This window comes from Furipterus horrens, unplaced genomic scaffold, assembly GCF_987537825.1.
Source record: "Furipterus horrens unplaced genomic scaffold, mFurHor1.1.pri manual_scaffold_5, whole genome shotgun sequence".
NCBI classification, from domain to species: Eukaryota; Metazoa; Chordata; class Mammalia; order Chiroptera; family Furipteridae; genus Furipterus; species Furipterus horrens.
This window is the reverse complement of record NW_028327175.1, coordinates 143,046,637-143,168,532: the sequence shown is the minus strand read 5'-3', so window position 1 is coordinate 143,168,532 and position 121,896 is coordinate 143,046,637. Positions and strand designations below refer to the sequence as shown.

Below are 121,896 nucleotides of genomic sequence, written 5' to 3'. Positions count from 1 at the left end.
GAAGATTTTCTCTAAAGGTTTCTTCTGAAAGCTTTATAGTTTTATATAGTAGATTTAGATCTATGATATATTTTGAATTAATTGTAGAAGGTGTGAGATTTAGGTTGAGGTTCATTTTTAAGTATACAAATGCCCAACGAGTCTAACATCATTTGTTGAAAAGACTATTCTTTGGGCCTTTCTTTTTTAAAATAATTTATTAAATTTATTGGGGCGACATTGGTTAATAAAACCACATAGGTTTCAAGTGTACAATTCCATACATAATACATCATCGGTATATTGCTTTGTGAGTTCACCACCCAAAGTCAAAACTCCTTCCATTACCATTTGTAGTTGATCCTCTTTATCCATTACTACCTCCCCCTCAACCTCCTATTCTCTCCGTAATCACCGTACTGTTGTCTGTGTCTGAGTTTTTGTTTGTTTGCCTTGTTTATTCATTTGTTGCTTTCAGTTTTATATCCTATATATGAATGAAATTATATGATTCTTGACTTTTTCCATCTTACTTATTTTGCTTAGCATGATATTCTCAAGATCCACCCATGTTGGACTGGATGCAAGAAGATGAAGGGATTAGCCAAAGAACATATATGCATAACTCATAGACACAGACAATAATGTGGTGATGGCCAAAGGGAAGAGGGATGGGGGATGGGTGAAGATGGGCAAAGGGGGAGGAAATGGGGACATCTGTAATAGTGTCAAAAAAAAAAAAAAAATGATCCAGCCTGGCTGGTATGGCTCAGTGGATTGAGTGCCGGCCTGAGAACCAAAGGGTCGTTTGTTCAATTCCAAGTCAGGGCACATGCCTGGGTTGTGAGCCAGGTCCCCAGTTGGGAGTGCATGAGAGGCAACCACACATTGATGTTTCTCTCCTTCTCTTTCTCCCTCCCTTCTCCTCTCTCTAAAAATAAATAAATAAAATCTTAAAAAAGAAAAGATCCATCTATGTTGCTGCAAATGGCAGCATTCCATCTTCTTATGGCTGAATAGGATGCCATTGTATATATGCACCACACCTTCTTTATCCAATTATCTATCAAAGGGCACTTTGGTTTTTTCCATGTCTTAGCTACCATGAACAATGCTGCAGTGAACACAGGGGTATATGTGAGCGTCTGTATATCTTTACAAATAGTTGTTTTCACAATTTTTGGGTAGATACCCATAAGAGGGGTTGCTGGGTCATATAGAAATTCTTTTCTTAATTTTTTGAGGAACCTCTATACTGTTTTCCATATTGACTGAACTAGTTTACATTCCATTAGCAGTGAATGAGGGTTCCCTTTTTTGCACAACTTCTCCAGTACTTTTTAATACTTGCCTTGTTGATAATAGCCATTTTGATGGGTGTGAGGAGCCACTTCATTGAAGTTTTGATTTGCATTTCTCTGACAGCTAGTAAAGTTGACCACCTTTTCATATATCTGTTGACCATTGTTAAGCCTTATTGGGAGAAATGGCTGGTCTTTGGGTCTTTCTTCAAAATTAATTGGCCATATTTGTATGGATCTATTTCTGGGCTGTCTGTTCAGTTCCACTGATCTAAGTAACTGTCCCTTCACCAATTCCACTCTTTTTTGGTTAATCCAGCTTTTATAATACAACTTAAAAATCTACTTCCAGGCAAGATGGAGGCATAGGAAAACACAGCTTGCCTCCTCACACAACCACAGCAAAAATTACAACTAAACTACAAAAGAACTATCATCCAGAAGTGTCAGAAAACTGAGCTATATGGAAGTTTGACAACCAAGGAATTAAAGAAGTCACATCCATTCAGATGGGTAAGAGAGGTGGAGACTCGGAGATGCAGAACAGTCCTGGTCCCACACCAATGTGTGGTGGATAAAAATTGGGAGGGATATCTCTGGATCAAGGGATCCCAGGATTTAAAGAAGCTGCTGATCCTTGAGGGAAACTCCTGCCCTTTATCCACCTCAGTCTCCAATCATTTCCTAGTGTGCTTGTCCCATTCCCTTTTCTATTCCACCTTTCCGTATTGTCCTTCTGGGAGCCGTGCTTTACCGCCGCCACTGTAGGCCAGAAGAGATGGCTTAACGCTGCTGGTCTCACTTAAGAATAATAAGGTTATTACTTATTCCAGAATAAGTAAATTCCCCTCCCACACTAGAGTTTTATTAAAGCATCACATTGTTTCAGAGTTAATAAGGATATTTGTAAACTTAAAACTCAGTTGTGATTTGGCTACTTCCTTCTTAGAGAAAATTAAAAGAGAAATATTAGAAAATGATAATTCCATAAAAACTTGTTTGTAAGAGAAAAGTTCATCTCAACTAAAATTAGGAGTTCACATTCTGAGTAATTTTGATTATTTGTGCTGCTATGGAGGAAAAGGTACATTACTGTGTTTACTTTGTAATTAAAAAGACCCAGAGACCTTTTTCTCTCCCCTTCAGGGCACAGAATAGTAACTAAGCTTGACATTTCCTCTGTTGATGTTTTCTTTGGAAAACAAAAGATGGAAATTGTGATTAAAATCTTTTCAGATAATATCCCAGAACAAAGTATAGAAATAAAAGGATTATATAACATGACATGTTAATGTAATGTAATATATGTATGATATTATCTGTTATATCCAGCCAGTGAGCTGTCTTTGTGTATTTAAGAATGTATTTGAAAAAGCATGTAGTCTTTAGTCATTGAGTTTATAAATACTTAATTGAATGTCTATCTGATAGTTAAGAAACTGCTAGGCATTGTGAGAAGGACAAAGGTGTTTTGTTTTGTTTTTTAACCTCCAAGAAAACTCAGTGGGAAGTGGGAGTAGCTTCACTGAAGCAAAGGCTGAGATATAGTTAGGAGTTGTTCTGGGCTTAAACTAGAGAGTCTAGATGAAGTTTTGATTCCAAGTTTACTGTACCTTCCGAGAACTGTGAATGAGGTTGGTTCTTGGCAAGCCAATACTGGTTTCCTCTTTGCAGAGTTCAACTGGGACTAGCATCCTCTAGTTTGTAGGTGACATTATCCAGGAAGCTATGTAGTCCATAGGGAAGGTGACATCTCCTGAACCTGGCCCCAGAGAACTTTGAGAAGGTGGAAAGGAAGGTTGTGTGCATTCTTGCCCATGTCACAATGTTGGACATGTGACTTAAGCATGCCGCAGGTCGATGTGATTGGACTCTTTCACTACCAAGCCTTGACTCTAGAGGGACTCAGAGGCTAATGCAGTTTATTTAAACTCTTAACTGAAGCATTGGTATGAATAAGATTATATTTATAAAAGATACAATATAATTCAAAATGTATTAATTATTGGGGACATCTTGAAGGACTGGAAGAATCCTGATCATCCTATCATCTCCTATCTTGAACTTGTTGATAGTTCTTCAGCATTAATTCAGCACTTTCTAAAAGCTTAACATGCCAAACAATATGTAAGGTGTCAGAGATGGCAACAAAGAAAGTACAATTGAATAAGATTTAGTATCTGCACTCAAAAACAGCTAACAGCTAGCACTTATATAGTGTTTACTAGGTCCCAGGCTTGTTCTAAGTGATATAATCCTCACTTAATCCTCATAACAACTCCATGAGGTAGGTACTAATATTATTCCCATTCTACAGAGGAGGACACTGAGAAACAGAAAGATGAAATAACTTGCTAAAGATATCGCAACTGGTAAGTGGCAGGTTAAAGTTTAAAAGCAGACAATCTGACTCCAGAAATGTTGCTTTTAGCCTTCATGCTAAACAGGCTCTCTAGGAATTTATAATTCAAATATACATAGTTAAGTACCTTTCTTTCAGGGTAAGGCAGTGGGGGAATAGTGTATAGAGAAGCCAAAAGTGACTTAGATTAAGTATTTCTTAAAAACTTCCTCAAGAAATGCTTTAGTCTGTGCTCCAAAGAGAAGAATGGAGAAACAGCAAAGTATTAAATGAAGCAAAAAGTTGGAAATATTTATCAATAGATAGCAATCCAGTTTAATTTTATGTCCAGGGTTACCACCCTGCATCTTCCTTTGACATAAATAATATGAGGGTTAACAAATACAATGAATTCGATAACATTTCCCTGCTCTTTTTTGGTAGAGGTACTTGTATGAAGGCTGCTTCACTAGGGAGGTTTGGACCTGTGTGGACATGTCTGCTAAACAGATGGGATGGATCTGCTGGGGGAGTACTGCAGAATTCTGGAAACCTTCGGGAGAAAATTCCTGAAGGTAAAAAATTGCAGAAATGACAACAATGCTTCAGCTGTTAGAGGAGAGGAATGTTTCCAGTTCCTGTGGTAGAGAAGCAGTCTAGGGTCAAATTGTAAGGAATACATGAGATGTATTTCTGTAGATCATTTAATAGTAGTATGTAATCGATAATTACTCATTATTATGTGAGTCATAGTGCTCACCCAGGCTGTCCTTATAGAAATATATTTGCAGAGACCAAGGAAAGAAAATATAAACATGCCAGGGGTCTTCATAAGACCTTAGATATGCCCTTTAATGATGCTATACACTTGTAAATGTTATCAACAAATGTTAGTGATAGTAAATGTTAGCAGTTATCATTATTGCTCTTACTAATCCCCATTTTATGTTATCACTAATTTTATATGGTGGTCAGTGAGAAAACAGAATTTAATTTTCAAAGTATTCAAATATTTAAGTAGATTTCTCTTCACAGAAAGAGAAGAATGAAATTCATATGTATGGGCAACAAACTTCTTAATTGTCATTACTGCACATTATGGATTTTGTTTTCCTACAGAAACAAACTGCTGAACACTGATTTTATTATCATAGGCTTAATTTCTTGCTAAGAGTCACTTTTTGCTTATCTCAGCATTGGATATTTGCTAAATTACTATTTCCTCTACCCATCCTTTTTATGAAAGTAAATAAATGCTTTACTTCCTTTTCCTAGACAAGTAGAAATTTCAAATAAATAAGGAAATCTTTTTCCTTCTCGTTGGTCCTTTGGCCTTTTTAATCTCCCTCCACTCCCAGCTGGGGTAGTCATTAAAATGCCTCAGACAACTGTGGAGTGTTCGTGATCATGACTGTGATATGATCGCATTACACACCCATTCAAAGTTCTCTGCTTCAAGGCCAAAGTTTGGGCGACATCACACAGCCTATGGACTTCCTGCTTCCTGGACTGGTTTCCTTGTTGTGAGAGGATAGAATATGAGAGAAAAATGAACCTACTGTAATTCTGAGGATCAGATTTAACTGGGGTCTGGTAAATCTTGAGGTATTTCCGTATTGATAAATTGATCTAATTTATTCCTTTCAACCTGGTGTATAATATTCCACCATATGAAACTATTACATTTTCTTTATTTATATTGATGGACAATAAGTTCTTTCTAGATTTTTGCTATTTATTGCAAATAATTTTTCCATGAACTTTTGTACATATGTTTTTGTAGGCATATTTATGAAAGTTTAACTAGAGTATGGGTATTTAAACTTTTGTTAGCAAACAATTTGGAAAAACATTTCCTTCTTACATATTTTAGAATTAGATTTGAACTTTTTCAGCATAAATTTAGATAGTTATCAAGGAAGTAACTTCCTTGTAACGTAAACATTAACATTTAAAAGTAGGATTCTTAAATGTAGCCAATAGAATGTAAATACCATAATGATTTGAAACTCACCTTTATCCATCGGTTCTTCTAAATTATCATTAATTATTCCTAGTTCATAATTGATCAGTTAAATACTTTTAAATATTGACAAGTATTTAACATGAAAAGAAATCAATGGAGCTTTTAAGAAATTGGCTTGTATATCATAAATGAATTTTACTTATTTCTTAGAGATAAGTTCGGCATCAGTTTATCCTTAGTTTTTGCTTTATATTGTAAACACTGAAGAATATTGTTTACATAAGTAGGTGATAATTGGAAGGAATTATTTTAGTGATGTCACTCATTTACTTGAAAGCTTTCCAAATTATATGCTATACATCACTTAGTGATCTTATTTTTAATGATTTATCAGTGGACCACTTAAATAGATCTTCCTTCAATTTACTGGAAAACTAGTAATATCAGACATAATACCTTTCAAAGAAGGTTTGTTGCTCAGTGGCATCACTCAACTTTCAACACTAATATCATTATTTCAGACTGTGTCTTTAGCTCCCTGCAGGTTTTTACACTTGGGGGCAGTACATCATTTTAGCATCCAGATGGAGGGAGGTGGGGACTAGGAACTTTTAAAGTGGGAGAAGGGGGAGGTGGGGACTAGGAACCATGAGGGCCACTCTACACTGCTTCCCAGGTATATCAGATTTAGGAGGGAGTATATATAAAGTTAAAGGCCTGGAATTGATCTCCTTAGCACTCTCTGAGTTACTCAGTTCTCTAGTTTGAAGACCACTACTCTGAGATTTATACTCAAATAGTAGAACTGCTAGTGTTGACTCTTCTAAGTTGTGTGACTGTTTCACTGAAAGACATCAGTGAGGAGGATATTGTTATATTTCTCAAGGACTCAGGAGAAAACCCTTTGAATCTCCATCTATGTGAGTCATAAGAGTTTTCTAACTTTGGGAAAAGACCATGGTCATTTTACTTAAATAACTGGTGATCAATGAGTAGTAACCCACTGGAGTTCTAAGCAATAATTTCTTTCCATAATTTGCTTTGTGACAACCTCTGGAAGTACTTTCATTCACGACTTTCTTTAAAGGGCATCCTTAGTCTACATCAGCCAAGATGGTACAAAGACAGTACTGTACTTGGGTTGCATTCTGTGACCTGAAGCGAAAATACCTTTAAGGCCTCCTATATCCTCCGTTAATTGTAAAATAAACAGATGTCTAGTGAAGAACGTTATTAGAAATAGTTTGTACAGTTTGAGAGAACTGGAAATCAGGATTGCTTGACCTATATTTTGATAGCAAACTGAAGCCAAGTAAACTACCAAGGTAAGTAAAATACTTAGGGCAAAAAATTTCTAGTTTGAAAATTTCTGGATATAGTTGAAAGTACTGTACGTTTCAAAAATAGTGTAATGGACATTCTCAGGCAGCAGAATTTTACTTTAAAAACTGAGAAGATTTAATGTGTTAAATTTAAATAAGAAAAAGTTAACTGGTGAGTAGGTCAAATGCCTCAACATTATCAAATAAACAAGATCCAAAACAGGCAATCCTGTTTTACAGTTACAAGTCATTTGAAAGATCATTATAAAGACTTAACAATAAAATATAATATCTGATAGCAAAACCATAAGAATACATTAACAATAAGGCACATCTTAATTAAGATTTTTCTCCTACTTGCTTCAACAGGTGATACAGGAAAAGTGTGGTCTTATGAGCTATAGCAGCCAATGCATAGCCTGTGGTGCACTCTGGGAAGCAGCCAGGACAAAGGTACTATGTCCAGAAAAGAAATTTTAGATAAGACTTATGGTTCAGAGTTAGATAAATGAGGTGGGTTTTTTCTCCTTGGAAAGTACACTATTTATATCCATTAGCTTCCTCCCAGTTCTCCAGCTTTATGAAATTTGTGCTAAAGATTTGACATATTCCCAACTTAATTTTTAAGTACAATGATCTTTGTTTACTGACATCCTTTTCCTCTAGGGTTTCTTCAAATGTAAAACCTGTATATCTTGTAAGAAATGAAAAACATTGAAGTACAAATTAAGTAGCAAAAATCCACAAAGAGAACCTTTCATCTATTGTATTTAGAAATGACAAAATTCTCTTCTAAACTAGGTCTGACAATGTTAGGTTTTCTGTAGTGTTCTTTCTGATGTTCCTAAAAAACAGAAAACCTAAATCACAACGAGGGTATCTTTTGATTCTATTTTATTAACCCCAAGACATTGTTAATAAGAAACATAACTGGGCAGGGTCTAGAAATGCTTTATTGTATTATTAAGTGGAACCATGGAATTAAACATTGGCCCACTACTGGGCCACTGATGTTAGATTTTTAAAAATTAAATATAAATTCAAGATACTACACGCATGTAGTTGAAAAATAAAAAGGCATGAAATAGCATCACATACGATGTGAGCTGTGGCCCTTGAAGCTTTCTAACTTGGCTGTCTTGTAAATGTCACCTTCCCACCTGGTCTCATAGCTATATCAGTTTCCTGTATATTAATGAGGAGAATCTTGAAACACAGAAATGAGGAAGAGGAAAACGGGGATAGAAAGAAGAGAATGGCAAGAAAGAAGACAGGAAAAGGTGAGTAGACAGATGGAGAAATGTCTTAGTATGTTCTGGTTGCTATCACAAAAAACCACTGGTTGGCATATAAACAACTGGAACTTCTCAAAGTTTTGGAGGCTGAAAATCTGAGATCAGGGTGCCTGCATCAGCAGTTTCTATGTCTGGTGAGGGCCTCCTACGGTGTGGGGGAAGGGAAAGGGAGCTCCACCAGCCTCTTCTATAGGGACGCTAATCCCATCAGGAGGGCTCTTCCCTGATGACTTAATCACCTCCTAAAGGCCCCATCTCCGAATACCATCATGTTGGGGGTTAAGTTTCAACCTAAGAATCGGGGGAGGCAGGGAACACCAGCATTCAGACCATACAAGAAGGGAAAAAGTGAGATTTCATACAAAGGATCAGCAACATTCTCCCAGCCCCCTCATGCAATTGCATTTTTGTTTGTATGATATTTAATTATGAATAGAAGAGGAAGAAATGGGAAGAGGAAAAGGAAAAAAAAAAAGAAGTTTTAATATGGGAAAAAGTTGTTTTAAGTCACTGGGCATTTTAAACCACATGTATGTATTACATAAATAAACTTCTTTGTATTGCTTTTTCTTCTCATAACACTTTCACCTTGTCTTAACCCAGTATATTTTATTATTTTGAGATTTAGTTTTGGGGAAAGCAGTTCAGAGCCAATAGGCACCACTAAACATGGAATAAAGTAAAGCAGGGACGCAGGTCTCTACCCTGCTCATACCAGAGAGAGACTAACCTTTCTCCAGCACAAATTGGCCTGATGGATTCTAGAATTAAACTTTCTGCACTGACCTGCTCAGACTGCAAGTAGATTAACTGATTTGGAATCCTGATGAAGATGCTGCATCTTATGCATGGCGCCATTTTTATTGACTTCAACTCTTCAGCAGGTGGCAGTGTTCCCCTCTATTCCCGGTGGCTTTGGCATTTCCTTCTTTTCAAAGGAGTCATGGTCCCTGTCCTTTTATTCAGGACTGGCTACCTACTTTAGACCCTGGTTTGGAAGATACTCTCCAAATGATTGTAGGAACCGAGGAAGAGAAGCAAATTTGCAACATGCAGCAATTCATGTTTTCATTTTTGAACTTTGAGGACCTAATCCTCATGGTCTAACTTTAGGCATTAAGGGAGGAGTGTGAGCACCAGTAAACGTATTGTTTACTTGTCCCCGTCTTTATTCTAAACCCTAAACCCTAAATAGAATAAATAAATAAACCCTAAATAGAGACAATAAATATTGTCTCTATTTAGGCGGTCTTCTTGTTCCCTTCAATCACCCTTGTCCAAGTCTTGAAAATACCATTAAAAGCCATGTGTGGTCAATTTTTTCTTTAATTAACTTGTTTAGGTACTATAAAACTAATGTTTTCTTCCCATGTTTATTCACTTAAGGGATATCAGGAAATTTCCCAGGCTCCACTTTAGGATCCTCACTGGATAGCTATGTAGTCTGGGAACCCTTTGGGCTTCAGTTTCTTCATTTGTAAAATGGAATTGACGAACTAAGGGATTTTTGAAATCTCTTGGATCATATAACAGTCTGCCACTGACTTAAATGGTAGTACTGTGTGGTCCTATATGATTATTTCTGTAGGAAATTTTCTTGAAGCAACAAAAGTCATTAAATAATACAAAGAGTGAAAAGCAGATCTAGTGGAGACCATTGATTTTGGGAGAGAGGGTACTCAGGGTAAGATACAACCTGCCTACTTACTATACAACCTGCCTACTTACTATACTTACTATACAGCAACTCAACTAGCTGGCATTTAGGACATATACAGTAGTCCCTCTCTGTATCGTGGTTCACTTATCACGGCCTCACTGTATCACGGGATTTTTAAAAATATTATATTTAATTACTTCTCATGGATTATTCACTACATCATGGGATTTTGTGGTACTGTATATGTATGTTGTCAAAGTTACGTAGGTTTGAGAGTGTAGAATATGTTTAAGAACATAAGGAGTGTTTATAAAAGTGTGGAAAAGGTTAATAAGGGACTGGGTTAATAAGATGTGTGGGAAGGGTTTATAAAGCCTTAAAATATATATAAATACTAAAATAAATGTAAGGTTCCTACTTTGCGGATTTTCACCTATCGTGGGGGGGGGGGTCTAGAATGTAATACCCACAATAAGTGAGGGAATACTGTATTGTAATGTGTTTCTATGGTGAATTAGACATCAAGCAGACCTTTAGTCTTAAATGCTGGAAATTCCTTAGTGTGCTCATTTATTTTAAAATAATATTAGAGTTGAGCTCTTGCCCTGGTTTACTTAATATTCTTTTGATAATTGCCATTTGTTTATTTTTAGCATTAATTCTACTGGATCAAATCAGTCTTTTACCTTAAGAAAATAATAAATGATCATAAACCTTCAAACCATACAGAGAGCAATAAATTAGAAGAGAAATTTCTCTTTCTGAAGTCCTCCCACCCCACCCTGAGGTAGTAAGTGGTATCTTTTCTCTTGTTTATTCTTCCAGGTATATTTTTCATGTATTAATGTAAACACATATACATATGAGGTCTGTCCAGAAAGTACCCAGCCATGTACTATGAAAAGTAGAGACATTTATTGAAGAAGATACAAGAAATGTACATAGGACAATGATGCCTCTGTCCCCTTCAAAGTAGGGACCTCCCAATTGCCATCAGCTACCCTGTTGTATTTTCCTGAATTTTATGGATGGTCTGAAATCTCTTCCTTTTCAAAGGTGACTTTAGTTTTGGGAAAAGCCAGAAGTCACAGGGCACCAAATCTGGGCTGTAGCAGGGCTGAGTCACCTGGGTGATTTGATGTTTCCCCCAAAACTGCAGGATATGTGATATATGAGCAGGTGCATTTTTGTGATGAAGCTGCCAATCGACAGTTGCCCATAGCTATGGCTTTCTGAATAATCCAAGTAGTTTCCATGGAGGAATGAATGTTCAAGTTTAATGCAAAATCTGATGGAGATTTATTGCTCTACTCAGTTGTTTTGAATGTGATGGCCACACAGTACACATGCTCACTTAATGGTGTCTACTGCCCCCACTGACTAGTACAGTGAAGTTATCATTGTTCATGCATGAGCATTCTAGTCCATTCTCCTTGGCTGCTAGGTTATATCAATGCCATGCAAATCATTCTTGTTACATTAACAATGGCTGGACTTTTTCAGGAAAGACCTTGGTATATATATTATCACTTTTAATTATTTTATTGATTGATTTTGGAGAGAGTGAGAAAGAATGAGAGTCAGGAGAGAGAGGAACATCGATTTATTGTTCCACTTATTTATGCATTCATTGGTTACTTCTTGTGTGTGCCCTGACCAGGGATAGAACCCACAACCTTGGCATATGGGGATGATGATGTAATCGTCTGAGCTACCCAGCCAGGGCTCACTTTTGCTTTACTTCATTATTTTGATGAACCCTTCTGTGACATACACTAATCCTAGAGTACAGTTATACATGTAAAATAGATGAGTAAACAAGTGAAGAAATTACACTATTAAGGAACAAAATAAATAATAAACTGAAAACATTCTGTTGCTAATCAAATTGTCAACTGATAGTGATGATTCTTAAATGATAGAGAATCTAAGTAGAATTGACCATGGAAGATTATGTTTTGATTAGTCATTGATGGGGGGAGGGTTAGGGTCACTGTGATAGATGACCACTAAGTGGTAGATGGCACACAGTAGATAACAGAATTTGATGTCTGAAGGTTGGGTGTTTTCATAACAAAAATCTAAAACGTGGCACTGGTTTTGGGACTGACTGGGCATTGATTGGAAATGTGATGAGGGAACTCTTAACTTTTTCCTCCAAAAATTAGCTTTAAAATTTTTTATTTTGAAACAATTTCAGACTTATAGAAAAGTTGAAAAAATGATCGAGAATTGATGTATATTCTTCACCCAGCTGGCCTAATCTTAACAAATTACCAGTACATATCCATGGAATAATTATTAAGTCCAACAAATTAACACAAGGTACAAACCTTATATGAAATTCACCAGTTTTTCTAATGCTGTTCTTTTTCTGTTCTAGGATCCAAATGGGATTCCACAGCATGTGCATTTAGTTGATATGTCTTCTTAGTCTGGGGAGGAGACTCTTGATGGAGGCTTAAGAAGTGAGGCAATTGCTATTGGAGGTGGGAGACGTGGTGTTATGTAGTGCCAAAATGGTTGGCAACACTTGTATGCAGTAAAACATAAGAGACAGAAAATGTACGTAATTGAAGATGAATTGCTAAATTTTCAGTTGACTTAGTATGTTAGATGGTATCACAGAGAGATGTCTTAAGAAAGAAACTATTTAGTTTTCCAGAGATTGTAGAGGAAATATACAGGGCCTACGTGAGTCTCTTTAGCCAGCAAGAGTTTCAAAGCAAGAAATGGCCTCAAGGGCCCGCTTGTACAATGTGGCCTCAACGTAAAGATCTAATCAGAATTCCACGTTAAGATGTCTAAAAAAGTTAAGATATTGTCTTATAGACCCTCTTATCTAGACCAAAGAGCTTCTAGGAATCATAAGGGTCCAACAGGGCTCAAAGTAGACAGTGGTTTGTTTTTGAAAGAATTAAAAATGTTGCTTTGATGGGCAAGGAGTGAACTCCAGTAAGAGTAATAGAAAACCCATAAAATTTTAAAGAGAATTGTATTGATAAAACCAACACCAATTTGGACTAAAGAAGGAGATAGTCCAAATTGGAAAAAATAAAAGCCTCTAGGCCCCCAAATTTCTATGGGCAGGACAGAACCAGAGGGAGCTATTCAGCTGTAAAGTGCAGCCAGTTTCTGCTGGAAAAGAAAGATTAACTCAGAGGTGATAGCTTGGACCCCAGAGCAGGAGCCAAGAATACTGGACTAGGAAATACTCTGAGAGAGAGGAAGCAGGCTCTATTGGAGAACTAGATCCTCAGAGTCAGAATGACAGTGTTTGGCTGGCTTTCAGAATGCTACAGACCAGTGATTGCTATGTGCCTTCCATCTTTTTGAACAGGAGTGTCTATTGCAGGGATTCTATCTCTGTATGTTATATATGTAATTTGTCTTTTTAGTCCACAGGTCTCCAGATGAAGAGAAGTAGCATTTGAAATGCCTCATCCACATCTGGGCCTACTGTAAATTATTAGATCCTAGACCCTAGAGCCAATGCTATACAGAATGACCATTTTGGGGGAGGAAGCAAGTGCATTTTGCATGTCTTTGTGTGGGTGTGTATGTGTGAATTTTTGTGGCCAGCAGGTGGATTATGATAGGTTTCCAGATAAGACTGTGAATAATTACTCCCATCATAGCCACTCCTTCTATTAAGTAGTGTCGTTCCTCTACCCTTGGATCTGGCTGGCCTTATGACTTGCTTTGGCCAAAGGAATACAATGAAAGTGATGTTCTGGGACTCCTAAACTCCAGCTTCAAGAGACCTTGCAGTTTCTGTTTTTTTTCTTCTTGGGATCCAGCCATTGCACAAAAGAAGCTTGGGTTGGACCACAAAATGACGAGCAATTACAGGAAGAGAGGGAAGGCCCCAGCCATTTCAGCTCCTCAAGCTGAGATGTTGGACATGTGGGTGAAGCCATCTTGGACATTCCAGCCCCAGCTAAACTCACAGCTGAATGCAACCACATGTCTGACCCTAGCTGACATCCTGGAGAAGGAGAAGAACTATGCAACTGTGCCCTTCCCAAATTGCAGAAGTGTGAAAAAAACAAATGATGGTTATTTTTTAAAGTCACTAAGTTTACGGTGGTTTGTTATGTAGCAATAAATAATTGAAACAGTTATCAAACTTCAGGGTATTTTCTGTTGTTTCATCCTTCCTCCAAGGAGACTAAAATTCATAAAAGCTAGACCCTATATGCCATATCATTGCTCTGTTTACAGAACTTAGTTAGCATAGTACTGGCACATAATAGACACCCAAATACTTGTTGGTTGAATCATTGAAAGAATAAATGGAGATAAGACCACACATCATCAAGAAGACATACAGAAAGAGATACTTCTGAGTTTATCCCATGCATTTTCTTTCAAAAAGGTACTCTTTGTTGTCAGAAAAAGTGATGTTTCAGAAGTTAGAAGGATTTTCCAAAGGAAAAGATTGACAGGAGTGAGGCAAGGATCAACCTTGGCTTCTCCTCAATGTGCCTCCTATACCTAGACAAATGAGGGTTACTCTGTAAGGTGCCTGGTAAATGCCTCAATACCTGCTGGTATATAGAAATTATTATATTCTTCTATTATCGGAGGAGCTAAAAAGCAAAAGGCATGTTCCATACGGCTGGAATTAGAATTACTGTTAAGGGGACCGAAGTCAAATATCCAATAGCCAATGTTAGATTGCAGGCTAAAATAGTCAAAGTTGTCTTGTCATGTCAGGTTTTTTCTTTTCTATCACCCTCTAGCCCAAGTCACAATTTCTGAATGCCACTTGGACACAGTGAATGCCTGGTCTGCTCTGTGGTTCTCCCAGAAGCATCCAACCCAATCTTTATTTCTCAGAGTGATAATTTCATACAGCATACCTCTCTACTGAGATGTGAAAGAAAACATAAGTGCTATCTGAAATAGCTCCAGGAGAGATTTAGGACATGAAGACTTCATAGACAATCATGGAAACTTCTCTTTTAGAACATAATTACTTGTATGATCCATAGCAGAGCCTTCTGCTGAAATGCCTTGGGCAAAATGTCTTTATTTAAAAGGACAGCAATATTTGTAATCAAGATAAATAAAATAAGGGGAAAGCCTTCAGACCATTGAAAGAACGGGGTGGTTTAGAGTCAAAACTATAAGTATTATATTTTTCTAATCTGCATTATTTAGAAAACAGTGGTTAAACAGAATAAAAATAGAGAAGATTGATTAAAAATTAATGCCATTGATTTACATCTCTATTTGAAAGGTCAGTGTGTGAGAGATGAGAAAGGCACTATAGAGTGCAGAGTGTTCAACAAAAGACATGTTCATAGCAGGACCTACAAAGATCACATCAACTATTTATATCACCCACATCAAGTGGCTGGTCATTTCATTTATCAAAAAATATTTTCTTTGGACATTCTTTGGGTGTACCAAGACTGCAGTTTTGGAATTAGTTGTTAGAAACTAAAATTAAAGCTTATTTGTCACGTTCACTGATTATTGCATCTAGTTTCCCTGAAGCTTTATAAAATTCTCCCTTTGTTACAAGTTTCTGTTTCTTCCTAGGGGGTTCTGAATCCTGACAAGTAAAGAATTGAAGTGTTTGGAACCCAATATGTATTTATTAGCTATACTGCCAAGCAGATATTTGCCACTGAATTTTAAAAATTATTTAAAAAAAAAACTTCTTTACATTAGATAGGGTCAGCTATTTAGAGGTTCCAGCTCTACCACCTGGATAAGGAGATTTCTGGGTAGAAGAAGAGTGAAGAAAAACAAAATTGGAAAAGGATACATCAGTATCTCCTTCAGGAATCTGCTTACTGGTGGGAAGGGGCCGAGGTTTTTATTCAGCAACTTCTAATAACTGCCTGATATTGCTGTCAGGCTGGCCAAATATCTGCCAACGTTGGTGATCCTTTTCTTCATCACTAGAGAAAGGTAGAGGGACCTAATGTTTAGAGTAGCAGCAAAACTACTTCCCATTTTCCCCCTTTTGCTGATGGAAGTGCTTGTGGGCCAATCTCATATTCCCACACTTTAGTGCAGGTGATGCATACTCTCTCTGCTTCACAATAACTCTGTGCCATGGGAATTGAAAAGAATCCTCTCTCCTAACGCCTAACTCCAACAGGGCATAAATGAACAAACCCATTTTCTTCCCAGGAGTGGATTTTAGAACTTCTCATATGCTGTAAGAATAATCCTCACATGGGGAAGGCATCAGGGGCTCTGGGGATAAGCTCAGCAACCTGATGAACAAACATGAGACACTTTACCCGTCCCCAATCCACTTCCCCTCTTTTAACTTCATCTTCACATTGCCTTTCCCCATCAAGCAGTAGTTGATATTCAGCTCTGGTTCTTACTATGCAATATAGTGGAACACCTAGAATCAGTGACTCCTTGTCCTCTGTCAACTGTAGAATAAAGAATTCTCTGCTCCTACTGGGCTGTGTGGACAGCATTTTCATCTTTGGAAACCAAAGTAGGAGCAGGCCTTTCTCCTACTCTTTCCAGGTTGCTCTTCATTGTCTTTTCTACTTATGGCTCCTTCTCCCAAGCTGGCTAGGACCACACACAAAATCAGCTTCCAGTAAAGAGCAACACTGATGTTTCAGCAGGATGCTAACTTTTGTAGACATATCTTAAAAGGGTGTTGAATACAAATGCAAGATTTATGGAGCATAAGAGATGGCTAAGAACACTGTAAGTATCCCTGGTTTAATTAGCAATCCTGGAGTTAGGTAATGGCCTGTGGCTTCTGTGCTAGGTCTCTTGGGGTTTCTAGTCTTCAGGGGCTGCCTACAACTATGATGTGCTCATATACAATCTTCTTTTTCACATACCAAATAAATCTTCTTTAGATCTTCCTAGGCAACTACTCCCAATTACTGCAATACACATGCAAATTGATCTCTATTCTTCCAGTGCTTAAACTGACCCAGTGCCTCTCAACCTAGGTATCAACCTAGGTACTTTTAAATGTCTCCTTGAATCCTACTTCCCAGGGGAAAGAAAAGAAAGAAATTCCTAGATTGGCGTTGATTGATGCCTATTTTCTCCAAGCAGAAGGTGGACAACTCGCTTTGTAGCTGGTCAATGTCTTGGTAAATGTGCTCCAGTTCTCAGAATTTCTGAACAAGCTCCTTCACAGGGATAGGTCCAACTCATGGGCTGTAAGCAGACTTGACGGGTTTGTTCTGGGCTGACGGCCATTGACTAGGTTCTCCGACCAGATAAGTCACTTGGCCGAGTTAACAGTAGGTGGGGCGCGCTCACTAGTTCAGGGTTAGTGATTGGGAGTTTGTTGCAACATCGGTGTATTCAAGCAGCGGGCTGCGGCAAAAAGATACTCTCTTGCCCTGCGGACACAGCACCAGAAAGGTTCGCCCTAAGTGGCAAGGCACTAGGGAGCGAGACACAGACCCCCAAGGCACAGCCCCTTCTACGGTAGGGAATGCGCAGCGTTAGATGACCCAGATGTGGGAGTCTGAGGTCTCAGCCATTGAGCTTGCTCTTGGGATTAGCTTGGGAACTTTCGTTCTTAGGGCTGCAATAAGCAGCCGCCAACGGTGCGGGAGGCGGGGGCACGTGCTTGGATGTGGGTGCTTGTGTAACCAGCTCCCCAGGCGTCAGCCCCGACAACGCTCCGGTGGGTGGCTGTTCTGAGCCAGTTTATCCGCAAAGAACTGGGAGGCTCTGGGATCCCCCTGCCTGCACACGGGAGGCGCAACCCGCACGAAAGAAGCAAGCCACTCGCCTCTCCAGCGATCCTAAGCGAGTGGGAATTTGGAAAGTTCCCCAACTAGGAACACACGTGACCTCCTCCTGAAAGTAGTTCCGACTTAGGCCTGCGTATCCCTCCACCTCCTTTGAACCCTCCTAGGTCTCTTCGGCCCCGCCCACTCGAAGGGGTTGCAGCTTCCTACCGTCGCGTACCTCACGTTCGGGCCGGGCAAACCCGGCCTTCAGCGTGCGCGGCCCTGCTGGGGCAGCGCGGAACCTGACCCGAGGGCGATCCGCCCGTCCGTGTTTTCTCAGCTGCCCAAAAGGGGCGTGGCGATATAGCCTCTGAGGACCAAGCTTAAGTTATACTCGGTGAACCGAACCAGATCCCCAACCGGGGGAAAAGCTCGGTCCTCCAGAAGGCAATGCAGGGGCTGCGGGGTGCATACATCCAGGGGTCTGCTTTCAGTGCACTTAGTTGTCTTGTGGGTCTTAGAAATTCAGGGATGATGTTCTCACTCAGTGTGCTTGACTTTAATTTTTAGGGCAAAAGGGCCGAGTTGCCGGGGAAGCGGGAGGTGGGGCATTGAAAGGGGGCCGGGTGAGGTGATACACACTGGAGACACAATAGGGGGGTTGTTCTTTGTGCTAGGACTGACACCTTGAGGACACAGGGGTGGGGAGGGAGGTGGGATTTCGTGGCAAAGGCTGCTGCAGTCAAATGTCTACGAACGAAGGTGATCCGACAGAGTAAGGCTGCGGGCCATGTCAGGGAAACCTAGGGGCGTGCAGGGGGAGGGGCGCCCTCGCTGCAGGCGTCGTCCCCGTATTTCCCTTTACACTGACCAGCGAAGTCACCCCGTCCTTTGCTCCTGTGCACAGGTAACCTCACACCCGAGTCAGTGACACCACTCAACGCACTCGGCTCAGCTTCCACCATTAGCGCCCCGCAACAGCCTACCCTGCATCCGGTTGGGTTTCCGGGCACAGGCCGAGGCTTAGCCAGCCCTCCTCGCCCTGCGTTGCTGCAGAAACTGCCGGGGCAAGTGCAGCTACCTACTGGCCGGCGCCTCGGAACAAGACCAAGCGAGCCCCAGACGTTCACACTGGGCATGCTCAGTGGCGCTGGCAGGTTGGGGCTAGGCGTTCGCACCAGGAGCTGCCGCTCCTGCCCCTCCTACCACCCCTGCCCTACCTTGTCCTTCCCTCCCCCAGCGCCCTCCGGCACACCTCCCGCGCTTCCTCGGGCTCCCGAGGCGCTCGGGCTCCCCGTGCGGCGGTGGACGGGGCGGGACGACTGGCGGACGGTGATGTGGCGGAACTCTTTGTGCACTGCGGCAGGATACAGATTCGGGCGCTGGGACGCGGCTGCGCTTAGTTCTCTCCTCTCGGAAGCTGCAGCCATGATGGAAGTTTGAGAGTTGAACCGCTGAGAGGCGAGGCCGGGCTCAGGCGAGGGAGATGAGAGACGGCGGCGGCCACGGCCCAGAGCCCCTCTCAGCGCCTGTGAGCAGCCGCGGGGGCAGCGCCCTAGGGGAGCCGGCCGGCCGGCGGCGGCGGCAGCGGCGGCGTTCCTTGCCTGCTCTTCGTCTTTTCTAACCGTGCAGCAGCAGCAGCCTCGTCCTCGGCTTCTGAAAGGGAAGGTGGAAGCCGTGGGCTCGGGCGGCAGCCGGCTGAGGAGCGGCGGCGGCACCTCCCGCTCCTGGAGCGGGGGGGAGAAGCGGCGGCGGCCGCAGCGGCTACAGCTCCGAGGAGGGGTTCGGAGTCGCCTGTCACCATTTCCAGGGCTGGGAACGCCGGAGAGTTGGTCTCTCCCCTCCTACTGCCTCCAACACGGCGGCGGCGGCGGCGGCACGTCCAGGGACCCGGGCCGGTTTTAAACCTTCCCTCCGCCGCCGCCGCACCCCCCCTGGCCCGGGCTCCGGAGGCCGCCGGAGGAAGCAGCCGTTCCGAGGATTATTCGTCTTCTCCCTATTCCGGTGCCGCCGCTGCCAGGCCTTTGGTTGCTGAAGAGAAGCAGGCCCAGTCGTTGCAACCATCCAGCAGCAGCCGCCGCAGCAGCCATTACCCGGCTGCGGTCCAGAGCCCAGCGGCAGCAGAGCGGGGGGCATCAGCGACCGCCAAGTCCAAAGCCATTTCCATCCTGCAGAAGAAGCCCCGTCACCAGCAGCTTCTGCCATCTCTCTCCTCCTTTTTCTTCAGCCACAGGCTCCCAGACATGACAGCCATCATCAAAGAGATCGTTAGCAGAAACAAAAGGAGATACCAAGAGGATGGATTCGACTTAGACTTGACCTGTATCCATTTCTGCGGCTGCTCCTCTTTGCCATTCTGTCCCTCTCTCTTAGAACGTGGGAGTAGACAGATGCGAAAAATTTCCATAGTTTGGGTGACTATAACATTTAACCCTGGTCGAATTTTTAGATTATATATATACATGTATATGTATATACATATACATATATAGTGTCTCTTGAATTCATTCAACCTAGGGTGTGTTCGGCTAGACGGAACTCTTGGCCTGGTTGCAAGTGTCAAGGCACCGATTGCTTTCTCAGTCTATCTATGGGGTCTTCCTAAGGGCTATTGTCCGTTAATACAGAATACAGTACGCTATCAGAGATTAGTGAGTTTGGTAATCGGGTCTACTTAAACGAACAGAAAAGTAGACGCTTTGAGGTTGAGCATATTTTGATTAAATCTTGGCTTTAGGGCCTAGATCAAGGATAGAGATAAGATTAAAATGAAAATTAAGTGTTGCACGTACGCATATTGCATCAGAATCTTGCAGTGATTGTTCTTAGTTTCCTGGGTTGCATCGATAAATTCTTTAAAAATGTGAGTTGTGAGCTCATTTGCATAATTTTAGAAGCAGAATCATTTTCAGCATATATGGTGCTTGTTTGAGGGCAAAAGTGAGGTTTGTATGTTTAAACTAAGTTAATTACAACTTGGACCTGCATTTAGAAGTTTTGTCATTTGAGATCAATAGTGCCGTAATATACCTCATAAGGCACTCTTTTTAGTTCTTCGTTAAATTGCCTTTTTCTGTCCTGATGGGGTCATGTAGGATAGGGCATGAAATTTGCAGTCTCAGGTGGCATTTTATATTTTGTGATCCTGTTGCACCTAATGGAATAAAGATAGTGTGGTTTTTTGATCCCATATAATAATGTGTAGGTTCAAGGAATTGTGTGTAGCAAATGGTGATTGCAAAGATTAAACTTCAGCTTCGACTTGAAATATTGTGATGCCAGAATTGCTCCTCAACCATGTTTAGGTTTCAGACGCTCTTGACACCTTTGGGCATCCCTTAAATTTACTCTTAACTCTGTAGCATGTCTGGTATAATTGACCAGCTAATAGCCTGAAATGCTGGTGAGAAGGGCTTACTCCAGCTTCCGATGGTAGGTATGTTAGCTTTTTCATAGTGTTAAATTTACTGAGTCAGCTTGTTGAATAAGACAGAACCCTGAGAAATTTTAACGGTGCATAGTTTTGATTGTCTTAAAAGTTAGGCCTTTGTACCTCAAAAGATAATAGTTATCAAAAGGCATTCATCTTTGCAGTTTCAGATATAAGAAACTGGTTTTGATCAAGGATCGGGATAGAACCCCTTTTGCAGAATGGAAAGTATCACAGGAATTGAGAGTTATTGGTAGGCAGTGTATAAAGCATGAAAAACAGAATTAAGTTACTTGTCTGAGGTGACAGAACTAGTCTATTAAGGCCAGAAATTTGGTGGTGTGAATTGTAGCAGTGGGCAATATTTAGTGAAAATTATGTAATTGCATAAGTGTTAATAGAGTATTAGTAAAAATTATTTTAGCAAATATCAGTAAACATTTTGCTTAAAGGTGGTGGCACTACTGTGTATGTCCTGCTATTGTGGGAAAGGTTTTTTTATTTTTATTTTTTAAGAAAACATTCTGTCTGAAGAGGTTATATTCCTTTGGGTATGTAGCTTCACATAAATGTACACAGCTAATTTCGTGGAAGTTTTGTTTTGAAGTGATAAAAATTCTTGAGGAAATAGCTTTCTGCTTGCCTAGAAGATAATTAATTATGGAGAAACTCTTATTTGTAACATTTTAATAGTAGTGCACTGTGGACAGTTGTCAAGATAATGTAAGAACAAATTAAATGTTTATTTAATGTTTTTTAAAAGCCCCCATTCAAAAAATTTTTTAAAATGCCATTTGGTACACAGATTACTTTTAGTAATCAAAGTTTGTTTATGCTATTTTTACTATACCCATTGATTTAAAATTATCAGGGTTCTAAAACTAAAATTATTCTACCAGTTGCTTATATATGAGAAGTGAGGTGGGTGGCCATTTCTTTTTTCATTTCAGAGTGTGTCTGCTTTTATATGTGAAATTTATGTTATTTAAAAGTTTCTCTAAAAGTCTGTTTTTAGTTATGGTATGCATAGAAAGCAGTATCAAATACTGCATCAAATGACTAATAACAGTGAATTTCTAGAGTTGAGGTTTTATTGAGCCAAATGTTGATGTGAAAAAATTAGGGAAAAGTCAGTGAAGGGCTTACTTTTTTAAGATAGTTACATTTCCAATAATTTTGATACATGTACACCAAAGCACTTTGGTTTGCTTGGTTTCACTTTAGTGTTTTGTTTTTATTGTGGGGGGGGTTGGTTTAAATCACCATTGAAGCTGTTTCTCTGACAGGTTGTAGGGATCTCTTTCAACAGCTAGCTTGTTGAAAGTTAAATTCCTTTATGAAAGTAGTGATTGTAGTATTTTATATGGTGAAGAAAGATTCATAATGAAGTTATTTCTCAAAGGAAAATTGAGGACCATAATTAAGTTATATAAATTTTGTGCAAAATTGAATTATTCTAGAAATAATTTGTTGGTAGGGTTTTATTCTTAACGTTAGTATGTATGGAAAACAGGGCTGAACGTGAGTCTATAAAATATTTAGTGTCTTTCGATTTCATGGAAACTTTAGGCTTTTGTTGTATTTTTATTGTTAAGTTTGTGTCGTTTTAAATATTAATTTTCATAGGGATTATTTTTAATTGTAGAGAGTACAGTGACTATTGAAATTAGCTGTATTACCTTAAGATTAGTGATTACTGAAATAACCATATTGTGAGTTTTATTTTTTTAGGAGTCTATTCATGGTTTTAATTTTAAACTGTTATATATGTGCTAAGTTGTATTTCTTTCTTAAACAACATAACTGGGCCACCTTATTGCTATATGATAATTTACAAACTTCATTTTCACAAAGCTTATTCAAGAATAAAGTGCATCTGAATAGAGAGTAATTGACAATTTATATGACTCAGTATAAGGAAAAAGGAATTTATTGCTGTCCATTGTAAATATTTGCACAGTAGTGCAGTCATCAATGCAGATTTACATTGCGTATAATATACTAAAATACTAAATGAATATCATAAAACATGAGATATAACCACCTTAATTTTAAATTCAGTTTTGGAAAGATTATAGAAAAAGATACATTTGTGTGTATTACCTTTTAGAATTTTATTTCAACAACATCGGAATGGTAGCTCGCGATATTCTAATTTTTGTGTGGAACAGTTTATCTGCTTTTTCCTCATAACCACACACAATATACAAACCTCTTAGTGTTACAAAATTTCTTACTTTTTGAAAGTGAAGTCTTCAATTCTTATTTTCAAGAGCTCTCATTTAGAGATTTGCCCCATTTGCTATTTGTTCATTTGGTGATAGCTTAATACTTTTTCATAATTTTTAAGGCACTTAAAAGTATTCACTTCATTGACTTGATGGAGGAGTATTTATTATGGGAAAGTCAATTCACAAAGTTTCAACATTAATTGACACTCAGTAAACATTCTATTTTAAAAATTTTACCTCAGCCTTTTTAGTAAGACAAAAGTATAAGGAAAAGTTTTATCTTAATACATTAGTAAGGAAATGTTTTTATGTTAGTATTGTATGTGTAATTAGAGTTTGTAAAGAGAGAGTCAGAAATGTGCATGCATTTAACAGTTTTGATTTCCTTGAAATGTTAAGCCTCAGCTGTACTATATGTAAGGATTTACTTCCAGAATATATGTTATTAAGGTAGTATAAGGAGTTTATTTAGTATTAAATTTTTACCGGTAGAGATTATTAGTTCTGAATTTTTATCATCTATCTGTGTGTGTGTGTGTGTGTGTGTGTGTTAGATAAACTTGTCAATATTGGAGAATTATTCTGTGGCCTGAATTCATTAAGAAAAAGTGTTAGGATTTGTTCTAAGAATAGTGATTTAAGACATTTGTGTCAACTTGTGAGATTGGGGTCAGTAATGATCTCAGTAATTATCCAGTTCTGTTTTACAGTTGCTTTCTATAGGGTAGCTTTGAAATTAGTTAAGGTGGTAAGGATTTATTGAGCAAACTGATATCCTGAAGTCTTATATGGGCATATGCTGTCACATGTATTCTTTGCTAGGTGGTCAAAAGTGTTTTGGTCTGTGAGGAATGAGTCTCTTTGGAAGTATTGAATATATGCACTTACTCATGTAAAATACTTGTAATTTGTCAGGAAAGGTGAAATTAGTATATTGGATTTGACTGTTCACCTATCCCCTAATTTTTTGAACTTTTTTCATTGGTTACAGATGTTAGCAACATGGTTCTTTTAATATAAATTGTACTGGAATAAAAAAAGACTGTTGGAAAATATTGTTAAGGAGAGTAAACATAATTTAGGGGTGAATTAATTTGGGGTGGGAAGTTTTAATTTAGTTAAAGTATAGTGAAGGCAGTTACTCTTCATTTTCAACAGTTGGCATTTAAGAGATGGATGGGTATCTTCAGATTATTAGTTATATACTCATTGGTGACATTGAGAATATTGACAGATGGATACTGTGGCTGAACCTGTTAGCAAAGGAATATTCTTAACCTGTATGTAGTGTGGAAAAGAAAACTGTGTACACAGAGTCTAACTTCTAAGTTAGATTCCATGTCCGTAAGTATGAACAGGGAATCTATATGGACAATGAATCTTACAAGTGTGTGAATATTCTGTGTATACAGGTAATGAATACAGTTAGCAAACTACCATAGTATTTCTTAAAAATGAATTTGTTTTCTCTTTAAAGAAGAGATTACTTTAGTGGATATTGCTTTAGAATTTTCAAACAAGGTTAAATCTGTTTTAAATTACATTAAAATATTGAGTATTCGTTTTATTTACACATTGTGTGTACATTGTTTCATTTTAGGTTTTAGGGTGGCTGTGTGCCTCTGGAGCTAGCCTGCCTTGTGTTGGAATCATGGCTGTGCCCCTTAGTAGCTGGATGACTTTTGAGTAGGTTAATTAACCCTCTTAATCTGTTTTATCTATAAAGTGGGGATAATGATAGCTACTCACATAAAGTTTTTCTTGAGAAATAAATGAGATAATATGAGTAATTCACTTTGCATAGTACTTGGCACATTGTAAATGCTTAAAAATGGTAGCAGCTTCTCTTAAAAATCATAATTTCAGATTACCTATGTATGAGAAGTTATTTGTATTTTCATTTTTGGGAGGAGCAGTGAATATGACTGAACTTCCTCAGTTTTGGATATGTTAGAATATTAATTGGTTTAAGCTCTTGACTATTTTAAAAAATATGGTATATTCTGTTAGGGGCTCTGAGTATGTATATAACATGTCTGTGATTTTGCTCTTTCATCACAAAAAGGATCTGGAGCTCTGCTTATTCATACTATTGACCAAACAAGTTGATTATACTAATCAAAAAGTATTGTTTTAAAATATGAAGGTAAGATAAAAACTTTCTATTATTATGGCATACTAAAGTAGACTTGGTTCTATTATTATGGCATACTAAAGTAGACGTGTTTGAATAAAAATTTGTTACATTAAATTTTCTTTGGTGTTATAGGTCAACTTAAGTATGATATTTTATTTATAAAGAGTAATCTCTGCCTCAATGAAAGAAAAATTTTAATGTATGATACAAGAGTTATGTAAACTTTTATCAAAAAAGGTGTATTTCTTAGCATTTTGTGTGTGTGCATGTGTGTGTGTGAAGTTTTTTGGGTGAGTCATGCAACTTTGAATTCCAGTTACATTTATAACAATACAGTTTACACTTAATGAGGCAGTGCATTAATATAATACAGGAATTTGAATTTAGTGTTAAACCTAAGACATAGGGCCACTTCCATATCTTAGCGATTGTAAATATTGCTGCAGTGAACATAGGGATGCTTATTACATTCTTCTTAATTAGTGTTTTGGGCAAACATGATGGAATACTTCTCAGATGTAAAAAAGAAGAAAAATATTACCCTTTGCAACAGTGTGGATGGACCTGGAGAACATTCTGTTAAGTGAAATAAGCCAGTCAGAGAAAGACAAATACCATATGATTTCACTCATGTGGAGTTTATGAATGAGATGAAAACAAAGAGACATAGGCCAGCAATACTTTCCTCTTTGTATCATAGGAATCGAGGCTCCAGTAGAATCAGTAACTTTTTAAAAGCTGGTAGAAGGTTGAGTCTAAAGAAGGCTGCAGGGTTTTGGGGCATCTGGTGCACTGTTTTTCCGATTCTGTTACATCAGTGGTTCTCAAACTTTACGGGTGTCAGGACAACCTGGAAGCTTGTTAAAACCATAGATACTTGCACCACCTCCAGAGTTTGTGATTCATTAGGTCTGGATTGGGGTCTGAGAATTTGTTTCTAACAAGTTCCTAAGTGATACTGATGCTGGTGATCTGGGGGTCACATTTTGGGAACCACTTTATTACATGATCTTCCATTAAGCAAATACATAATGTGTTATTTCCTATAGGTTAATAGACTATGCATACATTATCTCCTGAAATCTCTAAACCCCCAATAGTTCAGCATGGCAGATATCTTGGTTTTGTAGATGAGGCAATGAGTTTAAGAAAGGCACTGTAGTGGAATGGAAGAAGAACAGATTTGGGAATCAGTTGCACTTAAAATCTAGTTTAAACCCTTGGTTAGCCACTTATCAGTTGTGTAATAAAAGATACACTAAGCCTTCCTGAACCCTAGTTCTCACATCCTTTAATGTGGTACTAAAAATCCTTAGCTTGTGGGGTGGGTTTTTAGGTTTGTTATTAGTTCAGGTATTTTCAGAATATTTATTGTCAACCAGGGGTGATACCCTCCCATTTTGGGCATTTGGCAATGTCCAGACATTTGTGGTGGTCACAGCTGAGTGGGTAAGGGTGGCAGGGATGCAGTCGGCATCCAATGGGTAGGGGGCAGAGATGCTGCCTCAACATCTTTAAAATACACAGGACAGCCCCTCCCACAGTGAAGAATTATCTGGCCCCAAATTGCCAGTACTGTTGTGATTGAGAAACTCTGGTTTAGAGGTTTAAAAATGTCTGGTATGTAATAAGTATAATATTTAATGAAAGTCAGTACCTTTGCCTTAGGTTGTGGTATTTAAGGTCAAATTGCTAATTAATGATGGAGGTAGGCTTTTAATGTAGACATTTTCTGACTGCTGCTAGGTCAGTATTCTTTATAATTAAAGAACTTTGTCCACAAAAGATATCCCTGCTAGTAAGAAAGATTTATTTGAAGAAGTCTCTTAGGCTGATCGTGAATTTGTTGCTTTCAAATTCTGTTAGAAAAGGCTGAAGATGTTTTCAATAAATGTGTGTAAGTGTAATGTACTGCATGAGGATGTTACATAGAGCTGCTCTAACAGGACGGGTATGCTTTATTAAAAGAAGATATTTACAATTTTTTTTATATTGCCAGTAATTTTTAAAGTAGTCTTTAGCTGTTTTCTTTAATTATGTAGTTGTTGGGAGATATTTTGGTCCTGGAATACTTGTTTTTTGTTGTTGTTTAATACATTTCTTAATCTTAAACTTTTTAAATTCTAAAGCTGCTTTTATTATAGTCTAAATGCACTGATGTAAAATGGCAAATTTCGACAAGTTATAAAAACTTCTCAAATGTTTCCAGGTAAAGAAAGTAAGGTTGACTTGAAGGCTTTCTGATGCATGCATCACATTCTTTTCTAGACCCTAAATCGCTATCAGCCTGCCAACGTAAAGTGCTTTATCTAAATTAAAAACTTGAATTAATGTGAAGTTTTTGGAAAAGTTTGGGTGAGAGTGTTAGATTATTAGTTCGAATATGAGAAGATACCAAGGGAGTTGCTTAGTGGATTCAGAAATTTTTGTTTTGTTTTGTTTTGTTTTTAGGGTAGACAAACATAATTACGAAAGTGTTCCAGGAATAGATTCTTTCCTATGATATTTTTCTGTTTGCTTGATTTTACAATTTACTTTGTCTCTCACTTTGCACAGAATAAAATGTCAAGGTATATTTTAAAAATTCTTGTGAAATTTAAGTTTTGACTGAGTGTTATGATACTTTTGGAAATTACAAGAAATTCAGAGATACTGATGAATAGATTATTTTTTATTTTTTCATTTCTCTGATACATGATTGGTATATTGCATTGTCTGTTCATGGCCCAAAGTCACGTCATCTTCCCTGACCATATATTTGGCCTCCTTTACCCTTTACTATCCTCCCACCCCTCCTTCCCTCTGGTAACCACCATACTGTTGTCTGTGTCTATGAGTTTCAGTTTTATATCCCATATATGTGTGAAATCATGGTTCTTAGCTTTTTCTGACTTAATTCTCTTATTAGCATAATATTCTTAAGGTCCATCTATGTTGCTGCAAATGGTAGTATTTCATCTCTTCTTACAGCTAAGTAGTATTCCATTGTATATATGTACCACATCTTTTTAATATTTTAAATATTAAAACATATAAAAATATAAATATTTAAAAACCAGAACCGCTAATTATATACTAATGTTCATACGTGTTAAGAAAATCTGATAGCACCCTGACTGGTGTGGCTTGGTTGGGCATTGTCCCACAAAGTGAAAGGTTTCCAGTTTTATCTTGGTCAGGCGCATGCCTGGGTTGTAGGTTGGGTCTCTGATCAGGGCAAGTAGGAGAGGCAGCCTATTGACGTTTCTCTCCCTCTCTTTCTCCCTCTGTTCCCTTGTCTTTAAATGTAAATAAATAAAAGTCTTTAAAAAAATGTGCCTAGTATAAATGAAAAACTAAGGAAAATAAAAACAGCATTTATTACTGTAATTTAATCGAATAAGGCTTATGGTGTTTATTTCAGTTTATGAATAAAAAACTCCATTTGCTTACTGTACTTAACATTTCTTTTATAAAAACGTGATTAAAAAGAATTTAAAAAACTAATTGTCCTTCTCTGAAACTTCATGTTTCCATATTAATTTCTTGTTTTGTCCATATGCATCTGTTTTAAAATGTAATTTATTAGTGAACTTAAAGGGGTGTGTGTTTGAAGTTTCCAGAGCACCTCATAATTGCCTAAAATAATGCTTTTTAAATGTTGAAGTCATCAAAAATATTTATTTCCCTGTAGTTAGTTATATATTAAACTTGTATCCAGTATTTGGCATATCTATATATTTTGCTATTCTCTGATTTTTTTTTAGAGTGGATTTAAGATAGCTTAAATACTAGGGAAGATATTCATGATTTTCATTCACAGAATCATAATCTGTCACACAAAAAGCAACTGAAGCATTTGAGTCTTGAAGTTTTCTTATTTACTTTTAGGGAAGCTGTTGCATAGTAAGCATATTTTACTTAAGTGAGATGAAATGAACTTTATTTAAATAATCTGTCAAATTTCTTTTTCCTGTTGTAGAAATACTATGTTGAAATTAAAATGGATATAGAAGTAATTTGAATAAACTATCACATCATTTTATACTAAAGTAGTTATAATCCTGTTGCTTTCCTATCTTTAATGAGAAAGGGTATATGGCTTGTCATGATGTTACTGTTCCCTGAGGGATATTTAGAGTGATATAATTTATACTTGCATAGTTGTCTCAGTAATTGATGATATTAATTGATGAAGGTTTGCTGTATATTTGCATTTGTGATCAGTATTAGTTTTTGTGGTCAAAAATTGCATGTTTATATCAGATACTATTTTAAAGTGTCAGATTTTAAAAAAGGACAATAATTTTAACCATTTAGATGAATGATAATTCTCAATTTATTAAGTCATATAGTTAGAATAAAAAATATTGAGGCAGAAACAAATTCTTCTCTCTTTTAAACAAATTACTTGTTAGGTAACATTTTCCAAATGAGGAAAAGTTGTTTCAATTCTTAAACAAGGAAATTTTGATCTAAATGTGCTATATCCCTTTTTGGGTGTTATTAAAAACATTGTGAAGGCAAAAATATTTTGTTTGTGAGTACATGTATGTTTTTTGAAAACTTGAGAAGCAGTCTAACATCTGAATAGTTTTCATAGATTAATTGTACGAAATCAATTTTTTTATATAAAAAGGAATAATTTAGTACACTGAAAGTGTACCATTTTGCATATCTAGGTTTTGTCCAAGGTGATCGAGATTATATATAATACTGTAAAATAGCTAAGGTGCTAGTTATTAAGGCTATTTTGGATTCTTTTTAATTCTGAAAAGGTCACACAGATTGTGCTTATTGTGTAGTGTCCAAGAACTAAGGCTTGCCATCTGTTACTTAAACATAGGAAAAAGTTAAGAAAATTTAGTGTTATAAATGGTGTTGACACTTATGTTTTGGGAATTATCTGTTAATTATGATTTTTAAACACTAATATCAACATTTTAAGCTTTTACAAAAATGAAACAATGATTATGCCGCTGTGTATATTTTTCTACTAAAATGTAGTTACAAAGATACCAGTTGAGAACTTATGATCAAAAAAATGAAAGTCTGGCTTTTATTCATTTACTTTTACAAGATTGTTTGGCTATTTAAGTAGAAACATCATGTTTTAGCTTGATATTAAGTTATACAAGATTTGGATAGTGTTAAACATTAGTTTTCTTAATTGTTGATATTTTAAGAAATTCATTATTATAATAAAACTTAGTCTTTAAGAATTCCTTAATGATTTGCTCTTAAATATTTTTCAGGTTCTCTTTCTTCTACAACTCAGTTCTTGTCTGTATGCTAGTAAATGAGCTTCCCCATTTAAAATTTTACTGTTGCATTTTGAGCCACTACAGAAGTTGTTTCTTGCCAAGTTGCATGGAAGTCTTTAAAACTGCCTATCAGGCTTAATAGGATCTGATTAATTTTAATTACTTTGTTTTATTTATTATGTTAACATTGCTTTTTATTGAGGAGTTTGTTTTCATCCTAAATGCTTAGTATAATCAGATATAATATTTCAGTTTAGATATAATTTTGAGTTTATGGTCTCAAATGCAACTTTGTGTCTAAGGCCTCTATTTTTTGTATAAGAAACATCTTGCCAATTTCAAATTAATGTCTGATGAAAGTGGATTGTTTTACTAACATTAGTTTATAGAATTTATTGAGGCCTGAATTGTAGGCGGTGAAAAGAAGGAAACCTTTTTGGACAGACAGATAATGTGTATCTCTTAAATTAAGGGAGGCACACATTGTAGCTAAGATTTTTATCTAAATAATAAAAGTTAAAAGCCTTTACTTTGATTTTTTATTTTGTATTTTTTTACTTAATAGTATTTAAAGCAGTGGTTCTCAACCTTCCTAGTGCTGCGTCCCTTTAATACAGTTCCTCATATTGTGGTGACCCCCAACCATAACTAAAGCATAGTGATTAATCACAAAAACAATATGTAATTATATATGTGTTTTCTGATGGTCTTAGGCGACCCCTGTGAAATGGTCGTTCGACCCCTAAAGGGGTTGCAACCCACAGGTTGAGAACCGCTGATTTAAAGGATGTGGTGTTAAAGAGCTACTTTTACTTATTTTCATTTATATCCCTCCTATCTACCTATCAGTATTTTTGTCTTTCTGTATGTTAAACTTTATTTTTTAAGTTTGTTTAGCGGTTGAGAAAGTTAACTCAAATTATTTTTTTCTTTTATATTTTAGCTTAATTATTTTCCAAGATTTTTAGTATGTTTTTTGAATATGAAGTTTCCACAACTAACCGTGATTAGTAATTGTGTTTTTTTCCCCCAATTGCAGTAATTAGATTCATACTGAAATGGTATCTCTTCAGGAACAAGCATTTATAGTTAGCTGACTAAAATTAAGAGTGTTATGTGTTCAACTAAGTAATGTAGACTTACTCTTATATTTGTTAGCATATTTTAAAATTGCATATTATTAAATTTTAAAATAGGAATTTTAACTAGTATTTTAGTATGTAATTTCAGAGATTTTTATTTATTGTTTTAGAGAGAGGGAAGGGAGGGAGAAAGAAAGATTTGCAAGAGAGCAAAAGAAACATTGATTGCTTGCCTCTCGCACACCGCCACCCGGGGACTTGGCCTGTATGTACCCTGTTTGGGAATCAAACTGGTGACCTTTCACTTTGCAGGGGTGACGCCCAACCCACTGAGCCACACCAGTTAGGGCTAATTTCAGATATTTTGATAAACCACTTATTCAAGTGATTATTAAGTTGTATAATGATTAAAACAGCTTCAGTGGGAATACAGTATGAATATTTTGCAATATTTGAACAAAGGAGTTACAAAATCAGTAATTTGATTGTACCAGTATAGTAATGAATGTCATTATGTATGCTTCATATTTTAAAACCCACATGTATTTCCAGTTCATATTGTTCTTATCCAGATTAAAATACTGCATGCATTTAGGCAAAACTATTTTTCACAATTGGAAAAAAAAAAGCAAGTTGTTTCCAAATAATTTCCTGGCTTAAGATATAGAATAAAGAGACGATTTTATTTTATTAAAGCCAAATATTAAAGGAAGGAATGCAACACGTATTTGGATCTTTTCTCTTTTAAAATGGTTCAAATTCACAAGGTTTTCTTTGAAACATAAATTTGATTGTTAGAATTAAATTAAAATATTTTTGCAGTTTTGGCTTACTTGGAAAAAGAAAACTAACTTGCCAGAGACACATTGGTATTAGAGCCTTGTTTTCTTAGTATCTTGTGTGTGTAGTAGTTTTTAAATCTTAGGAAATTAGTTCATAGTTGCATCTGAAAGATTAGTACGGTAGGAAATCTTGGAATATTTTTTATCCACTATACAGTTTGCTAATATTGAGTGTATTTTGCATTAAATATTGCTAGGCCTTTGTTCTCAAGTTACTGACACATCCCTTTGCATCTTCAAGATGTACTTTAACTGTTTGAGTATCTTTTTTTTCTGTAAAAGTTAATGCCTTTTCATTTTGCATGACTAGACTAGCTAAAACCTAGTGTTTTTAGGTAGTCACTTTTGGTAACATAAATCATAAGAGTATGGCTTTTATAATAGAGTGATATCACAGAAGTAACTTATAAATCTCATATTGAATATAAAGATTAGAGTATGAAGATTCCTTATGTACTTTATAGTAAAGCTGGGTCAGTTTTATAGTTTTAACTTAATCTTTTATATGCTTTTTTTCTGATTTTGCTGTAGAAAATTAAGAGTTAGCATTTGGTTTGGTTCAAGTATATAATGTTGAAAAGTATGTCTAAGGCATGTTGTGGAAGTTATAATCACTTTGGAAGTTGTTATGTAAGTTATAGCTATATTTTTGATTTGTTATTGGTAGTCATTTTTAGCTGTTTTTTAGTGGGAGCAAAACGGTAGGGAGGGATGTGTGTGTGTATTTTAACAGCAGCAGAGTTCTGAAACAGGAAATCAGTCTTATCGTATTCATCCAGAGACCTAGGAAGAAGGTAATTGTTTGGTATACTCGTTAAAACCAGTTAGTTGGGCAACCTAAATTTTTAGAGGTTTTCAGATGGATATACTTGCATTATTTCAGAATAAACAACTACTCTTTCAAGAAAAGTTGATTAAATTAGTTGAGAGTACTAATAGTGCCTCAGCTAATACACTAAAAAATTGTACTCTTTTTCACTGGAAATTATCTTTTCCTGCTTGTTAATGTACATATATGCACATAATTACATATCTGTAATCAGTTTTCCTAGTGTCCGTGAGCTCTACTTTCACAGATTTTCATCTGTCAATGAGTACTTGTCGTTTTTAAAGCTGTATGGGTAATATTTCATCAGGCTAATTACCATGCTTATTTAGGGCACTATGTTAGGGTTCTTTTCATTTTTTGTTGTGTAGGCAGTACTGTTGTGAATATCTTTGTATAGTTTACTTCTTTTTCATCGTCGTTGTTTTAGAGTATACCTTAGAGTGGGATTGCTGGAAGAAAAGATACAACATTTTTATAGATCTTTGTTACAGGTTGTAGGTTTCTTGCCAAATGAACCAATTTATAGTATTGCTAAGTAAAATTACTAGAAGTTCTTGATGTCACGTTTGATAAATGTAATGTTTTCACTTTGAAAGTGAGATTTAAACTTCTATTTCAAAGCAAAAAAGGGTTTTAGTCAAGACGGGTTGGTATAATATAAAAATGTGAAAGTTGTGAGGTTCGAATTGTTCGGAGAAGTAGAAAACTTCAGTAGAGTTCATAAATTATTTGGCATTCAGTTTTCCTTTCTGGTTTGGCATTGCTAGCAAATAGTAAAAAGTGTTAAAAGAAACTAAACTTAATGCTAAAGTGAATTTAAGTGAATATATTGGAATTTTTTAAATAATTTGTTTATATAAACATTATCGAATTGCCTTGTAATGAGATTTAAAATAACAGGCCATTTGTAACTCATGCAACCTCCAATAATAACCCCCTATTTACAGTTAGAAAACCTTTTCAGTTTTAGGGATTTAACGCTAAAGCTATTTCCATTTATCTCATTTGATTCCTGAAACAGCCAGTGAAGAAGCTGTAGCAAATGTTACTATTATTTTACAGAAAAACAAAACAAAAATTTTTGAGGCCCAGAGATATCGAATAACTTAACCTGGAATTTTAGGCTTTTAAGTTACAAAGCTGAGAATGAAACTCTAGTTTTCTATGCTTTTAAAAAAATAATTTAAAAAAATTTTTAAAAATGATTTGAGGGTGCTGGGGAGGGAAGAGAAACATCTATTTTGTTGTTTAAATTATTCATTCATTGGTCACTTCTTGGATGTGTCCTGACCAGAGATGGATCCTGCAACCTTGGTGTAGCTGGGTGACATTTTAACCAACAAAGCTACCTGGCCAGGGATTTAATCTTCTCTGTTAATGACAATATGCATTAAGTGCTTAGTACAGGGCCTGACACCTAGTAAATATTTAAATTTTCCTGTGTCCTGTGTTGCATCTGGCCATTCCTTCTTTATTCTTAAAAACACCATTTTGGGGAGCATTCTTCCTCTTAATATTTTTGTAGTTCAGGCTTTCAATTTAGAAAATAAGATTTTAGACTGCATTAATTTGGTATGTAAGGAATGATTATATGCCTTACATATTAGGCCAAATTGTTCTTAAATAATGAACAATTAGCACTTCATCAACTGGAAAATTAAAGGAACTCCTATTTCTGCTTTTTTCCAAACAGGAATCTTCAAGTCAGAAATCAGATCCAAACATTTAACACACTTAATAGGGAAAAATAAAATCTAGTAAGAAATAAAATCTCTCATTAAGTGAAAAAGTCGTACAAGTCCATGAGAGTGGCTAGTATTTAAAGCATAATTTGATTAGAAGAAAGAATGCGGATGTAACTATGACGTGCTTGGAAAGTATTTGTTAAATTTAAACTTACTAAAATTTTTGAGAGAAATATAAACCTGATGCAGCATATTAATCAATGACTTAATTTCATTTCTTTCCACCTGGCCTTAATTGTCTGTTGGTTGAAAGCACTGACAGCAGGGAAAATGCTCCAGAAATTCCTGGAAAATAAAATTAAATGGTGAAGTATTGGTATTTGCTAACTTGCTTCAATTCCTGTTTTCTATTGCTACTCTGACTTGATTCCTTCACTCTTGCTGCTGGCTTAGTTTAGTGTTCCTCTTGTGAACCAGGAAACTTCAGATTTGCTCTTGTTGCTTTTTGATCACTACCTCTTTAAATCTGTGTGTCATGTTCTATTTGGTCAGTCATGTTCCATGTATGTGATAGCTTGATGTTGTTACTGTCCCTTTCAGTTAATTAGAATTTTAGAAATAGCTTGTTATGTGATCTTTGAAAATAATTTTTTTAAGAAATAATTATGGCAGGGAAAAAAGTAGTTACTGTTTTGTATACTAGCATGGATTTTGGTTTATAACTAACTTGTTTAGGAATAAGAGTATCCATATATATAGAGTACGAGAAAGAAACTTTTCAGAACTGCTTTCAGTAATCATACTTAAGATTCAGTCTACATGTTAGGAATACATTTGTATAAAATAAGGTTAGGGAGCTATTTTTGGTTGTTATCCTCAATTTAAAAATTCTAGTTAAATTTATAACATAAACCCCCTTAGTTTAGGCTGAAATAACATTTTGAGATAAGGTAAACTCATCAGATATTAACTCCAGTTGTTTTCTAAAAGATGCTTTGATAATTAGATGTAACTTGGAACATATTTTTAGTGCTTTATTTTATGATTGGATTCTTAGAATAGCCAATAAAAATTTATTTTGCTCATATGACAGCCATGTTATTTTATTTTTAGCTAGTGGGGAAGGGAGGGGGAGAGGGAGAGAAACAGATAGACCACCTCTGGTGCACACCCTGACCAGGGATGGAACCTGCAACCCAGGCATGTGCCCTTGAGCAGGAATGGGCAAACTTTAGGTTTGTGGGACAGTGCCCAACCAACTGAACGATACCAATCAGGGTGCTACATTATTTTTTAATAAGCCAGTTATTTGGAGTTATATTGACTTTTCTGGACAGACTTTAGAATTTAAATATAACGTTAATTTTTTTTGGAGGGGCAGTGTTCTGGGATGTGAGAAGGGGTTGTTTAGCACTTGAAGAGAGACTGTCCAAATGATACGTAATAATCAAAACTCAACAACTAATCACTTAAGATCTGTGTTCTATTGTATGTAAATTATACCTCAGTTAAAAGAAAACAAAACAAAACACATTGAATATTCATCTTCCGCAAGATAGAAGATACCATGTATGCATTTTTTTCAACTCTTGTATGTGTAGTTGGGGAAAGAAGGTTCTCCTCCCACCTTTTGTAGTAATATTTTATATATGTTCTTAGGTTAAATAAGAACCTATATCAAATTTGATATAGTAAAGATTTCAGAGAATTAAAATTTTGGTTAGACTTTGATGTTCTTTTAGAAGATTAGGTTATTTAACAAGTCATTGGAAAAAAGCCAGATAGTTATGGAGGACTGTGGTCTAGGGCTGTACCTTTTGTTCAATTGAGAGAGACTATCACTAAGTTCTTGGTATTGTGTATATATTAACTCATTTACTCTTATGACAACCCTATATAATAGGTACTTTTATTGGCCCCATTTTACATAGGAAACTGAGGCACAGAGAATGTAACTTGCCCAAGATTAAGCAGTAAGTGAAGTTGGGGTTCAAGTCCAGGCAGCTTGGCTCTAGAGCATTTTTTTTTTTTTCCTTTTTAATCCTCACCTGAGGATTATTGATTTTAGAGACAGAGAAGCAATGATGAGGAGAAACATTGATCCGTTGCCCCCCCATTCGCACCCCAGTGGGAGATGAAACCTGCAACCTAGGTACATTTTTAAGTGGGTCGACTTTCTTATTGTGACATTAGCTAGTAATAGGTGATAGCTAATATTTGTGATGTTAAAAACGATCATCCTAATAGTTTTCTTTTGGAATCTTTATAGTAGAAGGAACCCTTCAAAAGTTGGGTGAATTTATGTATTTTAAGGTGAAAAGAATTGTTCCTGGCACATAGCAAATGCTATTTATGTCTTAGACACTATTATATTAATTTTGGGGTAAAAATTCAGCTTTTTATATAACTACATACAGAGCTAGCTGATTCCTAGTCATACAGGACAGGACACTATTTTCTCATGATACTTAGTAAATATACTTGGAGATCATTATAAAACAAACATAATTTGAAAAATCTGTTATTAAAACAGTGCAAGTGCATTGTGCCCAAAACAGAAAATATAAAACAAGCAAAAATGAGAAACAAATATATTCCCATCACTTAGAGATTATTACTTTTAGTACCTTAGTTTGTAATCTTTTTATCGGCATATGACTATTTGGAGATTATATATATATATATATTCTTTTACCAGAATAGTGTCACACTCTACATTCTTTTTTGCAGCTTTTTTTATTCATTAATGTGTGTTTATCCATTTCAGTAAATTCTCAACTCATCCAATACCCAGATCATATTAAAATTTATCTAGTTGACTTAAAATGTCCTTAATGGCTGGTTTATCTAAAACAATATCCATAACAGCATTGTACCTGTGAATAGACCCTTTAAGTCTTTTTAGATACTGTATATGTGTAAATATTATTTCTTTTATCCAAAATAAAATAGCATTTTTAAATTAAATATTTCTTTTATCCAAAAGGTAGTATGATGTATGCACTATTGTGCATATCTTTTTTCTTAAAATCAGTACATAGGAATCTTATGAATAGAACATAGATTATACAACAACCCTTTCTGAAATTATCAAAAGCTTGCAGTAATTTAATAATTATTTTTGGATTGAAATTAATAGTGAAAGCTCAATAACGTAAATGCAGCAGAAAGCAAAGAAGAAAGATCTAGGAAAGGGCACTGGGTTTGGTGAATTTTGAATTGTATTTTGGAAAATTAATGTGTCCAAAGATAGGTGCAGAACTTTAGAGATGATTTTGAAGCGAGGCTTTAGACTGATTAGCTTGGTTTGTCTGAAAAATTCCAGTCAGAAAATCCTGAGATTAGAGAGGATTGATGGAGTCCAAGAAGAAATGAGAGCTGGTATGATGGGCATAATGCATAGAAATATAGAGTGTTGGTCATTTTTTATAGTTAGTTGGATATAAATTGTCCTAAGTGTAGAAGCTTGTTTTTATGCCTACTATAGTGTGTAACAAGGAAATAGAATGGTCATGCTGAATGTTGATTACCTTGTTAGGAAACAAGAATAAGCTTATACCCCAGTGCAGTATTATCAAGTCATGAGTACTAAGGATGAGTAGAGTTCTTAATGATTGTCTCAATGTAGTAATCATGTGGAATAGGAAATTGAAGTCTAAGTGTCTTGTTCAAATTATACAGCTGGTTAGAGGCATAGCCAGCTCTTGAAATCTGACATCCTAATTTTTAGTGTATCTACTTTTCTCTATTCTGTGATGCCTTTTATAATCAGGAAAATTAGAAGTTGTGAAGCTTTTTTAAATTTGGTTTTTGGTTTTCATCCCAGGATACTTAGTATTTGTGATTTATCAAGTCTGAGGTTTTCATTTTTTGTGTATACCTAAATACTGTAAATATGGAAGCAACCTTTTACCTTTGGTGCACTTAGTAGAGGTATTTGAAAATTATTTTGCCAAGTAATCATTTTGAGGATTAAAAAAAAAAATTAATGTACTTGTCTGTATTTCTTAATTATACATGATGGTTTATAAATAAATTTGATGATTTTTATTAGTGTAGCTCTAGTAGGGAAAGCTTTTTAAAAATAACCAGTTAATGTTTTAAAATGTGTATATGTGGTTTGTATTGTTTTATATTTCAGATATTTTCTTTAACTTAAGTACTCAGATATTTATCCAAACATTATTGCTATGGGTTTTCCAGCAGAAAGACTTGAAGGTGTATACAGGAACAATATTGATGATGTAGTAAGGTAAGAACTCTTAATTTTCTCTTTTGAATATTGATATATTAATGCTGTACTTTCATTTAGAAAAGATTTCTAACCCACCGGAAAAGATGTACTTTGTCATATAAACTTGATTTTTGTTATGTCGATGCTCTACAACTGCCTTTTTTTTTTTCCCCTTAATGTACATAATGGTCCTCAGTGGGATACAACTCATTCATTTGATAAGAATGAACTTTTTACATAATTAGGTGTATGTGATGTGCTTTCATGGACTCTATACAAAGTGCCCCTCAGTAGGTTAATGCCTGGATTTTGTTACACTATGGTTTTTATTTTTTATTGTTTTTTAATTTCACAACTGGGGTTTAGTCATAACATTCTTGATTGCATTTATTCACTTAATTGTATTTATCCTAAGGTATAGATAGTTGATATTATGTATTTTTACATAGAGCAGTTTAGAATAGATCATAAGTATATCAAATACCTAACAAAGTATTTGGTATAAGAGATCTAGAAAGGAATTTCTGGGCATACCAAAACCTAACTTTGTGCATTTTATAATTTTGTATAATTATTTTAGTAGTATTATCATTCAGCTCAGAACAAGGCCAATTTGAATATTTTTTATATATTTATGGCCTAACAATACCTGATGTATTTTAGAAGAAGGAATTTGTGTTTGCTGTGTAAATAGTCTTATATATATTCTTATTTCAGAGCAGCAATATATATACATGGTTAAATTAGCTGTTAAATATCATTAGGAACTTTAATGGCTTTTAAAAATTTAAATTTTGGATTTTTTCTTGTTTCAATTTAAATATTTGGCAGTTATGAAAATTAAATATTTTAATGAGTGGTAAAGCATTTTAAAGCATTTTGCAATGTAGAATTCTTTTTGTAATAAGTTATCTAACTATATAAGCCTACATATACCCTTATATGAGCTAGCCATAAGTTGTTAATTTTCAGCAATTTGCTTTGAACCAAAGTACATTTACATTTTTGCAGCACTGAATTGTGTCCAGTTGGGTTTTTGTAGCATTCATGTTGTATTCAGAATTCAATTTCAGTTTCTACAAAAACTACGAAAGAACCCCAAACTGCTTCTTTGTGGTTTCAGTTACAATTATAGGTAGTACACATGAGGCTGTCAGAAGTACTATTTAAGAAATTGAAAACAGGGAAATGAATTTGCCCTTGTCATAGGGAGGACACAGTGGAAGGATGCTTAACATTGAAGATCCATGGAAGTAACAGTTTGATAATATTAACAGAAAATGCAATGGGTGATAGAAAAAAGAATGAGCGAAGTAAGCTTTGAACGGAAGGATGGCCAATCTGGGAAATGAGCAGTACAGTCACCAGGCATGTATTCTTCTCTGTGGTGCAGGAGTGTTTATTAGGCCTCTTTATGGCCGAGATGAACGATCTCAGAAACTGGTCTCCTTCACATTATTATAATTCTGTATTTAACTAAGATAAGTGCTCATACTGAGAAAGAGTAAGGATGAGTTTCATGATCACTGTAAGGATATTTACATGTTAAATTAATCTGGTGTGCTAGTTTTTTTCATTCTTCTCTTCCGAATGTGTATTAATCTCTTATGACCGGGAGTTAGTCGCTGAGGCTAAATGATCATCTTTTAGGTTACTGATGAAGTCCAGTTTCTGGAGCTATACATTTGATTATCAGACCTCAAATTGTAATAACTTCACTAAGAAAACACTGTGCTGCGAATATTTTTATCATCTTCTGGCTTCATAACCACCACTTTTATGCTTCTGAATCGATTCACACACTTAGTTTGTAATCAGTAACCAAAGTTGAAGTTTAGTCTATGTGCTTTAATGTATCTGCTTTATTTTATCTAGCTTTTAAGTTTTCCAAATCTGTTATTCCTAAAAAAAGTTTTATGTGTATGGTGTGTTCTGTAGCCAATGGTTGCTTTAGCTGACTGATCTTGTCACCCTATAGTAGTGGTAATGGTAATATATAAAAACAAATTACAGCTGAATATAATAGCTTTGCTTGTTTTTGTTTGTCTTTTTTTTTAATTTGGGGGATAAATGGTCAGTAGGGCTTTGTTGGATTCAGTTGCTTACCCCACTCCCCACCTTTTTTTTTTTTTTTTTTAACGAGAGAAAGACTGAACAGAGACTGGGAAGGAAGATGTAGTTTTTCCTGAGCGTTAAAATGAAAATAAATATAATTTCTAAGTAATTTGTCTGTTGGAATTAACCTTGATATTCTTGATTAGTTCACACTATATTGGAGACAGTAGTTATAATCTAGTGGTTTCTTTTTGTTCCAAAGATGATAATATTTCAGTGAAAAATGTCTTTATTTTCTTATTACCCTTTCTGTTAATGAAACTATTTTGAGTTGCATTGTCCTAACCCTTTGTGTTGGGATGTCTAGGAATATTATCTTTTCTCAAAATCCATATTTTTTCATATTATTTTCCCCCAAACTAGAAATATTACGCAGAGTTCAGACTTTGTTGTTGTTATATATCAGTGCCTTGAGTAAAAGAAACTCCAGTTGTGAATACCTTCATGCTTAAATTATCCAGTAAAATTTAACTGTTTTGGGATATGACATGTTATAGCAATGTGAATTTTATACTTAAGGTAAAGTACATTTGTGACAAAATTTAACTTCCCTTTATTAGGTTACCTCTTTGGATCAATAATAAATGTAAAAAATAAACAGAAAGGGAGAGGAGGGAAAAAGTGAACCAAAGTGAATTTTTTTTCCTATCTTAATTGCAAATGTTTTGTTAATAAGCAATCAAAACAGACAGGGCAGAACAAGGACAGCTCATAGAAGGGAAGTTGAAGAGCTAACTCTTCCCCGATTGTTTTTCTTCTTTTCCTCCTGTTACCACCTTTTCTCCCCCTACTTTCTTGCCACTAAACTCTTGCTCTGACTAGCTAGCTGGTAGTATGGAACAATGTTTTATTCAGATAATTGATTAATCTTTGATATGTATTTTAGTCTTATCCCTCATAATTTTAAGTTATCTGATTTATATGTTATCTGGCATAAATCTATCTAAGCAGTCTTTAACAAATTGATACTTCATGTGTTTAACACACATAGCCTGAGAATTGTTCTGTCCGTAATGAATCAGGGAAATGTTGGTTTAATAGAGGTGAACTGGCTTTCTTACTGCTGGTATGCACTGGAAGTCTCCCAAGATGGAAATTCTAATATGCTGCTTTCCTTTTTTTCCCCCTTTCTCTTTCCCTTCCATCCTCTCCCCTTGTCTCTTTTCTCTTGTGTATTAAATAGTATGTTTCTAAACAGTGTTTTATGGAGCACAATTGGGAAATGTTGAAAATGAAAGAAGTTGCATATAACAATATTTTCCCCTAGTCTATATTAGTGGGAAATAATTTACTTCCTCTTTTATTGGGAAGATTTCAGATGTGGGAAGATTTCCATATTTATTGTAAGGAAATTCTTAGAGTCCAGTCTTCTGATATGATGATTTTTTTAAAAAGACATCTATTATCTTGTATACTATCACTTTTTACCCATATATAAGCAGCTGAGTTACAGATTCAAGAGTCCATCTTTTTTCCTGTTTCATGAATTTTTTTTAATGCAGAAATTTTCCACATTTTTTTCTTAATTATATGTTGATCTTTCAGTCAACCATTAGATTAATTGTATGTTGATTTTCAGTAAAAAAAATGTTTCTTATCCCAACATTATCATTATTGGCTATTGAGTTAAAAAGAATTGAGAGATTATTTAGACAACTTAATGTTTAGGGGTTGTATATAGAATTTTTTCAAAATAATTTTGAGGCAAGCATCAATTCTGTTCTCCATTTCCAACGACTTTTGACCTCCACCCTCATACTGCCTCTGTTTCCTGCTTTTTTTCCCTTTATTGAGGTGAAAATCACATAATACAAATTAATCATTTAAAAAAAAATGTTTTTTTCCCCCCAAATGCCACAGTTGGCAAGTAGTGAGTGAGGTTGAGGGTTGAGTCCAGGTCTGTCAGATTCCAAAGCTCATTTCCATAATAACCATATAATCCTATATATCAGAGGACAGAAACTGGAAACTATTAGGCTAATCTAGCCTGTTGTTGTCCTTTGTTTGCCCTGACACAGTGTTGGTCCACACAGTGTGGGAAATCGTCAGGGAAGGTTTTTACTGGTATTATACCAGAAAACTTTATGATTTGAGTCTCAAGATCAAAAAGACCTACATAATGCAGAGCATAATAAGTGAAAATAGGCCAATACCAAGTAAATTATTATGAAATTTCTCTAAGAACACCAGAAATAATTATAATGTTTTGAAGTTTTGAAGATCAATTAGGAAAAATTAGGAATATAAATGACATCTAAATTCTTGGTAGTACAATTAAAGATAGAAGATGGAGAGAATGCGCTTCAGAAGTTGTATGTTCAGTCTAGAAGCCTGTACCTATCAAAACTCTCAATTAAATGCAAAAGTAGGAAAACAGGATACTTGGACTGAAAATATATATCCATGCAACATTTCTTAGGAGACTACTAGAAGATGTGCCCCGGAAAAACAAAGGAATAAACCATAAAAGAAAAGGGCTTCATTCAGTAAAGAGAAGATACAACTCAAGTGAAAAAGAAGTCCCAGGATGACAACTGGGCTACAAGCTGAAGAGCAGTAGGACAGAGGGGGTCAAAAAACAAAAATAAAAACTGATAGATAGATGTCGAAATATTTGGGGAAAAGATGTAGTAGGGTCTTAGAAAAATAGGTGAATTAGAAACAGGAAGCAATTATTATCTGTTGATGGATTTAACCCTGTCTTGTGATATTAACAGTTAAGGGGGATTAAAAGATGTGAAACAGAAGTATGTGTGTACACTGCTAGTTTCGTAAGCCTCCTCTACCATGGCAGAAAATATGTAGATAATTAATAAACCTACAAGGAGCTGTATTATAGAACATTATATAGAAATGAATTAATTGCCACAAAAAAGAATCTGAGTAGTTGAGTGCAGTTGCTTTTAGGAGAGAAGCAGAAATATGGTTTGAGGATGAATAGAGCTGGTGATGAGTATTTTTTTTATTGTGATAATATATATATAACATAAAATTGACCATTTTAACCATTTTTGACACGTCACTGCATTAAGCACATTTATATTGTTCAGCCATCACCACTATCCCATCTATAAAACTTTTTTATCATCTCATACTGAAATATTGTATTCATTAAACAGTAAGTTCCCTTCCCCTTAGTCCTAACCCCTGGTAACCACTGTTCTGTTTTCTGTCACTATGTATTTGACTGCTTTAGGTACCATATGTAGGTGGGATCATACAATATTTGTCTTTTTGTGACTTGACTTATTTCCCTTAGCATATAATGTCTTAAAGGTTTATTCATGTTGTGGTATGTGTCAGAATTTCCTTTCACTTGATGTATATACCACATTCTGTTTATTTATCTGTCAACGAACACTTGGATTGCTTCCACTTTGGACTGTTGTAAATAATGCCGGTTTGAACGTAGGTGTAACAGTATCTATTGAAGTCCCTGCTTTCATTTTCTTCCGGTTGACCTGCAGCAGTGGAATTGCTGGATCAAATGATAATTCTGTTTAAGTTTTTGAGAAACTACCATATTGTTTTCTGTAGTGGCCACACCATTTTACACCCCTACCAGCAATACACGAGTGTTAACAGTTTCTCCACATTTTCATCAATGCTTGTTATTTTCAGAGCTTATTTTTAAAAAAAAATAGCCTTCCTAAGGAGTATGAAGTGGCACCTCCTGGTAGTTTTGATTTTTATTTCCCTAATGATAAGTGACGTCGCACATCTTTTTGTGTGCTTATTGACCATTTGTGTATCTTTGAGGAAATATCTATTGAAGTCCCTTGCCTGTTTATGAATTGGATGGTTTGTTCTTTTGTTGTTGAATTTTAGGAGTATTTTATATATTTTGGATATAAATCCTTTATCAGATATGTGATTTGCAAACATTTTCTCCCTTTCTATGGGTTGCCCTTTTACTTTATTATAGTGTCCTTTGATGCACAAAAGTTTTAAATTTGATGCAGTCCAATTTATCTGTTTTCTTACTGCCTGTGCCTTTGCTGTCATGTCCATTGCTAAATCCAGTGTCATGAAGCTTTTCTCTTAATTTTCCTTTTAAGAGTTTTATAGTTTTAGGCCTCTCATTAGGTCTTTAATGAGTTAAATTTTGTATATGGTATAAGATAAGGGTCCAACTTAATGCTTTGTATGTGGATATCCACTTTTCCCAGCATCATTAATGACTGTTCTTTTCCCATGGAATGGTTTTAGCACATTGGTGATAAAATTATTTGACCATATATAAAAGGGTGTATTTCTGGGCTCTATTCTGTTCCATTAGTAATATGTCTATCTCTATGCCAGTTCCCACTTTGTAGCTGTGTAGCATATTTTGAAATCAGGAATTGTGAGTCCTACAACTTTGTCCTTCTATTTTAAGATTTTTTGGCCATTCAGGGTCCTTTGAGAGGCCATATGAATTTTAAGGTGGAATTTTTATTTCTGCAAAAATGTTTTTGGGATCTTGATTGCATTAATCTGTAGATTGTGTTGAATGGTATTGAAATCTTAACAGTAGCAAGTCATCCAGCTCATGAACCTGGAATGTCTCCTATTTATTTAGGTCTTTAATTTTTTTCCCAGCAATGTTTTATAGTTTTCTATGTACAAGTATTTCACCTCCTTGATTAAATTAATTCCTAGATACTTCATTTTTTGTTTACTCTTCTAAATGTAGTTTTCTTAATTTTTTTTTATCTTTGTTAGTGTGTAGAAAAGCAACTGATTTTGCATGTTAATATTGTATGCTGCTACTTTGCTGAATTTGTTATTCTAACACATTTGTGTGTGTGTGTAATCTTTGGGGTTTTCTACATATAAGATCAGGTCATCTGCAAATGATAATTTTACTTTTTCCTTTACAATCTGAATGTCTTTTTCCATGCCTATGTGCTCTGTCTTGATTGTTTAGTACTTTGTAGAAGTGAAAATAAGTCTCCTGTCTCGTTATCGACATCAGAGGAAAAACTTTGTCTTTTACCATTGCATATCATATTAGCTGTGAAGTCCTTTTTTATTATTAAAAAATAGATGATTTTAAAAGCCATTTTGCAATCACAACTATATTGAGCAGAAGGTACAGAGATTTCCCATATACCCCCGCAGCCACACATGCATAGCCTCCATCATTATCAATGTCCTCCACCTAAGTGGTATATTAGTTAAAATTGATGAACCTACATTGACATATTATTATTGTTCAGAGTCCATTGTTTATATCAGGTTTCACTCTTGTTGTCATACATTCTGTGGGTTTTGGACAAATTTATAATCACATGTATCCACCATTATAGTATCATACATGGTAGTTTCACTGCCCTGAAAGTGCTCTATGCTTTGCCTTCATCTCTCCCGCTAGCCTCTAGTAACTATTGATGCTTTTCCTGCCTCCATAATTTTGACTTTTTAAAGAATGTCATATAGGTGGAATCATCCAGTGTACTGTGTAAAAAAAGTCTGCTCCTATACAATATGGGAATATGTAAAAAACCCACAGTTTGTAAAATGTTACAGCCACTTTAGTAGACAGTTGGTGGTTTCTTACTTCATACACTCAAGAAATTGCATTTCTTTGGCTACTTATGCAAAGGAGTCGAAAACTTATGTTCAAATAAAAGCCTGTACCTGGACATTATGCTTCTTAAGTGTCAGTCCCCCAAAAGGAGTGGGAAAAAGATTAAGAAAAAAAAATGGGCTGTGGATTTAAAATCCCCTGGAAGCTGTTTCAGTCCGTGGGGATTGCTATAGTGATAGTCTCCTTCTGTGTTTGCACATCTTTAATCAGAAGCAGAAATCAAGGATAGGAACACAGATCCCTGGTATTTGGGGGACAAGGTCCCATAAGCTGGTGCAAGCTGCTTTAGGAATATGGCATGGCTGCCTGCCGGGTGGAGGAGACAGGTGGAAGAGGATGTTCAGGTGGGGAGCTGCTACCATACTAAGATTTGAAATTGACTGAAATGAACCGATTTACTGTCCAAGCCTTCCCCTGGAAGCTACAAGTTTTGAAATAGTCTCCAGAGTTCTAAAATAGTTAATCAGATGGGTTATGCCAGTACAATTTTTGTCTATGTGGGAAGATGGATTCCTGGTGCTTCTTGCTCTGCCATTTTCCTTTGACTAATTTCTTATTACAAAATGTTTATATTTTTTGTAATATATATGTTTATACATCACTTTGACAGTAGGCAGTGTCTTTAAAACTATTTAATAAAAATTCTTTGAGGAAAGGAAAGACTAAAAAAATGAAGTCAGTGTTTATTCTCACAACTGTCTTTAATGAATTAAGATTTTACCACATTGAATTTATTTTAAGTAAGGTATGCTTGCATTAGAAGGATTTGTATTCTTGATTTTCCACGTTTTGTGGGTATTAACCTCTCAATTCTTGTCTAAGTTTTTGTCTACTTTCCAAATATCTACAGCTAATTTTCCCATTTCCCTTTGGAAATGCTGTTTTCTTGCCTTTTTCCGCCTTTCTATTGTATCAAACTTATGAGGCAGTGAGCCAGTTGTGGGCATGAAATCCTTGGGAGGAGAGAGGAGGAAGTGGGAGGGGCAGCCATGGTGAATGTTTCCCTAAGCAATGTTCAAGTTCTTTGAGAGAACTTGCCCTCCTTCCTTTTTAAAAATGCTGTGGTATTTTCTTTTAAATAGATTGTTTTTTCTAATGCTAGTCTCACTGTTGCCCAAAGTGCTAGATAAGAAATTGTAAAGTTCAAATGTTAAAGGGAGCACACAAGAAAGGATGATTTCATCAACCCTCACTTAAAAAAAACTAACAAACAAGCCTGTAGGAAAATACTGTGAAAGAAAGAAGTCAGTGTTCTCGGTTGCACATGACTGAAAGTAATTCTAAATCAGAAAATAATTTTTTGAAAAATATTAGGTAGCTCATAGCTCATAATTAGCAAACCAGACTTTGAAGATTGCAGAAGCTAAAGGAAGCAAGACATAGTCAAGAGGTTACAGTAAGAGTATTCTCTGCTGAGGACATTGTTGCTTGGACAATTGCTGTCCCACGTACTGCTGCGATGACTGGATACTGGTGATTGCTAGTGTTTCAGCTTCCCTGGAGATCTCTCTGAATAATATCTGACTCCTCTGTACCTCATTCTCACTACCTAAAATTCAGTGTCCAGAGCAGGAAGACCTGATCTAGGCCTGCATACTTGAGAGAAAGATGGGGGAGTACTTGCTTCTCATCTCTTGAAATCCTCATTAAATTAGGTTTGTTTTGAATGCTTAGCAGCCCAAAGATGATGGTATCTCTTATAGATTTCTCGTACTTTACTCCTCCTATCCTGAGATCCTCTTCCCAAAGATGTCTAGTTAAAAGTTTCATATATTCTTTAAAAAATTGTTTTTATCTTATACCCACTATTTAAGAAAAACAAATGGAACGAACATATTGTGTACTCTTCTACATCTTGCTTTTTTCTCATTTAACATATTTAGGAAAGGAGATGTAATTGATTCTCTTATTGGCTCTTTTTTATTCCATTTTATGATATATTATAATAAACAGTCCCCTCTTTATATATACATATGTATGTATATATTTATATTTGGGTTGTTTCTAGTTTATGGCTAAAAACAGTGGTTTAATAAACAATTTCATATGTGTATCTTGGTGACCTTTTGCAAATTTATCTTTAAGGTAAATGCTTAGTAGTGGAGTTGGTGGGACCAGTGGATCTGTGGTTTAAACTTTACCTTCAAAAATGTTATCATTTTATATTCTCACCAACGTGTAACAGAGTACTGTTCCCCTCTCACAACCTTGGCAAACTGAATACTATCAGACCTAAACTTTGCAGTTTGTTGTACTTTTAATTTTTTTATTGCATTTCTTTAATTGAGGGGTAAGCAACTTTGTGATGTTTATTGGCCTTACCTTTTTTTTTTTCCTTTGGTTTGTAGGTGTGTACTGACCCTGTCTTTAACTCATTTTTTTTTCTTTTTTCTTTAATGATTTTTATGAACTCTGAAAAATAAGAAAATTAGTGGTACTCTTTCTTCAAACAATTTTATAATGCCTTGCCTCTCTTGCCACTTTTATGAGATTCAGATGAAGCAATGATAGTTTGGTGGATTATCTGTGTTTTGAGCAGTTGATTGCTTATTGTTTGCTTTACAAATATGTATAATGGAATAGCAAAGATTTTTCTGTTGATAGATGTTTGTTAAATATTTTTAAGAAATAATGTTGCTTAAGTAGCAAATTAGAAAATGCTTTTAATCTAGAGAAATGTTGTGCACTCACCACTCTTGAGTTACTGAACAACATTCTCTAGGACTGCGAAGATGGAAGTGAAAGGGAATTTAGGAGTTCCTGCTTTTTTTCTGCCTCTTGCATTATATAGCTGTCCAACTTGTGGAATTCTGCTTTATGGTTAGTGTTCCTTTTGTTATAAACATTTACCCATTCCATGCCCTTTCTTTTGTATTTATAATGTATATATGATTATTCCCCCCATCCCCTGGTTGTTATATATACCTTTTAAAAGCTGAACTTTAAGGGTAAGTTCTCTTTTTAGATAATTTTTGTTTTTCATGTTTTGTGGATCATTTGTAATTGTTTGTATAGAATTTTAGTTATAGTATTTTCTTTTTGATTTTGGAGTTATGAATTCATAGCCTGTTATTCAAATGAACCTTTTGAAATCCGTTTTACTGATCTGTATCATATCTAACTACTCCAGTATTTCCTCCCTGTTCTGATGTGAACTCTAAAATTATATGAGCACTTTCTCCGTTTCCTGGCATTTCCACTCAAACTTGTTCTTTATTCAGAGTTAGCAGTAAGTCTAGAGTTGTAGTTCACTTCTTTATTAATCTACTGACAAAAGGAAACTAATCAAGCATATCAAGAATTTAGAAAACTGCGTATAGTAAAATCATTTTTTTCAGTAGTTATTTCGATAGTTGTGAAGACCCTAGTTCTTACTGTATCTTTGTTTCAGTTTTATGCTCTTTTCCAGGAATATGCTACTACCTTATTAAGAAGCATATGCATTGTCTTCCAATGGACTTTTTCATATATATGTATCTTTTAGACTTGTGCTATTCGATACAGTAGCCTCTGGCCACTTGTAGATTTTTATGTTTACATTTAAATTAATTATAATAAATACATTTACTGATTTTTATCTGCATTAGGTCACATTCAAGTGCTCAGTAGCTCCATGTGGTAGTGGCTGTTGTGTTGGATGGCACAGATATACACCATTTTCATAATTGTGGAAAGTTCCATTGGACAGTGGCATTCAAGGCAGTACTGCTTTTGCTTTTCACCCTAAAAAGTTGTAATTTCCAAAAATGATGTGCTCCTTCTGCTATCTCTGGTATTAATCAAAAGAAATTTGAGTTTTTTGAGGTGGGTTGCATTTTATAAATTTGATAGTTATTATCAAATTGTTCTTAAATAAACTTTATTGCATTTTAACTTATATGCAGTAAAAATGTACCCAGTTCAAGTGTATAGTTCAGTGAGTTTTGACATATATGTGTACTCCATGTAAACATCACCATTACCAAGATTTAGAAGATTTCTGTTATGGTAAAAAGTTTCCTCTTGCCTCTTTTTTATCAGGCACCAATCCTAGTTCCAGGCAATATCTAAATCTTTCTCTCACTATAGATAAGTTTTACCTGTACTAGAATTTCATATAAATTCAGTCATATAGTGTGTACTCTTTTCTCTCTGGCTTCTTTCTCTTAGCATAATATTTTTGTAGTTCATCTCTGATGGACATTTTGGCTGTTTTCAATTTGGATATATTCTGGACAAAGCTGTTATGAGTATGCATGTACAAGACTTTTGTGGACATAAATTTTCATTTCTGTAGGCTAAATACCTATGAATAGAATTGCTGGATCATATGATATAGATTAATGGGACAGAACAGAGATTCCAGAAAATCTCATATATGCATTTTTTGATGAAGGTGCTAAGATAAATGCACTGAGGAAGGGACACTCTTACTAACACATTATGCTGATACAAGTGGATGTCAGTATGAAAAATTAAATGAACCTTTACTTATACTTCTCATAATAAACAAAAACTAACTTAAAATGGATACTAGGTAGAAACATAAATGTAAAACTATAAAATTTCTAGATGAAAACACAGAAGAAAATCTAATGACCTTTGATTTAGTCAAAAATTTCTTAGTACATAGAAGATTAAGCACATAAAAAAGATTGACAGATTGGACCTCATCAACATTTAAAACTTTTTTTCTTTGAAAATTGCCATTAATAAAAATAAAAAGGTTATTCACAATGCATCTGACAAAGGACTTGAATTCTATACAGTATAAAGATGCTCTTAGAGATTCATGGGGACAATCTCATAAAGAAAAGAGCATAACATGAACAGAAGTGATTCAAACGAAGATATCTAAATGATCAACAAAGCATATGAAAATATATTCAGAATAAATCATCAAAGAAATTAAAATTAAGACACAATGAGCTTCCGTTTTCATATTTACTGGGATGGCTAAAGGTCTAGTGGATTGGCAAGGATGTAGATCAATAGGATCTCTCACCCATGTTGGTAAAAGTGCAAAATGTTTACACTTCTTTGGAGAAATGTTTGGCAGTTTCTTATTCATATTTTGAATAACCTGCGTTTTTTTCAGTAGTTATAGGTCGCTTCCTTTATTATTTATTTTTTTTCCCTCTAGTTTTATACTTCTTTAAAGAGAGTAGATTTTCTTTAGTACTGGGGATTATTATCTTTGAGTAGAATTTAATATACAACTCTTAGTTTTGCTTTTCTCTTTAACTCAGGGTAATGTAGGAGAGAAGCAGTACTGTGCAGGCAAGAGTTAAAAGTACCTTTTTCAACAAGATACTTACTTTCCTTGTATTGGATATATAATTAATTTTAATTCTGACAACCTGAAGATAATTAAGAGAAAATAGTTAAGATCTAGAATATTTGGAGCTTGTCTGTATTAATGGGATTAAGGCAAAGATTATTTGAGTTTTGAAATGAGAAGTAATTCAATTTTGTGTTATGGTAGTAGCAGTAGCAACTATAGGTATATTAGGGTTCTAAGAGCAAACGTTGATTTAACATGAATACAGCAGAGGAAATAAATATGGTTACCAAACAGTGAGTTAGCTATAGAAAAAGGTAGCAGATAAGTAATTATTTTGCTTTTTTATTTTCCAGATGCTAATGTTCCTTTTTTAAACCTGTTTTTGGATTAGTGGGAGCTGTCCAAAGTTCTTAGGCTGTTTTCTGAGTTGGATTCCTTAAACGAGGGTTTGCTCCTGGGTTTCTCTCTAGCAGCTAGGAGTGTTTGTTGTTAAGATTGTGGTTGTCAGTACTTAGAGTTTTGTAACCACTCTGTCTACAGTAGTGCTTGTCACGTAGCAGGTGCTCAATAAATATTTGTTAGATGAATTTTTATCAATGTTCCATGTACTTGAAAATTATATAATGCTCTAATTATATAAACTTTAGTATCAATATATACTGCTGACAAAGATGTACCAATTGACCTTTAAGAAACAGAATGACTCTTGGGCCTTACAGAAACAGTTGAATTTAATCCAGTGAAATATGTCTAGTTTTTCAGTGGAAAGAAGGATTGATGAGCTATTACTGAAACATAGGAAAAGCACAGCCAAGAGAAAGGAAGCCTTAGCCCGTGAACTTCAGATATTTTTGGCAAGAGCATTCCTGTGGTGGAGATGGAAACTTCAGAATGTCTTAGTCTGTTAAAAATTGCTTCATTTAACTAACTACTCTTATTTGAGTCCACATTTTTAATTAGTAGCATTCTGATTTCACTTTTCAAAGGTGAAAGGCTTGTGATAAGATACTGAACTGGTCCTAAAGATATGAATAATTTAGTTCTTGTGGCAGTTGGGTTTTTTAATTAATATATTTCCATTATGGTCATCAGATGCTAATAAATCGGTTGTATGGCATGAGTTTGAATTTGTCCCTGATAAAAAGTGCCCCTTAGTATGCTGACAGGATTAGATCTGAGAGGTGGAAGATCAGATTCTGAACAACCACAGTAACTTCACCAAAGTAATAACTGAATTTCTGAGGCCTTTTCAGAGTCAGTATAAAGCTTATCTTGCAGCCCAGACTTCTTTTCCTCTACTGGTGTGAGTTCAGTAGTGTGGTATTAAATAGAAAGCTAGCATTTGATTTATGTAATCTTCTTCCGAGTTGAATATTGCATAGTATATTAATGTGCTTGGAGTGTGCTCCAACTTGTATAGCAAGTAATGTAAACATATGTACTATATTTCATAAAGAAATATTATAAAGGTCAATTTTGAAGTTGCTCCATAATAATTGACTTTCTTAATTGGAGTGCTTAGTACATTTATATTTTAATTACTGATATATTTTGTTTACATCTCCCATCTTTCTGTTTATGTTTAGTTTTCTTATATTTATCCATTCGCTCTCATTCTCTCATTTCTCTTTTCCTTTCCTCTTTGGAGTTAATAGAATGTTTTTAGGTATTCCATTTTAATTTTTCTATTGAATTTTTCCGTACCTCTTTGTATGTGTGTGTATGTATTTTAGAAGATACATATATACATATACATATACATCCATATTCAGTCAGTGAAACAGGAATTCAGACGCAGCGTGGTGGAGATGGCTTGTCTGTGCTCCACAATGGCTGGAGCTTTAGTTGGGAAGACTCAGTGACTGGAGATAGCGAGTTGGGGGCTGAACCATCTAAAGGCATTTTCATTGGCATGTCTGGTAAATGCTAGCTGTTGTCTGCGTTTTCATTGAGGCCGTTGGCCACAACCCCTGTACTTGGTCTTTCCATGTGGCCCCTCCATGTAATCTAGTTTAGGATTTCTAATAGCCTGACAACTTGGTGCCAAGGGTGAAGATCCTGAGTCCGAGGTGGAAAGTGCATGGCATCTTTATGAAATAGCCTTAAAAATCACTGAATATCACTTCTGCCATACTCTCTTGGTTAAGGCAATCACAAAGGTGTGCCTAAGTTCAAGGGGAAGGAACCGTAGACTCTACCACTTGATGGGGAATGTTAAAGTTACGTTTGTTGTATGAACATGTAGGATGGGAGATGCAGTCACTTGGAAAATAGATCTGCCAGATCTTCTGGGGTCTCCAGTCTTTTGTTAAGACCATGCAATAGGTTTTTCTTTTCATATGTTGTATTTTTGAGGCCTAGAATTTCTGTTTCCTGTAGTTTCTACATCATTTCACCCACTTCCTGTATGCGACTGGCGCCCCTCTAGCTGTTGCCCTGGTGATGGTTCCCAGAGTGGGTGGGTTTGCATACTTATAGGATTGTGTGGGCCCTCTACATGGACTCTCCTGAGAGATGGGCAGTTTTTCTGCTGCCCAACCCGTACTGGTTTTCACAGCCAGAAGCTGTGAAGCTTTATTTTATTGGTGCTGGAACTGTGAATTGGGTGGTCTAGCCTGGGGATGGGTTGTTTCCCAGATATCCCTCCCAGTTTTTATACACCACACATGAACACAGGACCACACGTTCGGCCCACTGGCCATAGCCACTGCCTTGCCACTGTCACTGCCACACCATCCTCTCCACTCTAGCTCCCTGTCTCTGCCCCTCCTACACATCCGGATGAACACTTCCCCTTTAAATCTTTGGTTGTAAGACTTCAGTACAGTTAGAGTTTCTGGAAGTTCTGATTGTTTTCTTTCTTTTGAGGTAGTTGTAATCCTATGGTTGTCCGAGGAGGTGAATTGTGTCCACCTACGCCTCCATCTTGGCTAGAAGCCAGAAAAAAATTTTGAGTGTAACATATGCTCATGTTTTAACAACACAATTGTGGAAGGTGTTGAATGTGAATAGTGAAAACCTTCATTTCTGTCTCTGAAAACTCATGATAACCAGTATGATCACTGTAGTATGTATCTTATCCTCTAGACTCCAGTATAATATGTATGCATGGCTGCCACGCATGGGTAGTGTTCCCTGGAGCTGGGCAGTTATATGTGTACATCCCTATTAATATAGTGTTGGTTTAGGTATTTGGATTTAAAACTTAAAATTACCAGAGTTGGAATGAATTAAAAATGAACTGTTTATCTTCCCAAATACCTCTTTTTCTGCTCACATTTCCATTGTAGGCTTTCTGAGAGAACATCATATACAATGTTGCAGATCATTTGTTGCTTATTCATTTTCTAACAAAAGAAACCCATGGAGGAAGGTATGGCAGGGTGTAAGTAGTGAGTTTTTTCTAAATTTTATAATCACTATTCTTAAAATTTATATTTTGGTTATTCCAGTTACCTTAACATTTCTCTAAATTTCCAACCACATTGAAATACAAACCGAGAAAAGACTAAAAATATAAAGCTTCTTGAAGAAATCATAGGGAATATTTTTATGAATTCTAGGAGTAGGGAAATATTTCTCAGACAGGATACAAAGTTCTAAACAAAAGAAAAATTTAATACAATGGATTTTTTAAAAATTTAAAATTGTTGATAATTAAAACATTATTAAGAAAATGAAAAGATAAATTGTAGATGGGAGCAAATATTTACATACTATCATCCAACAATTCTACTCTTAGCTATTATTTGATTAAGGGAGATGAAAGCATATGTCCTCCAAAAGACTTGCACAAGAATATTTACATACTTTATTCATAGTAACCCCAAACTATAAACAGCTCATATAGCTATCAAAGGAGAATGGATAAACAAATGGTGTTATATTCATCTAATGCAATAATCCCAACAAAAAGAACGAACTATTGTTACATGTAATAAGAGCAAGAATGTGAAAAAACATTATAGAGAAGCCAGTTACAAAAGAATACATATTATATGATTACATTTATATGAAATTCAAGACTAGATTAATCTATGGTAATATTGGTAGCTGCCTGGGAGCTTAGGGTAGTTTGAGTGGAAATGGTCATGAAGGCATTTTTCTGGGGTGCTGTAAGTGTGTGTTATCTTGATTGGGGTGGTTGTTAACAAAACTAATAGAGTTGTACACTTAGGATATGTGTATTTTATTGTATGTAAATTTTACCTTAGTTTAAAGAAAAATCCAAAGATACAATTTGAAAAATGTACAGGAATGTAGAAGATAAAGGGCGTAAAAGGGTGTGTAACAAACTACTTTTACTATAGTGTATTTACAGTTCGGTATAAGTCTTCATAACACAATCTAACATCAGTGCTTCCTAGGTTGGTTGAAGTAGTGGGTTAAAAACAAAGAAGCATAACTTCCGGTCAAGGTGAAGGAGTAGGTAAATGCTGTGCTCGCCTCCTCCCATGACCCCATCAAAATTACAACTAAACTGTACAACAACCATCATTGAGGACCTCCTGAAGACTAGTCGAACAAAAATTCTATCACTAAGGATATACAGTAGAAGCCACATTGGACCGGTAGGAGGAGCGGAGATGTGGACTGGAGAAGTGCGGTGGTTAAGAAACGGGAGGAATGTCTCATCTATGGATGTACTCCCTGAGGAGTTAGGAGCCCTAGCCCCACACCGGGCTTCTCAGCCCAGGGTTCCAGTGCCAGGAAGAGAAGTTTCTGTAACTTCTGCCTGTGAAAACCAGAGGTGATTGTTGCTGAGTGAGATGGAGGCCTGCTGAAGTCCCGTGCATTGCTCTTAAAGGGCCAGAGCCCAGATTTACTCTGCCAGACTCACTCGCTCTGTACTCCAGTGCTGGGGCAGCACCCAGGGACATACAATGACCAACTGAGTTGTCTTCAGCATCCAGGCCAGGGCTGGAGGGACAGCTTTTTTCCAGACAGAAGTGCTGGTAGGCACTGTTCCTTTGTTGAGCCTGTCTTCCATCCTGCCTTTAGGTGCTGGAGGCACCTAGTCTGAGTCTCCATTAACCTTGCTAACAACCTCGCCTCACACTGGTGATTTCCTGGAACCCTGCCCCACCCAACTTTCAGGCCCACCCAAGCCACTTCTAGTGGCTTTTCTATAAAAATGGCCTGTCTCAGCTCGTGCTGGGGATTTCCCTAAAATCTCTCAAGAGGTTCACAAACCACAGACAAAAGCAGTGGCTGGCCTCTGCATGCCCAATTGTCTTTCTAAGCAGCCCCAAACCTTGCAACCAGTGGCAGCCGGCTTTCGTTCACAGCTTAGGCTCTCCCAGGCACCTCCAAACTCAGTGTAAGTGGCAACCATCTGCAGATTACCTTGTAGCCCATCCCAGGTGGCCCTAGACCAGGCACAGAAGGCAGCTGACTTTGGCCTACACCAGAGGCTTTCCCAAGAGGCCCCAGAACCAACATGTATCGGTCAGCTTCAAACCACACCAGAGTACCACCCAAACATATGCACGGAAGATACACCGAAAGGGCAGACTTGGCAGGTACTAGAGCACCACTAAAGCAAACCTGCTTCATGGGGTCAGCGCCTCACAACAGCTCCTCTGATGTAATCACAGCCAGTCCTCACAGCCAGTCAGGTTCAGGGCCAGTCCCTCCCATTGCAGTGCCAACAGCAGTCAAGGCTCAACTACAGTAGGAAGGCACACCCAACCGACACAAGGGACACACCTGAAGCACTCAGCTTAGGTGACAAGGGAGATTTCATCACTAGGGCCCCCACAGGATTCTTACTGCATAAAGTCACTCTACCAAGACCAGGAGATGTAGTAGCTCAACCTAATACATATAAACACAGGGAAGCACCCAAAATGAGACAAAGAAAGATCCCAAACGAAAGAACAGAACAAAACTCCAGAAAAAGAACCAAACTGTGGTGATTGCAGTAGGGCAGGGGGACATAAGGGGAATAAATGTTAATGGGGGGGAAAAACTGTATTATCATAAATAAAAAGAAATAAAAAATAAAAACAAAGAGGTTTCCAAAAAGAAAAAGAAAAGAAAAAGAAAACAAAATGGAGATAATCTATCAGATGCAGAGTTAAAAACACTGGTTATAAGGATGCTTAATTAACTTAGGGGAAGAGTAGAACTCTGTGAGAACATTAACAAAGATATAGTAAACATAAAAATGAAGATAGAAAACATAAAAAGCCAGCCAGAAATGAATAATATAACTTAAATGAAGAATACATTAGAGGGAGACAACAATAGAACAGATGAAGTGGAGGATTGAATTAGCAAATTAGAAGACAAGGTAGCAGAAAACACCCAATCAGAAGAGCATAAGGAAAACATTTTAAAAATTCAGGATAATTTAAGGGATCTCTGGGACACCATTAAATGTACCAACCATCATATCATAGGGGAACCAGAAGGAGAAGAGAGAGAGAGCAAGGAATTGAAAGCCTGTTTGAAAAAAATAATGACAGAAAATTTCCCTTCCTTGGTGAAATGAAATAGACATACAAGCCCAGGAAGGGCAGAGAGTCCCAAACAAGATGAATCCAAAGAGGCCCACACCAAGACACATCATTATTAAAATGGCAGAGGTTAAAGACACAGAATCTTAAAAGCAAGAAGAGAAAGTTACCTACAGGGGAGTTCCCATCAGACTCTTGGCTGCTTTGTCAACAGAAACTTTGCAGTACAAAAAGAATTGAAATGAAATATTCAAAGTGGTGAAAAACAGGGTCCTATAGCCAAGATTACTCTACCCAGTAAGGCTATCATTTAGAATCAAAGGACAGATAAAGAGCTTCCCAGACAAAGAGGTAAACTAAAGGAGTTTATCACCACCAAACCAGTATTAGGAGACATGTTTAAGGTCTTCCTTAAGAAGAAGAAGAAGAAGAAAAATAAGATAAACAACGTGAATAAACCTGGCTGCTGTGGCTCAGTTGGTTCGAGCATTGTCCTGTGAACTGAAGGGTTGTGGGTTTGATTCCCAGCTGGGGTACATGCCTAGGTTGCAGATTTGGTCCCCAGTTGGGTTGCGACCAAGAGACAATTGATGTTTCTCTTTTCTCTACCTTTTCCCTCCCTTCTCTTCTCTCTAAAATCATTAAGTATGTCCTTGGGTAAGGATTTAAAAGGATGAATAATAAAATGGCAATAACTATGTACCTAGCAGTAGTTACTTTAAATGAAACAAAATTGCTTTAATTAAAAAGACATAGGGTGGCCGAATGGATAAGGAAACAAGACCCATACACATGCTGTCTACAAGAGACCCACTTCAGAGCAAAATACACACAGACTGAAAGTCAAAGGGGTGGAAAAAGATATCTCATGCAAATGGGAACAAGAAAAAGCTTGGGTAGTAGTATTTACATCAGACAAAATAGACTTTAAAACAAAGGCTGTAATGAGACAAAGAAACACCCAACAATTCCACTTCTGGGTATTTATCTGAAGAAACCCAAAACATTAATTCAAAAAGACATTCATTTTTATGTTCACTGCAGCATTTTTTGCAGTAGCCAAGACAGGGAAACAACCTAAGTGTTCATCAATAGACAAATGAATAAAGTGGTATATATATGCAATGGAATATTACTGAACCATTAAAAAAGGATGAAATCTTGCTATTTTCGACAACATGGAAGAACCCAGAGGGCATCATGCTAAGTGAAATAAGTCAGACAGAGAAAGACAAAAACTATATGATTTTACTTATATGTGGAATCTAGAAAACGAATGAATGAACAAAACAAACTAATAGATATGAAGAACATTTTGATGGTTACCAGGTGAGAGGGGAGCTTGGGGAGATGGGTGAAAAGGGGAAAGTGATTAAGATGTGTAAATTGCCCTGGGTGGGTAACTGAGTTGGCTAGAGTGTTGTCCCGTTGTGCCAAGGTCATGGGTTCCATCTCTGGTCAAAGCACATACTATAATCAACCAATGAATACATCGATAAATGGAACAACAAATTTCTCTTTCTCCTTTTCTCTCTCTCTCAAATCAATAAGTTTAAAAAAAAAAAGGGAACAAAAGTTGTGCAAATTGCTAGTTATAAAAATAGTCTAGGGGATGTATAGTATAGTATAGGGAATATAGACAATAATGCTGTAGTAACTACATATGGTGTCAGATATGCATTAGATTTATTTGGGTGAAATGCCTAATCACTATGTTGTAAACCTGAAATTAATATAATACTGTATCCTAACTATAATTGAAAATAAAGACATTATTTTAAAAAATAAAGAATCACAAAAAGTGACACATACCTTAAATAGTTATCTTAAAAAGAGTTGTACACATGAAATACTAGAACCAAATAGTTCTACAGGGTTTACTAACAACTACCACCACAACAAAGAATGTGGTTACTTTTCTGTGTTTCTTTCTACCCTTTGACAATCGTTCTTACAATTTTATTTTTATGCTATTCATCTTTTTGGCAGTCTGCTGAGGCTTATGGACTCCTTAAAGTGACTTTAAGTCCATAAAATAAAATTCATATTATTACAAATATACTTATTAGTTTTGATGATAGTTATGAAAATATTTTAAAACCAATTATCTGATAAAATGATGTAATTATTAACACATTAAGTGATTCACTCTGGGGTTATACCCTTCTTTTGTTCCCCTATGTTCATAGCAGAGTTATTTACAATAGCCAAGTGCTGGAAATAGCCTAAGTGCCTATCAGTAAATGAGTGAATCAAAAAACTGTGGTACATTTACACAATGGAATACTATGCAGCAGAAAGAAAGAAGGAACTCCTATCTTTCATGACAGCGTGGATGGAGCTGGAGAATATTATGCTAAGTGAGATATTTGAAAGACAAATATCATATGATCTCGCTTATAAGAGTAATCTAATGAACAAAACAAACTCAGACAGGAAAATTGAAGCAAGGAACAGATTGATAAGGATCAGAGGGTTGTGGGGAAGGGGATAGGAGTAGGAAGAAGGGGAAGGGACTAGTTAAGGAACATGTATGAATGACGCATGGACAACAGGGTGGGGATTGACTGGGAGAAGTGGGAGGTGAGCTGGGCAGAGGAGAGCAAAGAGGGAAAATTGGGACAACTGTAATAGAACAACAATAAAATATTTAAATAAAAATGAAAAAATATTGGCATGTCTAATGACTTAAGTTTGAGGCGTTGGTTATAAATATTTTGATATCTGCAACAACTAGTATGACATGAAAATATTTCAATTCCTGACAAAGTTACAAGTACTGCTTTTATTACTACTGTGTAGCATAATTGTTCACATCCAGATTTATGGATCCTTTTTATTCCCCTACCCCAACAACACAAATATTTTCAGACTTTCTCTCTATTCTCCCTCCTTCCAGTAATTATACTGTAATTTGTTTTATCAGTATTGGGTTTTTTAATGTGGATATGACTAAATATCAATCACAGTTAAGTGATGTAGTATATTATGACCAATTTTTCCTGCATATTTTGTTTTCCCTGAAATTACAGTTCATTTTCCTTCCTCCCTCTTTTTTAAACTTTAATTTCTATGTTCTTAACTTTAATTCATCCTGAACTTGCCCCCATTTGTATAAATCTCACAGCACGTTTGAGCACATTTGATATTATACCGATTTTATTTTCCCTAGGAGTCTTCTGGTCTGCCATAATTGGATTAATTCTTCTTGAGGCCTGCTTTAATGCTGTCTGCTTGCGATGTTCCTTCACTGTCATTCTTTTTTCTTATGAGTTTGACTCCCAGGTCCTGGAACTTGTCATCTTCTTTCATGGTTTTCCACACCTGTTTTGCTGGAATACATCTTCTAGTAACTCCCTGAGAGAGAATATATGGGAAGCAAAATTATTTGAGACTTCGCTTACTTAAAAATGCCTTTTTAATATATTCATTCTTGGTTTATAGTCTCTCTTGGTAGGGAATAATTTTCTCTCAGAGTCAAAAAGTTTTACCTTATTTTTTTCTAGCTGCCAGTGTTGTCATTAAAAAGGGTGATGTCATTATGATTGCAGATTCTTTTAATGAAATCTGTTTCCTTTTAGGCAGCATCTAGGGTCTTATGTTTACCTCTACAATATTCAGAAATTTCACTGAGATAGGTATGCCTTTATTTGGGCCTATTTTCATCATTTTTTTGCTGGATACTCTCTGTGTCCTTCAGTTGGAAACTCCTGTCCTTAACTTTTGGCTATTTTTCTTGAATTTTCTTGTGTTTTCTTTTCTCTGGAACTCCTACTTATATGTTGAACCTCCTGGACTTTAAATCTTACCTTAGGTTTTCTATTTGGCTTTTTATTCCCTTTATTCTGATACTTTCCCAGCCTTATAATTTTCTAATTCCTCATAGGATTAAACAAATTTATATACATAAAGTACTTCATTAACATAGTGTCTGGCATATAGTAAGTATATCTTATGTTGGGTATAATTGTGTCATTAGTTTCTTAATTAAATGGTTAGAGGCAGGGGTCTTTGGTCCTGATTTTTTTTTTTTTTTTTACTTTTACTAGCTCTATGACCTTGGGCAAGTCCTGTAATTTCTTGAATAGCTACTTATCTCATCTGTAAAATGTGAATAAGCTCTATCTTTTTTGTTTGTGAGCATCAAGTGAGAAAAAATATATAAGAAGAAGCTTGATAGACTTTGTACAGAGTTAATAGTTACTACTTACATCTTTCAAATATCAAAAGTTTTTAGTTGGAAAGAAAATGATGGCTTTTAGGATTATTTTTAATATTATTTGATTGCATATGACTGTTTCTCCCAAATCTATGAGCTAGGTAATGTAAGTTAAATGCTAATGCTTCCTTTTGAAGAAATTGTTTCTTAATACTCAACCCCACTATGTTAGGCTGAAGAGAGAAGATTATGAAAATAATCTATGAAAAGCTCTTAATTTTACTTCAGATTGTATAAATCTGTGTAATGTAATAATTATTTAAGAATGACCTGATTACTAGTTTTAACCCATGGAAGGAATATTTATTGGAGTTTTTATTTATTTTTCTAAAATGGTATTTGAGATTAGGAAAAACAGAATTCGTCTTTGGGTTTTTCTGAATAGTATTAATGTAATTTCAAATGTTAGCTCATTTTTGTTAATGGTGGCTTTTTGTTTGTTTGTTTTGTTTTAAGGTTTTTGGATTCAAAGCATAAAAACCATTACAAGATATACAATCTGTAAGTATGTTTTCTTATTTGTATGCTTCTAAATACTTCTAAAATAACTGTTAAGTGAAAGTTGTTTCCTTGTTAGAATGAGGTCGAGTTAAAGATATATTTGAACAGAGCTGTATTCCTAAAACTAAGTTCAAGAAGTCTGATTGAGAGCATTGTTAGGTCATTTAGAAAGTGTAGTGATGAGGTAAAACAATATTGGCACAGATTATGTTACTTGATCTGCTTTATATGACTTGGCATCTAGCCCATCTTTGAGCCCATGACCATGTGGTAACTTGAAGTGTAAAATACAGCAGAACCTCTGTTCAAGCATTAATGACATCTTCCATGGAGGTATGCTCCACAGTGAATATAATTTTGTTTATTCTGTATCTCTAGGTCAATTGGTTGACGCAGCTCTTAGGGTATTCTCTAACTGCATATAAAAAAAAATTACCTAAAATCATTAGATTGGGTCGTTTCCTTTGTTTGGAGCTGTAAGGATTGCCCAATTGATAGAGCTAGCTGACCTTACCTGTAACCTTTTTTTAATCTTAATTTTTGTGACTAGAGATATGTAAAGGAAAAAAGAAACAAAAATGTGATGGGGTTATAAGGGGACTAAATAGTAATGGAGATATATAATAAAAATAAGTAAATAAAATAAAATAAAACTTAATTGGAAATAAAAGAAATGTCAATATTTTTTTAAAAAGAAAAAAACAAAAGTAAATATTTAACCATATCTGCCCTTGAATACTATTATTCATGCCCAAAATATTGACCATTTTTTAAACAATGGTATATAAAATGTATTATTTTTCTTTCTGGCTTTTATTTTTTCTGTATGATCTATGTATAATATATAAAGTATGCAATGGGAAATTTTTTAATCTAAATTTGTTTATACTAACCCACTGTTATAGTTTTTATAGAGTGTATTTATCAAATATAAGAACAAGAATCTTTTCTACATTCAATGGGCATTTAAATCTTTACCAAAAAGTAGGGAGGATTCTTTGTGTCTTGTTGGTTTGTGAGATGTTGCTTTCTTATCTTTAATTTAGTGATCTTTCTGTTCTGATAAGACCAGAGAGTGAAGTAGACAGGAACATGGTTTCTTTTAGCGAGTTTTTACCAATTCCCTAAGATTCACAAAAAAGCAAACATTTACATGCATATTTGCCATGTTAGGCATTATAAAATATGTTGTCAGTCCAGAGGTAAGATGTTATTCTAGTCCTCAGGTAATTTATAGTGTAATCTGAAAGGTAAACAAAGTATTATAGAAGAGATTACTCTTGCATGGAAGAGAACTGTGTAGAGAGCAGTAGAAACAGTAATTGTATTCCAAAGAGAAGATTTTACCAAAAAAAAAAAAAAAATGATGTTTGAGATGGGATGAAAAACATCAGTAGAGACTGACCTGCAGGTCTAGTAGGGGGGGAAGTGACACTGTAGACAAAGAGAACGGCATGTAAGAATCTCGTTGGCATAATATGGCAGATAATTCATTATGGTCAGATTGTAGTGTGTGTGTGTGTGTGTGTGTGTGTGTGTGTGTGTGTGTGTGTGTGTGTGTGTGTGTGTGTGTGTGCTGTGGTAGAAATAGACGGCAAAAGAAAGCAAAAGGCACGGTGGAAACAAGTTTAAGTGGGCCCCAGCTTACAAATGTTCTGTCTGTGTATTATCCTTTTTTCCTGATTAACTTCTGCAAAGTCTAGTTTCACATGCCAGAGTGTTTCTGTGGAGAAAAATAAAAACCACAAGCTTCGCACTTTTTGAACAACTGGATTTATAAGTTAAGTAAAAAAAAAAAAAGAAAGAAAGAAAAAACAGGACAAGAACTGTCAGAAGCTGGAGTCCATTAAATATTAAGTCGCTTCAGGCTTAGGTTCTCAGGATTGTGCATTTAGAGTCCCAGAAGAAAGGTAGAAAGATACGAAATACAGATTCTGCCTTTTTCAAAATTTTATTTGAGTTTAGCATTATATTCAGAGATAGGGAAGGAAATTCTTTTCATTCCTGTATGCAGTGGCTTCCTGCTTCCAGAATTTAGGACTTAGGCTTATACTGTCAGTATTGTGGGTCACTTACATTATTATGATTGAAGTTGGTATTGGGACCTAGCCTAGGAACTCAACTGCCTATTTGTTTTTGTATTTCCAAACTTTGGACTCCCAAGTTAATGAAATGTCTTGTTATTAGTTGAGAGATGCTTTTAGTGCATATATTTTAACTCCTTTTCTCTATTCCATTTAATGGAATCATAGACTTTCAGAACTGGAAAGTACCTGAAAGAGATCATTTAGTTCAACCTTCTCATTTTACAGATGGGGAGTCTGAGGCCTAGAGAAGTTAAGTGAGTTGAACAAGGTCACACAGGTACATATGGTAGCAGATCATCCACTATTTATGCCATATTCCCTTTCTAGGGTTTTAGTTTGTTTTTTAACCTCCCCAAATTTTACTTCAAAAGTTTATAGAACCGCCAGTTGTAGCACGTTTTGATTTGTGATGTCACTTTTCAGTCTTCTTCACCTTCTTTTTACCCATTTATATTTCTGGCTCTGGGTAAGTGAGTCTGGCAAGCAGCAGGTGCTTCTATTTTATTTCTTTAATTTTTAGGATATTAATTACATGTGATGTATATCTTTGCAAACAAATGGAAAAATATTAAAATATTTGTACTAGGCATACCTGTATTTAATAGTATATTAAACTTTATGGCACTTATGACATTTGTGGATGAAGAAGAGTTCTTAATGTAGAAATGAGTTTTTAATGTATAAAGAAACTATCTGTTTATATCTCTGTTAGACATTCATAAGTTATTTTAAGACAGGATGAAATTAACCTATCATGAACAAATTTGGTTATACTGATACTTAGTAAATTAATTTTCTTGTGCAAGTGTGTGTATTTTATTTTTGTATGTTCCTCTGTATAACCTGTACTTTGGTAGGAGTGAGGGGAGGATTGGAGGAGATAGGGAATAAAATCATAATGTAGTTCTTGCCCTTGAGGAACTTAAATGTTTACTGGATACTACATTTTATTATATTGGGTGGGCCAAAAAGTCCATTTAGTTTTTTCCATAAAATAAGACATTTTTTATTTTTGCCAATAACTTTATTGATTTGGATATTTTAAGTATGTCAGCTATTTCCCTTGTGGTATAACTTTGATTGTTCTCAATTAATGTCTCGATTTGATTGCTATCAATTTCAACTGGTCTGCCTGACCATGGAGCATCATCCAGCGAGAGATCTGCAGCACAAAGCTTCTCAAAGCCACTTAAAAAAAAAAAAAGATTTTATTTATTTATTTACTTTTAGAGAGAGGGTAACGGAGGGAGAAAGAAAGGGAGAGAAACATTCCCCATCCAGGGACCAGGCCTGCAATCCAGGCCTGTGCCCTTACCGGGAACAGTACCAGCAACCTTTCGGTCCCCAGGCCAGCACTCAAATCCACTGAGCCTCACCAGCCAGGGCTGCAGACCACTTTTGACACGTTTAATTAGTCACAGCACCTTCTCCATACATTGTACAAGTTTTTTTTTTTGTTTTTGTTTGTTTGTTTGTTTGCATTTCAGTTGCATTTTTACCTTTTTTGAAATAATAAAACATAATATTCCCAAAATGTTGCTTATTTTCTTCCATCTTCAGTATTAAAATGGATATGCAAAAATTCACCAGTTTTGATAAGTTTTTCTGAATGGGAACTGTTATGACAGCTGTCACAATACAGTCTTAACAAATTTACTTTGAATGAAGTTAAAGACAACTAAGTGCTACTAGAGCCATCTTACAGAAATAAACCAAATGAACTTGCTGGCCAACCCAATATATTCTATTTGACATTCAGCTTTCCATTATTTTGTGGTAAACATTTAGCTGTTGTTAATATTTACCAATTAAGTTTTCTTCTGTAAGATAGGGATAAATTCATTAAAGAGAATAAAGAAGAGACATACATGCCTAGCTGATTCCATGGCAAATCTCAGTTCAGTGGAAGCTTTTCCTATTCATCTTATCTCTTCACTTTTTGTCTACTACTTCATAAAAACTATAAAAACTCTTCTTCAATACCCATTTATTTTTCTTGTCTCATATAAAGTCAATGTGAGGTGATGATAAGAAAATATCTTTAAGTTTTAATTATAAAGAAGTATAAATGGTTCATTCTAACACATCTTAGTCAAATTCTATTTGCTTTATGTATCTTCAGTTTGGTTTGTTGAGAGACTTAATAATATTGAAAAAAATTTACAAGAAACTTTGAGATTTTTTTGTGTTTTGCATGAAGTTATGACAGAAGGTTTTAACTAAGAAGAAAGTCTTCTCTTCCTCTACCACACACACCCCCATCACTTTTGTCACAGCTGTCCTGGCCTGTGTTCTCACATACTCTATCCATACCTATAGAGATTTTCATAGTGTTTTCATTATTACTGTTTGTTGGTTCCATTGTTTCAAATACTGCTCTTGTAGGAAGGCTAGTTTTGACAAAATTTTGTTACTGCTTTTCTTTTTTTTTTTTTTTAAAGTATATTTTATTGATTATGTTGTTACAGTAGTTCCAATTTTTTCCCCTTTACTCCCCTCCACCCAGTATCTCCCTCCCCCAGCATCCCCCCCCAAGTCCATACCCATGGTTCGTAAAAAATAACTATCCCTCCCTCTCAGATATTAAGACCCTTTGTAATCTTGTAAAGGACAATGGGCGAAGGTCTCAAGCTCCTCTAGCTGCTTCAAGCTGGACATGGTCGTCGTCCTACCTACCCTTGGGTCCAGAAATCCCTAATAACAGTGGGGGTGTGGAGGGGAGGGTGGCCTTCCCACATGGGGAAGGATTGTGCAGACTCCAGGTCAGTTGGCTGTCTCCGGACAACGGCGTGCTTGGTTTAGCAGGCTGGCATCCTTGTTGTGTTCTGGGGGCAACAGATTTGGCAAAAAGGGTTAAAAAGCATCATTCAATCCATAACTACTAGGTGGCAAAAGGCAGGGATTAATTTTTCAATGTTCCACATTAGGAGATAAAAAAAACAAAAAACAAAAAAAAAGGGCTTCTTTGGAGGAAGGTGTGCTAGGCACATCTCTCCTGTCCAAAACCCTTTTGCCCATTTTATTTAGTTTGGGCTGAGGGAAATAGTTTATGTTTCCCCCCTCTCAGACCTCTGGGCCCTTTCTGTCCAAGCCATTAGGATAGAAAAGAGAATTCAGTTTTAAAGTGAAGCCCACAGACCACCCCATTCTTCACCAACTCAGCCATTTAGTTCAGCCAAACTGTTGAGTCTCCGGAGGCAGTGCTGCAGAGAGGATTAAGTGAGGCTTATGCGTACAGACAATCACTCAGGTAATGCGGTCATAGGCTTATGCCCTCTGGTTCAATTTTGCTCATTTGTTTGTGTTGTTCATTAGTTTCCTGTAATAGGTGACAGCATAACGTATTTTTCTTTCGTTGCCTGGCTTATTTCGCTAAGCATAATTCTCTCTAGTTCCATCCATGTTGTTGCAAATGGTAGAAGTTCCTTCTTTCTTTCTGCTACATAGAACTCCATTGTGTAAATGTACCACAGTTTTTTGATCCACTCATCTACAGATGGGCATTTAGGTTGTTTCCAGCACTTGGCTATTGTAAATAGTGCTGCTATGAACATTGGAGTGCATAGGTTCTTTTGAATTGGTGTTTCAGGATTTTTCGGATATAATCCCAGTAATGGAATTGCTGGTTCAAAAGGCAGTTCCGTTTTTAGTTTTTTGAGGAAATTCCAAACTGTTTTCCATAGTGGCTGCACCAGTCTGCATTCCCACCAGCAATGCACCAGGGTTCCCGTTTCTCCGCATCCTCTCCAGCACAAGTTGTTTGTTGATTTGTTGATTATGGCCATTCTGACTGGTGTGAGGTGGTATCTCATTGTGGTTTTTATTTGCATCTCTCTGATGGCTAGTGATGTTGAGCATATTTTCATATGTCTATGGGCCCTCCGTATGTCTTCTTTGGAGAAGTGTTTGTTCAGGTCCTTTGCCCATTTTTTAATTGGGTTGTCTGTCTTCTTGGTGTTGAGTCGTATGAGTTCTTTATATATTTTGGAGATCAATCCCTTGTCTGAGATGTCATTGGCGAATATATTTTCCCATATGGTTGGTTTCCTTTTCATCTTGCTGATGTTTTCTTTAGCTGAGCAGAAACTTTTTAGTTTGATGTAGTCCCATTTGTTTATTCTTTCCTTTATTTCCCTTGCCTTAGGAGATATATCAGTGAAAATGTTGCTACGTGGGATATCTGAAATTTTCCTGCCTATTTTTCCTCTAGGACTTTTATGGTATCACGGCTTACATTTAAGTCTTTGATCCATTTTGAGTTTATTCTGGTGTATGGTGTAAGTTGGTGGTCTAGTTTCATTTTTTTTGCATGTCCCTGTCCAGTTCTCCCAACACCATTTGTTGAAGAGGCTCTTTTCACTCCATTTGATGTTCTTTCCCCCTTTGTCAAATATTAGTTGACCATATGAACCTGGGTTTATTTCTGGGCTCTCTATTCTGTTCCATTGATCTATATGTCTGTTTTTATGCCAGTACCAGACTGTTTTGATTACCGTGGCCTTGTAGTATAGTTTGATATCAGGTATTGTGATTCCTCCTACTGTGTTCTTCTTCCTCAAAATTGCTGTGGCTATTCGGGTTCTTTTTTGGTTCCATATAAATTTTTGAAGTATTTGTTCTAGGTCTGTGAAATATGTTGCTGGTATTTTAATAGGGATTGCATTGAATCTATAAATTGCTTTGGGTAGTATGGACATTTTAATGATGTTGATTCTTCCCATCCATGAGCATGGTATATGCTTCCATTTATTTGTATCTTCTTTAATTTCTTTCTTCAATGTTATGTAGTTTTCTGAGTACAGGTCTTTTACCTCCTTGGTTAAGTTTATTCCTAGGTATTTTATTTTTCTTGTTGCTATGGTAAATTGAATTTTTCTTTCAGTTTCTATCTCTGAGTTTTTATTGTTGGTGTATAAAAATGCCTTTGATTTCTTAATATTGACTTTGTATCCTGCTATTTTGCCGAATTCACTTATTAGGTCGAGTAGTTTTTTTGTGGAGTCTATAGGGTTTTCTATGTACACTATCATGTCATCTGCAAATAATGACAGTTTTACTTCCTCTTTTCCAATTTGGATGCCTTTTATTTCTCTTTCTTGTCTGATTGCGGTGGCTAGAACTTCCAAGACTATGTTGAATAGGAGTGGGGAGAGCGGACATCCTTGTCTTGTTCCTGATCTCAGGGGGAATGCTCTCAGTTTTTGCCCATTGAGTATGATGTTGGCTTCAGGTTTCTCATATATGGCCTTTATTATGTTGAGGTATGCTCCCTCTATTCCCATTTTGCTGAGAGTTTTTATCATAAATGGGTGTTGTACTTTATCAAATGCTTTTTCTGCATCTATTGATATGATCATGTGGTTTTTGTCTTTCATTTTGTTTATGTGGTGTATTACGTTTATTGATTTACGAATGTTAAACCATCCTTGCATCCCTGGGATGAATCCTACTTGATCGTGGTGTATGATCTTTCTAATGTGTTGCTGGATCCGGTTTGCCAATATTTTGTTGAGGATTTTAGCATCTATGTTCATCAGCGATATTGGCCTGTAGTTTTCTTTCTTTGTTGTGTCTTGACCTGGTTTTGGAATTAGGGTTATACTGGCTTCATAGAATGAGTTTGGCAGTCTTCCCTCTTCTTGTATCTTTTGGAATAGTCTGAGAAGGATAGGAGTTAGTTCTTTCCTAAATGTTTTGTAGAATTCACTTGTGAAGCCATCCGGTCCAGGGCTTTTGTGTGCTGGGAGTTTTTTGATTACTGCTTCAATTTCACTAGCTGTTATTGGTCTATTCAGACTTTCTGCTTCTTCTTGATTCAGTTTGGGAAGACTATAGGTTTCCAGACTGCTTTTCTTTTTTTAAACCTATTTTCAGTTTTTTATTATAAGAAGCAGTATGGAGTAGTACAGGAAAATTTTTGATTTTTGTAATCAGAGTTACTGAGCTTGAGTTCTGTCTTTTCCATTTACATACTGTGGTTTGGGGCAAGTTATTTACTGTACTTCTAATAGAAATCTTAGCTTTTTCATATATAAAATGGAGATAATATTAACTGTTATCAAAAGGTTGTGAGGATGAATAAAATATGGAAACTCCTTTTTAATGTGTATCTAGGAGACATTTCGTAGCTCATTTCTGCTTTCCCTTCATGGCTTCCTCTTAACAATAATATTTGAGAGTCAGTTTATGAAGGTAGTCTTATGCACTAATAGAGCAAACATTTGGAGCTCTTGAGAAAGCATGGGAATTTTAGAGAACTGAATCTGCATGAAACTCAAAATGTTTCTTTTTGTTGTGTTATCATGAGACCAGCTTCTTAGAGTTGTTTTCTAGGTTATACTTCCCACCTTAACTACTACGTCCTATCTTTACATGATTCTTCACTGTTGACCATGTGACTATCTTCATGGTCATTCCTGTTGTGTTTTTAATGTGCGTGAGTATGAAATTATTTAGCAAGGATGCATATATTTTCATATGCCGTTACTGAATAAATTTTCTTTCTAGCAAAATTCAGTGTACTAAATTATAATATGCTAAAATGGAAAAGCTTTATTTTGAGCAGTAATATGAAAGTTTATTTCAGGTCTGACGAGTTAGAAACTGGTGAACTGTAGTTTGTTTGTAAACAGTTCAACCTTTGTGTGGATTTGGGTTTAAAACTGTTTAAAGTAGAGGAACTGTACAGATATTGTCAGGATTTCTAAACGTAAAATATAGGTCCACAGTTGCTTATTTGAAACTCTTAGAGCTAGTTGTGTTTCAACATTCAAAACTTTTTTCGGTTTTCAGAAAGGTAACAAACATGGAGACACATCTTTCTTATAATACCCCCAGTGGGTTTGGAATAGTACATAGAATGAAATGTTTGACTCTTCACTATAAAGTGTATTAATAAGGCCTACATACAGTCTCGTAAATTAAAATCAGGTTCTGCTGCATTTGAGTTTGCCATAAATAAAATATAAAGTTAGATATTTCAAACTTTGGGAACTTCGAAATTGTGGATTAAGGGTTTATGGACCTTCATTTGTTTTAAAATGCTTAGTTTTTATTTTAAATAATTTTTTAAAAACCTGGTTTGGTTAGTAGTTGGAGTTACCAGGATGTTGCTGACCACAAACTAATATATGGAATCCCTTTTGAGTCTGTTGATGTATAAACATGCCCTATTAATCATGAGTAAGCCAGTGCATCATAACAAACGTGTCACTACTATTGAAAAGAAATTTTAGCATGCTTCAAGGTAGTATTACATCAACATTTTACTATTCTGTATTGATTTTACTTACTACTCTTTCATTACTCTAAGACTTTGATTAAAATTTGTAACTTAAAGAGGATATAAAAAAGACCTATAGCTCATCTAAAGAGAGAAAGGTCTGGTTTTAAAAAAGTTTAGTAAGTGTTCTGTCTGAGTAGATTAGCATCATTTAGTTTCTTTTCTTTCCCTTTGCACATATCATTTCACTATTTTTAATGTATATTTTTTAAAAGTTTGAGAAAACTGTGTATGTGTAACTGTGAAGTACAGATGATATTAAAACTAATTAGTTATTAAACTCCATTAGCATTCAAAATTTCCATAGGAAATTTAAAAGTATAGATACAACTAAATTTGCATTGTTGTGTATTAGTGACTTCACAAGTTTTAATAAGCAAATTTATAAGCTCTAATTGCATAGACTTAACATTTTAAGTCTCAGTTTCCTTTATTGTAAAATGGGGATAATAATAGAACCTACTTCAGAATTAAAAGACGTAATATAAAATACTTAACATAGTGCCTGGTACATTATAAAGGTTCAGAAAATGTTTGTTACTATTATACTTTTTTCTTAATTATAAAAGATAACTTTATATCTCATTTAAACTTCTCTTTTAGATGTGCTGAAAGACATTATGATACCGCCAAATTTAACTGCAGAGGTAGGTATAAATATACTTTATTATGTTAAATAATTTAAAACCAATAGAGACTAAGTCTTACTGTCATAGCAATAATGAATAATTTCAATTATTAAGTGAGGTAAATACTGGTCTTAAAGATGGTCTCAGAAAACTTGAAAATTATAATTTTTCTGTTATAGAAAACACGTGTTATATAAACCTGCTAGAAATATTAGGAAAGCTAAATTGCAGAATAGACTATAAATTAGGAGAAATTTATAGACTAGTAATAGAATAAAAAGGGGGTTACTTTTTGAGGCATTTGTTGTCATAGTAAGAGGATATAGAGAGAAAGCAAACAACTTAACTCTATCAAGGAGCATGACCTAAAAGGTGGAAAAGGGTGTCACAAATACAGGTAAGGGGAACCTGATAGATTAGAACAGGGAACTGCTTTCAATAAGTTATTCTTCAGGTAAAGTCAGTTCTACCTCAGAGCCCACAGAAACTTTCACTTGTGTTTGTGGAACCCCTTGAGCCATGAAAGAACTGGAGAGTTGAGAAACTTGGCAGATGCTGTTAAGAGAAAGTGAGTATCTTGAGCTACAGATTGTTGTATTTGCCATTAATGCCTCCTGATAATTTAGAATGGACTTTTCAGACAGTTGGTTTGAGGATTCAAAAACTAATGGTGAGAGTTAGTATAATCACTAAGAATATCTTTTTTGGTGAATTTAGTCTACTTCTTACTAGGCATAGTGTGTTTTAGTCAAGGTTTATCTGCCTTTAAGTAGATGTTTAACAGGTTTTCCTTGATGTTTTTGTGTGCCAGTGGGGAAATGAAGATAGAATGGTAGTAGTTAGGCACACGACTAAGTGAAAACTCTCCTGATGACTCCCTGTAATGGTAGTCACTGTCTACCAGAAGACTGTCCTGTCACAACAGAGGACGTGATTGATTTTATCCTGTGCCACACTATGCATCAGTTGAAGATATAAGACATACTTTTTACATATTTAGATGACACAGGATGATTAGGTACATTAGATATCAGAATTTTTAATCTTAATAGAATGGAGCCAAAGCAGAGAACAAAATAAAATAAAATTTAATAGTGATATACTTAAAATCCTATTTGGAGACAAATTTTAAAAAACTCTACTCTGAATAGCAGTCAATAGGGGGGAGGGGAGAGGGAGAGAAGGGGGATAAGTAAGGGAAGGGTTTAATTAAAGAGCCTGTATGAAAGACTCATGGACATGGACAACGGGGAGGGATATGATTGTGGGAGAGGGGGTGGGTTGGGTGGGGGAGAGAAATTGGGGGAAAAGGGGACAACTGTAATTGAAAAACCAAAATAAAAAAATTAAAAAAAAAAATACTGCAATAAACAAACAAACAAAAAAACTCTACTCTGACTATAGGGTACAGAGAAGTTTGGAGTTCTTAATAAGCCATGTGAAAAGACCTGAAACTTTATTTAATAAACTTTACTACAACTGTATAATTTTTATAAGTAGTTTTTTTCACTTAGCATTTTTATTGTATGAAGTTTAAAATGCAGTCCTTTATGCAATCCTTTCTTTTACTGATTTATTAATAGTCTTTCTTTTGAATATGTTTTGTGGTGATGCAATATTATAAGTATTATTACTCTTTTTATTAGGAAATTTATTCAGAGTCCTGGCAAGATGCTTTTGTGACATTTTATTTTAAGTTCATCTCCACCTCTGATATGTTGTGACCTGTGGTACCTCTCCATAGCAAAGTTTCTTCCTTCATGAAGTAGGCAAAATGATACTTGGCCTCCCTGTCTATAATAGATAAGTTTAAGAGTTAACGAAACACTTTCTATTCAAAAATACGAAAATTATCAGATAATTAATTATTTTTCCTTGGAGTTCAGTATTTCTTTTAAACATCTGTTGAGCTTATATGCAGCATTTCTAAAGTTAACTTCTAATAAGCAATTCAGAAGAGATTTTTCTCTTATTCTGAGGTTATCTTTCTTTTTTATCACAGTTGCACAGTATCCTTTTGAAGACCATAACCCACCACAGCTAGAACTTATCAAACCCTTTTGTGAAGATCTTGACCAATGGCTAAGTGAAGATGACAATCATGTTGCAGCAATTCACTGTAAAGCTGGAAAGGGACGAACTGGTGTAATGATTTGTGCATATTTGTTACATCGTGGCAAATTTTTAAAGGCACAAGAGGCCCTAGATTTCTATGGGGAAGTAAGGACCAGAGACAAAAAGGTAAGTTATAGTTGATGTTTTTCTTTCCTCTTCATAGATCTAAGAATTTATTTGAAAACAGATTTTAAAAGGAAAGTTGGTAAATTTACATTTTTGTCCTAAACATTTAAATCAGTTACTATCTTAACAGTTTTTTTTTTTTTTAAGTCCTCACCCGAGGATATGTTCATTGAATTGAGAAAGAGAGAGACAGAGAATCACTGATTGGTTGCTTCTGTATGCACGTGGACTGAGGATCAAACCTGCAACATAGATAGGTGCCCCGACTAGGGATTGAACCTGCAGCCTTTCAGTGCACAGGATGACACTAACCAACTGAGCCACCCTGGCAGGGCCTACCTTAACTTTTATATGAGCAAATGACTGATTGAATTTTTCTGTTTATGCTAGTATTTTTGTGTCATGCAAGCAAATCTTACCCATTAACTGTATTGCATATTAAGTCTCATAATACTTAAAATGCATTTTAAAAAACAGCATGATGATCAAAAGTAAGCTTGATGTTTCTGAAGCTTGATTGAGTATAATATGTGTTTGGATAGTAACTTGAACGCCATTACCTAGTAAAGTATGATCTTTACTCTTAAAATATATAAAGATTATTCTTAAAAATAAATATTAATGTAAGTAGTTAAGATTAGTCAGAAGTCTCTTATGCAGAAGAGTAAGGTGTGTGCCCTAGGTTGGTAGCACTGGAATGAATTCCAGACCTGAGATGTTTACCTTGGTTCATCCTTTCATTAGAGGGAAACAATTGCTTTTGCTGATTAAAACTATAGAAGGTAAATTGTTTTTACTGAAGTGAATAAATGCAGGGGCAGTACAGGAAAAGGGACTGAATTGGAAGAAAACGATATAGAAGTGGGTGAAATTAAAATAACAGTTGCAGAAGCAGTGGTAGAAATTTAAAACAGGGTTGATGAGCAGCAGACATTTTGGTAGTAGAAAAGAATTCAGGTAAAAAAAATTTAAAGCACAGAAAAGTTGCGTAATGTGGAACCAGAACACTAGATTTAAGTTTGGGGCTCTTAAACTATTTATGTTATACACCTTTTTAAAATATGGTGAAAGCTATATTCTCCCCCAAAATGTGCATGGTGTACCTGAACATAAAATTGTTCTTAACAGTTTTTAATAGCACTGAGAACTATTTTTTAACATAGAATGTAAAAGAATCTTCATAAGAATTATGTCTCTCTCTCTTTTTTGTCATGCAAAAATCAGTGGGCACTCCCTGAGAATGACTAGATCTAAGAGAAGCAATTTAACCAAAATTAAGCTTTAGTTCCGCTCAATAGTAAATTTTAATGAAAGGGCTGATGTTATTTAGCTTTTAAATAACACATTGAAACTATTCCATTGTCTTTGACTTGGCAACCATTGTGTCGTCTTTGATATTCAATCAGTTTTGACTTTGCTTTTGGTCAAAACAAGTGCTGAAAGTTCTCTCACAGAAAGAATGAAAGAGCAAATGGAATCTGTAGATTCTTTTGTCAAATGAAAAAGTAATATTGTGTCGAGAAAAAAGAATTTGCCCTGACCGGTGTAGCTCAGTTGGTTGAGTGTTGTCCCCCAAAGTGAAAGGTTGCTGGTTCGACTCAGGGTTAGGGCACATGCCTGGATTGTGGGCCTGGTCCCTGGTTGGTCAGGGCATGTGCAAGAGGTAACCAATTGATATTTCTTTTCTACCTCTGCTACCCTCTCTCTGAGAATAAATAAATAAATCTTTGAAAAAAAATTTTTTTTATTTCTCTATAAAATTCTTCAGATAAATTTGTGTTGAATCGTTTTCTTTGTCTTCTAGTTAGTAAGATCATTTTTGGCAGATCCTGACATAATGCTGTGTTGGGGAGAAAAGGGTTATGACTACACATTTTAGTTTTAAGAATGAAGAGTTAAACTGTAAATGAGTTTATATTGTATTTTACCCAATTAGTAGCAGTTCAATTCTGACTATAGATATGTCTTCTAACAGCCAGTGTTATGGGTAGCAAAGAATTTCAAAGTTGCTCCCACTTCTTGATAAAACCTCCTGAGAAGCTCTTGATTGAAAGCCTTGGCTTTTATGACTTTGGCAACTTTGGCAACAGTAGATATTTCATGACAAATCCTCTTGCATAGGCTAGGCAATGATTCAAGGCTTGGCACTCATGAAGTGGTGGAATACTTGCACAGCAATAGATAAGATTTCTCTCAAGTGATGGTAGAGTCTTTCACCGCGGTACATAGTGATGAACAAAGCAGTGAGTCACAGTGACATGCAGAACTCCTCTCTTTTCCAAAGCAACAAAACGGCATGTTTTGCTAGGCATTAAGGTGTACTCTGTCTACAGAAAACTGAAATTTCTTCGGAGAAAGTTTTGTTTTTGCTTATTTTTGGCAAAGAAACTTAACCATTTTGAAAATGTTTATATCCCTTGACATTTCTAAAAAGGGCTCTAAAATAGTCATTACTGTTGCTTGTGTCACTCTGTATTTATTTGATGAAAATTGGTAGCTGGCTAAGCTGAGAAGTCACATGCTGAAGGAAAGTAGTATTTTCAGTCATTTCATGACCTGTTTAATAGTTTTAGGGGAAAAATGTCTTGAAATGGATAAGCATTGTTTGATAGAGGTACTGAAGCAGTCTTAGTTTTCTATTGCAAGCTATGAGTATGTTTGACAATTTCTGAGGTATTTGCCTTCACCACAATCAACTGACTTTTTTGTTTGTTTGGCATTGTAGCCAACAGCCTGGTAGGATGCTTTAATCAAGGATTTTGAGTTGGGAGCAAATAAAAGTTTTGTAATGGTCTAGCCTTTTCTAACTCAACTGTGCTCTCTTGTGTTCGATCTTTTTCCCCCTCTTCCCTCCATCCCCCATCACTCATATGCATATACACCCTTTCTTATTTAGGTGCTTCTGCAAGGTAGTTGATGGAATGCTTCTACTAGTGAGAACGAGCCATAGAAAAAGCACATGGGATGTTCACAGATAAAAGTAAAACCCAAGTATACTTCAATTTTATTATACTTTATTTTACACTATATTCTGGTGTAACTTAGGTCTGAGAGAAGTCTCCATAATCAAAAAGTGAGGACATATTTTAATTTGTGAGTTGGAAGATACTTTAGTTATCACAATCTGGTATTATTGGCAATTCTGTTACACTATAGAGGTGAGGAGAGATTTGATGATACGGCAAACCTGTGGGACTTTGTTATGACTTAGGCGCCAGAGTGAAAAGATAGCAGAGAAATATTTATGAAAAGAAAACATAAAGTTTGCAGTGTCATGAGGAAGAATGTAATAGTACCTACATCAGCAGCAGAACCGCTCCAGGCACAGCATGTTCTTATAGGTTGGACTCTCCTCCAGGTGAAAGGGAATGGGCTTAGAAAATTGAATTTATATATACTGTTAAGGACATATGCATGTGGTAAAATTGTTATGTTTAGCTGTTACATGATATTAAGATTCAGAGTTGAGGAATTTAGCCAAAATTGATCACTTTTAGTGTCTTGGAATCAAATCACTGAGATCTGCTATGCTTAGCGCATGATTAATTAATATACCTAGGCCATTTTTAAAAATGAATTATTCACACACTCAAAGGAGTATCCTGATGTGCTCCTACCTTTATCACTGTGTATATTTTAAAAGGCAAAGAGCAATTTATGAGTAGATGTTGTTGACAAAGCTGTATTTTTCTAAATGGTGCCATTTGCATTTTAGGTTGAAACAGCATTAGAAAGCTAGATCCAGTGGATAAAACTTACAGGATTTTTTTTTCCAGGAATGTTTCTTATTTTATAGACGATAAAACTGAGGCTCAGAAAGATGAAGTGCTTTGATTAAGATTATCCAGTTAATGACTGCATTTAGAGTGAAATTTGAGTTCCCTGGCACACTGTTGATCTTCTTTCTACACTATTAGCCCACAAATCCTGAAACTGCAAAAGAATTTTGAGACCGTTCAGAATTAATCTCTGAATAGGGTCATGGTCTCCTGAAAGGTCATGTAATGCTGATGAAATTGGCCAATTTTGAAAGGCTTCTCAGTTTATCCTCTTCTTAGCAGATGCTAGGGCATTTAATTACCCCTGATTTAAGTATTAAATAGTTAAAAACATAAAATATGTTACATGTTTATCTAATGGTTGGAATACTAGTGAAATACTATATTTTTAAACTTTAAAGACTCTAATTTCGTCATAAGAAAACTTGGCTGAGAATAACAACAGTTATGCAACTATGGGATTATTCCAGAGAAGTATCTTACAATAAATATAATTGGTTATCCAAAGTCGTTTGATTCTTGAAACATCTGCTAATAGATGCATCCTCTTGCCAATATTTCCTTTTGGGTTGACTCTGCAGGTTTGCATTTTTGTAATTTTGAGCCACTGTTACAGGAGAAACATTTCAACAAATTTTAGTTTGTGTTTAATTAATCTTATTAGTAACTGTCTTTAAAGTTGTTTTGCTTATATCCTTAATTTTAATTATAGGGAAACATTAGGAAGCTGAAGAAAATTGTGTTCTTCTGACATACATAGGAGCAGAATGTTTCTTCTCTTCCTCCTCCTTTTCTCCCTCCTCCCCTACCCTGTCCTCTCCTCCTCTATCTTCTCCCTTCCCTCCCTCTCCCTCTGCCCCTTCCCCTCACACTTGTTTCAGAGAAAGAGTATCCACTTGTCATGTTTTGGTGAAGAATTTGTAGATGTGCAAAGACTCCTCAGAATAATGTGGCACAGAGCCTTGACATTTCCTCAGCACACGGAATGCAAATTAGGTGGCAGAGGGGTGGGTGCCATCTTACCATAGACTCTGCCATTGCGTTAGTGATGCCCAAATGATATTTCAGGTTTTGAATGTTTGGCAAGAAGTCAAAATACAACTGATACCTCCTATAAAGAAAAGTGGTTTCTGAGGGTAGGATAGCTTTACGAGGAAAGGAAAACGCCTATCTTTCATTCAGTAATTTATAAAAAGGCAATTATGTTACACTTCCATAAGGCAATTCCTAGGGTTATTTTCCATCTAATTCTATGGTTCACACTGCCTGCGTTTGCACTTACGTTTCAGAATTATAATCAGTAACTCACAGTATTTATTGTAAGCTATGAATAAAGAGTTAAAACATCCTGCAAGTGCTGGTAAGAATGTATTTTGGAAAAATTTCCAAATTTTCTGAATTTAAAAAGACAAACTTGTATTATATGACAACTTTACCCAGAATTTCTGCTACTCTGTTTCCCTTGCCTTCCCCCTTTCAGGTGGTAGAACTATTTGAGCTTTTGATTTTTTCCCCAAAGCAATTATTAGAAATAAAATTCCTATCTGTTATGACCTCTGTAAGAGAACTTATTAACTTATCTGTAATGAGGATTTAAATCTTCTAGTAATAGTAAATGCAAACTTTATTCTAAGTGATTCCAAGAAGATGGAATTTTCTTGTTTCTCTGAGGAATGAATTTTTATGTCCTATGATATTTAATATTTAATATTTGTTAAATTTCCCTATATAGTAACTTAGTGAAATTTTTATTATTTTCTCTTCCATTTAAACAAAATAAGCTATATTTATCCTATTTTTCAGCTTTAAAAAACTCTTTAATATCACTTTTATTTTTTCTAACATTAATTCTCCTGGGCTAAACTGTGTTATTCTAATACACAGTATATAAACCTGTTATCTAATCTGTATGTTCATAAAATTGTAAGATTTAAAAATTAAAAAAATCATCACCTGAAGACATGCTCATTTATTTTTAGAGAGAGGGGGAGGGAGGAAGAAAGAGGGGAAAGAAACATCAATGTGAGAGAAAAACATGGATCAGTTGCCTCTTGTACGTCCCCTTAGTTGGGACCGAACGCATAACCTAAGCATATGCCCTGATCAGCAATCGAATCTGTGACTTTTCAGTTTATGGGACAGCACTCCAACCAACTGAGCCACACTGGCCAGGGCTAAAATTTTAAGATTTTTATCCTTTGAAGGACCTCTGTGATTATTGAATTCAGCCCCATTCTAATATAAACGATAAAACTGATCTGCAAATATCAGTCTGTCCTGGGTCATTTAATCTCTCTGTACAATAACTCAAATCCAGTATTTTTTCTACTGTACTATGTTCTCCTGTTTAAATTATTTTTCTTTATTATTTTGATTCCAAAATAGACATAGAAACTGAAAGGGGGGGCAGTTGTATTATAATTTATTAGAACTCTATCAATTTCAAGTTAACTGAAAATAGCTTAAACAAAAGGAGATGCTTATTGGCTTATATAACCCTAAAAATGCTCTGGCCTGGATCTAGATGCTTAACAGATGTTAGGAATCTCTCTCAACCACTCCTTTCCTCTGTATATACTTTATTTTCAGGCAGATTCTCTCTAATATAATGACAGAGTATGGCTCCTGGTAATTCCAGCTTTACATTCTGCCTGCTTTAGCAATTGCAATGGGAAGAGAGCTACAATTTGAGCAAAAATTCATAGATTAGGTTCTGATTTAACTGGATTAGCGCATGCACCCATTCCTTACCCAAATATTCTTGCCAGAGGCTTGGGATATATATATGAAACTGAAGAAATGGGCCCACCTTCCATACTCCCAAACTGCAGGGAGAATGATAGCTTCGTGAAGGAGAAAGGGTCCTGTGCAGAGAGAAAAATGACACTTGTCTGCTTCATATTAATCTCAAGGGTTCTGTGGTTCATGCACCACTATTTAATATATTGCACTTAAATTAGTTGCATAGAATCGAAGCACTATGATACTCTAAACTTTGGAGATTGTTCATAGATAGGAAAAATAAGAGTTCAAAGAGGAGGTGTTTTTTATAACAGAGTTAGTAGGTGTGCTATTAGTAAAACCTAGAACATGGGAGTAAAAAGTTTGAGAATCAGATTCACATTTAGGTTCAGATGCAGGTTTTAAACAAGCTAACTAAAGTGTACTGGGAAATAAGAGGTGGTAGATTCTTGTAAAATTGTAGTGTTAGGGATACATGTAAAATGTTTGGCACGTGGTTTAATATACAATAACTACTACTATATGTTGTTATTATAATAATAGCCATTCCTCAGAGCCACATTTCCTTTGTTGAATTACTTTCCTATGATAACCTTATTGTGATCATTCTCATCTACAAGCAAATACCATGTGTTAAAATATCTACATTATTTCTGAGCTTAGAAGTACCAGTGAAAAGTTTACTGAAGTAGAAAATTACTTTTTTAACTGAGGAATCCAGATTGTGAATTTATCATGGAGAAAATGATCTGAGAGTATTGATGCACAGAATATAAACAAAACATTACGTATCTTGTGGTATCTAGGTGGTATTCCGGTCTGGTAGTATTCTAGGTTGGAAAGATATGTATAACCTACATTTTTAAGTCTGTTTCTTAAGAGATTAATCATTCACAGAGATTTACATAAAACAACTCAGGTTAAAAATAGTTTACTAAAGATACATCAGGCAAATTAAATTTTGAACGCAGATGATAAGATATCAGTATCAGAGTACATTTACAGCCAAAATGCATAAAACTGGATCAAGAACAACATTATCATTTTATATCAACACAGGGTACACTCCACAATGAAGACTTAGAAGTTAAAAACTCTTTAAGTGTTAAACATGACATCAAAATATATTAAGTAAAAGCTAGAAGAAATGAAAAACTTGATAGAAAAGCAACTATAATAGGAATCTTCAATATGCTTTAATATCAAGAAAATACAAAGTAAGATACATAAATAGGTTGACTAATATAATAAAACTAGCCCATAAAAATGTATTTTTGTGACCTTTAAATGGTTACCAAGATTAATATTGCCAACTACAAAGAAAATTTCACCTCCAAGTAGAAATATAAAAATCCCAGTCCTTAATTATAATTCAATAGAATTAGAAATTTTTGAAAAAGGTTTAATCCAACTAAATCAATCATTTGAAATTTAAAACCACTTAAATATATTTGAGTCAGTGAGGAAATACAAATTCATATTAGAGATTATTATAACAAGTTGGAAAGAGGAATTAATAAATATGAAAATATAAATGTGTTAGTAAACAAATAAACCCTTTCAAAATAAATCTAAACCCATTGTATGAGAATGCCAGTAAATATATTTTTTAAAGCCAATCAGAGGAAAAAGTAAAGAGGAGAAAAACAAAAATTAGATGTTAAATTTGAGAAAGGAGATATAACTACAGTGTGGAGGTGGAATTAAAATCTATATTAAAGTCTATGCTAATGAATTTTAAAATTTTGAAGGGAAATGGGTAATTTTCAATGAAAACGTTATCATACATCCTTCACGATGAAATACAAAGTCTAAATAGATAGATGAAAGTGTGCAGGAGCCTTTCAAAGTGCCTGGTCTGAATTACATTTCAGGTGTCTGCTATCAAACCGTGAAGCTTCAAATCTTACTTGGTCGAGGTGTTAGAAAATATATAACACTTCCCAGGTGTAGTCCTTAATCTGGTAGAATTAGCATATTACAAAGGCCAGAAAGTACAATATGGAGACATTACATACTTCAGTTGGGCCAAAAGTAAGAGTACATGCAAGGGAGTGGTGAGAGATATTCTCACTGAAAATTTCCTTTTGCTATCATCACTTTCTACACAACTGTACTTAAAACACAGCTTAAGCCTACAGTATTATTAGTGACACCATAGTAAATTACTTTTTAAGTCACATTGTGTAAAAGGAAAGGAAACCTTACATCAATACTCTGATATCTCATTATTCAGCACCATTAGTGAATGCATTGCTGCACACATAAGACTTTTTTTCTTTAGATAAATCAGGATCACCTTTTAAATAACACATGAATTATATATTTTTTCTAATGTATACTTAAGTTTTCTAAACGATTACATATTTCCTGGTTTTTTCAACAAAGAGACATATGCAGATCAGGAACATCTCCAAGGACCCATGTTATCAGATTATTGTATATATTTATGTCGGATACGTACTCCTGTTTTTGTGGCCTTCCAAGGCCAGCATCATCTTTTGCTGCTGCTACTTTTGCCTCCTAAAGGCTGTCTGCCTTCATCTGGTATCTTGATTCTGATACGCTTTTGCCTGGAAAATAAGTAAGCAAGTTTGTGAGGAATTTTGTATTTAATAAGAGTCCATAAATCCTTCTGGGGAGTCCTATGTATAAAGCGCAGAGTTATTTCAGATATGTAGTGGCTTTTGCTTATTGGGTTCACGGGTTAGAGCATTGTGACCATTGAATAAGTGGGGGTGTTAAGGTGTTAAGATAATTGTATTTTAAGGGATAAAAGTTTTTCTGATATATTCCTTTGTATGGATGTTGCTCTGATTTACTCTATTGTTGAGTGGGATTAAAATATTAATATTAAATACTTTGCAGGTCAAATTTCTAATGTATATATGTTCTTCAGTGGGTACAACCCAGTTACCACAACAATTTAAATGAAATAACTATAATGAAACTTTTCTTTTGAATTCAGCTTTTTTCTTTTTCTGTCCACAGGGAGTAACTATTCCCAGCCAGAGGCGCTATGTATATTATTATAGCTACCTGTTGAAGAATCATCTGGATTATAGACCAGTGGCACTGTTGTTTCACAAGATGATGTTTGAAACTATTCCAATGTTCAGTGGTGGAACTTGCAGTAAGTGCTCTAAATTTTCGTTTTTCATGTATTGGAACAGTTTTCTTAACATGTAGAAGTTTATATAAAAATCTAGAAAGAAATTTATCGTACTTAAAATTTATATAGGAGTAATACATTTCTGAAGTACGGACTGATTAATTAGCTCAATTGTTTAGTGCATTGGGCTAAGGAAGCCAAGAATAATGTGTTTTAATGTCTTTGAAGCTGAATTATATTTATGAAAGAAATATTCTACACTGCAACTACCAAATGCAGCCTAAATTCTAATTAGATGGTTAAAAAAATTTGTCCCATCTAGCATGAGATTAACATTGGGATTCATAGTTTACTGGGGTTGAGGCAGCAACCACTTTCTTTGTATCTTAGAAAGTCTAGATATTAATAGTAATGGTGACAGGGACAATAAAGAGGAAAAGAAAAAGTGATAGACATGATGACAAACTAAAGTATACTGACTGAGTAGGATTGAGTCAAAGCATGTGGAATATTAGAGAAAACCTGAATTTAAATTCAAGTATTTAGAATGCAATTTTATAGTTTCTAGATAAGATACCACCACATTATTTTTTTAATATTTGTAATTTCATTGATGTTTTGCAGTTCATTTGTGGTTTTATAGTTTTTAGCTTTAGTTTTGCTTGTTGAAAATATATATATCTAATTTGAAACAATTTCTATCCCAAAATTAATTTCTTGATGTTATCTTTGTCAGATAGTTGTGATCACCTTCATCAGGTATTTCCTATATACTTAGAGCAAGGCAACTTTATCAAGGACTACAGTTTTGGTCACATAGCATGTTAAAGGCTTCCAAGGGGCCTCTTTGATGCTTTTGTCATCTCAGCATAATTTAAAAAACTGCTGGGTGCAAGGCACTAAGCTGTAAGAGATGATTGACATAGGAGCTTAACAGAAGAGAAAGAAAAGGAAGAAAAAAATCTCATGCTTTTCCTATAGTATAAGTATCAGTATAAGCGCCAACAGTTATAAAATATTAGAGAAATAATAAGGGAAAGAGAACATTCAGTTCAGTAATTGTACCTTGTATATTTTTTTTCACGTTGGCCTCTTAAAAATCTCATCAGTTCTGTTCTGCTTGCCTACATTTAAACATTGTGTTGTTTTGTTTTGGTCTCAATATTACATTTATGCTGACTAAAATATTTTAAATCTTTTATTAATTTTGTATGCATTCTGAATTCATACTATGTAGTAAAGCTCTATATAAATAATGTACAGTATTCCCTCACTTATCGTTGGTATTACATTCTAGACCCCTCCGCAATAGGTGAAAATTCGTGAAGTAGGAACCTTACATTTATTTTAGTATTTATATATATTTTAAGGCTTTATAAACCCTTCCCACACACTTATAAACCATCCCCAGTCCCTTATTAACCTTTTCACACTTTTATAAACACTACTTATGTTCTTAAACATATTCTACACTCTTAATCCTATGTAACTTTAACAATATACGTATACAGTACTGCAAAATCCCGCGATATAGCGAAAAATCCGCGATAAATAATTAAATATAATACTGTATTTTTAAAAATTCCGCGATATGGTGAGACCGCGATATAGTGAGGCCACGATAAGTGAACCGCGATATAGAGAGGGACTACTGTATATTTGTATATATACACACATGTATTTCTCATGCACTGTATAAAAGCTTGCTTTTATTTCTTTTTACTTCTTTTAAAGTCCCAGGATCTTAACATTCATCTCTTTAATTTCCATCATTAATGTCATTAGGTATAAGTGTATTTATGAGATATAAAAAAATAAAACATATGATTCTTCCCTTTCAACACCTTACTACCTTTTAGTTTCATTGCTAATACATAAATAAGCATGATACATTTCGAGAGGTCATGTTTTACCAGTAATTTTAAAACAGATACAGACCAAAACCAAAATAGTTGTTACTGAATATGGTGTGTGTTTTAGAGGGAGGGCATGCCCTACAATTTGTACTTGATTTCCATTACAGTTCTTTGCAGATATTTCAAATCTTTTTTCCTGTTTTTCATCATGGTGGCTTTATATACCTTTAAAAATGTGAACTATTAGTAAAACGAATGATGGTTAATATTTTTATGAATATTGAGATTTATCTTTATGGAATTTAGTATAACTTTGTTATAGATTATATTTGGTGGATTTTGTTAGATGGGAGAGACTTTAAAATATTGCAGCAAAATAACTCACTTTTAAAAGCTACCTTTTATGCAGTCCATAGATGTGCCAGAAAGTTATTTATACATTTTAATGCTTAAATAATTTACATTAGATTCTTAACATTTTAATGTTAAAGTTTTTATGTTACTATTAGTGCTAGAAGTCTAATCTTGGGACTTAAAATTTATGAAATAAGTTGACTTTCATACTGGTAATATAACCTTGTGTTGAAGGTTGAGTTTAGGGAAAATCTTGTATTGATTACATTTTGACCTAAGTTATTTTCATTGATTTGTTTTAGATCAGGGTTATAAAAGCAGAATTACTGTTTTGTATATATTGCTAATATTAATCACTAAATAGTTTTTGACAGTTTAATAGTTAAAGGCATTTTCTATGAAATCATACTTATGTGTATTTAACCATGCAGATCCTCATTTTGTGGTCTGCCAGCTAAAGGTGAAGATATATTCCTCCAATTCAGGACCCACACGACGGGAAGACAAGTTCATGTACTTTGAGTTCCCTCAGCCATTGCCTGTATGTGGTGACATCAAAGTAGAGTTCTTCCACAAACAGAACAAGCTAAAAAAGGTTTGCACTTTACTTTTCTTGGGAAAAATAATCAAAATAACCATACCTTAAATGGTAACCTTAGATCTTTTGCCTAAAATATTTGATCAGGCAGAAAGTAGCCCTGGCCAGTGTGGCCCTGTTGGTTGGGCGGCATCCCTCAAAGCAAGGATCACCAGTTCAATTCCCGATCAGGGCACATGTCTGGGTTGCAGTTTGATCCCTTGGGATGCACATATGGGAGGCAACCAATTGATTTTTCTCTGCTTCTCTTTCTCCCTCCCTTTCCCTCTCTCTGAAAATAAATAAATTAAATCTTACCAAAAAAGAAATCAATCTGTAAGGAGAGATGAAAAGGTATATTTTATTTTATGATTGATATCTAATGAATTATAATTGGTTTTCTGTTCGATTTGCACATGCATTGCTTACTATAGCATTGATGTGCCATTATAATGGTAAATAATCCTGTTAGAAGGAAAAGGCCATATGGATTTTCTTTAACTTGGTTCATGCAAATAAATTTTTTTTAATATTAAAAATTGTATACATACTTCATGAAATCAGTTATAATTCTCTTAGATCCGAGAATTAGCATTGGATCATGAGTTTCAAAAAATTTTTGTCTCTATGTATAAATAAGATATGTTTCATGGTCTTGTGTAATGACACAAACCACTTTTCCCCGGTTTGTTTCTTACAAGTAGGTCATTCTATACTTAGCTTCCTCAAAGTTACTGAATATTTTGATTTTTAGCTAGGAGAGGAAGTAATAAAGAATGAAAAATGTGGTATTATTTAAATATACAGGTTTAGAAAAGTGAGGTTTGCATCTTATTGAGCTATATTTAGAAAATGTGAGAGCTTATTTTAAAACTATCTTGTTTTAAAATAGTATAAGTGAACATTTAAAATGAATATAAGGTCCAAAACTTTTATGTGGTAATGAACAAAAACACTAGCTTTTGTATATTATTAACGCCTCATTAAACATACTAGATAACATAGAACCATTTTTAGATATTTTCAGTAATAAGATTTAGTTTTCCTGATTTTTAGCTTTTTTTTTAAAGAAAATAAGAGGAAGTTTCATTTACTACAAAAATTTTAAACTACTTTGACTTATTAGAATAAATATAATTTCCTTTACTTAGAATCCAAGTAGTTAGAAAATCATAGAATGTTAAACTGATTTTTTTCACCAGAGACTCATTCCTTACCTATTCTTTATAAATAGATCTCAGTAACTTTGAATAATTATTTTTAATAATCCAAGACGTGTTAGCAAATGTTCTAAAATTAAGGTAGTTTTTTTCTCTTACATTCAGTGTAAGACAAGTACACTTAAAATTTTGTATTTTGCTTTTAGAAACAGGCACCTGAATCACTATTTCTCTATACTTTTAGGAGTATGCTAATTCTTATCATTTCAGTTATTACCACCTGTGCATTACATTAACATATGTAAAATTGAAGATTAGAGTAAATGTTTACATACATTTCCATTGTATGTGATTTTCCCTTCCTGTTATGAATGTTTGCAGTGATTTAAACAAAAACAGGTTTAGTATAATCAGTGTATATATACAGAATCTACATTTTTGGAAATTTAACTATTACTGGTTTGTTTTCTTATGACTCAGTAAAATATGTACATAATTACTAATTCAGGGACCTTCTGAAAATAATTAAAATTAACAAATATTTTTTAAAAGACAAAAGATTGCTTTGCGAGGTAGTGTTAAAAGATATAGAGACATTTAAAATGTAAGTTACTTAAGGGTCTTGCATCTTCCTGGGGAAAAAATAACTTAAAGATAAATTAGATTTTTCTTAAATCTAATACTTAAATGGTAACAGAAAAGGTGTCACAAGGCTGTATATCATTAATTGTCAAATGATCCATGCAGATCAAATTCTAATAATTAAGAGAGAGAACATTTTCTGTGTTGGTCAAGAAAGATTTGAAATGCTGAACTTCTGATGTTGTTTTTCATTAACAAGACCTCATATTATTAGGAAGAAGTGATTTCGTAAAAATAGGCATTTTAGAGATCGTCCAGTTCTCTTGGGCAGTGAATGGACAAGGGCAGTGCTGCAAAAGAGGCTCGGCATTGACTGCTACTGCTGGGCGACAGTCCAAAGTGCTGCACAGCCTCGCAAGATTCCATCTTGGTGCCATGCTTTTGCAAAAGAAGGGTTAGAATGTGCATATCGAATTGTTGGTATCTGCGCAGAGAGAGTGCCAGGTAGCATATGATGATTTTGAAGGGTACCATCATGAGGCAGAGGATAAGCTAATAAAGGAGGAGAAGTACATGCCTCCACCCCACTACTTGAGCAAGGAGGATACTAGGCCCTGAGCAGAGCAGCTGCCCTTGGCTGGAGGCTGGTTTTCATGTATGTTCTTCTCTACTGGAAAGTTTATGTACTGACAGCCTCTTTGTGAAAGTGTCTAAAAATACAAGATTACTCTATTAAGAAAAAAACAAAATGCATTTTATAACATAAAAAAGTCAGAAGTACTAAACCTCTTTCCCCCAACTCCATATTTTATTATGAATTTTTTCAAGCATTCCTTTTCATTTAAGAAACTAGAGCCACTTAATATTTGTATTGTTGCAGTAGTAAAAATATATCTGCCTTGCTTCTTTGGGAGGTTATACTGACATTTCAAGAACTTTTGTTAAGATAAATTTTATAAAAGCTTGTTGAAACAAAATTAAATTCATTTCTGAATTTTTAAATACATACTTAGAAACTCAGTACATTTTTAAAGTTAATATTAGACTAGGAAGGAGATAGTTTACCTAAGGTTTTAAAGTAAAAGTAAGTTACCTTAGAACTTGTGGGATTATAGTATTGCTTCAGAATTTGAATAAAAGAAAAATTGTATGTGAATTAGATGCAACAGATAACCCACAGATTGCTAAGTATTAGTCTTCATGTTTATCTTTATTCAAAATATCAAATGACACGTGGCTTATTTTGTTGACTTTTTGTGGCAAACACTAAATATAGGTAACATTTTCTTTTTAAAAATATAAAAATGTCATTTTTATTTTTTAGGACAAAATGTTTCATTTTTGGGTAAATACATTCTTCATACCAGGACCAGAGGAAACCTCAGAAAAAGTAGAAAATGGAAGTCTATGTGATCAAGAAATTGATAGTATTTGCAGTATAGAACGAGCAGATAATGACAAGGAATATCTAGTACTCACTTTAACAAAAAATGATCTCGACAAAGCAAATAAAGACAAGGCCAACCGATACTTTTCTCCAAATTTTAAGGTCAGTTAAAAACATTTTGAGGAGTTGATGGCTTTGTGTGTGTTTGTTTTATTCTAGGTGTATAGCTAGTGAAGGATTTGTTTGACTTATTTTTAAATTAAATATTACTTAAAAGTAATATTTATATAGCAGCAGTGTGAAATCCAGGATGTGTTAAAGTCATGAAAGCTGCACTTCCTTTATGTTATTCTTTATTGTTTGGTGAAATTTGGGTCAGACATTGGAGGGAGGAGAGTTAAGTAATTGGGATATGAAGGAGAAATGGGGCAAGAAAGAGGTAGAAGAGAACTCAAAATCATTTGGGAATGATTTGTGTGTAATATTCTCACTGGTTTTACTCTTGTACTCCTCCAATTCTCAGTGCCCTCAGAGTGATCTTAAAAATGGATTTGATCGTGTTACTCCTGTTGACACTTTTTAAAGATATTGTGGTCTTTGATATGCCCTATAGGACCTGCATAATTTAGCATAGGCCTGCCTCCTACATCAACTCCAGACACATTCTCTCCCTGTTCCCTGAGATTAGCCCATGCTGGTCTCTCTTCATTTCTTCAAAATGCTAAGCTCTTCTGCTTCTGGTCTTTCTAATTCTTCCCTTTCTCCCTGTACCTCTCCACTGTCAGCCTTTCCGCTACCCTTCACACAAATACCCTTCTCATATTGCAGTCTTAGCTTCAATTTCTTGTGGCCTGAAAGTTCTACTCTGATTGCCTTTTCCTGTTACTGCCTTTCTAAAACTGTTTTTTCTTATTATGGACTTACTTGGTTTTTTTTAATTTCATCAATATGTGATGTGTGTGTGTGTGTGTGTGTGTGTGTGTGTGTGTGTGTGTGTGTGTGTGTGTGTGTGTGTGTGTTCTGTTTCTATGTATAGGTAAGAATTCTCCAGGTTCCCAAATGGAGGTTTGCCATTTCCTTTCCTGTTTTGGACTCTACTTTCCCCCTTACTTTCACCATATCCTCCTCCTTTCTCTTTTTAAAAATTCTCTCAACGTTTTTTGCTTCATTCCATTTTTATAATGTAACAAAACTAACCATAGTTTATAAGAATATTGCTAGTAACATAAAAAGGAAGGGAGGGGACTACATGTTTTAAGTGAAAATAGATCCAATATTAGTTACCTTTAAACCTTATGTTTAAGTGTTTAGAAGTGCGTGTTAGAATCCACAGGTTTCCATTATCTTTCTTTTCTTGAATTCTGCTTTTAAAGTATGACTTCTTCTAGTTTTGTTTTCTGTTTTAATATTACAAGATACAATATTTATGATTATGCATAAAATTATTTTAATTATCAGTAAACAAATATATAATGGTAAGTGCTATGAAAAAAATTAAGCTGAGATGGGCTAGAGAATAGTCTTGGTGTGTTTTTTAGCTTCATGGTTAGAGAAGGCCTTCCCAAGTAGGTGACAGTTGTTTAGAGGCCTGCATGAAATGAGTGAGCTATTTAAATATCTGAGAAAAGAGGCAAGAGCAGGTACAAAAGCCCTGACACAGGAATGAGCTTGGTGTCTTTGAGGACTAATAGATAAGTCATTTTGACTAAAACACACTAGTCCACGTGTAAAGGCATTAGTGTTTTCAGCACAAGAAAGATGTAATCTTGAGTGTTTTCTTTAAAAGTTCTCTCGGTCCACATCTTTAATATATAGACTGGAGAGAAAAGTAGGGAGAGGAAGTAAGAATGGAAGCTGAGAGATTAGCTAAAAGGCTGTTGCAGTGGTTTAGTTCAAATGAGAAATGGTGTTTGCTTGGACTGGAGTAGTTGCAGCAAGAGGTAATGAGAAACTGTCAGATTAGGTGTACAGTTGACTCCTCAGTGGCATGGGTTTGAACTGTGTGGATCCACTTATATGTGGATTTTTTTTCAATAAATGTGTATTTGGCACTCCATATCCCCAAGTTTTGCATCCACAGATTCAAACAAAAAAGGGCCAACTGTATGCAATATTCTATGCCATTTTATATAAGGGACTTGAGCATCCACAGATTTTGGCATCCTGGAACCAGTTCCTCATGGGTACCAGGGGACAGCTGTAGTTAAGTTTTTGGGGAGTCAAGTTATACATGGATTTCTTACTGCACTGGGGTTGGTGCTCCTAACCCCTGCATTGTTCCAGGAGCAGCTGTTTATGGTATTTTGAAGGTAGAACTAAAAGGATTACTGATGGAGTGAATGTTGGGTGTAAGAGAAGGAGAAGAATTGTTTAAGACTTGGATGATGGGGGGAGAGGCTCTAGATATTATAGAGCAAGGGATTATAAGTCAGATCTAATTTAAATCCCACATCCGCTACCTACTAGATATGTGGTCTTCAGCAGGTCACCTAACCTTTCTCGGCCTTCACATCCTCTCCTTTAAAATGGACTGCCTGTCTTATTGAGCTGTTTTGATAGTTATTTCAGCTAAACCTGTAAGGACCCTTAGTCATCTGTTTAGACCAATGTTAACTTCCTTCTCCTTCCTTCCAGTGAAGTTTTTAGGGCCATTGGGATCCTAAACATCATTATTGATTAGTATTTTATATAGTATAGTATTTGTATTTGTTCAGTATTGTTTGTATCAGAAAATTGAGTTTCAGATAGGTAGTTTGGGAAACATTCTTTTGGAACTCAACTATTAGTGAATTGAATTTTGTGAATGAAGATATATTATGTGAACTATTGATGAACTTAAGTCTCAGTGTATTTCTTTTGTATTTTAGTTAATGCTTGCAACTTATGCTTATTAAAAAATATGTTAACATTCCAGTTTATCTTTTTAGCATATAACAAGAAAGAAAGTGTAGGAAATTTTAAGAAGAGCATCATTTAAAATGCAGCTGCCTTTTAAAGATCATGTTTGTTATAGTACTTAGAAATGAATCGCTAAAAATACATATTTATACTAAATAATTTAAGATTAGTCAGATTTAAGGATTTTCATTTAAACTTTCTCTTTTTTTCTCTAGGTGAAGCTGTACTTCACAAAAACAGTAGAGGAGCCATCAAATCCTGAGGCTAGCAGTTCAACTTCTGTAACACCAGATGTTAGTGACAATGAACCTGATCATTATAGGTATTCTGACACCACTGACTCTGATCCAGAGAATGAACCTTTTGATGAAGATCAGCATACACAAATTACAAAAGTCTGATTTTTTTTTTTTTTTTATCAAGAGGGATACCATGAAAACAAACTTGAATAAACTGAAAATGGACCTTTTTTTTTTTTTTTAATGGCAATAGGACATTGTGTCAGATTACCAGTTATAGGAACAATTCTCTTTCCTGACCAATCTTGTTTTACCCTATACATCCACAGGGTTTTGACACTTGTTGTCCAGTTGAAATAAGGTTGTGTAGCTGTGTTATGTATATACCTTTTTGTGTCAAAAGGACATTTAAAATTCAATTAGGATAAATAAAGATGGCACTTTCCCATTTTATTCCAGTTTTATAAAAAGTGGAGACAGACTGATGTGTATACGTAGGAATTTCTCATTTTGTGTTCTGTCACCAACTGAAGTGGCTAAAGAGCTTTGTGATGATATACAGGTTCACATCCTACCCCTTGCACTTGTGGCAACAGATAGGTTTGCAGTTGGCTGGAGGAGATTCTAAAGGGTTGTGCTACATTCTAATGCATGTATTTGGGTTAGGGGAATGGAGGGAATGCTCAGAAAGGAATATATTTTGTGCTGGACTCTGAACCATCTACCATCTTCAGCTATTCACACGCACCTTTCTTTAGCATGCTACAGTTATTAATCTGGATATTTGAGGAATTGGCCGCTGTCACTGCTTGTTGTTTGTGCATTTTATTTTATTTTTTAAAAGCCTATTGGTGCTAGAAAAGGCAGCTAGAGGGAGTGAATCTGTCTTGGGGTACAGGAATGAACCTTCCACAACATCTTAAGAATCCACAAATGAAGGGATATAAAAATAATGTGGTTGTAGTAGAAACACAGCAACAATGACTTAACCATATAAATGTGGAGGCTATCAACAAAGAAGGGGCTTGAAACATTATAAAAATTGACCATGATTTATTAAATATGTTTTCTCAATTGTAATGACTGCTCCATCTCCGATGTAATCAAGGCCAGTGCTAAAAGTCAGATGCTATTGTTACTTACATCAGTCAACAACTTACACATATTTTATTAGTTTTCAATCATATACCTGCTGTGGATGCTTCATGTGCTGCCTGCAAGCTTCTTTTTTCTCATTAAATATAAAATATTTTGTAATGCTGCACAGGAAATTTTGAATTGAGAGTCTACAGTTTTAAGCAGTTTTTTTTTTCTTTAAGAATTTATGATGCACTTACTCAATCCAATAGCTGTCAGCCGTTCCACCCTTTTGACCTTACACATTCTATTACAATGAGTTTTGCAGTTTTGCACATATTTTAAATGTCATTAACTGTTAGGGAATTTTACTTGAATACTGAATACATATAATGTTTATATTTAAAAGGACATTATTTGTGTTAAAAAGGAAATTAGAGTTGCAGTAAAATTTCAGCACTGCACAAATAACAAGGCATTTACTTTTTCAGTAGAAATTGTCCCACATATTGCTTTTAACGATTTGCTATTGAAAGAATAGATTTTTTTTTTTTAATGTGCAGTGTTGAATTATTTCTTCATAGTGCTAGAGTTAGGACTAGGGCTTCATTTTCACTTCTTAAATTTCATATATTTGATATGCCCAGACTGCATATGATTTTAAGCAGAGTACAACTACTATTGTAAAGCTAATGTGAAGATATTATTAAAAATAATTTTTCCCCCAGAAATTTGGTGTTTTTCAAATTATACCTTAATTTTGAAATATTTGACTATCCAGTCAGTTTATTTCTTAATGGTATAAAATCTCATTTTCAATAACTTATTGGTGCTGAAATTGTTCACTAGCTGTGGTCTGACCTAGTTAATTTACAAGTACAGATTGCATAGGACCTATTAAAGCAGCATTTATAGAATTTGACGGTAAGTAGATTAGGCAGAACTTCATCTAAAATATTCTTAGTAAATAAGGTTGACATGTTTTCCATACCTCATCAGTTTCATTCAACAAATAAAATTTTTAAATTTTTAACAAAGCTCTTAGGATTTACACATTTATATTTAAACATTGATATACAGAGAATTGATTGACTGCTCATAAATTAAATTGGTAAGATTAGAGACAACTATTCCTAAGACCTCACCATTGAAATTTATATGCCACCTTGTCTTTCATAAAAGCTGAAAATTGTTGACTAAGTTGAAAATCATCCATTAATGTTTTGAAGCTAGTTGTTAATACTGTTATTTGTTACAGTTTTGGGCACAGTATATTAAAACATAACTTGTATTGTTCCAATATGTAACATGGAAGGCCAGGTCATAAATAATGACATTATAATGGGCTTTTGCACTGTTATTATTTTTCCTTTGGAATGTGAAGGTCTGAATGAGGGTTTTGATTTTGAATGTTTCAATGTTTTTGAGAAGCCTTGCTTACATTTTATGGTGTAGTCATTGGAAATGGAAAAATGGCATTTTATATATATATTATATATATAAATATATATTATACATATTACTCTCCTTTATTTCAGTTACCATCCCCATAGAATTTGACAAGAATTGCTATGACTGAAAGCTTTCGAGTCCTTATTAAAACTTTATTTATGACAGTATTCATAATTAGCCTGAAATGCATTTTGTAGGTAATCTCAGAGTTTCTGGAATGTTTTCATAGACATTTTGGATGTGCAGCCGCTTACATGTCTGAAGTTACTTGAAGGCATCACTTTTAAGAAAGCTTACAATTGGGCCATGTACCATCACAAGTCCTCTGTAGCTCCTCTTGAACATTTTTTGCCATAATTATTAAAGGTAGTTGAATAAATAGCATCACCATTCTTTGCTGTGGCACAGGTTATAAACTTAAGTGGAGTTTACTGGCAGCATCAAATGTTTCAGCTTTAAAAAATAAAAAGGGTACAAGTTAAATGTTTAGTTCTAGAAAATTTGTGCAATATGTTCATAACGATGGCTGTGGTTGCCACAAAGTGCCTCGTTTACCTTTAAATACTGTTAATGTGTCATGCATGCAGATGGAAGGGGTGGAACTGTGCACTAAAGTGGGGGCTTTTAACTGCGGTATTGGGCAGAGTTGCTCTCTACCCTGCCAGTTCAAAAGTTCAATCTGTTTTCATCTAGAATATATATACTAAAAAATTTCAGTCTGTTAAACAGCCTTACTCTGATTCAACCTCTTCAGATACTCTCGTGCTGTGTGCAGCAGTGGCTCTGTGTGTAAATGCTATGCACTGAGGATACACAGAAAATACGTGTACAGGATAATGCCTCATACCAATCAGATGTCCATTTGTTATTGTGTTTGTTAACAACCCTTTATCTCTTAGTGTTATAAACTCCACTTAAAACTGATTAAAGTCTCATTCTTGTCATTGTGTGGGTGTTTTATTAAATCAGTATAATTTAAATTGCCTAAATTGGTTGAAATTTTAAATAATGGGCAGCCAAATGCAATTAATAAGTTTTCCGTAAGTTTTTTTCTGCTGTCCTTCACAGTCTGCAATAATTAAAACATGGGCTTTGTCAGTTTGGGTGTAGAGTATCAGTCTACTGATGTTTGAGAAAGGCACTTTTTGGGGCTTTAGTCAACACAATAAATTCTTTTGAGCACATTATATAACATTCTAATCTTGAAAAACCTCAAGATTCTTGAAACATTGTGCCTTTTTCTTTTTTTTTTAAACTAAGCCAGATATCTACAGATGATTGCCCAGAACAGATGATACTTCAGATTTCAACTTGTGGCTTTCTTATTCTTTATGATTCTGGTCTGCCATCCACCTATGGCAAGCTTCATCTACTCATTGTGACTAGTGCCGCTTAAAAATTGATATTCCAAAAGAGTTTAAATAACTTGGTATACTTGAATTCAATCTTGTTTCTAATATTCATAAAAGCTTAAAGACTAAGGCATGTTCTTTCAACAGAGCATAGCAAGGTAATAAGTGCAAGTGTGGCTGCACGAATGTTTTGAAAATTAAGCAGACCATTTATATAACAGTGAAATTGAATGTTATTTCAAGTTTACATTTTCTCCATGTGACTTTTTAAAAGTAAATGTGAATAATATAATGTAAAGAAGTATGAAAAGTATGTGTATACACACTTTTTAAATATGGTTGAAAACTATACTAATCTGACTTACAGGATCATGGTGATTTCTGAAAAACAGGAATTTACTGGCAATTTTGTCTTTATTCATGCTCTTACTACACTAATTTGAGCTAGCTTAGTTAAGTGAATGCCATCACCATTTCCATTGAGAATTTAAAAGTCACCAGTGTTCAACATGCAGGCTTCCAAAGGCTTCCAAAAAATCAAGACCCTTAAATCTAGTTGATTTGCTGCTAGCATGAAACATTTTTTGTTCTTTTGTTGTTGCCAGATAATTAACCACACATCTAAAACTTAGTCTTAAATTGCTTAAGTGTAAGTTTTGATTAGGTGTGCTATTACTAGTACAGAGAGAAATGCTTGTGAATGGAAACAATAATAAATACTCAGTCTTAACTGGTGTACGAACAGTACCTAAAAAGTAGCAAAAAGATAATAGAGAAAAATATTTTAAAACTTTTAAAGATGAAATGTTAGACTGGATTTCCTGTAATTATATAGCTATAGGAAGCTTAATGATCAATTTGCTTGTCAGTTGTTTCCAGTGTTAGAGAAAATTTATTCTATGGCCCTGATGTTGCTGTTTTTCCATCTTTCAAGAGAATATTATATGTCAGAATGTAGAAGACACAAATTCATATTGGTTGGTAGCTTTAAAAGTTTGTAATGTGAAAACAGGAAATGACAACATAATTTCATTGGTGGTAAAACCTTTGATTCTTAAATTAGCTATTTTGAGAATACTTTCCCATAACAACAACAAAATAATCACTCATAATCCTACCACCTGGAGACATAGCCATTACTAATGCTTGAGTGACTATATACAATCATTTTTTTCTGTATATTCATGTATATTTTCTTAAAAAATGAAATTTGTACTGTGCATACTCTGAAAGCCTTTCAACTTAGTATTTCTGTCATGAATTTGTAGAATGTTCACTAACATCAGGAAATGGACAGTGGCTTGATTCTTTTTAATGCTACAGGTGCAGGTTATATGCAATTATTGAGAGCCCTTTCCAATAAAGTGGGTTAATAATGAGTGTTTAAATATTGTTGGCATCTGGATAATACAGTAAATAAAACAGTCACATTTACTTAGCATACACAAGATTAGCATTGTAGATATTTCAAACATGATTTTAAATATTTGCATTTTGGAATTATACATTAAATAGATGACAAGAATATGTAAAACTATATTAATAGTTATCTTCATCACCTTTCTATTTCCCTTATAGGTGGAAAAGGATGAGATTCTCAGTTTTTGTATTTTCCAAATAGTTGCTTGATTTAGAATGAGTTATTTTAACACCTTAAAAAAAGGAAGTAAATCTGCTGGTTTATCACTTTGTTGTCTTTAAATTTGTGTGCTTATGTGACTTCTATCACGTCAAAAACAATATTTCATGAATGTTTCACCTTTGGCTCTAGAACTTACCTTGTTTAGTGTAAAGGTGGGCTTATCCCAGAACATATAACTCTTGACAGTTATTTGAGAATTTAGCTGGAGAGCAGTACATAATTTATAAGCCAATGTATTGATATTTTAAGAACATTTTTACATACGTGAGTGAAGTCAACTGCCATCTTTGAGCATTACCACGTTTTAAAAATAAAGCTGCATATTTTTTAATGAAGTGTTTAACAAGGATCTATATTTTTCTTTTTTTAAATTAAAAGTAATTTATATCTCTTTTGTTGCATGTGGATTTTCATATGTCCTTAAAATGGTCAGAGATTTTGTTTGTGTGGAATGGAGCAAAACTTGTAGTCATGACTCTAGTTTGTGAAGTCTGTTTACTGTAGTGAAAATCTTAAAATGTTTAGTTCTGGCTTTCTGGAGAATATTATTTACTGGCTTTATTTACGTGCACCTTTAGGATTTTCTGCCTACTCTATACAGTTGTCCAGATGATATCCCATGTTTACAAATCCCCTTTCAGTTTCTTTTTTTTTTTACTATTTAAACTGCCCTATTGGGCTGTGTGTGTGTGTGTGTGTGTGTGTGTGTGTGTGTATGAGAGAGAGAGCAAGCGCGAGCGCACATGCTGGACTCCAACTTTAGAAATTAGTTTGACTCAGGCAAACAGTTCTCACTGAAAGTTCACAGTTCATTGTAATGAAAATGTTAATCCTGGATGACCTTTGTGATACATTAATGAATCTTGGATATTAATTGGTTTGTTAGTAGTATCTTTATGTGTGCATTAATGAGTTATTTTCAAAGTTACGCATTTAACCAAAGTTGGTGTATTGGAAATGTTTGTTATCAAGTTCCATTTGGCTATTGATGGACATAAGAAATAGAAATGCTTTCCTATGGAGAGTATTTTTTTTTTTAACAAATTAAAAGGATAATTATTTTGAATAATGGGTTTTAAACTTTAGCAAGTATTTATCAAGTCCCTGCTATATATAATAGATGCTTGGAATATATTAGTAATCGAAACAAACACCCTTTCTTGCCCTTGAGGGGTTTCCACTCTAGTAGAGAAAACAATTTATTAAAATAATTAAAAATTGTGTTACGTGCTGTGAAATGAGATACATATATATTACAGTAATTATCAAACATTCTATATGCTTTCTTAAATTTCCACCCTCTTGAGGTTAGATGGGTCCATCATAACTACTTTATTGCAATGAAATAGCATTGAAAGTTATGTGACATTTCTGAGGAAAGGCATTAAAAATAAAATCTCTTGTACAATCCTCTAGCTTCTCTTTCTTAATGCGGTGACCAGAAATGACATTTGGTCAGTTTGGGTCTTGAATGACTTTGGAAAAGAACTTCCGCAAATCTTTGCCCTACATTGAATGTGATAGACATTAGCACAAGCAAGAAATAATTATAATAATTTACACAGATATTATGGAATGATTTGTTACCATAACAAAATTAATTATGTTGTAACTAATGTTCTGGAAGGATCAGAGATGGATTTCTTGAGCAACCAACAGGGAGGTAAGAATGAAGCAAAACAAAATGACATCTGTAAACATGATGCAATAAAGAAACTAAATTACTAGTCACTCAACAGTTGCCATGCTTGGTATAGAAATGGATGAACAACAGATCCCTGCCCTCCTGGAGCTTACATTCTAGTAAGGGATAATAGGTGGTAATTAACATACCGTATATGAGGTATTAAATGCTGTGGGGGAGAAAATGTGGAAGAGTTTGCAGAGGCGGAGAGATTGCAGTGTTGAATAGAGTAGTCTGGAATAGGCCTCACTGGAAAGGCGATAATTGAACAGACCCATCAAACAATGATGTTAGGATTTTTTCATCCTTTCAAACTGCAGGAAGCACTCATTATCCTCTATAAAATATATTCTCACCTTTTACAACTGTATTCATTCCTGACTTAAGATTATTATTGATTTATCTGGGGAAAGGTTTTAAGAATATCATCCAATGTTCTAAATCACTTTTTCTAAATCGGTTTGGGCAAACCTATAAAAACCTGTACTTCCTCATTCACGAGTTAAGTCCATTTAAAATTTTTTCTTACAATCCTGAATATATGTGGTTGAAAATATTTGATACTGCTTTCAGTAGAAGTTCAAGTTCTGTTATGACCTTAAACTGTAAAGCTGAAAGGAAGTGTCATTTATGATTTATTGATGGGAAACAAGTTATAAATTTTGAGTTACTTGAAAAACAAGAGGGGCCAAGTTTATGGCCTAGGCCTATATGTCTTAATTCTTACCTCATAAGCAGGCCTATATGTCTTAATTCTTAGCTCATAAGCAGAAGGCTTTGGAAAAATATCAATATCTGAATAGTAAAAGAAATTTTTTTTTCCCCACAAAGGGAGAATCCACCCCCCCCCTTTTCTACTCCATTTTAAGATCCAGGAGTTTTAACTTTGTGATCAAAGGAAAATAGTATAATTGGATTGATTTGATGAATAAAATTTTACAACTTTTATCAGAGCATCATTTTTATTTTTGATTTTTTTAAAGATTTTATTTTTTAGAGAGGGGGGAAGGAAGGAGGAAAGAGACAAACACCAATGTGAGAGAAACATCTATTGATTGCCTCTTGCATGCCCCCAATCAGGGACCTGGCACACAATCCAGGCCTGTGCCCTGACTGGGAATTGAACCTGGGACCTTTGGGTTCACAGGCTGGCGCTCAACCCACTGAACCACACCAGATAGGGCTATCAGTGCATTACTAACTGATATTTACAAGTAATCATTTTCTTTCTCCCATCAGGGCAGGTACATATAATTATGCATGATATTTTGAAAGAAAATGTTAACTATTAGCTTTTAATTCTTAATCCTTAAATAGGATTCTAAATGATTTTTAAAGACATTTTCCTTGGTAATTTTGCATCTTGTTTTTACTCTAAGTCTAATGAAGTTTTTTTGTTTCCATTTACTTTGCTTTAGAAAAAATTTAAGGTATAGCTCAATGGGTTTTCCTAATGTAAGAAAACTTGTCATAGAAATTTAGAAAAAAATATTGCATATATCCTTTGGTCTTCGCCTAAGGGTTAAACTTCACTTACTGGGAATGTCGCCTGAACCTGCCTCATTGAATTTGAGTGTATTTTCCAATAGTATTGTGATTGCTCCTTTAAACATTGATAAATAAGCCTCAAATGTAATTTATAAGAAAATATGCCATGTTTTTAAAGTAATGTTTACACTTCTTGAAATTTATCTTTCCAGAGACTTGGAAAAATTTAGTTATTTTTCCATTTAATATCTATAAGTATGACTGTACTATCTGTAGTAAAACCTTTTGAGAGCTAAAGGTGTTTAATTACATTAGAATACTTCATGACATCAAATTAGGAGGAACTATTAGCAAATTAGTCATGTTTATGTTTCTCTTCAACTTTAATCATGTTTTTGAAATTAAAGATCTAATTTTCCAATTCTTGCTATCTTTAAGGACGAGAAATGTATTTGTTTCAGAAATACAGTAGTTGCAAAAATTAGCAAACTTCTTAATTTAAACATTTCAATGAAGATGTCAAGAAAGCCCAACATTTTACGTCATTAATTCTTAACAAGGGAACTCTGTTCTTTAATTAATTAGCTAATACTTTGTGTTTACTATGTATAATCATCACAATTCATATGAATAATTATCAGCTGCTTAGACTTATTGGTGCTGTATGGTAAGTGTTTGAAAGGGAAAATAATAACTTTTAAAAATGTAGGCATAAGGTAAAATTTCCCTTTGCCAGACTCAGCAGACACCACTTAATGTGTTTGACTGTCCTTGGAGAAGACTGAGCCATTGTTTTTATTTTAAAAATTCAATGAAGTTAAAGCAAAAACATCACATGAACATGATTTACTGAGGTAGTATCTTGACTAGGTGGTACTTGAAAACCTCAAACACAGTTCTACCTTAGAAAAGCTGAAGACCCATATGTGATTATTCAGCTACCTAGAGACTAGAATAAAGGAGCAGAGAGAAAGAAAGGGGAAGTAAGGGAAGAAGCATACACAGGAAGAACTCTGAGTCCTAGAGGGCTGGTAGAGGAATAGGAAAATATTTCAAGCCTGCAGTTCATACTAGATGCTGTAATAGACATTTCACATGCTTTACTACCCTCTCCAGGGTAGGTGGTTTTATCTCATTTTAAGCACAAAAATTCGAAGGAGTCCTTAAATTACCCAGGTCTCACAATTAGTAAGTAGGGAACTGGATTTGAACCTGGGCACTCTGCTACCTTTTGAACAGAATCAAATTTACAAACCAAGCAAACAAGCCTAAACAATGGGTCATGAATTCCTGCCAAAATTCCTTATTACTTATGGAAGAAAAGCAAACTTTAGTACAAAGTGAAAGTCCTGCAAAATAAGAGAAGAAATATTTAGCAATTGTTTGAGCCATAAAAGAGAAAACCATTATGTATCTTGCAAAGTTCTTGATAGGTAAGATGGTAAGATGTTGGCACATATTTTTATATCAAGGCAGCTTGAGAGTTTTTATTTGCTAGTTTAGTTTTAAATCCAGTGAATAAAACTCGTACTTACTTTGCTTGAACTATAATACCCAGTTTTAAGTCACTAATTTTCAGTTTAGTGGGTCAACCAGCCACCCAACAAGTATGTTGTTGCTTGCATTCTGTGTCCAATTGGAATCACAGTCGCGTACAAGTCAGAAAAGCACTTAAAAGGTCACATAGCCTTATATTTTAGAGTGGGGAACCAGATTTTACACAAAGGAGCGAGCAAGCGCAATGGGTTGGTGTAGGAACAAACATGGCCATTTAGGAAATCGGAAGAGAAAGGCTAGAACAGAGTGACCGGGGAGTGGTGGAAGATAAAATTTGGATAAGTAAGGAGGGGAACTCTGGTTCCACCCAATGTGGAATAAAACTACTCAAGCCATCTCTTCTGCTGATGCAATTAAAAAGTCTTTGGACCAAATACAAAAAGCAAGTACTGAAAAAGGACTGTGTAAAGTAAACAGAAGCAAGCAGATTGTAAAGTAGTCAAGACTTGGGAAAAGAACCTGCATGAGGATGTTCCTCATCTTTTTCATGGCTTTGCCCCGAGGGTGGCCCCACTTGTGGAGCTGCACTACAGTGGAGAGCATGAGGAGCTGAGACAGAGAAATTGAGCTCTCTGTCCAGAAGAACCAGGAAAAGTGTCCTATGGGCCAGAGAAGAGGGTGTTAGGGGGAAGGGGAAATCCTGGAGAGGAGAGAGCTGGAAATGGGGTCCTCTAATTCTGTGTATGAACTTCCACAAGTCCTGGGCTCACTCCTGAGCAGGCATACACAGAACAGACCTAAGAAACCACAGCAAAGTCCTGGAAAATAGAACAGAGCCACCAGAGGATGAGACAGAGTTTTCAGTCAGCCTAGCTGGGTTTGTATTGCTTAAACTTTTAAGATAATCCAAGTACATTTATGTGGCTCCCTCAGACATATATGAAGTTTCTGCTTTTTGTCAATCACACTGAGTAAAGAATTAGTATCATAGGTACGACCATGATGATTATGAATGCTTTCTATTATAATGTTTTATATAGGCTTGATACGTAAATATACGTTTCAAATGCTCCATGACTTGCAATGTTCAAGTGAAGAATGTATTGACAAAAGTTTTCTGATTGGGTCCATTAAGTTGCGGATCGTAATAAAAAGCAGTTTTGAAACATAACAGACTTATCACTGAATAGTTGCCAAGCTCATCCTCACAGTCAGTGTCTGGTAATTGCTTTGCTCACCTGCTCAGGTTAACTCTGATTCAGCCTTTGCAATGGGGCCCAAATATGAATGTTCTTACAAAGATGCCACACGAAAATCAACCTATCGTATAAGTACAATATGTGCTTTTCAATTTTGTAACAGAACGCAATGTTTAATGTGCTAGTACCTAGAAATCTGTTAGGAGAAATCATTAAGGTGACTTTAGAGAAAAACTGAACTGGTACTATGTTTGGAGAAATGATTTTTCAAGGAAAGAAGAGAAATTCAAAACTTTGGAATACCTCCTCCATTGTGATACTAGCACCATATTACTCTAAAAATGTAATACAGATCCTTGTAATGGCAATGATAATTCTGGATTTAAGAATTTAACAGTGTTGCCATTTAATTCTCATAATGTAGGAAGTACAATGATATCCATCTGATTCATGAGGAATTGAGGTACAGAATGGTTCAAGAACTTGTAGGACATAGCAGAACTAGTGGTAGAGCCAGAGCTTAAATCGAAGTCAATCTGATTACCAAGCCTAGGCCACTGACTGCTTTGTTATATATGTTATCCCCTTTAACAACTTAAGACCTTTTATTTTCTTTAAAGAGCATAGTCTTCAAACTGGAAAGGGTAAAACAGTGGTGTAAGAAGTAGTTCTCAAGCTCTTTGGCCTCAAGATTTCTTCACACTCTTCATATTTACTGAGGACCTCAAAGAGCTGTTGTTTGTGTGGGTTATACCATGTTAGAAATTAAAGCAGACATTTCTTATTAGTTGACAGATATCTGTTAATTAAAAATAATAAACTTATTACATGGTAACAAATAACATAAAAATAACTACAAAATAATTTTAGTGTTAGGTGTAGCTTTTAAAAACATAATTTTCTTATCTATCACTTGGCTTAATAGAAAACAGTGGGTTCTCATATATGCTTTTGCATTTAATTTGTTGTTTTGGTGGTAGTATATGAAGAAAATGTGGCCTTGCATGGATATGTAGTTAGAAAAGGGAGAAGTATTTTAATAACCCTTTCAGATAATTGTAGAAATTTTGATACTACCAAACTCAACAAGTTATAATTTCTTAAAGGTTAGTTGCAATATGGAATTGGGAACGTTTAATGAACTTTTTGTACTCTGTTTAATTCAGAGCCATTGGTTTTTGTTTGTTTGTTCGTTTTTTGTTCTTTGAATGGATTTTTTTTACCCATGAGTGATTTTGCAACATCAAGCATGGGTTATTCTGAAAATATTGGGTCACTGACTTGTGTAGATCTTCCAGATGTTGACATACTTCATTATAAAATGGAAAAAAAATTGCTTTTGTTAATATCACCCTGAGATCAGCAGAAAAGCCTTTAAATATTAGGAAGCTATTAAGTTCTTGGTGGCAGATACAAGTTTTAAAAAATATTAATTTTTACTTACTAGCTAGAGTTTTATTACTAATAACAAATACTGTTAGTTATTTTCCTGAAAGGGTCTCAATATTCCACAGGGGCTGCAGGCTACACGTTGAGATCACCGGTATAAGAACTTCGATGGGAAAGAAGCATGTAAAGAGAACATTTGCCTAAAAGGCTCAAACAGATGAATGTTTAGGGTGCTGGAGGAGCTTGAGAGTGAGGTCCCAGGATCACGAGCAGGAATCTATGATGAATTAGGGGAAATGGGAGAGAGTTCAGGCACAGAAATGAGAAAAGATTGCCTTAATTCTCCAGAGGGATGTATTCTGGGTAACAAAGGCCAGTATGTTTAACACTGCTTCCCAGAAAAAGACTATATTATGTTCCGTAGCAGGTAGTTTAAGAACATTAGAAAATAATTCATCAATTACCAGATGTCATGAGGGCTAGGAAGGTCATCTCAAAGTTCATTTTTCCTTTATGATTATGTGACCCAATGCTTTACTTGGTGTACATACCAAAATGCTTAAATAACTACTGAAGGACAATCGAACAATAATTTGTATAGGTACTGTTTATACAAACTGCACAAATCTGATTTGATTTAAAAGCCATTTATAGAGTATCTGTCACATGCAAAATGCTGTGAGAGGCAAATGGCAGATCTGAGAGGCACATATGAGGAAAACTATAAGGGTATGCCTTGAAAACAGAAGCCCAAGAATATTTTCAAATGTAAGAAGTCCACCTTGTGAGAGGAAGTAGCATGGCATTTTGGGAAGAGCATAGATAGCACAGGAGTTAAAACATCTGCGTGGTCATTCTGGCTTTAACACCAACTCAGTGGATGACCTTGGGTATTTAAGTCTAGACCTATGTTCCATACCTGTAGTATTAAAAGTGGATAAGGCTCCTGAAAGAGATGGAGTTGTACTTTCACACTCCACAGAACATAACCAGAGGTGTGAGTAGAATTTTGGAAAGGCCACGTTTGCCTCACAAAAGGAACTGTCTAATTCTGAGTTGTCCGGTACTAGCCTCATGTGGCTGCTGAGCACTTGAAATGTGACCAGTCCAAATTGAGATCTGCTGCAAGTATAAATTACACACCAGGTTTTAAAGATTTGGTATGAAAATGATGTGAAATATCTCATTGATAATTTTTATATATTGATTACATGTTAAAATGATAACTTGGGGGTATATTGGTTTAAATTATTACTAAGTTAAATTTGTGTCTTTGTACTTTCTGAACATGCCTTTAAAACGTGGCTACTGGATAATTTAAAATTATATATATGGCTTGCATTATATTTCCACTGGACAGTGCTGTTCTAGCTAACAGTTTCCAGGAAGAATAATAACTTGAATAAAAATCTAATTTAACCTTTTGATGTATGCAAGCCACAGTTCTGACAAGAAAGCCTCACAAAAGCTCCATTTGCTATGCATTTGGTCTTGTGTTCTCAATCTGTGTTCAGATGAATGCTAGGGCTCCACCAGCACTGCTCCCAGAATTTGTCAGTGGTGAGTACGGGAAAGTACCAAGAGGCTGGGGGGGCTTTCTCTCCTCCCTTCCTTTATTCGAGCAAAAAATTGTTCAATATGTATTAAGTGAGTGAATGAGTGTACCAAATATATGCATGTGTTTCAGGTAAAACAAATGATGTTTTGGGGTTCAGGCTTTGAACCAGGTCAGACACCAGTTTGATTTTCAGTGCTACTGTTTACTAGCTCTGTGACGTTACTTATCCACTCTGTGCCTCTGTTTCTCCATCTGTAAAACATGGGGTTTGCATGTGCAGTTTAAATATAGTATAGTAGACTTCCCTGGAAGCATGGCATGCTACTAAACATATTTGGCAATACTATTGCATAAATCACATCTTGGAAGAGAAAACGACACACAACAACAACACCTTTTAGAAAGTACCTTGCCTGTAAGCAAGTTGTTAAACACGTTCTCACTTCCTTGCCTCTGTCTCCACCTGTGCAACATGTTTTGCAGCAATTCCACACTGCTTGTGATTAAAGCAGATTTGTACAGGGTCTGGCCACCCTTAGCAACTTGATCTTCTGGTGTGGGAGGGCCATCTGTGGGGAAGTGGAAACTTCATATTCAGTAAAGACCTGTTAGGTGCAAAGCAGTCCAAGGTGCTCTCTCTCTCTATTTCTGCTTTTCCCACCCAAACCTGACCCTTAACCATCCTGGCTACATGGAAAGGAGAAGTAACTGTTTATCTCATGTGCTTACTATCTGCCTCTTAGGATTCTAAAACTTAGGGCTGGGTTGTTTTTGTAACCCAGAACTTCTTGGCATTCAGCTGTTATACTCCTCTGTCCAGCTCTCTCCCATTTCACAGAACTTTCCTACCACCTCTATAGTACCTCTCTCAGAACCTACTCTTGCCTTCAACTAAAGAGAGAAAATAAAGGTTACCATGCTGCATGGACTGCCTCAACTCCCTGTCCCTCTCATCCCTATCATCAACCAAGCCTCTCTACCTCCTTCAATCTCCCTCTTTCTAATGTTGAATAAAAAACATTACCAACTTGTATAAGACTAACTTTTCTTCTAATTCCTCTCTTTTCTAGGACCAAGATCACATTAATTGGATTTTATCTTTCTCTTCTTATTTTCATTTTAGTATCTTTTAGGTCATTTTTTGAAGTCTATAAACATTATAATTTTTTTTTTTTTTTAGTAAAGGAAGAAAAAAGGAAGCCTTTTCTATCTTGCATTCTATTTAGTTACACTCTCTCCCTTCAAAATCAAGTTCAAAAAGAAAATCTCCCCTTGTCTCTACTGCCTCATATCTCATTCACTCATTTTTTTCTATTAATATTTGCTATGTTAATTTAGTTACAAATGTACATTCAAATATCACATATGTAAAATAATATATCAGTTTAGAAATACTCTAGACTTCGTCAAATTACCAACCAAGTATAAAGGTAGAATATACAAACTTTTAGGTATTTAGGGATGCCAAAACTTTATCTCCTGTGCAATCTTTCTTGGGAGGGTATGGGAGGAATATGTTCTACCAAAATGCAGAAGTAAACTAAGAAAGAGGAAGACATGGGATCTGGGAAAGGGGAGGGAGAGCAGCAAAAGGAAGTCCTAAAAATAAAAGCTATGTAGCAGGCCTAAGAAAAACCAGTCCAGATTGAAGCAGAAACGTAGAGTCATCAGGGAGAAAGGTCTCTAGGAGGGAAAATAAAGCCGATGTGTTTGGGTGTAGGCAAAAAGTTATCAACAGGTAGGTGACAGAGATGTTAGACCATTTTGGAAAAAATATGATAGAGATACTTTGAGAATCAAAGGAAAAGATGGGGTCATTGTCAACTCTAGGAAAAATGAAGGATTGAACAAGACAGGATATATGATTACAAAGGACAGTTTGTGTCCTCAGAAGCATTATTACACATTATTATAATTAAACTCTGATTAATGATGCACTGAAAATTGCTGAACTGTTGGTTATGGTGGGTGGTGGGGTGAGGAGAAAGGTGATGTTGTGGAAGAGCTAAGTCCTCATCCACCATAATAAGAAGTCAGAGTTAACACCTAAAACCTAAAATTGATGCATAAAAAGGTAGAAGTGTTGTCGGCAGCCGTCCGTCTCGAGAGACGATGGTGTAGCTTCTTAAGAGTCTATCTGCACCGCCAAGAATGGCTATGCAGTCCGACTCAGGAGTGACACGGTATCTGTCTCCTCCCGTGTTGAATCGACATCTTGCGATGACGCTGGAGTGTCCTCTCCAGTGAAGCTGAAGCTACAAAGCCTGGGCAGGGTGATATGGAGGGTCTGCTGTTGCCCATGCAGCAGACCCCCCCTCTCTTCGCAGCTGAAGGGTCCAAGGGAAAGACGGAGTCAATACAGCTTGGCTTCAGGTGCGCCGCAGGAGTTGCCGGTATTGACTACAACGTCAAACCGCCTTAGGGACTCCGGCTCCGGATTTTCTGTCGGGGTTTACTCCCTTAGCCTTTCCCCTGAAGAGGTATGCCGCAAGGCAGCGGAGGTTTTTTGGAATCAGAGTTTTCCTTCTCTGATGTGCCCTGACTGGAAGATCGAACCAGCGACACTTAGCTCGCAGGCCGACGCTCAATCCACTGAGCCAAACCAGCCAGGGGCGGTAGAAGTGTAACATTCAGTTAAATATACAAAGGCAAATACCAAGGAAAACAAGAATAGTTGAGAATGGATTTCAGACATTGCCTTTAGAGTGTAGGGCCAGAGCATGGAGAGGGTAGAGATAGGACCATGTTCTTTGTCATTATAAACCTTTTAGTATTATTTGAAGTTTAAAATTAGGTACTTGTGTTTTAATATAAAATAATTGTAAATTACGCATAAGATTTTGATGTCAACGTTCCCCAGAACTCTAAGCTTTTCTCTCTTCCCTTCTTTTATACCAACAACCTGCTGGGGTGTTTTCTTCTATTTCATGATATGCTACCATTAGTACTCTATAACTGATATCTGGCTGCTCCCAGAATGCACTGCTTCCCCTGTAGCCCTTTCTAGTAGGAGCTGATGATTCCTTTATGTTTCAGATAACTCAAGATTTGATAAAGATGGGGTGATGGAATAGATAAAAATTTTGCTCCTCATTGTTACCTCTTTTGTCCAACAAACAGAAACAAAACACACACACACACACACACACGCACGCACTATCTCCATCTCTGAAATTTGTGCCCTTAGTCTTGACAATCAAAAATCCTCTTATTGCAGTTTCCTTTGTCCTTCACTGATGACTTTAGTGTCTGACTTACTGTTTTCCTACCCACCTTTTAATTCTACTGGAATTCCTGAATCAATAAAGGACCAGGTGGTGTGATTTGGTATACATTAAAACAAATTCTTTCCAGGTTGTGAATTTGAAAAGGTCTATTTAAAATACATTTTATAAGCATATTTAGATATGAATTTAGCATATTTAGGAGAATCAAGAAATCTTGCCAATTGCCACAGATTTCTGAGGAAAATGGTAGCTTATGTGTGTAAGTGTCTGAAATTTTTCTCAGAATTAGAAATAGCCAAAAAACATTAAAGAAACAAAAACAAAACACCCCCAACTCATTTGTTTTGAAACCAGGGAATAGTGCCAACCACATTCCACAAAATTCAAAGAATTTCTATTAGGTATGGTGCAATGGGGTCAGACTGAAGTGACAGAAAAGAAAGGAAACCCTGGAAACCCTATTGGTACTCCTTAAGTTAAAGGGATCAAAATTAAGAATGAGGTGGAAGAGGTAGCTAAAATAAGACTGTGACACACTGCTTATACCAAAGGAAAGCAAGCTGGGAATTTTCTTGGATTCATCCTCTCAGTAACATAGGCAGGTAAGGACTTCCCTGAACAGGAGTGGTATCAATGCCTACTTTCCAAATGATGTACCAAGAGTGGCTATCAAGTCGAACAGAACAGTAGACATGCAAAACTGCCTTCCTATGAAAGAGAATGGAATCTGGAGGTCAAACAACAAAGAATTCCCCCACTCCACCCCAGTGAGGGCTGTGGCCTCAATTCTCTCTAGCCTTCTGTACATTTGTCTTGGAATGGCTATTAGAAGAGGCATCATCAGCCTTCCAGCTAGATAGAAGAGGAAGTTTAAGGGGTGCCCAGGATTAGTGAGGGGACTCAAGGAGAATCCAGGTACACTATTCGGGACAAATATCTAGTCTGGTATGGACCTCCATGTTTCTGAATGATATGTCAATACTTAATCTCTTTATTTTTGAATTTTAGAGATGATACTGACTTCCTATTTTGGTAGATGCCATTTAGTTCATATTTCCCCCAACCCCCAATTCTGATCCTTTTCCAATTCTCCTGGTACAATTACATCACAGTTTGTGGTTAAATTACTATTAAGTATTTGTCTCCCTGGATTAAATAAATATTGCTCTCTGCTTTGCCCAGCTGTGTACTAATTATTTCTTATAGAACTTTCGGTTTTTCCTGTACTTAGTCATTGCCTGATTTATTTTCATTTGTCCATTTCCTTGTACCTTGTATCCTTCGCTGATTTTTCTCCTTCCTTTCAATATAATGTTCTGTATGGTCAAATCTGGCTGGAAACTATACATTCCATGTATTTCCCTGGAGCCAGTCCCTTGATCTTCACTACTTGTCCTCTAGGCCTGCTATACTGCTTTGATCCTAGAACTTTTCTCTTATGATAGGTTCCCTATTTCCTGGATACTGTATCTTCCTCTTTCTTGGTTTAATTCCTGTTTTAGTGATACTCAATTTTGGAGCTTCCCAAGAAAAAGGTGCTGGGGAAGTAACAGTTTTTTATATTTTTGTGTGTTTGAAAAGATGTTTTTTTCCATTCTTATACTTGTTCAAGAGTTTTAGTTAGGTGTATATTCACTTCTAGGTTTCAACTCACTTTCCCTTAAAATTTTGAAGTCTTGTTTAATCTGTCTTCTTTGTATTCACATAGAGGATACTTAAGTAACTAATATTAGGTGCCAGACACTGTTCTGAGCACTTTTACAAGCATTATCTCATTGAATCCTCATCACAACCATATGAGGTAGATACTGTTATTAATGCCATTTTCAGGTGAGGAAACTGAGACACAGAGAGGTTAATTAACTGTGCAAGGTCACATTGCTAATAGAGAGTAGAGTCAAGATTCAAACTCGTGTCCAGGTTCCCAGCTTATACATTCTGGTTCTACCTCTAATGTAACTGTTATAAAGTCCAATAGCATGTGGGTTTCTGTTCCTTTTATGGGATCTATTTCTTTCTCTCTGGAAGCTTTTAGAATCTTTTTATTTTGTTGTTCTAAAATTACATGATCATATGTCCTAGGAATCTTTTTATTTATTTTGTGTGATAGTAGACCCTTTTGATTTCTAGTTTTGTCTTTTAATCCTGGCAATTGTGTGTGCATGTATGTGTGTGCGTGTGCATGTACTCTGAGTTTTTCTTTTGTGTGATTTCCTGGTTAGGATTTGTAAACACCACGTATTTTCATCATTCTGAAGAAAATAATTACAGTTGAAAAATTTTAAGATTTCTTCTGCTCTTTGCATTGTTTTCTTCTTCTTCTTCAAGTTCCTTTATACAGTTTGTTTTTTTGGATATCTTTTTTTCACATTAGTGGAGACATCTTTCTGGATATTGCTTGGTTGTCCATTCATGCTGAGGAACAAGAGATCACACATCCCAAAGCTCTGTTTTCAGTTTTACTGCTGCCCCTTCTACAACACTGGACAACTCTGCTTCCAGCAACTTCTCAGGGTCTGACTGAATAAGTTCACTTTCTTCTCATTAGTATTTCTGATGGTAAGCCTTTAAGTTTCACTTAAAGGTGGTTACTATTCTTCTATATCTTTTCAATTCTTCATATTTTTGTGATTTACAAATGTCTCCAGGATTCATTCAAGTTGGCATTTGTGTTTCTGCTCTCTTTCTCTTTGTTATTTGGAGAAGATTTCTGAGGAAAAGTATGCAGAAGTATCTTTACTTTACCATTGTAAGTGGAAGTCAACCACTCTTTTTGAAACATCTTCCTTTCTTGGCTTCTGTGACTCCACAGTCTTTGGGTTTTCTCTCAGCTCTTACTTCTCTGTAACATGTCTAACTTCTGGTGTTCCCTCAGGCTGTTGGTATTTGACTACCTCCTCACATCTTCTCTATACTTTCACCCAAGGTGCTCTACTCTACTCACATGATATTAAATATCTTCTGTATCATGACTACTGCCAGTTTACATTTCCATCCCAGATTTCTCCTTAGAGTGTCAATCTTGTCTATTTTTTCAAATGCATCTCAAACATAACAGATTTATTTAAATATATATTAAATTTTATTCTTTGCAAAAAAACTCTTCTTTTTAATGTCCATGGAACACTAAATGGCAAATTTTTAATTAAAAATAACATGTGTATAATTTTTTTTTATTTTTTAAAGGTTTTATTTATTTATTTTAAGAGAGAGGGAAAGGGAGGGAGAAAAAGAGGGAGAGAGAAATTAGTGTGTGAGAGACACATTGATCGGTTGCCTCCCCCAACCGGGGACCAGGCCCGCAACCCGGGCATGTGCCCTGACTGGGAATTGAACCAGTGACCTTACAGTTAGCAGGCTGGCACTCAATACACTGAGCCACACCAACCAGGGCTTATTTTTTAAAATCTATATACACATGTACAAATATATTCACATAGATAAAAATAAAACTAATGGAGACTGAAGTAGTAATAGTGTTTTCTCTGGGTTGTGGGATTTCTAATTATTGTTGTTATATTTTTATGCTCATCAGAGGATATATTTATTGATCGTAAAGAGAGAGGAAGAGAGAGAGAGAGAGAGAGAAACATCAATATGAAAGAGAAACATTGATCAGTTGCCTCCCATGTGCACCGTGACCAGGAGTTGATTCTGGAGCTTAGGTATGAGTCCTGACTGAGAATTGAACCTGCAGCCTTCAACCTCTTAGTGTATGGGATGGTGCTCCAACCAACTGAGTCAACTGGCCAAGGCAGATTTCTAATTATTAATATATTCTTTTTATTTATATGTATTTTCTAACATTTCTACAATGAAGTTGTATTGCTTATATAATTAAAAAGTGAAGGAAACAGCTAGCCAATTTATGCTAAAATAAAATATTATTAGAAAAAAGATGGACCATCATAAAAGAGAGGTAATCAGTAGGAAAAAGAAAGTGTGCATAGACACAAAAAACAAACAGCAACCAAAAAAAAAATAATAATAATAATACAGTGTATTTTTGGGAAGCTTTATTAAACTATAAGAATTAAGAGAAATCGAGAAATTAGGGGAAAAGGGGACAACTGTAATTGAAAAACCAAAATAAAAAAAAAAAGAATTAAGAGAAATCCAAGAAAAATACATTATTCATTCATATATAGAAAAGGAAGCCGTGGTAGTATAAAACTAGAATGAAAGGCTTCATCATAGGCAGAATGCTTTCCCATGAAGTAAAGAACAGAAAGAGAAATAAATCTCAAAGGAATATAGATATTAAAATTAATGCTAACCCTGGAAGGATTATATTACTATGTTGTTGATTTTGGAAAGTGAAGAAAATTTCAAGCCTCATGAAATGATAAGAGACACTGTGGTGTAGTAAAAAGAACCCTGTGGAATTAATCATATTTGAATTGGAATTCAAGGTCTGACATTCAACCAGTTTGTAATCTGATTGCTTAAAAGTCTCTGACCCGCAGTGTTCTCATCTATTGAAAGGGGATAATGCTTTCTTTGGATGACTGTTGTATTGAATTATTCAAAGGAAGAATGTACATAAATGTATACATACAGGGCGAGGAAAAGTAGATTTACAATTGTTTGTCTGGAAAAGAATACAATAATTAACAAAAAAATAATATGAAAATAAAATCTGTTTTGTGTACTCACAACTGTAAACCCACTTTTGCCCCACCCTGTTTATACACACATATGTATATATTTATGAATATATGTATTTACACATATATATGTAACATCACATAAATGAATCTGGTCTTGGTTAGAAAAAGCTTTTGAAAGGAATTGAGCTGGACCTTGCAGGGTTAATTTGGCATGTATGTATTACATACTTATTATACACCAGACACAGGGCATAGAGGGAAACTATAGACATTGTCTCTACCCTCATGCAGCTTACATTCTACTAAGAGTAAGAGTTTTCTAGGTAGGGAAGGTGAATTTCTGAGCTAAAGTGGAACTTAGATTACATTATATACATCAAATACTGTTCAAATAATTATAAAAACCTTGTCCCCAATTTCTCTTAATTATTCATTAAAATCTTTAAAGCAACAATTTACCTATGATATCAATTTATATTCAAGAAAAATGTACTCATTCTACAAACTATAAATTCAATACTCTGGTAAGTCCTGTAAAGATAGCATAAAATAGTTTTCTTTTTTTTTTCTTTAGGACCTTGTAATGCAGTAGAAGAGTTAAGACATATACAGTAATGTCTAGAAATTCAGTATAAGGTAGTAGAGAAGGAACTACATTGAGGACAGATAGATTATGTTGGGCAGGATAGTGCCATAGAAGTTTCATAGAGGAGATGTTGACATTTGAACTGGACCTTACAGGAAGGCTAGAATCTGGACATACTAATCCATGGGTAGGAGGAAGTATGATAAAGCACACTCCTGGGATATGAGAAAGGATGACAAAGGCCAGAGAAGAAAAATAACAAGTTGTCAACAGAGTAACTTGATTTGATTAGATCAACAATAATCACACTATCACTTTTTTTCTGTATAATTTAAGAGTATTGCTTGGGGTGACAATGTCGTCGTCGTCGTCGTCGTCGTCGTCGGCAGCCGTCCGTCTCGAGAGACGATGGTGTAGCTTCTTAAGAGTCTATCTGCACCGCCGAGAATGGCTGTGCAGTCCGACTCGGGAGTGACATGGTATCTGTCTCCTCCCGTGTTGAATCGACATCTTGTGATGACGCTGAAGCTACAGAGCCTGGGCAGGGTAATATGGAGGGTCTGCTGTTGCCCATGCAGCAGACCCCCCCTCTCTTCGCAGCTGAAGGGTCCAAGGGAAAGACGGAGTCGATACAGCTTGGCTTCAGGTGCGCCGCAGGAGTTGCCGGTGTTGACTACAACGTCAAACCGCCTTAGGGACTCCGGCTCCGGATTTTCTGTCGGGGTTTACTCCCTTAGCCTTTCCCCTGAAGAGGTATGCCGCAAGGCAGCGGAGGTTTTTTGGAGTCAGAGTTTTCCTTCTCTGATGTGCCCTGACTGGAAGATCGAACCAGCGACACTTAGCTCGCAGGCCGACGCTCAATCCACTGAGCTAAACCAGCCAGGGCAGGTGACAATGTAGGCATATAGAATTGAATAGGTTGATTACTGGAAGCTGGTAAAAATAAAATTATCAAATGTTTACTTCTGCCTGACTGCGACCAGTATTTCTCAAAATGAGTGAGAGATTAGTACCCACATGCTGAGTAAGATGTTCATGAGAATGTCAGAGGGCTTGTTTGTCAACCTTAATTGACAACTGATGTTTAAAAGACAATAGCGTAATTCTTATTATTTAATGGGAACATCTTGCTATTTAATGCCACAGGAAGAAGGACTAATATATGCAAAAGCCTGTAGAAATGAGAAATATGGACAAAATAATCCCCTTTTTGTTTCATGAAAATGTAAAGTAGTGCCCCAGGGATTGTTGGCAAATATTATCCTCTTTGAAAGCTACTACTTAACACAGATTCTGGGAAACCAGAGGCTTTTGGGTGACGTGAATCACAAGGAAAGAATGCCCCATTTTGTGGCTGAAACTATTTAATGGAATACTGGTTGATTTTAATGAAGAAGGCCAGAGATCGGGGCAGTTTGGAAGAATTTTTTGCCTTTTCCTGTAGAGGCCCCCCACGGCCCCTCTTTCTTGGCTTGTCTTATCGAAGTGTTTCGTGTGATCACCTGCCTGTGGGAACCATTCACATCTTTGGAAATTTGGTTCTTTTTTTTCTCTAATATATAGAGTTATACATGTATAGATGTTGCTTAACTTAAGACAGAACTTTATAGGGCCCTACTCATTGTTTTTTTTTTTTTAAGCATACTTTGTTGATTATGCTGTTACAGTTGTTCCAATTTTTCCCCCTTTGCACTGCCCACCTGGTACCCCCGCTTCCTCCAGCAATCCCTCCCTTAGTTCATGTCCATGGGCTATGCATATAAGTTCTTTGGCTTCTCCCTTTCCTATATTATTCTTTTTAAAAAGAAATTATTTATTTGTTTATTTATTTATTTTTAGAGAGAGGGGAAAGAAGGGAGGGAGAGAAACATCACCGTGTGGTTGCCTCTCACTTGTGCCCCCAACTGGGGACCTGACGTGCAACCTAGTCATGTGCCCTGATTGGGAATCAAACCAGCGACACTTGGCTCACAGGCCGACGCTCAATCCACTGAGCCACAGAAGCCAGGGTCCTATATTATTCTTAACATACCCCTGTTTATTTTGTTCCTACAAATTATGCTTCTTAATCCCTGCACCATTTCCTCCAATCTTCCTCTTACCCCTCCCCACTGATCACCCTCCATATGATCTCCATATTTATGATTCTCATCCTATTCTAGTTGTTTGCTTAGTTTGTTTTTGTTTTTCAGATTCAGTTGTTTACAGTTGTGAGTTTGTTGTCATTTTACTGTTCATAGTTTTGATCATATTTTTCTTAAGTCTCTTTAGCATTTTGTATAATAATGGCTTGGTGATAAATTCCTTTAGCTTTTCCTTGTCTGGGAAGCACTTTATCTGTCCTTCCACTCTAAATGATAGTTTTGCTGGATAGAATAATCTATGTTGTAGATCCTTACTTTTCATCACTTTCAATAATTTTTTTTTTCTGCCCCCATCCCCACCCCAGAAACCACTTTCAATAATTTTTACCAGCATCTTCTTGCCTGCAAAGTTTTTTTTTTTTTTTTGAGAAATCAGCTGATCATTTTATGGGAACTCCTTTGTAGGTAACTCTGCTTTTCTCTTGCTGCTTATAAGATTATTTCTTTATCCTTAGCCTTTAGCATTTTAATTTTGATGTGTCTTGGAGTGGTCCTCTTGGGTCCAACTTGTTTGGGACTCTCTGTGCTTCCTGGACTTGTATGTCTATTTCATTCACCAAATTAGGGAAATTTTCTTTAATTATTTTTTCAAATAAGATTTCAATTTCTTGCTCTTCCTCTTCTCCTTCTGGCACCCCTATGATTTGGGTGCTGGCATGTTTAAAGTTGTCCCACATCTTTTTAAGCTTCTCCCCATTTTTTTTTGCATTCTCATTTCTTCTTTTTGTTCTGGTTGAATGTTTATTTCTTCCTTTTGTTCCAAATCATTAATTTGAACCTTGGCTTTCTTCCAAAATATATTCCCTGTGTATTTTTCTTTATTTCACTTTGTGCAGCCTTCATTTTTCTTCCTTTTTACTTTTGGCCATACTCTATGCATTCTCTGAGCATCCTTATCACCAGTGTTTTGAACTCTGCATGTGATAGGTTGGGGTTTAGTTCTTTTTCTGGGGTTTTGTTCTGTTCTTTCATTCAGGTCATATTTCTTTGCCTCCTCAATTTGTCAGCCTCCCTGTGTTTGTTTCTGTGTATTAGGCAGAGCTGCTTTTACTCCTCTCTTAGTAGAATGGCCTATGTAGCAAAGACACCTGTAAATTATGTAGTGTGGAGCCTAAGGTAATTGCAAGGGTGGGGCTACCAGCTTCACCTCTTTGTGACTCTGTTTCATGGTGAGGGCTTCAGAGAGGGGACAATGCTGCTGCCTGGCTTCTGGAGATTTGCCCTGCTCTAGCCCTGTTTCCAGTCACCTCATCCACTTCCTGTATGTAATTGGTGCCCTTACATTGCTGCCCTGCAGTTTATGTACGTTCTAGGACTATTCAGGCCCTTTAGGTGACAAAAATCTGGCAGTTTCTTCTGTCGTCCCAACAACTTCTGGTTTTTACAAATAGAGGTAATGGGGGTTTATCTTCCTGGTGCTGGACCCTGGGCTGTGATGTTTGGTCTAGGGCTGGGATCACTTGCTCCCAGATTATCCCTTCCACTTTTTATCCACCACTCCTGAATGTGAGACTGTCTGTTCTGCCACTGTTGCCACCGTCACTTGTTTAAACCCCACTGCCTCTCTGCCCCATCTCTGAGACCCTGCCCCTCCTACCCATCTGGATGAATGTGGCTTCTTTAAATCCTTGGTTGTCAGATTTCCATATAGCTCAATTTTCTGACAGTTCTGGGTGTTATTGGTTTTTGAGATCTGGTTGTAATTCTTTCTGTGGTTGCATGAGGAGGCAAAGCGTGTCTACCTGTGCCACCATCTTGATTGGAAGTCTTCTATTCATTCTTTAAAATGAACATTTATCAAGCACTGGTTGAATACATAATTCCTTCTTTTGAGGATCTTGATTTAGAGGTGGTATATACAAGTCAAGACCCACTCAGTAAAACAGAATAACTGTACATGTTAAATGCAATGGAATTTAGTATAGGAAATTGGTTACCTGGTGAGGGAAAAACAGGTGCCAATGAGGATGGTGAAGCAACCCAAGGATTTATATGAGCAGGACACATCTACTGCCCTAGAACAGAGCATAGGAGTTAGGGCAGTGTGGTAGGGGATAGAACCATGGTGGGGTTGGTCCTCCAGAGCAGTGGGGCCAAGGGACATTGCCAGGAACATCATAGGAAGCTGAAGAGGAGGGGAGAGAGAGAACATGACTTCAAATTTCCAGCTTTCTAATCTTTCACTGGTGTCTTCTGGTGGCCGAACCTATCCAGAACTAGAAGAAAAGTCACCTGGGAATAAAATTCTGGGCAATATGGAGTAGAACAGGAAACAAGTGAGGCTACTGATAGGAGAGAGATGCATAAACAATGATTATAATATGCTCAGTGCTGAAGTAGCTCTTTATAATAAATCTTATGGGAGCAGGTTGTATGAATCTCTGTGTGCCAGGGTTGGCTTCAGAAAAGATATTATTTAAGCCACTTTATGATGAATAGCTTTATGGTGGAAAAATGCAGGGAGAAGGGGGAAGGACTCTTTGAAAGAGATGGTAAAAGACTTAGAAGGGTAAATCTTATGTTGGAGTCAAGGAATGGCACCAACTCTGTGGGTTTAGAACATCAATGGATGGAAATAGTGCAGGGAATGAAGCTGGAAATAATTTGGGACCTGACTAGGGCCTCCTAATGCTTAGAATAAGGAGTTAACAACCAGCTAGACTGCTGAGA

The 121,896-nt window shown here is 35.5% G+C and overlaps 2 protein-coding genes and 1 pseudogene across 2 annotated transcripts; all 3 read left to right on the top strand.

Annotated features, from left to right (window-relative positions):
* The first annotated feature begins 18,237 nt into the window (after positions 1-18,237).
* On the top strand, positions 18,238-19,186 carry MLDHR (mitochondrial lactate dehydrogenase regulator). The gene is given in 2 exon segments (XM_090278017.1): positions 18,238-18,929; positions 18,931-19,186. Coding segments are annotated over 2 exon segments (294 nt in total). The 5' UTR covers positions 18,238-18,689; the 3' UTR covers positions 18,985-19,186.
* On the top strand, positions 18,984-97,794 carry PTEN (phosphatase and tensin homolog). The gene is made up of 10 exons (XM_090279406.1): positions 18,984-18,989; positions 19,112-19,874; positions 39,199-39,283; positions 63,352-63,396; positions 73,369-73,412; positions 75,397-75,635; positions 85,148-85,289; positions 87,910-88,073; positions 91,122-91,346; positions 94,298-97,794. The coding sequence occupies exons 1-10, from the start codon at positions 18,984-18,986 to the stop codon at positions 94,481-94,483; spliced, it is 1,899 nt and encodes a 632-aa protein (XP_090135532.1). The 3' UTR covers positions 94,484-97,794.
* On the top strand, positions 88,402-90,415 carry LOC150010053 (NADH dehydrogenase [ubiquinone] iron-sulfur protein 5 pseudogene; annotated as a pseudogene).
* Positions 97,795-121,896: the final 24,102 nt, after the last annotated feature.

Excerpts from the sequence above, each read along its gene's own strand:
- PTEN (XM_090279406.1), top strand. Across the intron at positions 85,290-87,909 it reads GTTCAGTGGTGGAACTTGCA|ATCCTCATTTTGTGGTCTGC; the intron begins GTAAGTGCTCTA and ends TTAACCATGCAG. Across the intron at positions 88,074-91,121 it reads AACAGAACAAGCTAAAAAAG|GACAAAATGTTTCATTTTTG; the intron begins GTTTGCACTTTA and ends TTTATTTTTTAG.